This window comes from Anguilla rostrata, chromosome 9, assembly GCF_018555375.3.
Source record: "Anguilla rostrata isolate EN2019 chromosome 9, ASM1855537v3, whole genome shotgun sequence".
Classification (NCBI taxonomy): Eukaryota; Metazoa; Chordata; class Actinopteri; order Anguilliformes; family Anguillidae; genus Anguilla; species Anguilla rostrata.
Genome location: NC_057941.1, coordinates 40,036,874 through 40,181,052, shown reverse-complemented (window position 1 = coordinate 40,181,052; position 144,179 = coordinate 40,036,874). Strand labels below are relative to the sequence as shown.

General features: G+C 40.9%; 3 protein-coding genes across 7 annotated transcripts; all 3 read right to left on the bottom strand.

Annotated features, from left to right (window-relative positions):
- Positions 1-54,390: 54,390 nt before the first annotated feature.
- On the bottom strand, positions 54,391-106,348 carry LOC135263757 (transcriptional coactivator YAP1-like). 2 transcript variants are annotated; one of them, XM_064352118.1, is made up of 8 exons: positions 105,532-106,348; positions 103,596-103,831; positions 74,665-74,780; positions 70,617-70,730; positions 65,793-65,947; positions 63,921-64,054; positions 61,020-61,138; positions 54,391-58,152 (listed from the first exon to the last, which is right to left on the bottom strand). In XM_064352118.1, exons 1-8 carry the CDS (start codon positions 105,730-105,732, stop codon positions 57,914-57,916), a joined length of 1,314 nt encoding a protein of 437 aa, XP_064208188.1. In that variant the 5' UTR covers positions 105,733-106,348; the 3' UTR covers positions 54,391-57,913. The 2 variants fall into 2 exon arrangements, with proteins under 2 accessions (XP_064208188.1, XP_064208187.1); XM_064352117.1 differs by having other exon boundaries at positions 65,781-65,947; positions 105,532-106,347.
- A 1,546-nt stretch (positions 106,349-107,894) lies between these two features.
- On the bottom strand, positions 107,895-112,864 carry cfap300 (cilia and flagella associated protein 300). The gene is made up of 7 exons (XM_064352116.1): positions 112,562-112,864; positions 112,185-112,266; positions 112,008-112,080; positions 111,559-111,716; positions 111,277-111,449; positions 110,668-110,734; positions 107,895-110,266 (listed from the first exon to the last, which is right to left on the bottom strand). Exons 1-7 carry the CDS (start codon positions 112,666-112,668, stop codon positions 110,099-110,101), a joined length of 828 nt encoding a protein of 275 aa, XP_064208186.1. The 5' UTR covers positions 112,669-112,864; the 3' UTR covers positions 107,895-110,098.
- Positions 112,865-115,169: 2,305 nt separating this feature from the next.
- Positions 115,170-135,827, bottom strand: cep126 (centrosomal protein 126). Of its 4 annotated transcripts, none has more exons than XM_064352111.1 (12): positions 135,307-135,824; positions 134,531-134,641; positions 132,020-132,165; positions 131,247-131,355; positions 130,066-130,264; positions 126,886-128,857; positions 126,030-126,185; positions 125,634-125,758; positions 120,942-121,008; positions 119,121-119,348; positions 117,418-117,482; positions 115,170-115,638 (listed from the first exon to the last, which is right to left on the bottom strand). In XM_064352111.1, the coding sequence occupies exons 1-12, from the start codon at positions 135,345-135,347 to the stop codon at positions 115,540-115,542; spliced, it is 3,318 nt and encodes a 1,105-aa protein (XP_064208181.1). In that variant the 5' UTR covers positions 135,348-135,824; the 3' UTR covers positions 115,170-115,539. The 4 variants fall into 4 exon arrangements, with proteins under 4 accessions (XP_064208181.1, XP_064208182.1, XP_064208184.1 ...); XM_064352112.1 differs by having other exon boundaries at positions 134,531-134,650; positions 135,319-135,824; XM_064352114.1 differs by lacking the exons at positions 131,247-131,355; positions 132,020-132,165; positions 134,531-134,641; positions 135,307-135,824 and adding an exon at positions 131,009-131,134.
- Between the last annotated feature and the right edge of the window lie 8,352 nt (positions 135,828-144,179).

The following is a 144,179-nucleotide window of genomic DNA, read 5'->3' as shown; positions in this document are numbered from 1 at the left end:
TCACAAAGTGGGTGGAAGCTATACCCATCAAAGCAAAGACGGCAGTGGCAACATCATAGGTGCAATACACATGTAGATACATGCTCATCTCTGATTTCATCATATGATTAGTTAAAAAAAAAATGAATTGTCATTTTGACACCACATAGGCCTTGATGGACATCTTCTACACCCATGGTGCATCTGAGGTCGTCTTGACGGACTAAGGTCACGAGTTCTGGAATAAGGTCATTTGCACTGAATACATATTTCTCTATTCAGTTTATGGTAATAATTGATTAAATGACTCTGGCAAGCAAGAAGTCTGTTGACACTTGTGTTTTTTGATTTAGATTAACCATACCTTGTTTGAGAAGTTTGGGGTGAAGCATCACATCACGACGGCGTACCATCCCCAGACAAATGGACTGGACGAGCGAACCAACCAGACCCTGAAGAGGGCCATTGGCAAGACCCTTGATTGGCACCAAGAGAGGTGGGAGGACAAACTTAAATAGACTGTGTTTGCCTATAACTCTTGTGTCCATGCTTCCACTAGGTACTCGCCCTATCGCCTGATGTATGGACGGGAGCCACGACTGTTGTCAGAGGTATGTAAAAATCAGATTGTATGTTTTATCATGTTAGGCTTTGAGTATATAAATTTCCAATCCTTCAGGGAAGAAGTGGTGGTTGGTGTGAACAGACAATTGTACAGTAGGCACTGAACATCAAAACAGCGACTCCATAAATATTTATTTAATGGGTTTGAATCTTATAACTTTTAGTTGTTTTTTTATTGGTATTTCAATTGTTTTCAACGTAATTTACGGGAAACATTCCTGAGGAAGTTGGAAGTTGCTGCTCCAGATGAGGGTGATCTGGGGAAGTACATCCAGGCAAGGGCTGAGAAAGATGGGGAGGCTTTTGACAAGGTGATTATGATGTAGGCACATGTTATTAATGACATATATCAAAATAGATATATGTTACAGAACTTTCCAAAATTAACCAATCAATTGATTAAGGTGAGAGCCAATGTTGAGAAGGCCCAAAATAGACAGGAGGAGGCCTACCAAAGGAGGACAAAGAAGGGGACCAAGCGCTTCAAGATCTCCCCAGGCATTTTTGTACGTTGAAAACGTGCTTTTTATGAGATATCATTTCTTTTTGCAAAGTGTTTTATTATGAGAGTGAGAAATGCGAAGTGACCCTGTAAGAAACGGTTGTGGATTATGGCTATCCTTGTGTGAATTTGTACAGTCTGATGAGCATGTACCGTTTAGCAGTTTCGGTTTGCTATATATGTAAAACAGTGGCTGTGACAAAGGGTGCGGTGGCGTAAGTGTAAACGCATCAGAAACGCAGGTGAAATATGGCCAGTGTATGTACTCACGGATTTGATGGCCATCCAATGAGCCTTGATTGACAAAAGAATCAGCAAGCCCGTAGAATTAGAGCTCCCTAGGTCACAACTTGTGTGCAGAATAGTTCAGCGATGTTACTTTTTAACTTTAGAAATCAGGAATTATTATGGGAACCGGAACATGACTGTTTACGAGCATTTGTGCCTGCACTTAACGCTTCACCAAAATGAGTGGGGTCATTATTAAAAAAAAAAACATATTGAAGGCATTATTTCTCATTTCATCACAAGAAAAAACTCATTGTGAAATGTTTAAAATGTCAATTGGTTATTAGTTATTGATACATTCGTATATTTAGGTGTCCTAAAAACTTTATAGCTGCCAGCGTCCTGAAGGACTTCTACAGCCATTTCAGAACTGATATGGCACCGAAAAGAAAAAAAAACTAAAAACGAGTGCTCGCTATCTTATTCATTTTGTTTGCTGAAATGAAATGTTAGGGAACAGGCCCTATGAAATGTTTTCTGGCATGTCTAGACAGCTAAACCTCAATTGAACAATGATGTTTTTATATGTATTTCTATGTCAAGACCTTATCTACATTGTGGTATAGCGCATTTGAGTTTTACGAATGGGTGTTTTTTGTAATTACGGTGAAAATTGATACATTCGCAACCCTCTGGATTCCAAATCCTATCTATGACCTGCGGCGAATGTACATGTTTCTGGTGGCTAGGTCACCCAGAAAACTTGTTTGAACAAAAATATTTTTACATATATTTTTTTCTCCAAGATCATGTCTTCAGTATGGTATAAAGGGCTTTATAGTTTTACAAGTGGGTGTTTAAAAAAAAAATTAGGGTAAAAGTCCCCAACTGCAATGGAATGAGACATTTTGGCACCTATTGCATTTTGAGAGTACACATTAAATGACGCATCCCATTTACCAGTAAATGCATACAGTATATTAGTTTTGCTTTACGAATACCACAAAATATTGGTTCATTTTTTTGAAGGAAAACAGATAACCCCACCCTACAAGTCGCACAGGCGATGATGCGTTTCCCTCCAACAACAGCGATTATGTGTGGAGGTAAGTGGCTAATTTTTTAAATCGTATTATAGGAAACAAATGTTATATTCTGGCAAATTAGTGATTTATATGTTGTTATTTGATTATACTGTAGCATTTATGACATTATGCATGAAGAATAAACGGTCAATATATGTTTTCTGAAAGATCGCCAAAACAGATTTGACCTCCCTACTAAGACGCCATTTTAGCTTTTGCACAATTTGGTGTTTGCTAACTAGCTCTTGCCAAATTACGTTCTCTTAAGTTAGCCCTCATCAAAATATAGATTCTGATGTCCTTCAAAGAAAAAAACTTAAGTTGGACATTAGGCTTTACTTATGTTTATTCTTACCTTTCTGTCACACACTGAATTGTACTTGGTCAACACGTTCTCATTCCCAACTCGTCAAATATTGCAGCTTGGTCAATGGCCCTTCTCGTCACTATCAGACGCGTTGGAAAGACTTGGGCGTCTTGGGTTGACGAGTGAGGTAGCCCATTGAATTGAATTGCCTACCTCTTTGGCGGTTTTTGACGCTATGGACAGACTGAACCTCAGCGCAAATTCGGAGCTCGTATTTGTAGACAATCAATACTATTGTCACCTATTCAAATTTAATTACTTAAAATCACATACACATATACCGAAATATACCAGAAATTGTTTTATTTTAATACTGTAGGCTACACAAAAAATTATTTTATAAACGTCAACCTAGACCTAGGCTAAGGCATGCTGGGTGATGTAGTTTATTTGGAGTGTATTGGATTACCTCTGATCAACGTTTTTTAAAAATATAACAGACATGTTATTATTGTATTTTGTTCAGAGACCATTATTTAATCTCTTTCGACGGTGTGGTTGGTTTAATGTCTGGAAAAGGTATTTCGGTCCCCTTTTGTGGAGAATTGAAGTCCAATTCCAAATCATGTTGGCCAACAAAGAATTTTTGTGACAGGGCTTTGGGACTCCAGCTTCCCAAATAATGCCCACAAAAAGGTATTTGAGACGATGCCAGCAACCGGCTTCCCTCCGATGGGTTCAATAACTAACTCTACCGATGGTAAGAGACCTCTGTAATTTTGAAATCTTAGCAATGATAACGTTGTTTTTTGAAAGTATGCTGTTTAAATAGTTTTTTTTTTTTTTTTTTTAATCGTTGCTTCATATATATTTTAAAATATATATATATTTTCATTGAGTATCCCACTTGTAATTACGGCTTGGTCAAGCTTTTGCATTCTATTTCCAAGTCGGAAATGTAGATGTTTCCAGTTTACCACCCTAATGTAGCATTAAACCTTATGTATGCCATGCAGATGTCAGAATGTACCCTATGATTTGCTATTTTTTAGGTGACAGGTGTGTCACGAAAGTTGGAGGTAATTGCCAAAAAGTGTAAAAAGGTGAAGAAGTGGCAACGCAGTATAACAAACCACATGTACTGGTCCGCAACAACAGCTGCATCTGGAAAGCAAACCGTGGCCAAGTGGAGTTCCCTTATAAACCACATGCACAATATCCACACCCAATCCCTTTTTCCCGAAGTGTGTTCACCCTGATCTTTCAGAAACACATGGAAACAAGTGGTTCCAGCCTGGTAAGTACTGCACTTGCATGAATTGTACTTTGTAATAGGGATATGTTACTCATAGGCATATTATACCGTATGGATTTTACATTTTCCAACTCTATTTAAGGTAATGCAACTGTCTACAAAGTAGAAAAGGCCCTGTTGAACAAGAGGATCCTGAAATATGTGGAGAAACTAAGTCCACAGCACCAGACGTCAGCACTGGAGGCGTTCCATTCTGTCATTCTGAGGTTCGCACCCAAGAATGTGCATTTCCCTTTTGTTGGGATGCTGTGCAGGTATGTTAAAGTGCCTGGAAAGTTAATTTTGTGATTGCCTTATAACAATTTTTTTTTTAAAAGCATGTAATTTGTGATGAGCTGCAACCAGAGACTGTAAAAAATATGGACAAAGCTACTGTGACGTCACCCATTGACTCTCCGTGGGTCTCTAAAACACGTTTTGAAGCTCAATGGCGGGCGCGGCCATTTTCTCGATTTGGAGCCAAAACCATAGAGTTAAGCGGTCTTGTGATTTTTACAATTTGATTGACAGTCCGGTGCGGAAAAGCCCCTCAACCTGAACGAGGCTAGCTGTCTGTCTGTCGTTATGTTTTAAAATATATTATCAGATGTTTACGGAGTTTAATTTCCATCCGTGACTGTACTGTGTCATGTAATCACGTTATATGTATGACATTAAAAATACAATTAGGCTATGTTCAGTTATCTTCAATGTATGTTTCTCAGCAAAACGAATATGCTTAGCTAGCATATCAGCTTGCCAGTGAGCTAGGTAGGCTGTCCGTGGTTAGCTCACACGTTAGCAATATGAACCACAGGGGAAGAACATTGACTACACTGATGGTCAATCAATCGGAGATGTGTAGGCTACTGGTGATTTGACTAGGCAAATTTTCGTATAACTGTCTAATCTGCTGTTAACCGAGCAAGTTATCGTCGTAGGTTTTCACCAGTCAGATAATGAGCCTGCTACTACTAGCTACTCCATCGCCGTTTGTGGTGTTCACTTGCTGGGTGACGCTAGCTGACCGATCGTTCGCAAATCACTTTCTACCGAACAAAAATTAACACTCAGCGGTGATTAACAAATCTACCAAGTATTTTAATAACTGATCTGCAGGCGTGTAAATATGACAACGCACTTTGTACGGCAAGTTTTCCACCTGGTGCATGAAGACAAAAATAATGTAGCCTACGTTGAATTTCTAATTATTATTAGGCTATTATTTTTTTCTTGTAAATCATCAAAACCAATGGAGAAAAGCCAATATACGCAAGGAGCACCCAGAACCGATTCGGAGAACCACTGTCTTAAATGCCTAGCTTGTCGGTCTCTTAAATGCTAAAAACATGTTCCTTTCTAAATGCCAAGATGGTTAATTTCGTTAAATTCTGTGTGTGTGATTTCATCGTGTGTTGTATATTCAGCAAATTAACCTTGAAACTCTTAATTCGCTTCGTGAAACTGAAAAAGTGTTTATCCCAAAATTGGGATTATAGTAGCTTTGTCACATGCGTGAAGCATGGCCCAGGTAGACATTTACGGAATGTACACGACTGACAAGCCGCCAAACACGTTTGACAGATTGAATGTTTGCCGGTTAAGGTTAGCTAGCTAGTCAAATGGCTTGGTAGCCGAAGTTGCGAACTGTTTTAGCACAGGCTACTACTGGACTACCAAATATAGCAAGCTGATTACGCTTTCTGCCAAGTAATTATTTGGTTAAGTAGGCTAAAGGAAATAGTAAAAATGACTCGGATACCGAAAAACTTAAGAGGAGGATTATTTTATGGTCGTCTAGAGCAGCTGTAAATAGCACACGCCATAATGAAATCACCACGAAATGGGATGCCTGCATTTTCAGACTTAGCACAGGCGGACCGTAGCCGGAGCCGCAATGGCAAGGCCAAGAAGCGCCACCGCCCACCCCAGTGACCATAGACTGTAGCCCCTACTGTAGCTGAGTCCTCCGCAGTAATCCGGAAGTGACGCAAGCTGTACCTCATTGGTCCAGAACAAATATTGGCACTGTGCCCAAATGACGCAATAAATCATGAAATCGACCCATGGACAGTCATAAGACCAATAAAATACACCTATTATGACTATTTGTTCTTGTGAGAAAAAATTATTGACTTTGTATTTTGATCGCATTTGTACCGTAGACTTACATGGAAACCGGATATGAAAACACCTATACTGGAGCCATCCGTAGTGGCGCTAGTGAGCAACCAGGAACTACAACACCAGGAAATGAGCTTCAAAAACGAAGTCTGGTTTTGGCCGCTTGGCTGCAACCAGCTACAGGTTTTGCGTAGAGGTTGCATGTGTGAGTTAGGATGTCAAAGTCCACTTCCCTCGAGTAAGTTAAGATCCCAGCAACTAGAGTTGAAAATATTTATTTACATATCATCTCCATAAGAGGTCAGGTCAGGTCAGGTCTAGAGGGGGTGAAGTTCCGGTTCAGTCATCTAAGGGGGGTCTGAAGCCAGTGTGGTGATCCTCTTCGTCAGGATACTCGCAGTGGATTCGCAGGACCACGCACGACGGTATCACTACTCTGATTCTCCTGCCCAAGTAGCCCCAGCACCAGCTGACAAACTGCCTATACGCTAGGTAGCGAGCACGCCTGTAATAAAAATACCTAATTAAGTGTAGGCGATATGTGATTTCAGTGTCTCAAAACTGCATTTTAGATGTAGAAGAGATTATTGTTTTCCATTTACATTTAAAAAAAAAATGTTTTAAGGTTTAGATTCAGGTAGAATAGATTTTCTAGAACTTTTGTAAACACTCAAATATTTAATAGCATCTTTTGAAACAATGAACATGGCTTAGCCCTTTAGTTTGGAAAATACTCACGCTGCTCTCTGCCTAACATCTAGGGGCCCATGTTCTGCCCTAAACACACGTTCAGGGCATTCTGAAGGGAGTAGGGGTTGAGGCAGACCGGTTCCAGGCCAGGATGCAATATCATGCATCCTGGGTCCTGCGGTAGCTCTCCACACCTGGTCATTACCTATTGAAACAGTTTTACATTGTAGAGGACCATGTACCAGTACAGCAGACATGCAATTATTGTTATGCCCCCGACCTCCATAAGGAAGAAGGGGGCACATGCCACGCTTTGCGGTGGCCTTGTTAATATGAATAATACACACCGGTGTAAGTTCTCTGCAGCAGATGTTTTCTGCCTCAGAAGGCATGGTTTGGCACTCTCCACATGAGCATCTGTTTTTATATAAATATAGCTATGAGAGTTTAAAATGATCCCATGTAAAGGAATGACAGCAACTCACATCATTTTTAACTCACCATTCCGTGAACACTTGGTTCGACCGCCTATTTTCTGTGGGTGGTGGCGGTGGGACTCCATCTTAAAATGTGAGTCTGCTGGCTCATATTGGTACGGTTGTACCAGCCCTACATCTCCTGCTTGCACCATAACTTCACAGAGCTATAGGAGAGAGCGGGGAACAAGCTAACGCATTTAGTTTGTTCCCCGCACTGCCCTACACACTGAAACCGTTTAGCAGTCTTGCATGCTGTTTGTTTTCAATGGGAATGCAACTGTCGCTAGAGTCTGAAATGCATTAACGGATATCAAGAAATCTAACTAGGTAGTAGGGTATTTTGTAATAGCTATTTATTTATTTATTTATTTTTGTGGATGATGCTGAACTGATATATTCATTTTTACTTTTTGAAGCCAACTTAACAGAGGTACTACAATGACAACTGGCCTACATGATAAAGTACCCAAAGTCAAAGAAGGGACAATACTCCATTCAAGCCCTCAAGACCAAGCCAACGTACAGTGAGTAATACATTCTCATTCATTTATTTAACTGTATGTATTGTCTACATTAAACTTATCACTAACTTACTCCTTTAAAGGATTAACATTGTGGTTGAATGTGACACTTGCCAGTTGTCTTTAGGCAACAACAAAACAAATATGCATAATTCTTTTATTATTCAGTCATTTAAATGTATTTTAAAACTTATTTTTCTAAGCCTAAATTTCCCACTATAAAAGTTCACCCAAACTGTCTGGGCGTGGTAATGAGAACTGTCAATTAGCTATGATTGACAGACCGTGCCTCCACTTTCCACATGTTGTTTATTACCATAGCTACCTCCATGATACACGCTCATCTTGGGAGACTGAATTTTCACAAGCTAGCTAACTTAGTATATCAAGTATCGATAGCTAAGCTAAGGACGCTGACTTATATCCAATAATAATTTTTGCTAGCTAGCTTGCCAAGTTAAGATAAAAGCACAACTATAACATCCTTATGAAAGCAAACTAGCTAGCTAAGGCTATCGATAACATCACCTTATGAAATCAAACTCAGCTAACGTTAGCTAGCTAGCTAAATGAATATAACCAGAAATAGTCTAATATTCCTTAAAAGGCACTCTAATTTAAGTGAACCTCTAACGTTAGTCAAATATTTGCATTGTCTTGCCTGTAGGCCAACGGCGCAAACTGTGGGTCATGAGTTATCCATGGGTCCCCAAATATGAATTAGCTATCAAAGCAATCAGACTGACAGAATTAAAAACTCACCTCAAATTTGCGAAAACACCATTGTTTTCATCAACGTGTAAATCGACAGTAAACATCATTAAAGAATTACCACTTACTACTTTAACACACTGTATATGCTCTAATATGCTCACACAGGATAAACGAACACAACAGGGTTGTATCAACTCGGAGGTTTCTACAAATCGCTAGTTGTTTTTAAAAGTTAATTAGATTGAATGTAACATTATATAGAGTAGAACCTGGAAGGTAACAGACATGGAGATAATCAAGAGATAGCTGAATGGTGTAGTCATTGAATCAAGTGTTAGTTCTGGATTGGAACAAAAACATTCTATTAGGGGGTATTCTAGGACTGGAGCTGAATACCACTCCAGTAATTGATTTAAATATTTTTATTACATCATAGTAAATTAATTAAAACAACTTTCCCATGTCTGAATATTTTGCAGAACTTGCCATTTGGTGTTGGGAAAACCCCCCAATAAATATTACAATACACTCTGGTTTGCTGGATAACATTAATAAATAACATTCTTTATTTCAAATGTGTAATAATGAAGTTCAAATTTAATTGTCAAGTCAAAGCACAGTAGAAAGAGAATAGCCCTTAAATGGACATTTACATTTTAGTCATTTAGCAGACGCTTCCCAGATAGCAAGATGACATTGAAAAAATATTGATTTTACATCTGAATCATTATCATGGTTGAGATTGAAATCTCAATGCTAAATAAATGTTGGATCACCATTACAATACCGATGAAACCCAACAGTATATAGTAATGTTGATGACAGTGACATTGGATTTATAGTTTTCCTGATTATAACTGATTGAGCATCGATTTGTAGTTGACCAGGTAATGACAATGATGTTGAAAATGATGTTAACGACAATAATGTTGTACCAATGATGTGGTAATGACAATGATGTAGCTGACCAGGTAACGACAATGATGTTGACAGTGACATTGGAATAACTTTGATTTATAGTTGTCCTGATTATAATTGATTGAGTATTGATTTGTAGTTGACCAGGTAACGACGTGATATTGAAAAGCCATCGATTTATAGTTGACAAGGGAAATATGATCGGAAAGTCATTGAATTACAGTTGACCAGGAGACCATCGTGTGGTAGACCAACGTAGTGCACCCCAAACATCTCATTTGTGAATCAATCAGGTAAGCAGCATGCATTTATTTATCTAATGTTTGAATGTTGAATTGTACCAAATTGAATATTCGTAAACGTTTATAGTTTATTTACATTGTCTAACATTATATGCAGCCATACATACATTTGTGCCTGTCGCAATGGTCATTATTATAATTTAGATACCTCTGAAATGTCATTGTAATGTTAACATCTGTCAAAGTTGTCAAATTTAGACATCATCGACTATTCGTTCACTCTACAGCTTCATAAACACCTACACAAAGTTAATTTAGTCAGTTAGCTAACCTTAGTTTACTGTAGGGTTTTTTTTTTATATCCGTGGTAGCTATGAATTACATTAAATATTTGGGATGTTTTACTGTCAAAATGTCAAGACTGAAAGATGCAGATGTGTTAAGTTAGCTCGCTAATGTAACTGATAACTTTAAAGTTAGCGTTAGATGAGAGTAGGATAACGTTAGCTAGGATCAGTTGCGAGGAAGAGAGAGGCATGCATATATTTCGTAGATAACCCAAAATCTAAACAAAGATAAAATACACGCTATTTTCAAGAATTACACTCCTCAGTGCAGGATTAGTTTTTTCTGGCGATAAAGTTAGCATTTTGCTTTTATGCTAGCGGAATTATCCTATTAACGATGGAGCCTGGATATTGTGCTATAAAGTCAGTATAAAATTGTATCGAACACTTGCCTATATTATCACCACTATTGTATTATTTTGGTAATTACACACTTTGTACAGTAACTTATGTGCTGAGTGTGGCGTTGTGCAAGTTGCCCCGGCTTCTTACCTAACGCACCTTTTCCTCCTATAGCCACAATAATGTTCACGTTAGCTCTTCATTTCGAGGAAGATATTACTTTTTGTTCTATTTGATACAAATGTTCACATTTGTACCAAATCAAATCAAGTGTAATAATATCATGTCAACTCAAATGACACTTATAAATCGTTTATTGGTCACATGGGCAGCAAAACACTGTTTGGGCGAACAGAGCTCCAGATAGGTGTATTAACGTTACCGGTTGCTGGCAACAGCGGCATTTCAAAAAATCCTAAGGTTAGCTGCGCGATAGACTTTACAGCAACGTTTCCTAACCTGGGGTCCGCGCCCCCCTCAGGGGGGCACAAAAGATCACAGGGGGTGCGTCATATCAGACGATATGAGGCCTAATATCATATTTAGACAAAGAATCATGTCATTGACATGTCACACAGCAATTGTAACAAAATACATGATTATGTCTCATAGGGCCTAAAAGCTCTACACTACAATACCCTAGTCCAACCCTTGACTCCGCCCCATACATTATTTGTAAATGAAAATGGTTAGGCCTTTAGAGAAGCCTTAGCAGGCCCTGTTTAAAAGAACATGGATGAGATTTATTGTGATTATTGACTTCTGATAGGAATATGCTGTTATCATCTGTTTTGCAGGAAAATTATGGGGGGTGTGGGGAATAATGTGTAAATAAAATATGCTTGTATGTGAATTTAATTGTCCCTCACTGTTTGCTAACATTGTGCTTTATCTTTTTTGTCTTTTTTTCAGATTTCAATAAACCACATCATTAATAAAGTAAGCTAGTCTTTAAAATATGTTTAGCCTTCTGTTATTATTGTATTTTTTAAATATTTGAATCTGCACAACACTTACATCACAATGGCATCACGCTGGTCAAAGAGGTGCAAATTTAGGTCAATGCTTCAGGCCACAGAGTCAAGAGATACTACAGCAGTTTGAAGAGACCTTTAGCAAACAAAACTTGCAAGGCAACACTGCCACAGCATTGGAACATGTTGAGTGCCCAAGGGTAGTAGTGGAGTCAGGTGTTTCAGCCTCTAGTCACTTAGTTGTAGAGGAGCAACCAGTTATAGGCGGACTATGAGCTGAGTTCAGTATTCAGAGAGACCCATGTGTCACTGGACACTGCTCATGACTGCGGTGTTGAGAGGTTTGGCTGCTGTACATCAGCTATTGACTCAGATGATGCAGATGCTGAAGCTCCAACTACGGAGTTTTTGATAACGAGTTTAAGATGTTGGGCGTCTACATTTTCACTCTCTGTAGTGGCACTAACTGCACTCTTGAGCATTTTGCGTGTTTCACACAGAATTGCCCAAAGATGCCCGGGCAGTTTTCAGGACGCAAGGTCAAATAACATCTATGAAGATGGAGGGTGGGGAATACCATCATTTTGGCTTAGCTCAGGGGTTGGTGTCACCACTGAAATCTTTGATCCTGCCTGCTAACTTGAATATAATTAACCTGCGGTTTAATGTTGATGGACTACCACTATTCAAAAGCAGTAGACTTCAGTTCTGGCCAGTTCTTGCAATTGTAAATGTTGATTACACCAAATCACTATTTCTTGTTGGCCTCTACTCTGGCCTTAGCAAGCCAAAGTGTATTTGAGTTCTTCGGCCCATTCATTGAGGACCTTAGTGACATTTTGGAGAATGGTATTATTTACAATGGCCAGCAGATAATGGCAAAAGTGTGTTCATTTGTGTGCGATGCCCCTGCATGAGCCTTTATTAAAAACACAAGGCTCATAATGGTTGTGTCAAATGTGTTCAAGCGGGTGAATGGAAAAACAAAATGACCTTTCCTGAAGTTAATGCAAAATTAAGAACTGATGCTGATTTTAACTCTATGATTGATGACCACCACTTGAATCAAACGATGGCTGTGTCCCAAACCGCATACTTCCATGCTCCGAGTGCGCTTAGCGAGCATGCCTCCATCTTGGAGTGCGAGTCCAAACCGAAGTCCGGTAGCGCAGAGCACGGATAAAGTACCCGGATGCGCACTCCGTTTGATCAAAATTTGAAGTGTGCATCCGTGCATGCTCCGACTGGGAAAAATCCCATAATTCATTTCGAGAAAAACTGTTAGAAGAACAACGACAATGGCGGATGACGGACGTGAGGTTGTTCCTCCTGAGGCCTTCTACAAATGCAAGTAATTTATCAACAGTTTGTATGCTAAAATTCTTAAAAGTTTGAAAACATGTGGTACAGCACAATGGTAATATAGCCAGCTGAATAATGTGGCTAACCGGAGCTACCAATCTCCAGTTTGTTAACTAGCTATCTTGCTATCCATACAAAGGCAATAATAGTAGCGATTTAGCTAGACGGACATGAATATTATTAAAGTAATATTCATAATATTTATTACGAATTTATTCCCATGTGCTCTTACTTGCTACCTGGCTGGATATCGACCCACTTAGCTAGAATTACACTTTAAAGGAGTACCATGGTGGTTGAATGTGACACTTTCCAAACAAAACAAATCTTTTTATTCTTCAGTCATTTCAATGTACTTTAAAATGTATTTTTCTAAGCCTAAATTTCCCACTATAAAAATTAACCCGAACCGTCTGGGCGTGGTAATGAGAACTGTCAGTTAGCTATGATTGACAGACCGTGCCCCGTTACCGTAGCTACCCCCATGATACGCGCTCTCTTTGGGAGACTGAATTTTCACAAGCTAGCTAGCTTAGTAGTATATCAAGTATCGATAGATAGCTAAGGTAATGACGTTGACTTATATCCAATTATAATTTTTGCTATCTAGCTAGCCAAGTTAAGAAAAGCACAACTATAACGTCCTCATAAAAGCAAACTAGCAAGCTAACGTTATCGATAACATTGCCTTATGAAAACAAACCTCCTAGCTAGCTAACGTTAGCTAGCTAGCTAAATGAATATAACCAGAAATAATCTAAAGGCACTTTAATTTAAGTGAACCTAACGTTAGTCAAATATTTGCATTGTCTGAACAGCAGGACGGTGTGTCCTGTCAGATTTCTTTACGGGGCGTGGAAATAGGAGTGGTTACTGTATTCGTGACGTAGCAAAATGACAACTTTCTCAACCGGTTGAAAATAGGATGATGAATTTAAAACGCATATTTCTCCAAAAATACAGAACGGACATATATAATACTTTCCTCATTGTGTTTCTTTAATGCCTCGTGCAAATAGCACATAAAACCGAGAAAGTGTGAAAATCACCATGGTACTCCTTTAAGAAAGTATTCTATATTACTGTGTTTTTTTTGGTTCTACCATGTCAAAGTTTCAGCCTAAAACCGGTTAAAGTGGTACGCTTTACCACAAAAGACATCCCAGCACCACTCCATAATATTCAAGGGAGAATTCATAGTTAGTAAACAAGAAAACTGAAGTGAGCCTCACCCTTGTTCTTGGGTTTAGTAAACTGATTGTACAGGCAAAGATGTTATTATTGAGAAATCATTTAAAGTGCATGGAAGTAGGACAGCACATGCGATATATATTGCGATTAACATTATTTTTAATTTATGAATTTATTTATTTATTTAGTTAGTTTTATTTCATTAACAGCACTTGAATGTATGTACATATGGATAATGTAAAATGTAAAATGACATTTGTTAAATGCCGCAATACTGAGCCCAAGATAAATTTCCCTAAGGGGACAATAAAGTATATCATATCGTATCATCACCTGGTTTTCCATATGTGACACTAGGGACAGATGACACAAGATCCCTTGTGCTTTGGCGGTGGGACAATGAGGCCCTCTTCATGGGCAAAAGATATGCCGCCAAGGGAGAATCTGATTAGATAATTTGTTTGTTTTTTCTTATATCCGGTATTGTTTCTGTTGCAGGCAGTTTATCAGTAACACAGGCCTGCAAGGGAGGGTATCGGCTGCCCAAGCTAAGAAAAATTGGGAAAACATGAAAAAAAAGTACAAGATATGTATCTGTAATGTGTACATATGAAGTTTGACATGGTCAGTATTTCAAAAAGAGAATATGTTTCAATCAATTCTGTGGATATAATGATGATCAATTATATTTTGTCATAATGTACGTTTGCTTGTTTACTTTATGTAGTTAATAAAATTTGAAAGACATTTGTGGTCAGTATACCATTGCTTGTCTCTTTAGGTGTTAAAGAACCCCTCCACAGGGGTCAGCACTGAAGGGGGTGAGACCACTGCTGCATCCTGACGGTGGTTTGCCATGATGGATGAGGCAATCGGGGGGAGGCCGTCCATTTAGCCTTTTGTCCTGATTGCCTCAGCCAGTGCTGAAGTGGATACAGTGGTGGTCTCCCCTCAAAGCAGAAGGCAGGAAAGGGCAGGTGGAAGCAGGAAACGGAGGAACTCCGACCTGTTGGAGTTCCTCCAGAGGCAGGCTGAGGTGGAGGAGGAGAGAGAGAGGGAGGCATTAGAGAGGGAGAGGCAGAGGGAAGTGGAAGCCTTGCAGACGGAGGAGAGGAGAGGAGGGAGTTTCTGGGCCACTTTCTTGCCGTGTTTGAGAAATATGCTAATAAATAATTATTTTAAGCAGCTGTGTTAGTTTTGTCATTATTACAAGGCTAAATTACATACTATACTACACAAGTACAGCTTTTTATCAAATATCAGTGGCTTGCGTGTCGAGTGGCAACCCAAAAAAAGGTAAATTCTAAAAGATGTGTAACTTCTGATAAGCAACAAGTATTTAAATGAACAGATTACCATACTTAATTGGTCACAATCGAGTGAACTGTTAAAAACAATTTAATTATTGTGAAGAGAAAGAGGGACATGGACATGGATGGAGACAACATTTACAAACAATAAGCTATATGGCAAAAAAAAAGTATGTAGCAAATAATGCGCTACAGGGAAGGTGTGAGGGCGGGGAAGGGTGAAGACCAGACGCGACCAAACAGGGGATCTATAAGTTACCAAAGGGCACTCCAGTAACCACTGAGTCTCGTGAGAGACGAAATAAGAAGGGGGTGCTATACTCCTAGGGGACGTATCCCAAATAATCAATAATAAACCCCTAAACGGGTAACCGAGGAAGAAGGAGTATATAAGGAAAATAAAGGAACAGGGAAATGAGAAATGAAAAAACAACTTTGAACCGAAGCTGAGAAATAGAAAATGTCTTTTCAAAAACAAACAGAAGAAGTTCTGAGGCCAACTAAAACCAGGAGGGAAAACTGGTTAGTAAAGGGCAGAAAGGTTTGTGCCCCAACGGTGACACAATAACCCCTTAAAACCGCCGACCTCAGAATCTGGACCTATACCGTCCTAATACCTTTTTCCAAAAAAAACAAACAAACTGAAGTCAGAATTCTTTTTTAAATTTCTTTGTTCTTAAATTCCTTACACCTTGCTCAGGAATACGACAGGGAACTGGCTAGAGCAAAACACGTTACACTCAAGCACTGTTCCACTGCCTACTGACGCTTTAAATACCCAGCCACAGGTGTGGCTGGTAATCAGCGGAAGATGTGAGCAACCTCCAGGTGAAACAGATCAGAGGTAACCCTGCAGGAATGCATGGAATGTTCAAGCAGGAACAATCCTCCCACAGGAACCAAAAATAACGATTAGCCGAGTGGCTAATCTGCAAGCTCGAACTAATCGTCCCCACACACCAAAATAACGATTAGCCGAGTGGCTAATCGGAATGCTAACCACTGAGCCGGTGCAGGCACAGAAAAATGATCTACCTGCACAGAAACCGTGACAGAAGGTACTATAAAAAATTTAGAAAAAATAAGCAAATTGAAAAAAACACATTTTATACTACATCAGAGCGCCAATAAATGTGGTCTTGCAGACCAGCAGGACACACATCTGGGGCTGACACCTCCGCCAGTCTTGCCCTCAGGTGTTGTCCTGGCATCTCCCCCCTAAGGATGGGTACTGGGTCAGGGTCATTTTCTGACAGTGGTCTTCTGTCTTCCTCCAGGACATTGTCAGCAGCCAGGCAGATATTGTGAAGGATAGCGCAGGCTGCAATAACCTTCGGTGCAAATGAAGGGTGCACCTCCAGGGATGAAAAGAAGATGCTCCTCCATCTGGACTTCATCAGTCCAAAAGCTCGCTCAATTATGGAGCGAGCTTTGGAATGATGCCGGTTAAAGCGGGCCTCCACCGGCCCCTGGACAGGCTCCCTGTAGGGGGTTATGAGGTGGATTGGATCCTCCAAGTAGGGATACCCTCCATCACCAAGCAGCATGTATCCACGGGGAGGATACAGCTGCTGTACATATATGGGGCTGTTCCGTAGGACCAGTGAGTCATGAACAGACCCCGGGTAACCCAAAAAGACATCCAGGAATTTCCCGGAGGAGTCACAGACAGCCTGCAGGATAATTGATGGAAACAATTTCCTGTTGATATAGCACTGTCTAGTGACTCCTCCAGGTGGCTTCAGTCGTATGTGGCACCCATCAATGGCTCCCACAGCCTTCCTGAACGCTGAATGTCCTGCCAGCCGACAGAACCCTTCTCCAATGGCTTCCAGGTCTCCTGTTTCAGGGAAGTGTATGACTCTCGGCAAGATGGAAATCAGGTCATCTGCAATGGCATGGACCATCCTGTGTACTGTGCTGCGTGGGACAGCAAACACCTCTGACACCACATGGTAGGATGTCCCACAGGCCAGCCAGTACACAAAGGTGAGGACATCTAGTGTGTAGCCCCAGCCATGGTCCCTCATGTTGGGGAGCATTCTCAAGAGACTCCGGATTGCCCGTCTGGACAAACGAAAGTCTGGCCAGAGATCCTGGTCCTCATCAAAAAATTTTGTGAGGATCGGAACACTGACATTAATCCTGCCATACCTTGCAAGGCTTTCTCCCTAGAGAGAAATTGTCAAAGTAAATACTTTGTTACTTCAAGGGGTCTGTCTTCTTTTTGTTTAGTACTGACAGTGGTGCAGATTGGAAATTTAAATTATGTAATTCTTGAAATGGTACATGATGAAGAGTTTGTATATAAGTAAAGTGATAGAGTGAATGAGTAACGCAATATGTGAGGTAAATGTTAGTTTTTTGTAAGTATATATATATATAGTTTTGTTTAAGTATATGTAATGTGAACCAGTGTAGCTAGCTAGCTGGCTATATTGACTACCTACATCGGTGCTGGCAAGCGCAATCCTTCTCAGTAATGCTTGTCTCCTTGCTGCCGCTCTCCGGATAGCCTGCCTTCGTCGGTTCCCATTTTCGACGATCAGTCGCTGTCTCCTCACCACAGCCAATCTTTTCCCCGTTTCATGTGAAATGTACCACCCCATGAAAAGTAGCATGACCATCACGAACATAACGGGCTCCATTTCTGTCGCCTAACTTACTGCATACCCAGTTGTTCACGCGCTGGTAAACAGCGTGAAAATAATGAAAACACAGCACATGATTGTTTACAGTGCAATTGCAACTTTATTATGTGGTAGATTGTTTACTGAAAAACGTTGCCATCTGGTTCTGTTCTGACATACGAACGCTAGCAAAAATGGAGAATTCAATTTAACCGGTTAGCTATGCCGATTAAATTTTGCTGATAACTGGTTATATCAGAGTATTTCAGTAACAAAGCCTACTTATACAGTACCAATTCAGCTAGCGAACTAACGAATTAACATTATTCTCAGGTTTACCATCTAAATTTCTCCGATAGTTACAGCTAAGATTAAGTGTGCCATCTTGTGTATTTCAGGTTGAACTGAAAAATGCTCGTCCCTACTAGCATTTCTAGCGATCCGTTACATATTCACAGTTGTCACCCAAGTCGCAGGAAGCAAAATAGCCATTAGGAGTACAGTTGGAAACTGTGAAGCGGCATTTGCACCAATGTACTTAATAATGGTCGCGATTAAGGAATTCCAAGCGTGTTCCTAGTCTAAAAGTTGATATCATAAAAGAGGTTGTATCAATATAACTAAAATGTATATGTATTAAGTTGTTTTTTTTTTTCATTTAGACAGTTATGTGTAATTTTTTACAGGACTTGCATTTAAATAGGTAACGGCGTCAAGTCCGCTTGAATAAATACGAAATAAATGCGGTATGAAATAAATGCTCTCACGTTATTCCCCTCAGGTTTACTACCGGAATTTCACCGATAGTTTCGGCAAAGGTTAAAGGTTATGTTCAGATGTCCTCACGAAGTGCATCCCACACATTTAACTGTTTCTCCGTGCTACCACACTTCCATGGTTCGGAGTGCGTAGTCCCAAGCCTTGCCTGGAGTGCATATTCCGGAGCACGGTAGTGTGGAGCATGGAAGTATGCGGTTTGGGACACAGCCACTGTCTCCTTTAGCTGGTATAGTGAAAATGGTTACAATGATTTCGTTAGATTATATGCATTTATGTTGTCTTGGAGTAACTAGGAAACTTCTGTACACCAGTAAACTTCTGTTCTGATCAGGGGCAAAGCACTTGCAACTAGGTTGTCCAGTCAGATCATAGAGCAAATTTCAGTTAAATTGAAGGGACTGGGACCCTACACGCCACTTGAGTTTAGCCGCAAACCCAGAGAGCTGTCAGAAATTGCCAGATGGACAGATGGACGGAACTCCGGTATTTCATGTTGTATGCAGGACCTGTAGTGCTTAGGAATAGCATTCCTGTTGAGTTGTATGACAACTTCATGTTGTTTTCTGTAGCAATGCATCTGCTTTTATCTCCTGGTACATCAGAGGAAATGGTAGACTGTGCCTATGAGTTCCTGGTATCATTTGTTTATCACTTTGGACAGCTATATGGTAGGCATGAAATTACTTACAATGTCCACCAGCTAACACACCTGGCAGAGGAATATTGACTCTTTGGGCCTTTAGCTAACATCTCAGCATTTCCTTATGAAAATTACTTTTTCATAAGGCTCACTTGCCTTTACAACAAGTTGTGAAAAGGCTTTCAGAAATACCTGATGTAGCAGCATCAGAACTAAAGAAAGGACACAAATTAATGCATTTGCATTATGATGGTCTATTAGTGCCTCATATAGGCCATGCAGAACAGTACAGAAAGGTAGTTACTGAAAAGTACACCCTGTCTTCAGGGACCGGGGATAACTACAAATTGTAGATGACATTGCTATTCTTCACAATATTGTGAAAGTAGCTGGTGACACTTTTGTGATTTTCCAAAAGTTTTGTCATAAGGAGTCTTATTTCCAGTATCGCCTACCATCATCCAGCATTGGATGTTACTGAGTGTGGGAGTTGAACAACAGTCTTGGTGTGGCCAAGCTTCAACATAGTGATCAGAAATATTTACTTTGCCCTGACAAAACAGCATTCACTGCCATGCCCATCATACATAGCCAGTAAGAAATCATGTCAAAATGAATCAGTTCATGTTCTTCAGGGCAGAGGTTTTCTAGCCAAGTCAATAATCGTTACCTTTAGACATTTTTCTTAGTTACTTTTTACTTAGTTCAAGCAATACATTTAACTTTTTTATTGTTATGCGTACTGTTTTTCTATCCTAGACGTCCTTTGTATTCCCCCCCCCCCCCCCCCCCAAAAAAAAAAATCAAAACAAACAAAAGATGAAGCAGTGGTGGCACAGAAGTTATCCCCCATACCTGCGTAAAAGGGGAGAAGGTTTTATGGCCCCCATATCCCCCTGAAGAAACAGACAAGGTCCGTGCAGCAATTAATAGGAGAGATGAGCCTACTGAGGGATGGCACACATATGAACCGGTCAGGCTCCTCATAAGCCATGGTGGGTGTTATCAGAATTGGTTTTATGACATTTTAATATAACAACAACCTTTGCACATCAAAATTTCTCTGTACCTGACAGTAAGTCTGTACTTGTAGACACTTTTGAGGAAGCAGAGAGGAGTATTCAGAGGTATCTAAAAGAACTCTGTGATACTACAGACATACAATCTGAGGAAGAAAGCCAGAGAAATCTGAAAAGAAAAACAAGGTAATACTGAATGTCCACTTTCCACAGTGATAAGCTGCCATTTAAACAATTTATGTTGCTGGCTTGTGTGTGTACAAGCTTGTGTTTGTTACAGTATGTGCACATACTATAGTGTCTCCTACTATAGGCAATTAACATACACTACAGTTCAAAAGTTTGGAATCACTCAAATGTCGTATTTTTCATGAAAACGTTTTATCCCTCAAATAAGTTTCAAAATGAATAGAAATTACAATCAAGACATTGCTTCAAATAACAACTTTGTACTTTGTACTTGAAACTAACCTTTGCTGGAAAACAGGAGTGATGGTTGCAGAAAATGAGGCTTTGTACATCAATGTACTGTAGATAATCCATTAAAATCATCCATCATTTACAACATTAACAATGTCTACACTATATTTCTGATCAATTTCATGTTGCCTTAATTGAAAGAAATGGGATTTTGTTTTAGAATTTCTCAGTGATTCCAAAGTTTTGAATTTTAGTTTAACTTAAGGTGAAAATAAGAAAATAAACAATGCCGTTTAATGGGATGTTCACATTTAATTTTAGACCAAATCCCATCTACAATGGGTCAGATTCTGAGGACGACCAACCCAAAAAAAAAAAAAACAAATATCCCCAGTCTCCTAGAGTTTTGTTTCCAGGTATAGTATATTGTGATTGTGTGTGTGTGTAACAAAGTAAGCCTTTGTGGATAAACTAATTGAGCATAATAGGCTGTAATCCCCTGTTATTTTCACAAACTTTTTTTTACACCAAACTCCGCCGCTCTGCAGTCTCCCCCCATCCCTCTACCAGCTCCCAACCTCATGCCCCAACCAGCTGCCAGTCGCCTCCACAACTCCAGCCCTACACCAGCGTCCACCCTTCACCCTTCCCATCACACGATGACTTCCAGTTCTTTCCCCAAACCTACACACATCTGCAACCTCCCCAGCAACTGGAGTCTGTAGGATTTTCGTCTCCTGCTCTCAGTCCCTTCCAGGGGCTATCTCCTGAAGGTATGTTCAAAAGGGAAAAGGGAGTTTCATCACATCATAATTGTAATTGGTGTAGGTTAGCCTCTCCCCCTTTCCTGATTGGCAGATGTTTGATATTTCATAACTTTGGAACCGTTTGTCATAGAGCATTATGGGTCGTCTCATTGGACTCGGTAAAGACCTAGCAACCACCTAGAACATCATAGCAACAACCTAGCAACCTCATAGAACACCATAGCAACCACATATTAACACACTAGCAATTCCCTAGAACTCCATAGCAACCATGTAGCAACACACTAGCAACCATGTAGAATACCCTAGCAACCGACCAAATCCATATGATCCAAACGCAGTACAGCATGCCAATTTTGCCGGATAGTAAAGTAATACTGAATACTTATGTAAGAATAATGTTTACATAATGTATAAAGCTCTGTTCTGCACAAAGTCGACTTTGCAGTGGCGGCAACCACACTTCACAATTTCTGCAGGAATTGTCTAGTTATTTATTTATTTTTCTTTTTACTTGTCACAGATTCCAGAGATTCTGCAAGGCAACTATTAAAAGGCAAAACTGTTATGCTTTGACATTATCATAGGATTTCATTCATATGTGAAAGGAATGGCCTAGTGTGCAATTACAGCGCATTAACCTACCTAAACTTTTATGTAGTGCTTTCCATCATGTCTCTGCAGCACAACCATAGCACTGATTGATGGTAATATACACAGGGTTTCTGGCAGTCTATTGCAAGCCCGGCGGCCCGCCGGGCCTAAGTTGACCCCCCGCCGGGCCTAAGCATCAGGGAATTTTTTTTTTTTAATGTATGTTTTAAGATGTTTTTTTAACTATAGTTACAGTACGTGAACGCACTATAGGAAAACAGCAGGTCTGAGACAGAGATCAATGTTCTTTAGGCTACCCTCATTGTGCGTAGAGTGACGTTCAGCACTTGACGCTTCCAACTATCACAAGCTAACATTACCTAGCAAGCCACCATTTGTTATTTAGTAGGCTAACTAACCTCGTTACAAACTGTTATCACTTCATCTCGTCGGTAAGTACATTCTTTTTATATTAACTTAAGCAGTGTGTAGGTAACGTTAAATTAGTAGCATGAATGTAACGTTCGATATATTGTAACATTACATGACTGATTAATCGCCATCGAAATAACGACTTCACTTGTTTATTAATAACGTTAGGTTGATGACATTGATGTGCACGACAACGTTGTCATAAAATCTTTTCCAACCGTGAAAACTGCCTGACTTGTTTTCATTTTGGACAGATGTGGCTACAGAGTAAATCCATCATTGTTTCCGTCGCAGTACTTTCGACACAAGTAATATCGCAAAAATCCTAAAATTTCTTCTTGCGGTGAAGAGTGAGGTGATACGCCACGGTTGAGGGTCAGGCACTCTTCACGGTAAGAAGAAATTTCAGGATTTTTTCGATATTGCTTGTGTCTAAAGTGCTGCGACGGAAACAACGATAGATTTACTCAGGAGCCACATCTGTCCAAAATGTAAACAAGTCAGGCAGTTTTCACGGTCGGGAAAAATTCAAGGAGGAAAGGTAACCTACTGTAAAAGCCAAAAAACCTTAGACAGTTTTTTAAATGTTTAAATGTGCCCAGAATTCCATGGCTTGTTGTAAGATTCAGTATCCAATCAGGACTTGAATAAAAGTTTTTTGTAGAGTGCAAAAACCTTGATATTATTTATTTTAATTTAATTTAATTTATTTTGTTGTTGTTGAAATGTGCCCAGCATTCCAAGGCTGTAAGAATCAGCAGCCAATCAGGACTTTTTTCAAGTTTTTTGTAGGGTGCAAAAACTTTGATATTATTTATTTTAATTTAATTTAATTTCTTTTGTTGTTGTTGAAAACACAGCATTCCAAGACTGTACATTGTTGTCAGATTCTTTGTAAGACTCTGCTATGCTGTAAATAGTTGTTGATTTTTTTAAATGTGTGTTAAATAAATGACTTATTTATAACAACATTCACATTACGTAGTCATATTTTCAAATCTCCAGTCAGCTTTTAGCACTGACTTAATGTAGGGCCCTACTGAATCTGTGTTACAGCTTTTTTAAATCCTCAATTCCACGATTCCATCCGTGATTCTGTTATCACAGAAACTATAGGACCCTACCTTAATGCTGCCATCAGTCTGTCGCTGGCCCGCGCCGGGCCCCTGTCAAAAAAGACACTTGGCCGCTAGGCCGCGCCGGGCCCTGTCAAAAGATACTTGCCACTGGGCCTAACAACTGTTCTGGGGGAAACCCTGATACAATACACCAGAAAAGGAGACTCAGTCAGCAATGGGGATTAATCATAAATAAAGGCTATATTCTTGCATCTTTGCATGGAGGGAGAGCTTCACAGAACTTTGATCTGTTCTTCTCTAACTAGTTTAGAGAAGTGTAAAGTTATTATACCCAAATTGACATCACATCAGAAAATGTCTTCAAAACCAATAGAAATTTAACAAATACCTCGCATAAACCCAAAATTCAAATGATTTCACACTCTTCTTGAGTGGCAGCAAGATAAAAAAAAATGGTGAACATATGCAGCTTGAGCTGTGGTCTTAATGCTGTACTGAGGTCAACTCAGCTGAGGCAAATAACACTAGTATGTTAAGTATAATGCAGACATTGCAGGTTACAACAACAGAATATCATTAAAGGGTTAAGGTTTAATCCCTTCATTATGGATATAGTGTGAAAAAAGGTTTTCAAAGGTTGATTTCACATAGACTGTCCTGTTTATAATTATCCAGCAGTTCTAAATTTTCTTATTCTTGTCAGTAGATGTTGCCTTGCAGAAATTAATTACCATGGTGACAGAGTTGGCCAGAGAGGTGAAGGACCTCCGTGAGGCCTTCACCTGGGCCGCCAGACCGCCAGTCCTCCAGCCCAGAACCTCTAGATGTTGGAGTTTTGCCTGTGGGTTTGTCTCTGCACAATATGGAGGAGCTGGACCGTGCAGAGGCAACACTGCAGTCTCCAGAGGCCAAGAAAACAATGGTAATTACTTAAGGGTTATAAAATTCTTCTGATTTAAAACTTCAGTCTCACTGATCTGCCCAATTTGGTTAAATTTCCTAATCTGCTGGAACACACAACACCAGGCTATCTGTGTTCCATCTAAGTCTCATCTAACGCTAGGATGCAAAAAACATTCCACTGACTTAAATACATCTCATGCCAAAACTGCTATTTTTTTGGTGAATCTTTATCAATCTCAGGCAATTTCAGCCTTAAAAATTGGCAGCCCTGCACAGAGCAACATATCATTACATCATTTTTGAAAATGGCTGGCGAAACAGGCCAAACCCTCTTCATCGTGTCAACACACACACACATCACTTAAAATAGTTCTATTTTTTATATTGATAGGTGAGACGCTTCTCTGTAATTGGAGGGACCACCCTGGAGGTGCAAGAGGTTGTTCATATTTGAGCTCAACAGCCAATCAAATTCTCCCTTCCGTGCTCCTGAAGCGACGTGTTGATTGGCTGGAATTGTTTATGGCTCGGCCCGAGCCACCATGTTTGTTTCCCATTTACAGCGCTTGGACTGTGTACAAACACCGGAGGTTTTGTTTGAGCGCACACACTGAACGGACAGCTAGAGCAGTATATACCCTAACCCAGGACCGAGGTTGAGAAACACTGCTCTAGCTGTCCGTTCAGTGTGTGCGCTCAAACAAAACCTCCGGTGTTTGTACACAGTCCAAGCGCTGTAAATGGGAAACAAACATGGTGATGAAGAATCAACATCGTAGTTTGACGTTAATTCAATGAAATTAACGTTGACAGCGGAATGTTGATTTAACATAGTTTCAATGATTGTTTGCTATCTGGGTTTTAATCCATAGCAACTTCCAAGTAGGTGCATCAAAATAAGCCAAGTGATAATATCAACTCTAGCCAACAACCTTAGACATTATTTACACAGAATGCTACAGTCAAGTGGGTAACTTGAGAGCATACCTAAGTGCAGAAACCTGTTGGGAGAAAGGGGGTTAGTATTTTATTTTTTATAAATTTATAGAAGATGCTGTTTGAATAGGTGAGTTTTTAGTCTGCAATGTAAGATTGAGCGGTTTCAGAAGTCCTGACAGCGGTGGGAAGTTCATTCCACCACCGCGGGGTCGGTACAGAGAATAACCTGCAGCAGAGTGAGCTTCCCCCAGGTCCTCAGAGTAGAGTGGCTCCAAGGGGCAACAACTCACCTCTATTAGTGAAGCCTTTTACCCCAGTGGCTACTGTGTAAACTGCAATGCCTGGTTGCAAAAAGAACTTGAAACCCTGCCCACCCAATGTTAAGTCAATGGGGAAAGCCTGAAAAGAGGCCAATTTTTTCTGAAGAAATATAAAGTCAATAAATTTTTTACACAAGAAATGATAATCCCATCCCTTGTAATGTCTCCGCTGGGTCTGATTTTTTTAAAATAACAAAATTCCCAAATCTGGGTTAATTTCAGTGCGTGCAATGTGGCTTGTCCTACTACCGTATGACCATATAAGGATTTCCCCATCCTCGCAGCCAGGCAGAGCGCTTCAGCGACAAGTGTGATGCTGTGTCATTTTATTCCGATTAGCTAGCCACATACGATCTCACCATTTAAAAGTCCAAGGTCCAAAAATGTTGTGTGCTGTACTAACCGCTATTCTAAGGATTATTTTCTACAGTTCTTTCGGTTAATACATTTGAGACATTTTCAGATAAACAAGGTTCTATGAGAAAACGCAATTTCTGACCATTTCGGGGTTTCAGTTGATTCTCATAAAGCCTCGTCTTTTAGAATTTGTATATGTTGTTGGTGAAATGAGTTTTGTAAGCAGTTTTGAAGCTTCTTTAAGAAGACAAGCTATGGGGATTTACTTAGCTAGGGGGAGCAAGCTTACTGTCTTGTTATTGATCTATCTGTCTATCTAGCTAACTTGCTAGCTAGTTATCTTGTGATATATCTGTCTAGCTATCTAGAGGTCTGCTATCTATTTTTCTATATAACAAGCTAGCTAGTAAGCTAGTGATCTATTTTTCTATGTAAATATCTTAACACTAAACGTATCTTGCACAATTAACTTTTCTGAAATGTTATGTCAGTACGGTTCTGTGGTTGCAAGGCCACACTTGTTGTCCAGACATGGGCGCGTCTGCTTACCATGTAAGGTAGTCGGGGTGGATTTTCCTGTAGTCATGGACTCCACTCTTTCGCTCCACTGCACTTGCGTTGGATGCAACGGGCATCTGGGGCAACGTGGCTGCGCCCTAGTTTGGGCTTCATATGCCAGTGAGCACTAACCATAGCAAATCAGTGGGTGACGTCATGAAGCACTTCGTCCATATTTTTTATACGGTCTATGAGTGGTTCTCAGGTGCCCGGTGGAGGCAGAGTGTAGTGGCCGTGAAGGAGTATAGTTGGAGACCATAGTCTGGAGGGAGGATGGCGCCTTTCCCCTTGCTGCACAGAACGCCAGGTCTAGTGCCTTAAAGCAGATCCGAGCAGCAATGGGGAGCCAGTGCAGCTCAATGAGCAGTGGGGTCACGTGGGCTGACTTAGGTAGGTTACAGACAGGACGCTGCTACAACAGCGACGACAACGCCCACCACCAGCATGACACGGCCGCTGCTATCGATGCGATGAGCCAGGGCACCTGGCCCGTGACTGCCCAGCACCAGCGCCGAAGCCCCCGATCGCCACGGCCGGCGGGAAACGACGCGGGGGCGGCGCTGTGAGGAAACCGCTGTCCCAGGAACCCATCCTCCTCAATCAGGAGCAGCCTGCTGCGCCTGAAACCAGTTCGGTCTCACTCGCAAAAGCAAATATTCCATCTGCCTTTGTGAAGGCGGGAACTGAGCAAAGTCCTTCCATTACGAGAGCCAAAAGCAAATTCCAGCCCGTCCTTTTCAGGGAAGGAGAGCAGCCTGCCCTTCTGAGGGCGGAAGAGCAAACCATCCAACAGCGAGTGGGCCGACTGGGGGAGGCGGGCGGGCTATACGTGCATTGTAGGCTGGATGGGCAATCCTGCTGGGCACTGGTCGACAGGGGGGCCACCATCTCCCTGGTGCGACCAGGAACGCTCCCCAACACTGCCTGGTCCCCAACAACCACTCAGCTGCAGTCAGTGACGGGGCAGAGGCTCGGCATGCGGGGCAAGAAGATGGTGAGCGTGGAGGTCGGAAACCGAGAGGTGGTGACGCACGAGTTTTGGATGGCCGACATCAGCCCCACAGTGGACATCGCCAACGCCAGGCTCTCCATCGGTGCCACCACCCTCGCCCTCCAGGCCACCCCCAAGAGGAAACGCAGGTCCAGGAGGACCCGTCGCCGAGCAGCCTCAGCCTACCCTCACCAGCCGCCGCCCCAGCTAACCAACACAGAGCATGGCTCGTCTGCCCCACTGTCACAACCTGCCCCCCCCCCCGTCGAGACGGTAAGTGTTGTCCGTGAGCTGTGGCGACGCAGCGGCCTCGATCCTCACCAATGCCAACAGCTTGAACGCTTGCTGAAGGACAATGCAGACCTCTTCGCTGCCCGCGATGAGTAATGCACGCAGACCGAGCTAGTGCAGCACGCCATTGACACTGGTGACGCTACACCGGTTTGTCTGCGCCCTCACTGGTTGTCACTCGCAAAGCGGCTGGGGGCAGAGGAGAAGGTTAGAGAGATGGCCGCTGCAGGCGTCATTGAGCCCTCCAACAGCCCGTGGGCGGCCCCTGCTGTCCTAGTACGGAAGAAGAACGGAGAGTAGCGTTTTTGCGTGGACTATCGGCGCCTCAACGCCGTAACGCGCAAAGATGCCTACCCTCTCCCCCGCATCGAAGAGGCGCTAGACCACATTGCGGGGTCCAGTTGGTTCTGCTCGCTGGACCTCTGGAGTGGCTACTGGCAGGTCAAAATGGCCGAGGATGCTAAGGCTAAAACCGCTTTCATCGTCAGGCAAGGGTTGTGGCAGTTCCGCGTGATGCCGTTCGGACTGTGCAATGCCCCTGCCACGTTCGAGCGGCTGATGGAAAGGGTGTTGTCGGCTGTCCCCCGAAGCTGCTGTGTAGTGTACCTGGACGACCTCCTAGTACATACCAGTAGCTTCGAGCACGCCCTCGCTAACCTCCACGACGTGCTCAAGGCGATTCGCCAGGCTGGGCTCCGGCTGAATCCCCGGAAGTGCCAGTTGCTCCGGAGGGAGACGGCCTTCCTGGGGCACGTTGTGAGTGAGCGAGGGGTAGCCACCGACCCAGCTAAAGTGACTGCTGTGCGGGATTAGCCGACTCCAGCAAATGTAGGCGAGCTGCGCAGCTTCCTGGGGTTGGCGAGTTACTATCGGCGGTTTGTGCGGGGTTTCGCCTCCATTGCCAGTCCCCTCCATCGCCTCACCGACAAGTACCAGCCGTTCGTCTGGACCACCGAATGCGCAGAAGCCTTTGCCCGGCTCAGAACGGCTCTCACGGAGGCCCCCGTACTGGCGTATCCCGACGTGCACTGCCCATTCATCGTCGACACCGACGACAGTAACGTGGGGGTGGGAGCCGTCCTCTCTCAGGAGGACAGCGACGGAGAGAGAGCTGTCGCCTACTACAGCGGTGCCCTGAGCCGGGCAGAGCGAAACTACTGCGTGACCCGCCAAGAGCTGCTGGCCGTAGTCAAGGCACTGAGGCACTTCCGACCCTATCTCCAAGGTAGCCACTTCCGCCTCCGCATTGACCGTGCTTCTCTCACCTGGCTCCTAAATTTCAAGCATCCGGAGGGCCAAGTCGCACGGTGGCTAGAAGAGCTACAAGAGTGCGATTTCCAGATCAAGCACAGGGCGGGGCGGCACCACACCAACGCTGACGCCTTGTCCCGCCGTCCCTCTGCTGAGATAGATTGTCAGCACTGTCAGCGACAGGAAGATAAGAGTCAGGTGGAGCTAGCGGTGGCTACCGCTAACATCAGCGAGGCGGGGTGGCTGCCAGTGTCGCAGGAGCAGCTGCGGGAAGGCCAGGAGGCCGACAGCACGCTAAGAAAGGTGAGGGGCTGGCTGGAGGCAGAAACACCGAGGTCTCGGCTGAGGGGCCCGAGCTCAAGACCTACTACGGGCAAAGGAGGAACTTTGAGCTGCGGGACGGGCTGCTGTATCAGCGGTGGCAGGCACCCGGGCTTGGAAGCGACCTCCTCCAACTCCTCGTTCCCCGAGCGCTCCGCCCCCAAGTCCTCGGGTTGGTGCATGGCTCGGTGGGGGCGGGCCATTTCGGGAACAGCAAGACCTTGCGATGATTGAGGGGGCGCTTTTACTAGCCTGGGTGCCGCCGGGACGTGGAGCTGCACGTCCTCTGCTGTGATTCCTGTACGGCATGCAAGGGGCCTACCAAGCGCTCCCGCGCCCCTCTGCAACGCTACATGGTGGGGGCCCCGATGGAGCGAGTGGGGGTGGCCCTGACTGCACAACTCGCCATCCTCGCCAGCCAGCACCAACAAGACTGGGACCACCACCTGCCCCTGGTCCTGTGGTCTTACAGAACTGCCGTACAGGAGTCCAGCCTCTGCACGCCCACCGCCCTGATGTTCGGGCGGGAGCTCCGGACACCTGTGGACTTGGTGTTCGGGGCCCCGCCCGAACACAGGGAATCAGCCCGCACAGAGACATGCTACTTCCGCCAGCTGCTGGAACGACTGCGAGTGGCACATGACTTCTCTCGCCAGGCCCAGGACACTGCGGGACTGCGACAGAAGCGTGCCTACGACCAGCACTGCAAGGGGCAGGCCTTCAAGCCAGGTGATAAAGTGTGGGTCCACTGCCCAGTGCGCAAGAAGGGCCTGTCCCCGAAGCTGCAGTCGCATTGGCGCGGGCCTGGCGAGATCTTGGAGCGGCTGAGTGAGGTGACGTATCGCATGCGCATACCAAATCGAGGGCGCCTGATGGTGCTCCACCAAGACCGACTCGTGCCTACCAACCACTCGCCACCGAAGACGCAGCTGGCGGACAAGAAAAACCGACTCGTGCCTTACCAACCACTCACCACCGAAGACGCAGCTGGCAGACAAGAAGGTAGCAGCCCTGTCCCCTCTACACCACCGGCAGCGGAGGAAACGGCACAGCCTACCGCGGGCCGACCCACTCGGAAGCGACGGCTACCAAATTATTTAGTTGACTATGAGGTAAATCGTTTAGAAATTGTGGGTCGTTGGAGATTAGCGACCCTTTAGATGGCGGCTGTGTGGCGATCTTGCCCGTGTATAATGTTGTGGTGTGACGTTAAGGCTGCGTGATTGGTTTATCTACTGTGCCTTGGTAGCCAATCACGGCGAACCTGGGGTTTTGTCAGTCTACGAATTGCTGTTGAAGAGATGTCACAAATAAAGCGAAGCTCCCCGGGAACGTTTCGAAAGCAGCCAAGCCCGTCTCCGTCTCTACTTCCTCGCGAAAACCACCATATAGACAGATAGATCGATAGGAAGACAGTAAAAGCTTGCTTCCCCTAGCTAAGCAAATCCTGCTAGCTTGTCTTCTTAAAGAAGCTTCAAAACTGCTTACAAATCTGATTTCACCAACAACATATACAAATTATAAAAGACGAGACTTTATGAGAATAAACTGAAACCCCAAAATGGTCAGAAATCGCGTTTTGACAAAGAACCTTGTTTATCTGAAAATGTCTCAAATGTATTAACCAAAAGAACTGGAGAGAAGAATCCTTAGAATAGTGGTTAGTACAGTTGAACGCAGCACACAATTTTGGACCTTGTACTTTTAAATGGTGAGATCGTATGTAACTAGCTAATCGGAATAAAATGACACAGTATCACATCTGCTGCTGAAGCATTCTGCCTGGCTGCCAGGATGGGGAAATCCTTATATGGTCATACGGTAGTAGGACAAGCCACATTGCACGCACTGAAATTAACCCAGATTTGGGAATTTTTGCGGAATTATTTTAAAAAGAGACCCAGGGGAGACATTACAAGGGATGGGATTAACTAGATAAACCATCATTTCTTATGTAAAAAATGTATTGACTTTATATTTCCTTTAAAATTGGCCCCTTTTTAGGCTTTCCCCATTGACTTAATATTGGGTGGGCGGGGTTTCAAGTTCTTTTTGCAACCAGGCTTTGCAGTTCACGCAGTAGCCACTGGGGTAAAAGGCTTCACTCATAGAGGCGAGTTGTTACCCCTTGGTTTGAATCAGAGACTGTAAAAAAAAATAAAAAAATGTTTGAATGCACGTCATTTAGCTTTGATAGCTACGTTAGGTTACCGTACTACGCTCACTTCTAAATTTGGAGGTGAATTACCAAGCCAGCAAAGCTGCAACTATAAACATTTACAGCAGTTCCCCAGGGGGAGGACATCTTGACAGGAGAACAGATTTAAGCTGCGTTTCCACCAAAATTACCCGGAACTTTCAGTCCCAGGAACTACTTTACCAGGAACTAAAAGGTTCCTTCAGCCAATGGTTGTCTGCGTTTCCACCGGGGTCTAAAGTACCGCAAAGATTAGGCAAATTAGCCCACTGACGTTGTCGTCGGTCCATCTGTCATATGATTTCTTCTGTAACCCCATACTACCACCGAAGTAGCCTACATTATTTTCTAATAACCGGGACAGCCCGGAGGGGTTTATTCCACTTATATACAACGGGTTACCAACAATGACTATATATGGTTACTTTTGTATTTATTGATTTTCATATATCCTCTCAAACACATTCATTAACAGCAGAAAACATGCACACCTTGTAAACAATTTGCTGTTTTATTACTTTCTTGTCGTCAATTCCATATAGGCTAATTGCAAAATGACAAGAATAGAACGAAAACTCGGACTTGCGTGAAAATGTAAATTAGTGGTCGTACAGTCACCGTTTGCTTTCCTTCGAAGTTACTGCTAGCCGAGCAGCGAAGTGTGCCCTCCAGATACGAACCATGCACCATAAATGAGTCCATAGTCTTCCTGGTCTTTTCGTGGAATTGAAAAATGGCAGTAAAATTGAGTGAAATTACGGCAGTCTGAAAAAGCTAAAGGGAAGATTACTAGAATTAACCTGTTATTTTACCCGGATAAAAAGTGCGGAAGGTGATTTCCAGTTTGCTTGTACTGTATCACCAATGTTAATTATGCAGAACTACCGCATACCTCACATAACTGTATCAAACGTTTTGAGTCAATTACAACGGGCTAACAAAGAAAATCCGGAAGAAAATATTCAGCAACCGAATTAATCCGTTTGAATGGTTTGGTAGCCTACGTAATATGCTGTCCCAGCACGAATGCTTAGCATTTTATAAAACGAATACTAAAGCAAGAAAAGAACAGAAGAGCACACGTTATAATTCCAAGACGTTGACAGGCTATAACCAAAAGTAGGCTACTGCGCCGCATAACATACAAGTTTGATTTGAAGTTATTATGAAAATAAATTGGTTTGCCCTGCATATTTTTAAACATGGCGGCTAATGGCGAAAATAAATACAACACAAATGCTTACGAGTACTCGACCAATCAGAAATGTTCAGCGCTGCAAGCTCCACCCAAAAGGTTCCTGTACTTTCGGAAAGTACTACCCCCCGAGCAGGAACGTTTTGGGGGGTAAAACAAAGCCCCCAGAACTAAATTTAGACCCTAGTTCCTGCGGTGGAAACGCACTGAGTTCCTCAAAAGGTTCCTAGTTCCGGGGTATAGTTCCTGCGGTGGAAACGCGGCTTTAGATACAAAGGCTACTCAACCTCGGGCATCTAGGCATCTAAGGTAACTAGCTAAAAGTAATGTTACTTACAGGTCCGACAGAAAACAGGCCAACTCTGTGTCACTTTGCATCCCCTTGGTGATGCCATCAAGCAAAAGCAATTCCACGCCCAGAAACATCCCAAACACATTAGAATAACAAATAAAGGTACAAGGTGCATGAATTTGGCTAAAGTACATAAAGACTGAGACACGATCTGTTGCTAACCCTTTTCCGTACTGGTTTCCCCAGTGCACAACTCGATTCATTGAGCTTTGTGTAATTTTAGGAAGCTTTTGCCTCTGCCAGCATAAAATAATACAGCAGTGTGAACTCACATCTAATTTTATTGTTTTATTAATGGATTTCAGTAGTGAAAACATGGTTGAGAGCTATGTGCTCATGTTTTGACTAGCTATCTGGCTAGCACATTAAATAAATAAAATAATTAGGCCAGCTATCTAAATAGCTAGTTACTGATTGCCTAAATGTCCAGCTTGCTGGCTAGCTACGAATATAATACACAAAAATAATGGTTAAAAGTTCACTTGGCTCGAAGGGTGTTTTATATATCAAATATTCAGAGTAAGCTTATTTTATTAAGCATATTTTATTCTTATTAGATTTCATGGGATAGCAAGATCCACTTGCATGCTAGTTGTTAGCTGCTCTGTTATTTGTAAAAACTGTGTGCTTCAAGTTAGGAAGCATTATTACACTAGCTAGCTGTATATTTCAATGATCAGTAACTAGCTAGCTAGCTGGTTCAGCTAGTAATGGCAGGAGGAGTCTAATTTGCCTTAGTGTTCTCGCCATTGCTAATTGAACCACCAGCTAGCCTAGCTCTTTCGCATGAGTTGTACTTACAGTAACGTCATAAAATGTCTTCTTACCATGAAGAACCCCTTGCTTGTTAACATTCTTGACAGATGTGACTGCAAGTTAAATCTATTGCTGTTACCATTGCAGCATTTTTTACACAAATGCAGTCCTAAACTTTCTTGACAAACATTGCACATGCTAGAGACAGCTAATGTTACATTTGCTAATGCCATCTAGTAATGTTGTTGGGCTAATCGCAATATGTCGACAGCCATTCTGTTCAAAAGTGTGCAGACTCGATAAAAACGGCACATTAAAAAAACTTAATATTATGCATCATTTCATGACTGCTAGCTACCCCCATCTTTTTAGCTGACTAGCTTTGAGTTGCTAGATTGCTAACACATTGACATTGATTGGTTTGTGAGACTAAGACTAGGGAAATTGGCATCTGGGCTCACTTTAACAAGGAAATATACAAAATTGGAGTAGATAGAGCAATTATATCGTTTCAAAAGTTCAGCAATGTTACTTTTTTACTTTAGAAATCAGGAATTATTATGTGAACTTGACTGTTTACGAGCATTTGTGCCTGCACCAAAATGAGTAGGCTCATTATTTAAAAAATCTAACCACATAGAAGGCATTATTTCTCATTTCACCACAAGAAAAACCCATTGTGAAATGTTTAAAATGTTAATTGGTTATTAGTTATTGATACGTTAGTATATTTAGGTGTCCTAAAAGCTTTACAGCAGCATCCTGAATGACTTCTACAGCCATTTCATGAGCAATATAACACCAAAAAAAAAAAAAAAAAACGGTGCTCGCTATCTTATTCTGAAATGAAATATTAGTCAAATTGTAGCCAATCCCTATTGTTCAATTTCGATTTGTCTAAATTATGCCAAGGAAGAGGCCCTATGAAATGTTTTCTGGCATGTCTAGACAGCTAAATCTCGATTGAACAATAATGTTTTTATATATTTATTTCTATGTAGAGACTTCTACATAGAAATACTACATTTGCGTTTTAAGAATGGGTGTTTTTTGTAATTACGGTGAAAATTGATACATTCGCAGCAGCACAAATAGCCGCAGCTAGCTATGACCTGCTGCCAGCGTACATGTTTCTGGTGGCTACGTCACTCGGAAAACATTATATTTTTACATATATTGTTTCTCCAAGATTGTGTGTACAGTATGGTATAAAGGACTTTATTTTTACAAATGGGTGTTTTTTGTTTTATTTTTTTAAATTAGGGTGAAAATGGGGACATGAACCTGGTCGATTCCAATACCCAACTGCAATGGAATTTTGAAGCCACGGGGCCGCTATGTTTGAAACTGACATATTTTGGCACCTATTGCATTTTGAGAGTACACTTTTCATTAAATGACGCATCCCATTTACCAGTAAATGAATACAGTATATTAGTTTTACTTTACGAATACCACAAAATATTTGTTCATGTTATTGAAGTCAAACAGATAACCCCACCCTAAAAGTCGCACAGGTGATGATGCGTTTCCCTCCAACGACAGCGATTACGTGTGGAGGGACGTGGATGGATAATTTTTTTAATCGTATTATATAGGAAACTGTTATATTCTGGCAAATTAGCGATTTATATGTTGTTATTTGATTATACTGTAGCATTTATGACATTATGCATGAAAAATAAACTGTCAAAATATCTTTTCTGAAAGATCGCCAAAACAAGGTTTGACCTCCCTACTAAGACGCCATTTTAGCTTTTGCACAATTTGGTGTTTGCTAACTAGCTCTTGCCAAACTATGTTCTCTAAAGCTAGCGCTCATCAAAATATAGATTCTGATGTCCTTCGAAGAAAAAACTTAAGTAGTCAGACATTAAGCTTTACTTGTGGTTATTACCTTTCTGTCACACACTGAATTGAAACAGTGGTGGTTATTAAAAGAAAGGGCGTCCTTGAGGCAGACTCAAGACAAACAATCAGCATCCATCCGCCGAGATGCAACAGAAAAAGTTATGTCTTGTATTTAAGATCAAAACATGGTATTGTAAGAATCCCCCTGTTTTAAATGAACACCATTGTCTCCAAAACTATATACAGTGCAGACAGTAGTTGGAAGCTTGAAATAAAGAGCACATTTGTACCATAATGACCAAATACCCTGATCCAATGGGAGTTTAACTCAGTAAACATACAGGATATATTTATTCTGGAAAAACAACAAAGAAATCCCTAAATTGTTTTGTATTTTCTTTGTGACTTACATGTACTTCTGATACTGGACGAAACCATATTTCTTTTTCTGATCATACCCCAGGACCAGTGGCGTTGCTAGGGGGTGGGCTTCCGGGGCTGAAGCCCCGGATGTTTTTCGTCCAGCCCCAGACCTTTTGACGCCAAAAAAAAAAAAAAAAGTTTTTTTTTTTTTTTTGACACCCGAAAAGAAATAGATACAGCACCAAATATCATGTCATTTAATGGCAACCTAACGTAAACAAATCACCCCCTTCAAATCGAGCAGTAAGCACAACCTAACCAACTAGTAGGCACAGTAGGTTGCAATCAGACGATTCGATGGCTAGCACTAGTACAGTAAAGTTCAGTCACAGAGTTCGTGAATCATGATTAACTAAAATTAGGCTATTAGCGAGCTAAAATATGATTTAGAAGTGTAACGTAATAATTATTTGTGATGCCAGCTCAGTAACGTTAGTACGGCTAACGTTAGCTAGCTTGCTAACGTGACTGGCTGGCTAAGCCAGCTAACGTTGTTAGCTATGTATTCTTTTTAGCTTGCCTGCCCAGTTCCCTGCCAGTTTACATGCTAGTATGAAAGATTTTTAAAAAGCCATTACATATCATCACTCACAGCTGCATAGGATAAGCAGCTAGGTAGTTAGCTAGCTATTTGTGGCTAGTATTTTGTTTATTAATTTAGTTAGAGTATATCTTATACATATTCTGGTAACTGAGTGTGTTTGTATAGCTAGTTATATTGAATCACGTAGCTATTTACCCTGTTAGTCTGTTTCTGTACTGTATCATAACCAGTTACATTAATTATGTAATTACATCTAGCTGTCTTCATTCTGCTTTGCGATATAGCCACATACGTACATGTACGGTCGTAATCAAAAGCAATCATGGAGCGCCCTCAGGTGGTCCTGAAGATTACCACATTCAGTTACCTGAAACAGCACTCAATTCCCTCAACAGGGATACTGAGTAGTCAATTAGCATTAAACGGCATCCATTAGCACAACCCATGACGCCGCACAGCAAACGGAATAAGGAACCATGACACAGCCCACATGGTCTTACCACATGGGATCCATGTCATCGAACCCACATGAGGCCCACACAATTTGTCCAATTAGAGCTCATGCCCACTTGGTACCCACGTAACCCATATGTAACCCATACCGGGCCCATTTGGACACGTTGGCTGGGAACCTAACAGAAACCTTCACTTCATGCCATGAGTATACTCTGAGTGTGAGTGTGGAAAAAGAAGAGTATGTAGGCTCGATCAACACTTTTTCATAATGTTGATTGAAATATGCACAATGTATGTAGATTTGCATGTGTGACATAAGCTTGCCTGCAGAGGTGCTCCTCATCTTGGGAAGGGAAGTCTGATGCTCACAGTTGGTCCAGGGAGGAAAATGCCAGGGAAGAGTACAAATGTTGTACATTTTATGCAGGTACAAGGTCATGCACATAACAACATACGTGGCAACAACTGTTTGGGAACACAGTCCAAAGACAGGTCATGGGGGAACCCACTGCCCTTCACTGTCAGCTCAACTAGTGGAATAATTACATTTTTTCTGGTACCAACAAGAATACAGAGAAGCATATCAAGCATTGCATTTATACTTCCTGGTCTTAAGGTGGGTGGTGTTTTGTTGTGGATTCCCTCTGCCTCTTTCTTGGTATTATCTTTAATTCTTATTACAGTTATTATTTATTACCAAATTATTGATGTCAGTGGCCATTTATTTGAGATTTTTTCCCAGCAATACTTCCCAATGTGACTTCCCAATGAGTTTCTTCCAAACCCAGTCAGTTTGCTGATCTACTTGAACCATTTTGACCAGCGATAGAGCAATTTTATAGGGGAAACAGTCCCATGCTGGTACCTTGTCACATTCATCATTGGATACTGATGGCATGGTATCTTTGCCATGTCATTCTTGGGCAGAACAGTCCTAGAATCACTAATGATCTCTTTAGGAGCCCTGGCCTTGTTACTGTTAGGTTCAACAGTCCCAGGGTCCCAAATGATCTCATTATGGGGACACTTCCTATTTGGAGCTCTAGTATTCTAGTATTCATTGTCTGCTTCAGATTTTGATATCCATTAGCCATTGTTGCTGATACTTTTCAAGGATTGCACAGCCCTGAGGTTGTGATGTCTTTGGCTTATCTGTCCCTGAGGTCTTTTTTTCTTTATGTTGTTGCTTTGGCACCACAGAGACTCCATGGCTGTCTTTGCAGAGCTTTATTGTCAGTGGGTCTTTGATGTTCTTTTCACTATTGTCTTCTGATTCAGAGACCACAGTGCTGTCCTCATCAGAGCCATTTTTTCTTTGACCATGGCACACTTATTAGGCCCTGCTGTCTGTGCCATTTCTGCAAGTGAACCATTCTCCCTGGGCTCTACTAGGCCAACGGCATTCTCAGTAAAGCGCACCACCTTTGGCACATGGGGATCTACCGTCTCTGAGGCATTGGGGGTCTCACCCAGCTCTACCACGTTGGGAGCATTGTTGGACCCACTGGGCTCAACCATTTCAAAGGTGGACTCACCAGGCTCTACCATCTCGGAAGCGTTGGTGATCCCTCTGGGGCTTGCCACCTCTGTTGCAACAGTGCTAACAGTGGGCTGTACCATCTCTGGAGCGCCAGGATTTGTGCTGGGTCCTGCTACCTGTGGAGTGGCAGTGTTCTCATTGGAGCCTACTGCTGCTTTGGTTCCACTACTGGTCCCTGCCACCTCTGAGACAGGAGCATTTACAACATCTCTGAAGTAACAGTATTCCCAGTGGGCCCTGCCATCTCCAAGGTAACAGTATTCCCAGTTGGCTCTGCTATGTCAGAGGTAACAGTATTCCTAGTGGGTCTTGCCATCTCAGAGGTAACAGTATTCCTGGTGAGCTCTGCCATCTCCAGGGTGATAGTATTCCCACTGGGCTCTGCCGTGTCCAGGGTGTTATTATTCCCACTGGGCTCTGCCATCTCCAACATGATAGTATTCCCAATGGGCTCTGCCATCTCCAGGGTGATAGTATTCCCACTGTGCACTGCCATCTCCAGGGTGATAATATTCCCACTGGGCTCTGCCATCTCCAGGGTGATAGTATTCCCACTGGGCTCTGCCATCTCCAGGGTGATAGTGTTCCCACTGGGCTCTGCCATCTCCGGGGTGATAGTATTTCCACTGGGCTCTGCCGTGTCCAGAGTGATAGTATTCTCACTGGACTCTACCATCTCCAGAGTGATAGTACTCCCACTGGACTCTGCTGTCTCTGGGGTGTTATTATTTCCACTGGACTCTGCTGTCTCCAGGGTGATAGTATTCCCACTGGGCTCTGCCATCTCCGAGGTGATAGTATTCTCACTGGGCTCTGCCATCTCTGGGGTCATAGTATTCCCACTGGGCGTTGCTGTGTCCAGGGTGATAGTATTCCCCTCTGGCGATGTTATTCCAATCTTTTCAGGACGGAAAGCAAACAAACTCCATTTTCAATGCCTTCCATATGACTTTGGTCAAGATCAGCAACACTGAGGCTGAGCCCCGCCTGTAGCTTGAGGCAACGCTATGCTGTGATCCTCCACTGGTTAAGATCCGCAACGTTACGGCAAGTCTTTCGGACACATTTACAGATGACAGGTGTGTGCTCGCATATGAAATATAAGGACGGATGCGGTTCAGTAAATCACTGAATTTGTTGGCCGACATTCTAAAATATTTGAAATGCGCGTCTTCATCTGCCATTTCATGCATTAGTTTAACGAGAATATACTCACCATGCGTTTTTTGAGCAAAAGTAAATTGAAAATTTCTTCCTCCTCCAAAATCTCAATTATTTCACCCAGCGCTGCCATATTTTCATAAATGTAACGTTAAACTGTCAGAAAAACTGTCAGGACTTTGGCGTATTGTCAGGAGTTTGGCGTATTGTTACCATAGAGACAATAGAACCCTGATCAGAGACATTCACAGAAGTATAAATGCAAAAAGTTGTGCAACATTTTAATTTTTGTCGCACTACTCTTGTCTCAAGGGTCGTGCGACAAAGTATAAATCAGGCTTTAGACAGCACTCTCCACCACCATCATCAAACCAGCAAATGACGGAATATCTTTTGGAAGAATGGTGTTCCATCCTTCCAGTAGAGTTCCAAAAACGTGTGGAATCTATGCCAATGTGCATTGAAGCTGTTCTGGCATCTCGGCCCAACACCTTACTAAGACAATTTATGTTGTTTTTTTTTTTAGTTGCCCCTTGTCCGTATACATTTGTGTGTGTGTTGGGACAAAGTTTTTTTTTTTTGATTTGGCTCTGTACTGAACAATTTTAGATTTGTAATCAAACAATCACAAGTGGCTTCACAGGTGTTTCTGAGACAGTTAATGGGTTTATCAATACACATATTTATACAAACAACACTATTGAAAATGAGCAATTTTTATTGGGAAATTAACAACAAAAACGTCAACAAATAACAGCACAATACATAAAGTATAGACAATGAAGGGTACAAATAATAAATAAATTACAAGCCACACTAACAAAATGGAACATATAACCTAAACATGACCTCAATGATGCAATTAGAGATGTGGAGGATCTGCTTGAGCATGTATTTGAAGGGAAGAGGATTGTGCTCAGATGTGTATTGTGTGGTGTGCCAGCCAAAGCAATGGTGAAAAAAACTAAACTGTGTTCAGGGTACTATGGGTGCAACAAATGCACACAGAAGGGGCAATGGGTTAATGGCCGTGTTACCTACCCTGAGGTGGAAAAAGTCACGCAAAGTAGATACAAATATGAACAAAATAGTGAACATGAACAACATCAACAATATAAGGAATGGAACAATCAAAATAACATACTGGGATATAAACACATTGATTACTGCAAGGGGCTGATGGCATATTTTGCATCAAAGACAGGCAAACTGTATAATGATCATGGTTGCCCCACTCAGGTGAAATGCAGTTTCAATAGGGAGTTCCATGTGACCTATCCATATGTGGTAAATCTAACCATGACAACTGAAATGGAACAAAATGTTAGACATAATGTGCAGTCTATGTAGAAAGGAGCCTGTTGTGAGGTGGTTCAGTCATTTGATGAGAATGCCACCAGGACGCCTCCTCATGGAGGTTTTCCAGGCACGCCTAGCTGGGAGAAGGCAGGGGGCAAACTTAGAACCAGGTGGGGGTGATCATATCTTTAACCTGGCCTGGTAAGGCCTTGGGATCCACTAGTCAGAGCTAGTGACTTTGGCCGGGGAAAGGGAAGTGTGGGGCTCCCTAATGAAACCTCCGTGACCCGACTCCAGATAAGCAGTTGAAAATCAACGATTGGGTGTCCATAATCCTTGTGAATCGACAAATCCAGGTGCTTCAGATAATTCACTGGAGAGGAAAACAGAAAGAAGGTAAAATACATCTAATTTCTAAAAATGAAGATAGGACACTTTTCTTTGTTGGTATTATGGACGGCTCATGGGACCGCAACATAAAAGAAGGGAGTCGGACAACAAACTGGATTTTTAAATAAAGAAGTGGTTTGTTTAACCAACACAGAATAAGGAAAATAAAGAAAGAAAGGTGACTAGGGGTTATGTATGGGTGAATGTTGGTGGTGTACGGATGGAGTAGAGTGTATGCGTGTGCATGAGCAGGGCCGGCGTGCATGATGCCTGGGCCCGGGACAAAATTATTTCAGCAGGCCCCACCCCTACCCCAATTAAAATAAAAATACGCTTGACAGCACGCTTGGAATATTCAACGCCATGATTTATTGTTAGGACAACTGAAATGTCATTCAAAAACATTGAAAAAACCGTCAGAGTGACATATGCCGCACCTTTTTGATAGTGTCACACTCTGAACTGAAGACAGTGTACGGAGTCATATTCAGTTGGTTAATGGAGAGGGCATATCCACCTCCCAGCCGTAAGGTGGCGCTACTAACTGCAGGGGTCTGCACTGTGATAGTTAAATCAGAGATTATCTTCTGTTAATGCTATCTGGAAATGGTGTGGTAATCCGGTGCAGCGAACTCATATATGTCCATTCTCCTTCTGTTTTCAGGTAATGTAATATTCACTCCTGCAATAGGTTAGTGTGTAGCGGTAATAGAAAGTAGAAAGTGATGTGTTGATATGTTTTAGTATGAGGTTTAATTGCAACATGATCGTCAGTGAGATTGTGGCGCGAATACACTGTGTTTCTGAACGGGGTCGCCGTCCATTTTGGAAAATATTCGGTGATGATGGTTAAATATTACATTTCGGAATGTAAGCTAAAATAATCGGGTATGGATTGTGAAATATTTATATTAAGCGCGGTTTTGGGAAAGGAACCGGGAGACGGGAAACAGAATGGCCGCGAAAGTGTACAAAGCGTGCGTAGCTTGATAGCCACAGTAGCCGACCAAGTTATTTTACGATATGCTCAGTTACCTGCTGTGAGTAAGTTCAGACATGAATAAATTATACCGGGTACGGCGACGTTCCAAAGCCGATGCATCCTGTGTTTATTGAAGGAAGATTCGCGACTTTATTAGTACATCCTGCCTGAGCGAAAGCGAATCTGAAACAATAATTCCCAGCACTAACTCGGAAAGGGAACGTGGGAATATCAGTAGCTGAGCTAATACTCGGCAACTTAATGCATTAAAGTGCACGGATCTGGTATTAAAAGGGACAGTTAGCTTAAACACAGGGAAAATGCACGGAACTGTATTACCCAGTTTCGTGGGGAAATGAGGTTCGTTCAGTATTGCTAGTGGAGTGCAAATAATTGTTTGTCCACTAGGTGGGAGTATTCAGTTAAATGTAGAGCTATAGAGATTAATAAGCCTAAAAATCTTTGTTAATTAGTTTTAGTGACTGTGTGAGATTGCTGGTCTTTTTGGAATTGTGAAATGTGATACTGATATATGGAATTGATACTCTGTAAAGAAATATGTTTATTTTGGTAATTGAAACAGGCACAAGGTAACTGAACCGTAAAGGGTAAAGTGTTATCTTTATTTTTTGCGACACTGTGATAGTTAAATCAGAGATTATCTTCTGTTAATGCTATCTGGAAATGGTGTGGTAATCCGGTGCAGCGAACTCATATATGTCCATTCTCCTTCTGTTTTCAGAATTAATAAAATAATTAAATGTGATACAGTGGCGGGTTTATTCCACGTCAGACCTGTAACATATTTTGGTGCCGAAACCCGGGATTCCAGTCATTAACTTCAGCAAGTAGGTTAATAAGAGGACCAAGATAATTCGTCTATTGCCCTTTCTCAGAAAAATGGAGCTGGAGGAGCTGCAGGAACAGGCCAGTGCTGCATTGGGGAAGCTTCAGAGAGAAGAGCTGGTCCAGGTCGGCTTGTGGGCGAAATGCAAGGGACTGGATGCAGTGGAAGGAGAGAAGCAAAGCAGACGGGACCTTGTTAAGCTAATTGAGGCTACCATTGATGAAGTGGCAGACAAAAAGGAATATGAGGTGGCTTGCCAGTTTATGAGAGACTTACTCAGCACCATAGAGGGTCTCATAGGCAGTGGAGAAGCGCATGAAGAGGTGCTGGAGATGAGAAAACGATATCTCACCTTAGAGTTGGAGCAGCAGAAAGCCAGAGAGCAGATGGAGCAAGAGATAAAGTCACTCAGTCAACTCATGTTGGCAGACAATTTGCAGCATGGTCAGTACTCAGAGGTGACACAGGAACTAGAGGAACAACTTGCCAGTGTTCCAAAAACAAATGTTAGTTCAGAGAGGGATTTTGGCATGTTTGACAGGCTACTTAGGGAGAAGGCTAGGGCCAGTGCAATCACAGTTGAAGGTATGATCCTTTTTAAGCAGAGCAGGTTCTGGGAGTGGTTGTCAAGGTTAGATATTGACAGGAAAGCACAGGTATTGTCTGTAGCCAGAAAATCTGTGCACAAGCAAAGACCCACTTTTCGTGAAAGCCCAGGCTATCAGAGATGAGAGGATTAGAACATTACAAGAAACTAGGGCAAGACAGGCAGACAGGGAAGTTAGGGATGTTGCCTGCCACAAAGGAAAATCTTGCACTTGAGTTGTTTAAATATGGAGGCTTGTGGACAACTACTGAGGAGGTAGATGAACAGCTGCAGACTTTAGATCAGAGGACACAACTGCTCGCTGTATCAGCACAGTTAAGATTTAGATGGGTTGTCCTTGGAATGAAAAATGTTTGCCAGTGGGGCACACGTTTGTCCGATTTCTCTGCTGCTCTAGAAGCAATGTCCATCTGCTTAAATTCTTGCTTCAGTAGCTCAACATCACCCTCTCGGCTTTGGCATGGCGGAGACTGATGTTTGTCCGGGGCGAAGGCACTGGCACAGCTGACGGTGGACGTCCATCACTTTGCTGGTGGGGTGCACTGGTACATGGCAATGGTGCAGGAGACTGTGGCATGGTGGGGAGTGTGTTCATCAGCTGTTTCAGTTGATGATGTAGATTTTCATTCTCCTGCTTCATTTCCCAAAACACTGTTACCATGTCAGGAAGCTCACTCACTTTATGGAGCAGTTCATCATTCTCCTGCCTCAACTCACTAAATACAGTGTTCCACTGGGCCTGCACTGTCTGTAGTCAGGCTGTAGTCCTCTAAATATGCTGGAGGACAGATCTGACATCTGAGCCGGACAACAGGGGATGTTGGCTCTTCTCCCTGGTTCTGGACATCTTGTCTTCACTGCAGTAATCCCTTTATCCGACTCGAAGGACCACTTTGTAATAGATGATAGGGATTGCTAGTCTAATGAACTAGGGTGCTGGTTCAGGGGTACTGAATCACTGCAGGCTTGTCTGATAAGAACAACAGCAAGAATGTCTAGAAATCTTTAATGCGATGAGAAGGGGTGCTTGTGTGTGGGGTTATTTAGATGCACGCACACAACGTATTGAATAGGGATAAATAAAACGCAATAAAGAAATAAAAAGAGCCTTTTGTGCGTTACAATAAGACCATCAGAGTTCTAAGGCCAGGGTTTTGCAAATGTTTTCTACACTCTAAATGTAGATGTGTCCCATCGCTGTCTAAATGATTTAAGCCAATGTTGGGATGCATAATTCAATCATACCCATGTCTGACATAAAGCCAAACATGGCCCCTTTTAGCCTTCATCTGGTCCTTTCAAGGCCGTATCCGCTAGGCGCGGTCTGGCCCTGCCAGTTCCAGCGAGGGAGGATGTCGGAAAACATCAATTTGGTAATTGGGAAATAGCAAATTGATTTCCTTGATATCTGCCTTCATACGTCGCAACAGAGTAATCTTCGTATTTCCATACATCCCAATACTGTTCCCACCGAGGTGAATCACTATCACATGTGGGTCGTCGTGGGTGGCAGCCCGTTTCGAGCGGAGAAGAGGCATTAAGTGCTCCCACCTTCTGCCCCCCTCTGCCATCCCAGGTGATCTGGCAATGTAGCCCGAAGTTCTGGTCCAGTCCAAAAGCTCCTAAATGACCTGCAGCCTGGCGATCAGCGAGCTCCCAATGATCCAAATGCGTGGTAACGAATCGGTCATGATGCCGACAGGAATACAAAACTATAAATGGTGCAAATAGGCTACTTTATTTATAGACCTACTTAAGCATATTGTTTATACAAAAAATGCAACATTATTGGCAAATGATCCACCCCATGATTCTGCCCTCTAGTTGTGAATGGCCGACAGCATTTCACGAACAAAAGCCGATAGGATTGAATAAAATGTATTAAATACCCCCGACAATGTTAAAATAAGTGACAAGTATTAGCAATCGTGTAGTAAATACGATGGAATTTTGATGCCGTAAATATGTTCAGTATAGGCCTATTAGTTTTACTGTACGAATACCACAAAATATTGGTTCACGTTGTTGGATAAAAAAATATAACCCCACCCTCAACGTCGCACAGGCGATGATGCGTTTCCCACCAACGAAAGTGATTACACAGAAAAGGAAGCGGCTAATTTAAAAAAATCTTATTAAAGCAAACAACCGTTATTTTCTGGCAGGTTAGCGGTTTATATGTTGTTATTTCATTATGCGGTAGCACGTATGACCTTATATATGAAAAATAAACTGTCAAAACGTTTTTAGAAATTATAGCCAAAACAGGTTTGACCTCCCTAAAATAGTATAGATTTATGTGACACAAATACGGCAGTATGCTGTTTATGTCATACGTGTCTATAATGTGTGTATATAAGTTGACAGGTTGTATAGTTGATTTTTATTTTATTATTATTATTATTAATAATAATAATAATAATAATAATAATAATAATCTATTTTTGTTATTACTGTTGTTATTACTGTTAACAACTGCTTTGGCAACACTGCATGTCATGCCAATAAAGCACCTTCAAATTGAGAGAGAGAGTGTCCAACACTCTTCAATATTTACATCAATGAATTGGCCTTACAGCTGGAACAGTCTGCTGCTCCTGGACTCGCTCTACATGACACAGAAATTAAATTCTTACTCTATGCGGATGATCTGGTTCTGCTGTCACCCACAGTACAGGGGTTACAGCAGAGCCTATCATACCTACAGCAATTCTGTCTGACCTGGGCATTGACAGTAAATCTGGATAAAATGTTATGGTCTTCCAGAAAAAATCCAGATTTCAGGGAAACAGGTGCCACTTCACCCTTGGAGCGAATACCTATTGGGACCAAATAAATTAAAAATTCTTCTGAGGGAACAGGATACCGCATTAGAGGTGACAGTATGTCTCTGCCTGCCATAAATTGAGAGGGTGTGGACTAAATAGTACTGTCCCCTGCTCACTGACCTCCACTGGCTGCCTGTTATGGCTCGCATCATCAGACCCTACACACCAGCCAGACCTCTCCGTTCTGCCACCTCTGGACGCTTGGCACCTCCCCCTCTTCGCGTCTGCACTTCCCGCTCCCGTCTGCTGTCTGTCCTGGCCCCTCGCTGGTGGAATGACCTCCCCGTGACGGTCAGAACAGCAGAGAATCTCACCACTTTCAAACGCAGACTGAAGACTCATCTCTTCAGGCTGCACCTCTCCCCACCCCTCCCTAGCCTATAGTTCAGCTCACTGTACCTAGCTAGGATAATTTGATTATGTTAGTGTATCTGGCAGGATTGTTTTTGTATGATTAGGTGTGATTCCAGTGCTAGTTTGTACTTGGTAGGATTCTTGCTTGCTGAACAAGCTTACTCTACAGGGTTGGAGTCCTGATCGATGTGGTCACTTCTGGCACTACGATCCTTACTTCACTCTAGTGTTTCTTTTGCGCCTCTACATCATGAAACCTATGCACTTGTTGTACGTCGCTCTGGATAAGAGCGTCTGCTAAATGCCTATAATGTAATGTAATGTAATGTACACGATATAATCTGTGTTCATTATTAATACAAGTATATATATATATAGTTTAATAAATTGTTATATCACAAACTAAATATGTTTTAACGTGTGTGTTTGTGTGTGTGTATCTATACTTGCGTATGTGTATGGGGGGTTGTTACTCTTTTGTTTTTTCTTCTTTTTCCCCTCTTCTGGTTGTAGGGGTCTGTTTGTCATTTTGTATGTACCATTGATTTTCCAACACAAGTTTACTTGTCATGCAAATAAAGCACATTTGAATTTGAGACATTTGATGTTCTTTTTTTGAAACACTGAATCTTCCACAACTGCATTATATTACAGGCATTTTTAGCAGATGCTTTTATCCAGAGCGACTTACATTGTATCCAGTTATACAGCTGGATATATACAGGAGCAATGCAGGTTAAGTACCTTGCTCAAGAGTACAATGGCAGTGTCCTACCGGGGATTTGAACCTGCGACCTTCATGTTACAACACCAACTCCTTAGCCATTATACCACACTGCCGCTGTATACTACAACTACCTTAAAAACTATCCCTGCCCCTTATTTACAACACACCCCTTCCCCCCAAAAAAAATACAATACAAAAAGAGACACAATACAATGCCCAACCGTCACTGTTAATCTAAACATATCTCCATCTCCTCTTCATTTGCCACACAAACAGATCCCTCAATACACCAAATCCTTTTAAATGTTGGGACATCATGTACAATTTTTAAATACTCAAATTCTACTCTGAACACGCAGAGACATAACCCTTAAATACCTGCAGTACATCTGTGCATCTCCTGAAACTTTCCCAAACCTGGAAAAGTGAAGGATAAAAGCTTCCCCTCCCCCTCCTGCTACTCCTCTACTGCTGCTCTCACGGTAACTGTGGGGAAAAGGGGAGTCTCTCCTTCCATTGCCTGCTTAGTTGTTCCCATCCCAGCCCAAGCGCAGCCCGTCGTACATCTCACAGAATCCTCTCCAGGACCCTAATAGAGTGTACCCCGGTGCAATGTTGCAGTCTTTGGGCAGTAACTAAACTGCACCCCCCTGGTTGACGCAGGTGAGCTAGCTTGCATAGGCCTGCTGCCACAAAGGCTCTGACTTTATCATAGGGTTGTGTAGAATAGCCTCTTCCCAAACCCACAGTCCATTCTCAAGAGCATTCTCAGTAGCGTAAGTGGATGCCACAGGGAGGAAGGATGCCACCAGGTTATTAATGAGAGAGAGAGAGAGAAAGAGAGAGAGAATGCCCTAGGTTTTCTCTTAAAGGTGGGGTGTTACAACCCCTGTCGTAAGTTTGTTTACATTTGTCTGTGTTGCTTGTGTTTCGTCTTTCCTGTTCTTCATCTGATTGGCTGTTTCTGTCTCTGGTTACTCGGTTTGAAAAATATGCTGTTTTCCTCTTACCTGTGGAGACTAGCTCTTCAGACTTGTGCTTGTTGTGTCATGTATAGTGATTGCTTCATTTGGCTTGCGTTTTTAACTCTATTTTTGTTTGATTCCGATTCCCGGCTAGCCCTTATGGTTTGTTTGCTGATTAGATCACATGTATGATCATTGACTCGTTCCCTTCGACTCATATTCTTTCCTTAGCCATTCTAGTTTGTTTGTTTGTGTCTGACCATTCGCTCTCGTATTCAGTTCCAATTCTCACCTAGCCCCTTTGCTTTGTTTACTGATTGTATTTCGTATTTGACAATTTGCTCGTTCTCGACCTCGACTCTCATTTTGCCCTCTGCTCACCTTATAGTGCTCCGGTCAGTTAGTGAGTTCCCAGCTGGACTACAAATCCTTCGATCGGGACACAAGTTTGTTATTTTGCTTTGTTATTTTTCCTTTATTATTTAAGGTAATCTGGGTGGAGTTTTGAATCTCCATTGGGGGTATGTCATTCAGACTTTTGGTTTCTAGCTACCAACTAATTGTCCGAAGCTCAGCGTTTAAAGCCGCCTTATGCCCAGTACCCTTCGGAGAATAGCCAGCTTTCAGTTAGACTTCGATCGGCAAATAGGGACCAGAGTTACTGGTTGGTGTGAGATAATTTCCCTTACCCATTTTCCTTATCATTCATCCTGTTATGTCTGACCCTAGCAACAATGGGACATGCACAGCAGGGAAACATTTATATCCGCAACAACTTACAATCTGATTTTGAAAATTGCTGGAAAAATTTGTTCAAAGTTGTACCTCTTGCTCAGAGTTGTTTTTTTAATCCTGTAAAGCCCAAATATAGAAACAAATGAGCAAACATTTTTTCACCTTTTAGATGTTGTTGTAGGAGGCCTTTTTTTAGGAAGTTTTTAGGGAAATGATGTAATATTGCAATGTTGGCCCTAGTTGGGAGCAGAATTTGTACTCACATTGTCTGAACAAATATACTGAACAACTAAGGGTTCATTTGCAGGGTTGATTGCTTATTTAGCCCCATAACAGTATATATTTTATGGATAGTCATTTATTAATAAATAAAAAAAAACAGGATAAAATTGTATTTACTAAACTAAATTTCATTTTAGTCCCAGTGTTCAGCCATGTTCATTTGCAATGATAGTCCCAAAGACAGTTCTTTTCCTCTGAAAAGCAAAGACGAACATTACACTTGCTGCACAGCGTGTTGGTGTATCCTTTATTGCAGTGTCTGCAGCGTCCTCTCTTCGTCTTCACTGGGAAATGTGCGATTAAATCCTTGTGTACATCCAGTGGTGGGTGTACAGATGACCTCTTGGCTGGGACCCCATTTGGTGGACTCCCATCACCTGAGGATGGTCTGAGCATTCAAAGGGCTCCTTGATGTCACCGTCTGTGTTACTGGTCTCCCATTGCCTGAAGATGGTCGCCCTCGCTTTGGTGTGCTGAGAGTTGTGTTCACTTGAATTGGATTAGAACAGAATCAAGATAGATGTCAAAAATACATTAAGATACAAGTCAAAAATATTATAAACAGTGAAATATTAAAAATATTACAAATGGTAAATATCAGAAATGCATTCTCACCAGGATGAGAGAGAGGATGATAGCTGTACCTGAAACTATTCAGTATCTCTTTCCTAGAAATCTTGAGAGCTTTGCAGTCCCGCTTGTAGAGGAGCCAGGCATTGATCACAGTGAGGATAATGGTGTGCCAGAAGATGTAGATGTACCAACAGCGGGATTTCATGGGGAACTTGTATTTGGCTGCAAATGAGTCCAACAAATCCACATCTATTTGTTGTAGGTACCCACAATGTAGGGCCTCTCAACTTCAATGTAGGTTTGGTGGCTTTGTCCTAGCATTGAATCTTCTGCACAGGTTCTGGCCCAGCAAAGGATGACACAAGTGTGACCGCCCTGTTGTCATACTATTTGACAGCACAGATGTTGTGGTTCCTCTCCACTCTGATATCAAAGCTTCCTCTCCCCTTTTTCTTCAAGCTCTTCTCGTCTTCAAGGTTACAGTTGGGTAGGCGTACCTGCCTGGCTGTTCCCACGTAATGAATTCCAGGATCAAGGAGCTTAACTACCAATGGGACACAGGTGAAGTAGTTGTCTGCATAGATCTTGTAGTTCTGACCTTCTGGAAGCGTGGAGGCAAGCTTCATCACAACATTACCTGACAATCCAAGTTCAGATTTGGCTCATATTCCGTTGACACTGCCTTGGTACACATCAAGGTCACAGAGCATGCCAGAGATTCCAGTTCTTACCCACACTTTGAACCCCTATGGGTGTGGCCTGCCTCGCATATATTGCTTAATGCTGCTGAATTTCCCCTTGAAAGGAATCATCATCTCATCCACGGAGTTGTGCTCTTCCGGTACCACCTGCAGGCATTTCTCTCTGAATGAATCAAGCCATGGTCTGAGTTTCCAGAGTTTGTCTTTCTTTTCCGTCTCCGATATTGTCAAGTTGTTTACAAAATGTAATGATGTCAACAGAGATTGGAATCTGCTGCGTGGCATCACAGAAACAGAGGTGTACCGCGTGTCTGTCTCCCAATACATACGGACTCCAGACATTTGCATTAGGCCCATCTTCAGGTACATGCCAATCACTTTCTCAATTTCCTTTGTATTGGTGTTTATGGATTTTCCATTCTTTTGAAAGCTGTACTCATTTGTGTTTTTTGTCAGAGCCTGAATTATGTCTTCTGACACAAACTTCTGGAAGTACTCCAGTGGTTTTGTGGAGGGAAACGGCATCATCGGTGATATCTAGACCAGAAAAATCAGTATTGGGACTGATAAAATCCTTTTTCAGCCAGCGATACCTGTCACGGGGCATGGTGTGTTTGTTTGTTTGGGGCTCGATGTCCACATAATCACCGGCTGGGCAGTCAGTGGGTTGTTGGTTTTCTTTGCCCACTTCACCGGCGTCTTCATCTGCCTCTTCGTCACTCACATCAGTGTCGTCTGATTCCATTTTAAAATCTCTCTCTCCATTTTGGCATCAATCACATCCTGCACACTGTATAGAAGACCTCTCTTTGCTGGTGGCATTCTGAAATGGAAAAAGTAAAAAATAATAATAATAAATATGTATAAATAATACATATGAGTATTATATTGTAGTATTTTTTAAGTGTGCTAGCATTATTTCCAGAATGCTAGCAAAACATCATGTCATGATTAATGTTAGTACAACTAAATTGTTAAAATAATTTCAAAATAAACATTTAGACATATTAAAACCTTTACTTTACATGTTGTGTCCACTGTTCTGGGAAAAGCCAAAGATCCAGAGTATGCATCAGCTCTGAAATCCATTTTATTAGATGAAAGTGCTCCATTTACCTTTTTTTTTGGTAGTAAGAAACAACCTAGTTTGATATCTTGGTGAAAAAATGTTGAGTATTGCATGTTTTATTCTGGTAATGTAAGGCCTTTTTTAAAAATGTGGAAATGGAACATTCCCAGAATGCCCAACTATAGTTCTCATTCATTACTGGGGAGGGAAACAAGAGTTTCTCTGAATTCTGGCTTTATACTTGATGAAGACTGTCAGAGAGATGAAGGCTAGCAGAGAGAAAACAGTAAAAACTCTAACTCTAAAAATTCTAGCCAATCAGGGGATTTTATATAGCTCAGGCCTACATGCCTCCCTGTAACTTGATAGGTTCCACAGGTCAATTTTTGCTGTCCTTCACATGTCAGCCAATCATAATTATTAAGGTTGTGTATTTGTACTTTAGAGTGAATGTTTTTCCTTCAATTGTTATGTATAGCAGGCTTACTATGAAAATGTATATGCATTCAGTGGGCCTATATTAGTATTATGCTACAGTATCATAAACATTCAGATTTTTGTTTACTATTTTCTGCATAAATGGGCAGTTATTCCCAATGTTTTTTATAACTTTTTTTATAACTAATGGACAGCTTACTATTTAGTGTTTATATGCAGTATAAATTCTAGCAATGGTAATCTATCAACTAGTGTATAACTGAAGAATGTATTTCCTATTTCCTTTAAGTGTAGTAATATAGTCCCTTCATATTTTATGCACTAACATACATACCTGTGCAACTCAAGCTTGAACAAATACTGCCCTCTAATGGAGGTGTGCGGAATGCACAGAATTAAAAAATTAAAGGAATGAACTGTTCCAGAAAGTTGCCTATTCCAGTCTTTCATTGGGCATCCATGGCAATAGGCATTACAGAGCACCTCCACAGAGCCATGTTTTATGTATCAAACTGCTTGCGCAGTGGTCTTTCAGCAGAGGAGGCCAAGGTCTTTCAAGACTAAAGAGCAGGCAGATTTGAACAAGGGAACAGGCCAGCAGTATGTCGGAGGTCAGAAAGCACATTTCTCAAGTGGCACGGCCAGAAAGCAGCGAGCTTTGACTTATACATGATATGCAAGATTCTGGAGAGCTGGCCACTGCGTTGGTAATATCAGTCAGACAACCTTCACTACCAACACTGGCCAGTTGATTACACAGTGGCAGTAATGCAAAGCATCTCTAAAGTTCTCACAAGTGAATATGACCGGCGTTTCCCATCCCATTCACTACCAGAGCGAAGACAGTGGGCCAACGTTTTGGGACCAGAAGAGACCATGGGATGACCCCTGCTCATCAAAGACTTGCTCCATGCATTGTATGTGAGGAAAAGCAGCTGAAGGACCTTCATCATCTAACTTGCCTAGATGCTATGTAACGCCAAACATGGATGCCCCAGCTATTCCAAGAAATGTACATATTTTGTGATGCACCCGATGAAAAGGCCTATGGTTCAGTAGCTTTCATTGCTGAAGACCCTAAAGGTCAATTCCAGGTTGCCAGTTCCAGAATATCTTGTGGAATCCTGTCTTTCATTGGGTGGCAATGCCGCTCATCAAGCTGTTCCAACCAGTGTCATTCGGGGGGGAGCCTATAAGACATGACTGGTGGAATAATCAACTACAACTGGTGTTGAGTATAACTGGTGAAATGGGTCGTTAGTGGAAAGGGCAGTATTGAACTTAACTGTTGGAATGTCTTGAGCATAACTGCTGGAATATGTTGAGCATAACTGGTGAAACAAGTCAATGATAACTAGTGGACTGTGTGGTCAGTGACAAGGACAGATTCGAGCATAACAACTGGGATGTGTTTTTAGTGACAAGGACAGTTTCGAGCATAACTACTGGAATGTGTCTTTAGTGACAAGGACAGTTTCGAGCATAACAACTGGAATGTGTCTTCAGTGACAAGGACAGTTTCGAGCATAATTACTGGAATGTGTTGTTAGTGGCAAGGATGTAGCATTGGTTGTTACATTAATGAAACAAACATTATCACAAAGTATATACTTTATTCCACAATAAGCCAATTTTATTACATAGAGAGAGATACAATGTAACAGTTTATGCCAACATACATGCACATACATCCATTTTTATAAATTCAAAGATCATTATTGAATATAAATTCATTTTGTGTGCATTTATGAATATCTAAATATGAAACCTTTAAAATGTGTGATTAGTCCTACCACTACATACAGACAGCCAACAGTTACTATATATTCTGACAATGACAAACTATTACATATAAAGTCATGCTTAAGTGATAAAAATATAATTTAGTCTTGTGTAAGTTTTGTAGACATTTGCTAAAACATCACTGTACCATCAATTTTGAAAGTGATACTTTAGTTGCATTGTTCAGCTCCAACACTGACTGGTTGTTTAAACCTCATAGCCAACAAAGCTATGCTAAATATCAAATAAACCATGTCTGAATGCAAAGGTTTAATACAGAACACTACTCTAGATTGCTTCAGAAAATGGCATTCTTTTTGGTTTTCCCCAATATCCATACAATCAACCAAAATTAAAAATCAAAACCATTACATTCCATTCCATTCCATGTGGGAGGATGATCAAGTTTCACTGGGTGAATGCAAAAAGTATCACAGTGATGTATTAAAAGTAACACAATAAAGAAAATAGCTGTGGCTTTGAGGACACCTTAACAAATGTGTGGTGGTCTTTGTTCTTTTCATAGTGTTTTCACCGTGTAAACATCTGACTACAAATAAAGTACTTACTGTCAACAAAGGAAGTGTTTTTAAAGTCATCGTCCCTACACAGCCACAATAGTGTTGTCTTACTCTAGATTGTAAACAACATAAGACAAAGAATTATGGGTGGTGCACTTGTTTTCTCCAAACCCAAATCCTTATGACACAGGTTAAATGTTTAACAGCCATCTTGGCAAGAAAATATAACATCTTGTATTCAAAACTACTAATAAATCTCCCATCTAATAAACACAAATCCTTGAGTGTGTGTGTGTGTGTGTATGTATTTAGCTTATACAAAAATCAAGGTACGTAGAAAATAGTTTTGTTCTTTGCTCAAAAGGAAATAAAATACTCTTTGGAAGCCTTGAAAAAATAAAACAACGCTGATTCCATTGTACTGCTTGTTCACCATGAGAAAAATTACGATACGAATAATTCAGGATTACCACTAAATCCCATATGACTACTACTCTACAAGCCATTTTATACCTGATCCTCAAACCAGCTCACATGTATCTTGATCATATTTTCATATCTGGTTCACTTTCAGGACAGCTGTGGTCTGCCAAATACTGTTCTTGTTAACTGCTTGGTAGAAATGTCTTTTATGCCACAGGGGGTAGTTTTTATGTGGGGAAGTTCAGTAGCCATATTGTACATACTGTAAGTGGTGCCTGAAATTACAAAAAAATAAAAGCACACAGGTAAACAGCCTGTGACTTTTACAAGGTGCTTTCACGAGGAATTTTGGGAATTGAGATTCAACTAGTGTTGCTAACTTTTTTCACGTGACATCGCTACTGATTTTTTGATTTTTCACTCAATGACACAAACCATGATTGTGATCCTATATGTGCTGGCAGAACAGATCCATTTATGTAATCCAGAGGCTTCTTACATTTTCAAGTGTAAATGTTTCATTAGTACAGATGCTTCGGGAGGAAAGTACTATTCTAAGTAGAACTAACATTAGCTCTTTTGGAAATTACTATGTTGAAAAAATAGGCAGGTTATTCTGAAAGCCACTAAAGTTTGAACTGTCCTTTATGAAAAAGCCACAAGACAGCCCAAGGGTCACTAGATCTAAAGACAAAGTTATTCAATTTGCACACTGGAATCAAAAGTACAGAGACCCATGTGTAAGAGGGTAACAGCAAGGGGATTAAAGACAGCAGTACAATGCAGCTAACAATACGTCAATCCAATCAATGTCCCCCAGAATACTAAGATTTTAAAAGCACCATCAAGGCAGATGGAATATCATCTAAAAAAAGATGACATTTCTTTTTAAACATGAAATTAAATTTTAATTTTAGGATAGTTCTAGGTTTATCTCCAAGTTGAGACCATATCAGTTACAGACTGTGCTGAAAGTAAGCCTGTGCCACAACTCTCATTAAAATACACTTAAAACCCATCCACAAGATCAGCAACAGTAAAAACGTTACAGCAAGGTTGTTTTTTAATTGAAAACCCAAACTTAAAAGATAAGAACCAAAAAAAGGTTAAAAAAAAAAAAAAAAAAAAAAAAACAGGGACAAATCAGACTTAAACAAGACTGAATTATAATGTTAGGTTAATTAAAAAACCTACCCCTGTTATAATACAGTTTTTTTGGCAAAGCCATTTTATTTACAACAAAAATATGCTCATGATTACTGAATATAAATGCATAAAAGATTAAGGACAATTTCAGAACATCTTTCTGTATATAGAATGGTGTTGCAGAAACATATATGTGTAGCGTTCGTTTAACTTCTCAAAAACAATTGAAGGCACTTGGTTTAATAAAGTATACTTCGCTAATCACTGGCGCAGCCAAGCAGCAGCATTTGTAAAATGGGAGAACTCAGGCCTCCCCCACACCCAATCCAGAATCCTACAGCAACAAGCTCCACCCACGCTCGGCCTTCTGACACCCCGACTCCAAATCAGTACTGAGGATGGTCTTTTCACTTCAGCTACATCATTTTTGGATAGTCAGGTTCATAAAAATAAACAGATAAAAAATTGTATTTAAAAAAATGGATCCAAAAATGTTTTGGAATCTGTAGCTCTTTAAACGCTAATAAAATTCCAGCAGATTTGACAAAATAAGTAAAATAAGTCATTACTGTATTTTCACCAATATTCTGAATAATTTCTTCTTTCATATGATTGTACGTTCTCAGTTAGAAACAAATTAGAAATTTTGATTAGAAATTTCCTTGAAATTCTAATAGGATCTGCAGGTGTATTTTACATTTTCCCAGCATCTAAAGAGTCCATGTGTTTCAGATGTGACCCAAGTCTGATGATTGTAGTCAGGCTTCATGTGATTCACTTCTATTTGCATAAATTAGGTGACTGCTGTCACATGTATCTGTGCACACACACATACACAACCTTTTTGCATGCTCACTCGCAAACTGAGGCTGCTGCAGAAGGAACTGCGTGGAGGAAACAGGAGGTGGAGGGCTTCAAAGTCTGGGCTCTCGGGTCCCACCAAACCCCCAGGTCATGAGCCAGACTGGAGCGTGTGGCAGAAAAAGGGGTGTGAGAACCCTGCTGTGTGCCGCTCCTTCCACCGCCCATCCCGCCAAGAGGGTAACGCCCAGAAACATCCAGAAGGTAGTGCCTGAAAATGTCTGCTGGAAAAAGCAAGGCCATTTTACATCCTTTCAGAGGTGTACCTCAGTATCTGCATGGCAGCAGCAACCACTGTGAGAAAGTGGGAAGGGGGTCGGACGTGGATGTTGGTTGGTTGGTGGGAGTCTCCCTTGGCTCCACCCCTGTCCCACCCTCCTCCTCTATAACCATGTGAGGAAGCTCTCCTTGTCGATTTTGGTAGCTGCCAGCACAGACTCCATGTCATTGAGTATGTCGGAGCTGAGCGCCTCCTGAAGGCTGGGCATCAGCTCCTCCCCCTCCACTGCCATGCTTTCGCTCTCTAGAGTGCCCAGGTCTACGTGCGTGCCTGGGATGGTGTCCAGGTAGTCTGGGAAACGGCTGGGCTGGGTGGCCATGGGGGTGGGACCTACGGAATCACCTGCATGTGAAAAGGTCCATTTACAATGGAGTGGGAGAGTGACAACAAACATGCTTTTTTCACCAATTATTTACCAGCAGTTTCATATATATATATATATATATATATATATATAAAGCTGCTGAATTGATATGTACATATATGTGTGTATATGTACAGACACAAAAATATTTCCACTTTAAGATATTGCAATATAACATTATTTCTGTGAAATATATAAGTGCACATAATACATTGCACTATATTCAATTTCTGACTGCATAAAAGGTGGTCAAATGGCATAGCAAAATTTGAAAAAATTACATTTTTGTAGAACATTTTATTCTACTAATTTCCTCCATACTCTACAGGTTTTCATAGTCTATTAAAGCAAGCTTTGACACTCTTCTTTCTGATGACCTCAAAATTAAAAGGCACCAAAAGTTTTTCCCTGTAAAAAAACCGCAAGGGGAGCCATCTTCTCTATGACAAAAAACCTGGTTGAAAAGATAGTTGCCACCATGATAAAATTATTTTGTGATTTTAATTGATTAATTGGAAAATACATATTTTCAACTCTAAATGAGGACTTGGGTATGTCATAGGCACACACATCAGGACTGCTCTTAAGATAGCAATAAGCCAAATAATGTGCTCTATGGTAAGTCACTCTGGATAATATCATCAGCTACAGTGCCTTCAGAAAGCTTACTCCCAATTCATTAAAATATTTGAATCGTATTATTTTTTTTACTTCTGTATAATTAACTCTCTATAATGTCAAAATAAAGTATGTTGATATCCTCAGAATAATATTAACAATAAAAACTTATTAATTTACTTAATTTCTGTTTTCACTCCTTTTGTACTGGGCCAAGTGTATTCCATTTTGAGATCACACTGAATGCGTTAATGAGGTCCGCCTTTGTTGAAGTTGAATCCACCAGTGTCCAATTGCATTATTGCAGAATAAATATCACAGGCTATGTGAGGTCTCAGAAACAGCAGATCATACCAGTCACACTGTCACAAGCACTAAAGGGCTGCCCATGGAACTTTGGGTTAATTCCAATTGCTTATTTTCACTTATTGCATCTCTTCCTCGTGTCCTTTGCTCATTCCTTAGCTCCACCTAATGGTAGGACGCGAGGAAGAAATGCAAGGATAACATACGAGGACCGAGGAATCGAGGCAACATGTATTAGGCAAACAGAATGTCCTTGCTTCAAGTCAAGTGTCAGTTTGAAGCTACATCACAATTACAGACGTGGCAGATGTTGCGAGGTGGATCCTTTATATGTTACATGTCTCCTCCAGTAGCCTCTTCACTCGTCACTTCTCCAAGGAGCATTTAATGGATTGGAAGAAGAGCTGTTATATCTACTAAAAGCCTATCTACAGAGTATCAACTTGTTTGGGCTGAATACATTTTTAAATGAGAAAATGACAAAAAGTGTGTCATTTAAAAAATGTTGATTAAAAATATTTTTTCCATCATAAAAGTGTTCACTCGTGTTGGTGAAGGGGAAAATATTTCAATTTGGTGTACCGATAAGGCGTAAAACCTTCAAGGGAGTGAATATTTCTAAAGACACTAAATGCTTTAATATATTGTAAAAAAATACTATATATATATATATATATATATATATATATATATATATATATACAACAGCAAAAATACTGTTGAGCCATTGAGGTCTCAAAATCATAAATTCAAGATGAGGAAAAAATCACATCTCTGAGCATTGCATTTCAGAGTTTTTAAGTGTGGGCAGAAATCAGTGCCAGTAGAAATTAAGTGTGAATTGCATAACTTGAATTAGTATTGCAAAAATATGTGTCACTGTTTGAAATTAAATGTAATAACTTGAATTCAGTCTTAATTGCATTTTTAACTTAATTTAAATTAAAAACTCAAATTGAATACACTTTCAAAATTTATAAACCTCATGAATAAAATGAGTTGTTTTATTTATTTTACCTTTTATAATTAACTATTTAAAAAATCTGATATTCTGAGTTCTTTACACATTGTTTCAAGAAGAGCAGAAAACTGGCACAATATGGTAATATTTCTTACAATATGTAAATGATTTATGAAGTTGAGGTAGAATTAAACAGGAATAGTAAAATGTGAAATGATGCATTTTTCAATTTTGTACTTTTTTTTAGTACATTTTTTTTCTTGGAATTCAAACCACATTAATTTTTCATCATTAATCTCAAACAATGCAACAATAACTTTACTAATGGTAGAAAAAGTTTGCAAATACAAACCGGATGCCTAAAACCTGGCTTGTTCTGGCTAACTTCACAGAGCTTTACATTGCATAGTTGCAAGTTCTGTCCCTAGTCATCCATGGTTACAAACTTGGCATCAAGCTCCATTATGTTATGCATGTCACCCCAATACCAAAAAAAGTATTTAAAAAATATTGGCTCTGCCTAACGTTCTGATCACCGTTTGCAGTTCGACTGAATCATTGCCTGTTGCTTTTTTAAATACCCAGATGTGTTACCGAATACTTAAATTGAACTCTAAGATCTGAATTTTAAAGTGTATTGAATTGGAATTTCTATCTTGAAATTAAGTGAGAATTGCAATGAAAGGCAATGAAGACAAAATTCAATTTCAAATAAACACAAATTCCAAGTTATGCAATTTCAGCTGACACTAATTTCTCCCCATACCAGTCTTATCCCCAAAAGTGCCTTGAAATAAAGACCATTGGAGAAAAATTCCCGAACACCTGTGCCAAAGAGCCAGTCCAACAATTACATGTACGCATTCTGACATCGGCTGAAGCACAGACTTAATAATCTAAATTTGTTTGCTCACCAAAGCTGGGAGGTGTTTGCCAGTGACGCGTTTCCATGGCACCTACCTGTGTCCATCTCATCCACGCTGTTGAGGAAGTCATCGGGCGTGCGGGGGATGCTGTAGCTGCTCACGCTCAGTCCGCTGTCTGTGCTTTCGTCCCTGGAGTGGAAGTTACCGCTGGCACTGTAAATTATTTAAGAAATAAAATAAAATAAATAATCAACAGTCACACATATCTGCTTGAGTTCAGACACCTTACAGACTGTCTCCAGGACGATAACCAGAGATAAATATTTTCAGTCATACACTCAGTTTAGCTGTATATTCCCGCTCTATTGCTTTTATTTAAAGGTTTATAACCTCATATCTGCCTACAAATACAATCTGAATTGACGGTTGTGAATATTAAATGTTTCATGTCAAATCACCATCAGACCTGGGTTCATCTTAAATAGCTGAACCTTAAATACAAATTTTAAAAAAGACTTTCACCAATATTCAAAAGAGTCTGAAAGATATATTGGACAACTGATACATTGGATAAATATTTGCATTTTTGAACCATATCAGTATCAGTAGTCAAGGACAACGTGGCTGATATAGAGGACAGATATACATACACAGTGTCCTACATAATGTTTGGGGCTAAGAAATATTTTTCTCTGTACTCCACAATTTTAGATTAGTAATCAAACAATTCATATGTGGTTAAAGTGCATATTCTGAGAGTCCCTTAATATTTGTTTGAATAAGGTTTGTCAGGTATTTTAGAATAATTTTCTTTCTTTCAGCACATCTGCGCTTGTGAACCAACTTTCCACTGCTGCTGGAAATAGGATTCAGCACGTGGACCATAGAATAGCTGGCACCCAGTAACAGCAGATGTCATTTTCCATGATTTTGACCAAATCGGGGGGTAGTGTGGGCTTATGTTAATTGTTTGCTGAATGAAAAGCCATAATTTGGCTTTATAAGACCAGCAAAGTCAGGATGGTTGAGGCCACAGGGGGCTGTCTGCAGACAGTGCACATATAGCTGAATAATTTCTGTGTACAACCTGATAGGCTGAGAAAACCAGAGGAGTGGCTTAGCCTCGTAAGGGTTCACATCTACCCTCTTTCAGGAATTGGTGTAAAAAAAGAACCTAGCAATCAGGCATTCAATCACTTTCCCAAACTTTATTCATGTATAATAAATTGTGGGAAAAAATGTCATTTTGAGGAAAGAGTTTCTTGAGAAAGAACATCCATTAGACATCTGCAACTCACCAATATCTGCAAATGCAATCAGCATGGTCCAGAATGGAGTGAAAGGAATTGAAATAATAATAATTATATCTTCAAAATAAATTTAAAAGCTGCCGCTCTTGGCTTCAAACACAAACTTTGTTCAGAACGGTACTGTCTCCATGTGGTACACACAATTGAATCTCCAGCAGAGGGGGCTATTGCACAGCTCTAACAGGCCTACGATGAGTCACAGCCATGTGCTATGAGTTAGGATTAAACTGTTTACTTGTTTAGCAAAGAGCCCTCTATTTCGTCATGCAAGCTTCTGTGAATGCTTGTCACAAACTTTTATTACAATATCCTAGCATGCTGACCACTGACATCAACTTCCTGGAAATTTCAGACAAATCTACAGTGCTTTCCTCTAGTGATGGGGACTTCAAAAACGTGTGAGTGGGAGAGAAGAACAGAAAAGGCTCTGATTTATAATGAGTTCCTGCTTCACTAACTGGGGTCTACCATTTCTGTGAGGGAACTCTCACAATGGTTTCCTCTCCCTGTTCAATGTTTGGAGGCAAAGGCTTGGTGTGATGATTTGAAATTATCTAGATATTCCCCCAACCAAGCCAAACATAAATGCCTGAAAAAGCGTACATATGCTTCTCGTATGTCATCTCCGTAAAATTGACACCAGATTTGACATTTCTTTTCTGAACATGTGAATTAAACTAACCCAGTGGTTTCCCAAACTGTCTGTGCTCCTGACTCCAATTTTACATAATGTGTTACATTCAATTTTGTAGATGCTCTTACCAGAGCAATTTATGGTGTAGGAGAACATAACTAAATTCATACCTGATTTATTTGAGTAATAATGCCAGAACTGGCAAATTCGCAGACCAGCAAGTATACAGTGCAGTTTGTATTTGGACAATGATACAATTGTTGTTTTGGTTCTGTACTCCAGCACATTGAATTTGATATGAAACAACAATCACTTTTGGTCCCCTAAAATGGGGGACTGTGTATAAAAACGGTTATAATTCCTACATGGATCACTGGATATTGATATAAATACCCTTAAATTAAAGCCAACAGTCTTCACTTTTACCTCATATTTGTTGTTTCATATCAAATTCAATGTGCTGGAGTACAGAACCAAAACAACAATTGTATCATTGTTAAAATAATAAAAGACAAGTGAGCCAGTTCCAGTGGTACCCATATATGCCCAAGCCATAACACTACCACCACCATGTTTCAAAGAAGATGAGGGGTGCTTTAGATCACTTTTTCCATTAATTCCTTGTGGGTTAGCACCAGAGTTTCAAACTGGATGTGAGCTTGTACCAGGCAGCCAATGAGATGAGGAGAGGTATGACATAAGTAGGTTGGGGCACACATGTCATGTGGAAGCATTCTGTATTAGCTGAAGGAATTTAGTAGCACAGGCAGGAAGACCAACAAGAAGGAAATTATAATAGTTCAGGCATAGGAGTACTAGGACCTAGACCAAGAGCTGTGTAAAGAGGGTGCTAAGGAAAGGGAGGATTCTTTGGATATTGTATAAAAAGAATCTACACACCCAACTCACCGCTGCTGCATTGCAGGAGGAGAGTTGATTATTTAGGGTTACCACAAGACTTTTTACAGTGTAAGTGCTCAAAGTAAGCTCTCCTGTAGCATCAAAACTGAGGAAGAGGTCTTACATAAGGGCCTTGGAGGGCTGGGCTCACCTGTTAAGGAATGGGTCTGAGCTGTTGGAGGTCATGGTCCGGATGTCCTGAGACATGCCTGGTGAGGATACAGGGTTGGGGGTCCCTCCATCCTGCTCCATGCTGGTGGGCAGCTGGTTCCTCAGGGCCAGTTCCTGTAAGTGGGAATCCACATCATTTGAGCAAATGGGGCCAAATAACCTCATCTTTGCTAAATTGCATCTTTCCTTGTTTGGGGTAAAATTCAGCCATTTCAACCAGCCGATTCAAAATATCAGTTGGATTCAAATCGGCTAGTTCAGGATGCCTGTTCCATTTCAATCCAGCCAATTCAGGTGGTCAATGCAATTTTAGTAGAAAGCAACTGATTTCAGTTCATGAATTGAAAATCTCCCACAATGTTCTTATGGAAATTAAATAGAACCAACCTCCAACACTGATCATGAGTTTCACGAGTTTCCAAACCAGATCTGGGTAAAATGTATATTTCAAAAACTTCAACTCTATAGATGCTGGTAAAATTAGGCAAACTTTAACTGGTAAGAAGTTTCAACAAAAACATGATACATTCTTAAATGTTATTTGTAAACTTTATTAGTGAAGTGAAAAAAAACTTTTCATCAACATCAACATTCCAATATTGTGTAATTGGTACAGCACAACCACACATTTATTTCAGGTAAAGATGTCATATGATAACTGCAAGGTGAACTACAGATTTTTTTTTCTTCTAAATAACATCTAAGGTTGCCCTTTCAAGAACCACAATTTTGAGTATTTTGACATGCAGTTGTGAGTACCAGTGAGCATGGATAATTGCCGCCCAGGCCCAGCCAGGCTTCGATTCTGAACACTCTGGCTGGACCCTCCACTATTACTACCTTTTAGAAGAATGGCTACATATAAAATACTGGCACTTACAGCCTTTTACCCTCCATTTTGTTTTTCACAAAAGTAGAATATTACGCATTTTATTAAGAATGCTAAATTGAACCAGAAGACCCGAGTCTGTTGGGGTTGGAACAAATGGACACGATGTTCCAGTCTGGAGGTTCCCCCCCCCCCCCCAACATTGGCTGTTCAAAATTTATGCTGCTTTTTGGCTGTTAAGATGAATGTTGAAAAAGAAAAATCCTCTGCACTCTTACATCCAAGTAGTGCTGTGTGTTTTGGCTATAGCCACACTTTAACTTGGCTCTAAGAAACCCTGCACATTTTTGTAAGCCGGAGAGATCTGAGCTCAAATAAACGAAAACCAAAGAGACTAAAAATATCTCATAAAAGAGTTCCTTGTATTATACTGTTGAACAATAAGGCCAAACACATTTATAGCCTCAGACTTACCCTTCAGAGTTAAATTAAAATTCCAACTGTTGCCGAAAGGTTGAGTAATAACACACTTTTCTGCAAAAGGCAGTTTTGTGGCATTTTCTCAAGAAATCTGCTTCCTTATGAATGATTCCTAACCCCTCCCAACAGGGTTGCATAAGGACATGTTACTTAAGTGTATATTTGGGCTTAGCAGAGGACAAATCAAACTGAAAATGTCTTGTACACTTAAAAAAATTAAATAAAATTGGATTGTGACAATACCTCCATTGACTCCTGCTACTCGTGGGTGTACGGCAACCCCTGAAATTGTGACATCTTGTTTCTATGGAAACTAATACCTCTTTTCAGACATAGCTGGAAGCGGGCCAACTTGCTTAGCAGAGGCTCTGCATGTTTTATCACTATCACTTTTTTTTTTAAACCTATATTCCCTTATTGAAATGGTATGTACAGAAAATATATTGCAATAAAATGTATGATCCACACATTGAAACACTTCACAATATGTCAGGATCGGTAAATAATAAAAAAATAAGCAGGGTTTCTGACCTGGGGTCTCACCTGCCGAAGCAGATCCTGGTGCTTCAGCCTCAGTCTCTCCTTCTCCATCTGCAGCTGCTGGAGTCTCATCTGGCTCACTCTTGCCTGGGGGCTGGAGGGCAGGGGCGGGGCTTGCTTCACCGGGCCGCTCTGGTTCATCCGCTGCTGATTCAGAGCTGGGTGGAGCAAGAGGAGGTCGGGGCACATACATTATCGGACCCTTGTGTGAAAGCTTTGGGTCTGACAAGCACGAGTTTTGGCAACCTCATGTGCATGCTCTGGCCATATCACATATATATATATCAGGGGTGCACAACAAGGGCCGATCCGTTTCAGGATTTAGTGACAAATTCTCTTCTTAATTATTCAATTAGCTCAATCATATCTTGATCTTAAAATTGCATAAGCACCAGCTACAGCTGCACACTACAAGCACACCCTGAATAGTTTACTGTGCTCAAGTCCAGGAGTTAACCAGCCTAGTTTATAGAGCTGTCAAAAAACTAAAACTAAGGTAATCGGTTGGAACAAAAACCAGCATGAACCCCCCAGGACAAGAGTTGTGCACCCCTGATATATATACAGGTGGTAAATTAAAGAAAAACCCTGAATGAATGAGTGGAGAAACATAATGATAATGCTTCCAAGCAGGTGTATTGCATGATACAATTAACCTATAATGCTCTGTGGCAACAGTACAAAATTAGTATTGTACCTTATCGGACCTGTTTTTTGTAGTTGTTTCAATTACCTTTGGTATGCACTTATTGTAAGTCGCTTTGGAAAAGCACCTGCCAAATAAACGTAATGTAATGTGTTGGCATGTATAAAAAAAGAGGAATATATCAAAGTGAAAGAGGGATCATTATTGGGGCACAGATGGCAGGAGCTTCAGTCACAAAGACTGCTCAACTGGCTAGTGTTTCAATAGGAACAGTGACTAAAGTGACATCTGCATCTTTAGCCGCGTTTCCACCGCAGGAACTTTACCCCGGAACTAGGAACCTTTTGAGGAACTCAGTGCGTTTCCACCACAGGAACTAGTTCCGGGGGCTTCATTTTACCCCCAAAAAGGTTCCTGCTCCGGGGGTAGTACTTTCCAAAAGTACAGGAACCTTTGGGGTGGGGCGCAAGCATTGAAAATTTCTGATTGGTCGACTACTTGCAGTGTTATTTTTTTTTACTTTCAGCCGCCATGTTTAAAAATCTCCAGCCGCAAACGGATTTATTTTCATAATAACTTAAAATCAAACTTGTATGTTATGCGGCGCAGTAGCCTAGTTTTGGTTATAGCCTGCCAATGTCTTGGAATTATAACGTGTGCTCTTCTGTTATTTTCTTGCTTTACTATTCGTTTTATAAAATGCTAAGCATTCGTGCTGGGACAGCATATTACGTACCAAAACATTCAAACGGATTAATTCGGTTGCTGAATATTTTCTTCCGGATTTTCTTTGTTAGCCCGTTGTAATTGACTCAAAACGTTTGATACAGTTATGTGAGGTATGCGGTAGTTCTGCGTAATTCACATTGGTGATAGCCTACAGTAAAAGCAAATTGGAAATCACCTTCCGCACTTTTTGTCAGGGTACAATAACAGGTTAATTCTAGTAATCGTCCCTTTAGCTTTTTCAGACTGCCGTAATTTTACTCTGCCATTCTTCAATTCCACAAAAAGACCAGGAAGACTATGGACTAATTCATCGTGCATGGTTCGCATCTGGAGGGCACACTTCGCTGCTCGGCTAGCAGTAACTTCGAAGGAAAGCAAACGGTGGCTGTACCACTGCTAATTTATATTTTCACGCAAGTCCGAGTTTTCATTCTATTCTTGTCATTTTTGCGATTAGCCTATATGGAATTGACGATGAGAAAGTAATCAAACAGCAAATTGTTTACAACGTGTGCATGTTTTCTGCTGTTGCTGCCAGTTATATTGGAAATGTGAATGCATTCTGTCGCCTCGGATGTCAAGACATGAAAGTGAATGTTCACATAAAAACATAATGAATGTGTTTGAGAGGATATATAAAACAGTTACAATCTGACTATTGACCTGTTATATCCTATTTGTTGCATAACAATGGTCCAAGTTCAACTACCAACGACAGTTTTGCTTGACAACGGTAAAATATGCCCAAGCGGCTGCAGAAGAATATTTCAATTCCAGGTGATTAAATCGATAAAAATCAATAAATACAAAAGTAACCATATACAGTCATTGTTGGTAGCCCGTTGTATATAAGTGGAATAAACCCCTCCGGACTGTCCCGGTTATTAGAAAATAATGTAGGCTACTTCGGTGGTAGTATGGGGTTACAGAAGAAATCATAGGACAGATGGACCGACGACAACGTCGCTTCTTGGTAAATGGTAAATGGACTGCATTTATATAGCGCTTTTATTCAAAGCGCTTTACAATTGATGCCTCTCATTCGCCAGAGCAGTTAGGGGTTAGGGGTTAGGTGTCTTGCTCAAGGACACTTCGACACGCCCAGGGCGGGGTTTGAACCGGCAACCCTCCGACTGCCAGACAATCGGTCTTACCTCCTGAGCTATGTCGCCCCTCCTGAGCTATGTCGCCCCATTTTTCATACGTCAGTGGGCTAATTTGCCTAATCTTCGTGGGACTTTAGACCGCGGTGGAAACGCAGACAACCATGGGCTGAAGGAACCTTTTAGTTCCTTGAAAAGTAGTTCCTGGGACTAAAAGTTCCGGGTACTTTTGGTGGAAACGTGGCTTATGGGAAAAACATCATTAAATAGAGTCGTAAATTGTGGTCGAAAGCGCACATTCGATGACCGTGATGCTTGTGCATTAGTTCGATATGTAAGGAAAACAACATAGGGTGGAATATTATAGTAGTATTGCATAACCCCTCATTACGGAGACAAATGCACATCTGAGAGTTCAGTGGTGAAAAAACTATAGGCACTGGTCTACAGAGATGTGGAAAAAAGTGATGAGATCAGATGAGTCATCCCCCATCATATTCTCAAAAAGGGTACAAGTGCATGTGTGGCATACAACAAGAGAATGGTACAGGCCTGAATGCTTGACCCCTATACTGAGGGGGTCCGGCGGCTCTGTTACGCCCTGGGGGGAATTTTTATGGCATAGTTTGGGTCCCCTTGTCCCCTTAGAGGGGGGACATTTCTTTCAAATTTGTCAAACTAATTTGTAGTGACCTGGTATTTAAGAAAGGATTGGGAGTTGGTTTGCTCGGATTCACAGGAGGTTTGTGTTAGACCAATCGGTGATTACCGGAACTGCTAGTTCCTGGGACCTTTTTTAGGTACCGCATTGGAGGGATGGCAAAATCTAGTTGCAAGAACTATTCACAGTATGCTTCTGTGGGTGATGGAGACACATCCAGAACCTGTAAGCATGGTTTCACGGCACGGTACGGTACAGCAATGAAAAAGGGCCATCACACACACTCCTTTACTGGAGCACGTTCCCCTACACAGACCATGTGCCCTCACACACACTCCTCTACTGGAGCACGTTCCCCTGCACAGACCACAGACCATGTGCCCTCACACACACTCCTCTACTGGAGCACGTTCCCCTGCACAGACCACAGACCATGTGCCCTCACACACAGTCCTCTGCTGGAGCACGTTCTCTCACATACACTCCTCTACTGGAGCATGTTCCCCTGCACAGACCATGTGCCCTCACACACACTCATCTACTGGAGCATGTTCCCCTGTACAGCAGCTTGGAAAACAAACACGGTCGGGCCTGCCTGCCAGCCAGCCTCCAAGGCTCACATGCACCTCCCTTCCGTGTGGCCTCACACCTCGATCTCCTCCTCAGTTTCTCTCCCTCCATCTCCTCCTCCTGCTTCCCCCCTCCCACCACCAAAGGTCTGGAACAAATTAGCAGCTCTGGAGCAGGGAGTAAAAGGACTCTGGCACAGGCTCAAGTCTGTCTGGATGAGTCGGCGGCCCTGCCTTGGGCCTCACGCAGCCAGCAAAGGCCCTGCCCACCGTTAAAGGAGCTCCGCTCCCTTTTCCAGCAGCCCACATGCTACAGTAAGGCTAAGTATGGGGGGACCCTTCCCAGAGTGGCCCCACCTCTGCAACAGGCTGTTGTAGGAGCTCTGCCTATCAGACTGCAGGCAAACCAGAGTATGAGGGGACCCCCACCCACCCCCCGACAAAAAAGAAAAGTGTGTTGTTATGCATATATATTACAGTCTGGCACAGTAAAGCATACCTATGGGAGCATCACAGAAGAAAAACAATGTGCGTTAATGGGGGCATGTATGAGGGCTGCAGAGTGTGCATTGATTAATTGAAAAAAAAAGTGAAAATTGACACAAATTTATGCCACTGAGAGGAAGTGGAGAGAATGTGCTGCCCAGAGGGGGCTGGGGGGGTTGGGGGTGGTGATCGCTAAATCAGTGAATGATGAACTGAGCTTTCTTTCAACCCCCAACAGCAGACAAATGCGTAAATAAACAGGTTTGAAACCCTAAAAACACTGCCCACTCCCCCTTTATTGTGTTGCATCTGACAGAGAGGCCAGCTAGAACCTCATTTCCCATCATTCTGCCTGCTGGTTCCACACTGCTGGTTTTTATATATATTTTTTTAAACACTGGATGAAGTACTTGTAAAGGCGAAAGCAGGTCATTCAGCCTATCCACACTCACCATTTACCTACAGACTACAGAGTACGCAGCAGTGCGTCAAGCCCGGACTAGAACACCCTGAGGGTCTCTGCCTATACTACGTGGCCTGAAAAGCTGTTCCACACACTGAGGGCTTATGGTGCAGGAAAAATAATTCCTGCTATTTGGATAGAATTTCGGAATTTCAGTGGTCCAAGCTCACCAAAACGCGAGTCGAGGCGGGGGTCCAGCCAGGAGGTGGTTTTGTTCTTGTGGTTGATGTAGTAGATCTCCCCCTCAGAGGTGATGGCTTGCTCCCAGCCATCAGGGAGAGGCCCTGGGACAGGAGAGATGGGCGGGATGTTCAACACTTATTCCAAACAGGGGGAGGTTTTGGTTTCCACCTCTGCTGACCTTGAACTGTTTAGATTTTCTGGCTCTTTTCAAATATCAACTAAGAGTTACAGACCATTTCCCACAAAGAACATCAATATCTTGCACGCAAGGAACAAAGGACTAGAAGCTTCTGTTACCAGCAGAACCTCCTAGAATAGTCACATGCATAGGAGTGAAGGAATGCCAGTGCAGACTATCCGACTTCCTCATCAAATCTACGGTTGCTAATCCCTTGTTTAGTCACTCAGTAAAGGCCAACGATTTTTTGGGTGTAGATATTTAGTCACTAAAATCTCTGGGAAATTGAAGTTGCACTGCTGTAACATAAATTGTGATGGAGCCTATTGCTTGTTGAAGTAAAATCCAGTATCTCAAATATAAAATATATTCTATATCAATAACTACAGACAATTTACTCCTGCCACTTGAAGGGAACTTTAGAGCAATTTGAAGGGCAATTTATCCATTAAGTTGCATTTACGATTTCACATGCCTAAAATCATTTAAAAATTATAAATAGGAAAAAAAGTGTATGAAAACCCCAGGAAATGCAAAGTACAACGCATGTGCAATGCACACGGCACTTCTGAAAGGCTGGGGATACCCACCTGAACAGCTTTACTTTTGGCACGACTGCCTTTAAAGAGGAGGGCCTTCATTATGGTATGTTACCTGTTGCGGTGCAGGTGAATGATCTATTCCCTCCCCCACTCCCCAGACAGGGATATACTGTGTTGTAACATTTGCCAGGACACACCCTCAGGGTGTGGAGGGGAGAGGCAAAGGGGTTACCCAGCCATGCCAGTTTCCCCAAACACCCCAGCACGTTAGACAAGACCAGACATGTTCTGCGACAAACATACCTTTGCCTGGGGAAGGTTCTCACACAACAAAGCCGTCTAAAGAGGTTTCTCTGAAGACACAGAGCTGAGGTGGCAAGTGCCAATACAAGTGGTAAAAGTTGTAAAGATACCTTAAATGTGTCCAATTTTGCACATGTGGGACTGCATTTTGCACATGCATGACGACATTTTACTGATTCCTCCCCTCTGCAAAAGTGAGGTAAAGGTACTCCAATTTGCTGCAATGATGATTCATATTGACCATACATCCATACTGACCATAAATCCATATCAGAATACCTAATTTCTCAAAGTAAGAATATTAATTTAATTTTTACTTGTTGGCAATTCTTGAGACTTATTATGGCCTTGGATAGCTATTACAAAAGATGTAATATAACTTACTGCGCTAGACAAAGTAAAAGATTAGTTGGAACATACAACCAGTGGCTGCATAAAACCCCATGTAATTTCACCTAACAAATCCACAATCTACAGTCGCCTTTAAATGCAAACAACAGTCATCATCCCCAGTTTCTGAAACAGAAAAATGATAAGAACATGTCTTGCATGTTTTGACATGCAACTGGAAGGAAGAAGTCAAAACAAAAGTAACTCTGGCACTCGTGCAAGAACCTGCTAAATACTCACAGAAGATGTTCAAAGACAGCTCTTTCTGACTCAGTTTTTTCTCCTTATTAAAACATTTATAGACATGACTCATTAAGTACACGTACCAGGAGGTTTTTAAGTACACCTACTTTAAGCATTAGAGATACTGACAAGGTAAAAATGAAGATCTGACCAAAGAAAGGTTCATACTTCCAACAGACTTTTAGGCTTTAAGCATAAAGAGAAGGGTTTGGACAAGGCTGCAAGCATGCATGCATGTTATATTCCATTGAAGAAGATACCAGAAGACACCTTGATGACCAAAGCACAACAAAAGAACTCAAAGGCCGCATTTCTTGGACATGAGTATATTACATTACAGGCATTTGGCAGACGCTCTTATCCAGAGCGACGTACAACAAAGTGTATAACCATAACCAGGAACAAGCATGACGAAAACCCTAGAGAGAAGTACCGGTCCAAGTGCAGGGAACAACCGCATAGTTCAACTTGGACCCTGAAGGTTAAACTGATTAACATTAACACAAACGAGAACAGCAACAACGCAGTCTATGGAAAAATACAAGCAGTAGTTAAGACAGGTGCATTAACTAAAGCCGCGTTTCCACCAAAAGTACCCGGAACTTTCAGTCCCAGGAACTACTTTTCAAGGAACTAAAAGGTTCCTTCAGCCAATGGTTGTCTGCGTTTCCACCGCGGTCTAAAGTCCTGCGAAGATTAGGCAAATTAGCCCACTGACGTATGAAAAAGCGACGTTGTCGTCGGTCCATCTGTCCTATGATTTCTTCTGTAACCCCATACTACCACCGAAGTAGCCCACATTATTTTCTAATAACCGGGACAGCCCGGAGGGGTTTATTCCACTTATATACAACGGGCTACCAACAATGACTATATATGGTTACTTTTGTATTTATTGATTTTTATCTATTTAATCACTTGGAATTGAAATATTCTTCTGCAGCCGTTTGGGCATATTTTACCGTTGTCAAGCAAAACTGTCGTTGGTAGTTGAACTTGGACCGTTGTTATGCAACAAATAGGATATAACAGGCCAATAGTCAGATTGTAACTGTTTCCTCTCAAACACATTCATTATGTTTTTATGCGAACATTCACTTTCATGTCTTGACATCCGAGGCGACAGAATGCATTCACATTTCCAATATAACTGGCAACAACAGCAGAAAACATGCACACTTTGTAAACAATTAGCTGTTTGATTACTTTCTCATCGTCAATTACATATAGGCTAATCGCAAAATGACAAGAATAGAACGAAAACTCGGACTTGCGTGAAAATTTAAATTAGTAGTGGTACAGCCATTTCCTTCGAAATTACTGCTAGCCGAGCAGCGAAGTGTGCCCTCCAGATGCGAACCATGCACCATAAATTAGTCCATAGTCTTCCTGGTCTTTTCGTGGAATTGAAGAATGGCAGTAAAATGGAGTAAAATTACGGCAGTCAGAAAAAGCTGCGAGTAAAATGCTGCGAGTACCCGACCAATCAGAAATGTTCAGCGCTGCAAGCTCCACCCAAAAGGTTCCTGTACTTTCGGAAAGTACTACCCCCCGAGCAGGAACTTTTTGGGGGTAAAATAAAGCCCCCGGAACTAAATTTAGACCCTAGTTCCTGCGGTGGAAACGCACTGAGTTCCTCAAAAGGTTCCTAGTTCCGGGGTAAAGTTCCTGCGGTGGAAACGCGGCTTAAGTCACCGACGAAACAGCTACCAAGTTACAACCCTAAGCTTACAGTCATTTAAGAGATTACAGGGAGGTAGGGAGGGATGAGGAGAGGTGCAGCCTGAAGAGGTGAGTCTTCAGTCGTCGCTTGAAATGGGTCAGTGTCTCAGCTGTTCTGACCTCCACGGGGAGGTCATTCCACCATCGTGGGGCCAGAACAGACAGGAGACGTGTTCTGGAAGCGCAGGTGCGAAGAGGGGGAGGTGCCAGGCGTCCTGAGGTAGCAGAACGGAGGGATCTGGCTGGCATGTAGGGTTTGAATATCTTGTGGAGGTATGCTGGGGCTGATCCCTTGACTGCCTGGTATGCTAGGACCAATGTTTTAAATTTGATGTATATATGTGTATATGATGTATTGATGTATATATAGATGGATGTTCTTTATATTTATAAAACATTTACAAAAAGGCCATTCGCTTGGTATTTGGCACATTAAAAAAAAACACACTTTCCATGGGATTAAAGCGAATACATTAACCCCAAAAGACAAAATTTCAAAACAATACCAACAAACAATTTGTACGACCACAAAAACCCTAACAGCAGAGTCTACTGGTTAGACCCTGCTGGTTTGTTTTGTAAGAATATACCAGGGGAGCATACAGACTTGGCTTGGATTCTGTCTGGCCAGGGCTGGGTGCTGGGTCAGTTGCTCACCGGAGGCAGGGCTTATGATGTTCTGCTGCATGGGCACAGGGCTGGAAGGGGCATTCTGGTTCATCTGCAAGAGGGCCTTGCGTGGGTCCTGCCAGGTGGTTGTCTGGTCCAGGTGGCTAAGGCGAGAGAGCAAGAGAAAGGGAGAGAGAGTGGAGGAGGGGGGGAGCATACCAGAATTAGAACAACTGACATATGCCACTTATTATTGCTTTCAGATATTACATTTTTTTCCAATGCCCTGTTACGAAATATATATATGTAATTATTATATTTATTTATGGCCGTACATTCAATTTCTATAGGGGTGTGGAGATGGAGGCCAGCTCTACACCAAATATGGAAGCCAGTTTTTCATGAAGACAAATCCCATACTAAATATATGCAACGCATACTAGCAATTGTGGTGGCAAATGTGGCAAAACATAATTTGCTATAGTATGAATCACTAAGCCCATTTTCCAGCCCAGACGAGAGATGGACAAAAGACTGACGGCTTTGAGAGCCAAAAACTGCCCCTCTGTCAGACACGCTGCTAACACCCACTCAGCTTTCCACAAATGATGGTATGCACCCCTTAAACTCTCATTCATGTTTGGTTGTAGTTTGGGAAATATAAAATTTTCCAGAGGCAAAAGTTCACCAAATTTGCATCCACCACCCTACTCTGAGGCTGCTTGCTTTTGCAGATGGGAACAAACTGTGGAACTCTCAGTCTCAGCCCTGCAGCACTGCAAGGACTGTACAATAGCAAGCTCAGGGATAAATATTTGGATTCCTGCAATGATACCCAGAGTAATTTCATAGGCTTCACAGAAGCAGACATCAACAATGTTCAGCCAAGAACTGCAAGAGCTATTGAGACCCCTGGTGTTCAGGGGTCCAATTGAAGAAAACACAGACAATCTCATGCCCCCAGAGGAACTCCAGATTTACCAAGCATACACACATGCACATGCACGCACACACATAATGTACACGCATAGATGTACACATATGTAGACATATGTTCGGGGTGACATAGCTCAGGAGGTAAGAGCGGTTGTCTGGCAGTCGGAGGGTTGCCGGTTCGATCCCCGCCCTGGGCGTGTCGTAGCGTCCCTGAGCAAGACACCTAACCCCTAACTGCTCTGGTGAATGCGAGGCATCAATTGTAAAGTGCTTTGGATAAAAGCGCTATATAAATGCAGTCCATTTACCATTTACCATTCATCCACATACAGGTGTGCACACATGCGAATGCACAATCATTCACTCACAAACACCCGCACAAATACGCACACAGTGATGAAGACCCTCCTATGTCAGCATTCACAGCATTATTGTTTACTGTTTTCCAGTTGGACTAACACAGGCAAGCTAGCTAGCAGCCTGACTTACAGAAAACCAGGTGAACACCAACCAACTTCTACTGACATCCTGACTCAAAACCAGGCTAAGACCAACAAACTTCAGCTGACTGATGGAAAACTGGACTAACAGAGGTAAACTTTGGCAGACTGACTGACAGAAAGCTAGGCTGACACCAACATATCCACTGATATTCAGAGTAAAACACGTTCTTTCAAATGATTCCACGTTAAGTTTATGACGTGTGTCTTTGAAAATCAAAGGGACCAACAGGAGCATTTTCAAATTCTATCAGACGGTATCAAAATACAAACATTTTTGACCTTTGACCCATGTCTGGCAACATACTCCTCATAAATCAATATTATTATTTTACACTTAATGTTTTCATAATAAAAATGACACGTGCATACTTCAATTGCCAACGTCTCATTTTGTCTCCACGCTTGAGTACCATTGTATGCTAAAGCCATGAAACTCAGAGGCTCCAAGTATGAGCATATATTATATTGTGCAGTGTCTGCCTTATAAGTATGTGTGAGTTTGGATGTATGGCTGAGTGAACACCCACAAACACACACACACATTCATTAGCATACAGCCTCTTGATTTTCTTTTCTCTGATCAAAGGAACTGCCAAGTTCTCCCCCTGCCTTGACCGCACACCGCCACTGCCCCACCTTCATACCCGTCAGTGAAAGCAAGGGAGTACAGCTCTGACACAGACTGAAGGGGCCCCTTCAGGAGGAAAGGAGAGAGGAAGGGAGAACAGGAGGGGGGAAACTACGGAAGCAATCCCTCTGAACATGACTGGCTGACTGAGCTACTGTTCTCCAATTTCATTCCATGATCCCCCCTCTCCTCCTGTCCTCCGTACTGCCCTGCCCCTCTCCACACTGGAAACTTAGATGTTTACAATAGTGCTGACCGTAATATTGGGGGGGGGGGGGGTCTCATCACAGCTCAAGTTTGTCCACATGGCACAAGCTGTTGCTAGTTTGGGAGTGTGGGCAGAGGGGGACAGTGGTGGGATCTTGGAAAGTACACTTTAATTACAGCACAGGAAGTCTGAGGAGGAAATCTCTGCTTAGTGTTCGTTTCACTGTGGGCGGCTGCAATTTACAGTGGCCAGAGCAAGGGAAGTGCAGAGCCACACTGTATTCCAGTCTACTGTGAAGTCAGTTAGCGGCGCAGGCATGCATGCATATGTACATAAATACGTACACGCATACATGCATGCATCCATACGTACGTACACACATACATACATGTATGCATGCATGAAACCACACAGACATGCGGTCATAACTTTGCACATGCTTACACACATGACTATATACGCTTTCATGCATGCGTGCATACACAGAAAACAGAAAGACATACAGGCCTAGATACTTTATCTCCTACGGGAAAAAAATCAGTTTTTCGCACAAAGCCAGCAGAGGAACAATAGACAATAGTTGTAAATTTCAATGTGACATCCCTGGTAAAATAAAATATTACTGGGTCAGTCTTTCGGTGTTCAGTGACCTCCTATGTATTCAACAACAGCAGAATGTGATTGAAATGCACACCCTGGGATGATCGTTTTTTCATGTTTTTCCTAAAGGCGTGTGGTGCCTTGACTGATGTGGTGGTGTACTGTTTTTGGGCTTCCACATTCTCCAATCCCAGAACTCCGTTGCACGGGGGAACAAAATTTGTATACCGACTCCAGCACATACAAACCGAAAGTGCTGCTTTGAAGTCCACTCTAGGCACACTATTTTATAATACTTATGTTTCTTACTTTCTTACTATAATACTCTGTTTCTTATGCAGCTTATCTGAAATTCATGTGAAATCTTATAGATCAAAAATACAGCACCAGAGCCTCCTAAAATATTCCATTTATCAGAAGAGTTTGCTATCAGGGTTGGGGTCAATTCCATTTGAGTTCAGGAAATAAAATTCAAATCATGGACAGAAAAATGGCCATTCAATGAATTAACTAAATGCCCACTCATTACTTGTCTTGAATTGAATGATATTATTTGAATTGAAATTCCCTCTGGAAAATGTACTTTGTTTTGCACTGTTTGACAACCAGACCTTTTCCAGCTGTGAGCCATCAGATGGGCTATGCTAAAGGGTAGACATAAATATGCTTCTTTCATTCAATTCTAAAATTTAAGAAATACTGTGCATTTAGGATGGTTAAAAAAAAATCACATGCATATATGTGTGCACACAAGCACAGTTGAAAACAATCTTCCAGGTGAATGTGTTTGTGAAGTCTGAGTGGTTCTTGAAGTGCATGCCAAATAATTTTAATTAATTTTTCCAAATCCCTTTCATTTGTCCAATGTCAAGAAGACATGTATACGTATAGAGGGTATGCATTGACGTCACTTTCCCACCAGAACACGCCCCCTCAGTCAGGACTGAGTGGCAAAACATGCTGCGACATGGCTGTCTTTAGTATAGGAAACAGCAAAACCGGGAGTAAAACAAACGATTATCTGCTTAAACTGAAGGCAGTTGGACTCGACAGCGATGCTTACAACTTACCAAAGAACCAGTGATCCGTGGACATTCAACAAGAAATCGGAGCTATCTTTTGCCGAAAGCCAAAGAAAAGAGAAGCAAATGCATTGCTGCTATTCGCAGAAGCAACTCAAATCCAGGCACTGAAACGTGGATTTGCGGTTGTTATTTTGTGTCAGGTATGTTGGATTTTTGGGTAAAATCATACCTTAATAATTTATATGTTTGGCTAGCTAATACGATCTAACCATCCCCCATTTGTTTGTAGAACACAAGGCTCATCATCATGAATGTTTTTTAATAAATGCTGACAAAAACTTTACAGTTACACAGAATATAAATGAAAGATGCTAAATATTTAATTGATGAGTAGTCAATACAGTACATAACTTAAGGTATGATTTTACCCAAAAATCCAACATAGCCTACCTGACACAAAATGACAACCGCAAATCCACGTTTCAGTGCCTGGATTCCAATTGTTTCTGCGAATTGCAGCGATCCATCTGCTTCTCTTTTCTTTAGCTTTCGGCAGTCTGTAAAAAGATAGCTCTGATTTCTTATTGAATCTATTTGTACAATCAATCGCACAACAGCTCTTTCCCATTCTAGGTGTTTTTTGTGTATTCGCAGCATTCAAGCTGAATGCTAACGCTGTCACTCATAGTCTTTCTGCCACTCAGTGGGTGTAACCGCAGCACTTTTGCCCGTGGTGACGTCATGTGCATACCCTCTATAAAATAAAGTATTACAAATAATAGCTCCATCAGTTAGTCACTGTATTGCTTAGGTAACTGAAAGCAACTGCAGCTCATAATACAACAAGAACTTATTGGGCTTCCTTCAAATGCATGTGCTTTGAAATTCCCACCAGCCTGTATGCTTCAGAACACAGCCCAGTGCGAACCCAGTTAAACTCCTTCAGTCTGGCTGCAATGCTATCAAATAGATACTTTCTCACCCAAAACAAATTGATTTATTAAAATGGCACATGGCTCTGTATAACGTGTTGTGTCATCCTTGTTGTTTGTAGATAGCTTTGCAAAGGTACATTTCCAGTTTTTCATGTCCCTGGGCAGTTAAAAACCAAATTAGTCTTTTGCCCACCCAAGTGAAAATATATACTTCAGCAAATGAGCACCCCTCTGAAATGATCTTTTTATATTTCTTATGCAGAAGAACTTGCTTGTAAACAGCAGAGAGTGCCTTCATCCCAAGCCAAATTTAGTCTGCAAGTCCCATGTCCACGTAATTTCTTTTTCTCCCACACACCAAATCGGAAATACTCTATATTCAGAAAACCAGGGCTATGACCTTGCATGTATTCCTTAATAACAGTTGCAACATTAGCTAATAGTACATTAGCTTAGTAGCACAATGCCTTCTGACAAAATAAAAATAAAAATGAAGGGTGGACAAGCAGCTTTCAGTTCTGAGGCAGTCTGCTGTTGATATAAGGTTTTTCACCCCATGCAGGTTGAAACTACTTAGGTTTTCAGACAGAGACTGAAAGGCCTGGGTGAACAATGTGGAAGCTGATCTAACTTAAGAGAGAAAATATTAACTTTTTCACGGTTAAAGAGGGAAAGCTGTAGCAACCACAAATGTGTAACACCTACATGGCTGATGCCTGGCAGCCATTTTGTGCCAGAGTGCTCTGCCTACCAACTGAGGTGGAGAGGGAGGGGATTGTAGAACTAGCAAAACTAGTAGGTGACCAGGTTGAGAAAGCCAGGTTGGAAATTTTGCCAGGACACCCCTTATGACCCACTATGAAGCACACTAAGATTGTGATGCAATGAAAGTGCTCTAAAAATCAAAGGTATCATTACATTTTTTTTTATTACTCATGTACTAAAGCGCCATGGGATCTTCAATGACAACCAGTCATTACATTCATTTGGCAGACGCTTTTATCCAAAGTGACGTACAATAAATAAGACAGAAACTTGATTTAATGTCTCACCTGAAAAATGTACATAGCATCTTGGGGGTGGAAAAGAAGTAAATGTGCATTTTTGAACAGATCAAGATAAACTGAATTTCGTTCAGTGCATTTGTAAGCACACTGAGGTAATTCCAAGCACTTGGGCTGAGGATCATGGAGTTGCACACACAAATCGAGCCAATCCAGAGAGGTGGGAAAGCGAGCACCAATTTGTGGTCATTCACCATCACCAACATATAAAACATCACACCAGAGGCCTTGGTCTATAGCAGGGGTGTGAAAACTTGGGGGCACAGCAGGTATTTTTGTGGGTTTTGATTCCATTAGCAATGGGTTCAATTCTTTGAAACCAAGCGTTTAAATTTAGCACTGTAATGTTGAAGCACACCCAGAAACGGACACTGCTGTTCTCCACAGCTCTCCACTTGAACAGTCCACCATGTTAGTGTATTGGAAATTTATTTATAGACTTTTCTGTTTTAGCTTTTGCTGGTGTTCCACTAGAAACAATTGTTTTTGAACATCAGCTTTCATGTCTGGATTTCCAAGCACTTGAAGAGTGGGGAAAACTAATTTCAACCATCAGTGTACAGCACCCACCTGGCAGATGCATGTCAGCCATTTTGTGCCAGAATGCTCACTTGCACAGTTGCACAAAACTGTTTAAACCTAACTGCTTTGCACACAATGCCTTACTGTCCATCGAATCACAGTGCTTACAGAACTTAGATAGACCCTCCTCCCTCTACCTTAAGTTCCCCCTGAGAAAAATAGGCAAGGTTTACTTTTTAACCAAAACACAAAAGTTCTATTTTCAGGAGAGTCTGGGTTACCCATCTTGAGGTAAGTGTTTGACCTCGCACTGAAAACACGCACACGCACGCACATACCTCTGTTCAGCCTTGGGCTCAAAAAACCTGCATTTATCACTTATCTACAGATAACCTTCATGCCATGATTAATATATTGCGGTATTATTATTAGAAATCTTGTCAAAGGTGCAATTATATTTCCCATAAATTGTTTAATATAAATAAATAAGTAAATAAATAAAACAAACCTTCCAAGAATGTATGATGGGACACAGCAATTTCCTTAACCATTTTGAGGATAATGTTTTGCTAAAATAAGAAGAAAAATGCCCTTGGGACCTGCGTTTCATTCAAGTTTGCTGACAAAGGTTAAAAATGGAAATTTTTAAGGGACAAAAGTTCTGAACACATTACCACCTACAATACTCATTTACCCTATAGTACCTTAAGATAACCAGTACAGTATTTTTGTAACATTGACATTCCATAAGTTAACCCTGTTAGTGCTTCTAGTAAAAGATTAGACAAGCATAGAGCTCAATGGAAGAGGAAAACATTTTTAAAAGCCCTTAAAAAAGGTTCCCTAAAAAAGACTGGATTAGCCTGTGTGGAAGTTTAAGTAAGCTCTGTGTACATGGAATAGCATGTCCTTGCTGCAGTGTAAATGCAATGGCATATAGTTACAGGCCTAATGATTATTTTGACAAAAACAAAGCACATTTTTCTCTGCAACTTCCTATTCAGCTTACCAAAACCATAACCTCTCACGATGAAATTCGTGCTCTCCTTCCGCCGACAAAAAGAACACGCAATGCAGAAAAGTAAGGCTGTTGATAGGGGGGCACAAAATACCAGATCTGTGTCCATCTAGTCTAAAACATGAATGCTGTCACTGATGTAAATGGCCTTAATACATCCGCGACAGCAGTGTGCAACAGGCACGAGACTGCACATGGCGAACAAAAATACCGATTCTAAAAATAGAAAGAGAATGCAGCCATCCCGTGCATTTACATAGCTCTTCCCTCCATCTTTCCCAAATGACTTTACCATATTTCCCACTATAACTGTAAAACAACAATCAATCCTGGTTTGAACTTTTGTCTATAGTGATTTTTCTGGTCATGTTTAGATTGTGGAAAGTGGAAAAGTATAAAATAGTGATTTATGGACCTTTAGCCATGTTACAGAGGGAAGGCCTGCTACCTTGGTGCCGATTCCCCTGGTGGGAGTGCTGGGACCAAATGACACTGACCACTCCTCTATCAGCAGGACATCATCAAACAAGATTGCTGGACAACCTCTCGGGCCCCTCCATAGATGATGGGGTTACTTTGAAGTATGTTTCATATTAACAGGTTGACTGCTAAAGTTACAAATGGCCGCAATTCGAGTGCTGGTTTGGGGGGAGGATAGTTGAGGATGCTGCCAATAAGCACACCACCCGCCAATTCAGAAAACTTCCCTGCATGGCTTTGCGGGGCCAGACAAGATGGTCCATGAAGCTGCAGAAAACTTCCTGCCTGGGTGCTTGGAGTGGGAAGAATGAAACTGCTCCCACCAAATCACACATATCCAATGTATGCACACATGCTCAAGCATCTTCATTCAGTTCATGGATCTTGCAACCAATCAGGTGCGCGAGTTATATTGTGGGACAAAAAAATAAAATAAAAAAAATAAATAAAAAAAAGTTCTTGGCATTCAGTTTAGAAACAGTGAAGAGCTCTTCAGCACTAAGAACTGTAAACAACCTTTGATAAGTCATTATCCTGTATTTCACTGGAGTGGCTCTCCAGTTACAGGGAAGGCACTGAAGTCTCGCGCCGAGGTGCTACAGAGAGACTTCAGCAAACAGCAAGCTGGTTTCCTCACAGTAACATCTGTGTACTGAGCTGACAGTCTGCAACTGAAAGGGGAAGAGGCTCGTCTGTCTGTGATCAACACAACGCAAGAGTAGCAAACACAAAAATACTCTCCTAATAAATGTATCACACATACCATGTGTCAGATGTAGGACCCATAAGTATGTAAGAAAAGCAAAAGAGGGAAAACAGGGTGAATTATTAGCAAAGAGGTGATATTCACACACCAGAAATCTTGAAGCAAAGTTATTTATTTTTGTGAGGTCTTAGGTTGGAAGTACAATACAGTTCAGTGAAAAAGGCCACTCTCCATTCAAAATACACTATACAAGAACAATAAAGACAACATGGACACTTTTGCTTTAAAAATAGAACAAAATCACTGAACATTAATGTTAGTAACTCATAGGATATATATTTTTAAGGACCGTCAAGCGCTAATATACAGACTGTGCTTTCTGGTGGTTTAGTTGGTAGATATCCCACCACTTAAGATGATTATGTAAGTTTTCAAACGTGTCATTCACACATTTACATGTACAATGATTTGTATTTTCATTAAGATTTTTTAAAAATAACATTCAATCTAAAGATTGTATCAAACTAGTAAATTTCATTTAAATTCAGGGGACATTTAACATGCATTGCACACTGAAAGCTCAACTATTTAAGAAATGAATTAGCTTCACTTCACCTAATAAATAGGACTGGTATTTAACCAGATTTATTTTTTAATTTCATAATGCAAAACAGGCGCACTGTCGTTACTGGGCGAGTATGTTGCTGTGAGAGTAGCAAAGACAATTACAAAAAATATTTATAGGGTATATATTACACAACTTGGTATTAACAGTGGACACAGTGCACATGCATTTCACTGTGATGGAATACTAGGATCAAAGCAAACTACTTTTTCCACTGCTTTTTAATACATACGCTAGCTGTATTGGGCAGGAATATGTTGTACCTTTATTAAAAAAAAAAAAAATTTAAACTCAAACCTGGGCCTTAAAAAAATAAATGCTTACTTAAGTCAGTTCTGGGGTTAAAAGTGCTAGTCACCATCAGCACAGTGCACCTCTGAATTAATGTGCAAATGGCTATCATCAGCACCCCTAATTCTCCCACCCACACCCCCACCCGCAACTCAAAATTGTAGAAGGAAATATCTCCTTGTGCAGCATTGAGGAAGCTTAAAAGCACACGGTAGCCATCTTTGAGAGCTGCTTTGTAAAGATGCCAGGAGATGGAAAGGCAGGCGGAGTCATAACTTGTCAACAGTGTCGGTCCTGTGTTGCTACCTGGCGCCGTCAATCGCTGTTGACAAAGGGGAGAGGGGATTAACGGGTGCTGAGGATCACCTTGGCTAGTACAGGGGTAGGGGAAGGGATTATTTGCAAAGATCTGGCAACCCTTCAAAGGAAGCGCGCAGCAAATGGGACAACGCCGGGTGCCCGGAGGCATAATCCAGATGGAGAAACACTTTGGAGATGCTCAAATTTCCCAGTCAGGGGGGCGGGGGGTCCATTTTTTTGTGTCCTGACAGACTCTCTGAGGTCATCTTGAATCGTAGCCTGCTGCTGCCTCTACAACACGAATAGTAGAAAGCTCTGCCTTCTCCAATTACAGTAGGTGGCTTTTGTTGCAAAATGATGAAAGCACCATAGCTAACAACAACACTGCAAAAAACAAAAAAATAAGCCAATCAACAGTATTTTTGTCTTATATTCAGACTTAATTATATTACTTTTTTGCTAAATAGGACAATAATAAAACCATTGAGGTGGTTTTATTATTGTCAAGACAATTCCATTTGTCAAGCAAACAAACTTAAAACAAGCTAATATTTTCTACTTGAGAGAAAAAGATTTTAAGTCTCATTTCAAGACTAAAACACTTGTCATGACAGACATTTTTTGCAGTGAGTATCAGACTATGGAATTGCATCTTCTGTCCAGACATCGGAATAAGGAAGACGGTGGAGAAGACGCGGTGGGGGGCGTGGTAAAACTTGAGAACACTCCTGCAGATCCTTAAGAGTTTCCAATAAAACATGTATTTTGTGGAAGACCAAATGTGACAATATTAAATAAATGTAAATAATAATTAACTAATAATGAAATAAAAAGGCAATTAAATAGATAATGCAATAAATACCTAAACAATGAAAATATATCTATTCATTATGTTATGTCTCATTCATGGCATTTTTATTTCCAAAGGACATTATGCTCTCTGACTCTTTTATTAATTTCCTTGCGTATTTATGTCTACTCGTATTTATTTCAAAAACGACTCAGCCTGTCAGTCAACATGAAAGAGGCAAGCCCCAACACTGGATTGGATAATCCTCAACAATCCACCATCTTTAGCTAGCGCTGAGCGTCCTTGTATACCAGGAAACATGACAGACTTGGTAGAGTTAAGGGATGCTGTATTAAGTTCAGCAGATCACACAGGACATTTATCCTTTCCTGTAATTCTTAGCCACATTGAGGACATAAGTGACACTACTGGGAGCAAGTGCCCTTGACAACACAAACATCCCTGTCGATTTTTCAGTAACATAGAGATGAATAAATAGGCCACACCCCCACAGTGTGGGGAAAAAAATACCAGTTGCGCCCCAACGTTAGTAATAGCAGTCAGTGGATTATCAAGATTATAAAAATGTTGGAAAGTTGTGTGGTGGGCTGTACAATTAACAAAGCCAAGAACCCCAATTTTCCCCCAAGTGGGTGAAACAGGTAGGAATCCAAAGCTCTCTAGATGGTTAAGTTGAAAGCCTTTCTTGACACATGGCAAGAAAAATTTAAACGTGCTGGACCTACGCATTGCGGCCTCGCGCACCTTCACCAGGCTTACCTGATGAAGTCAAAGGCTTTTAAATTTTACCATCAAGAGTGACTTGGATCCCTACCCGTTTACCACTTGTATTTTTTTGTAATTTTGTTGGCAAACTAAACCCTTTTTGATGCATTGATAATTTCCTCCTTTTTCCAAAGAGAAACTTTTTGGCCATTAACTTAGTCCATGTAGTCCTCCTTCTCTAACCTTTTTGAACCCCAATTGTAAAAATATGTCCTCCTGTGCAAAAAGACCTAGCCAATGAGGAGGGGAAAAAAGCAGAGTTACACCTGTCAGGCCATTAGACCTGAGGAGAAAGGAAAAATCTGGAATGCAGAATCAAGGAATATCTATATTTGTAATTAGTTAGTCATTTTGTCACCAATAAATGCTTTCTTTAATTAGCTGTAAATAACTTTAGTTATCTGTTGTGTCAGAAATGGTCATTTGTATACAAGTGGAACTAAACATGCCTAGAAATAACTAAGTTTAGAATTGCATAAAGAACGGACTGTGCAACCAATGTGCAAAGTGTTTTTCGGAAATAAAAACACCATGAAATAGATAAGCGACATTAAATAATTACTAGATATTTATTTAATTGATTATTTATTTCATTATCTATTTCATTGCTTATTTATTTCAGTATCAATTATTGCTTATTATTGTTAGTTATTTAATGTAGTCACATTTGGTCTTCCGTAGTTATTAACCATATTGTATAATCAACCATCAATTTTGTTTTGAATATTGGTGAAAACAGAATGCATGGCTTTTAAAACAGTCAGTAATCTGCAGGAACTTCACTTGTGTCTAAAAGGTAAATAGCAATATTTAAAATAGAGTAGGCATATATTACACAGGTCTGGTTGGGTTGAACAGAACATTGTCCCATCTGTGCCAAGGTGAAAGATCTTGCTAAACAGCCCCAGAAACATCACTTTCCCATTCCCGTCCTCATAAACAAACACCAAATCATAAATATTATCCACTGGCCATGTATGCTGACAGTTTTGTTCAGCAAGAAACTAAAAACAATTCATGTGTAATTGTAAATGCAGAGGACTGGAAAGGGAAGTTTGCACATACTAAGCATTTTGAGACCTTGACAGTAACTGACAGAAACAAAAAATACATGCACATGAAATTATATTTCAAATTAACCTTGACCACTAAACAGAAACATGATCCCTCTGTCTATAGCTAATGTTGCCTGTACACCTACATAATGCCCCAAAGTCAACATGCAGTAGAATATGGGTTATCTGTAACACAATTCTACAACTTGCATAAGTTAGTGGTTTTAGTTGCATCCTCAACATCCTTCTGCAGCAGTTGACAGTACCTCCATTTGAAGTTATAGGCAAAAAACAAGGCTGTTTATCTTCAGCAGGGTATTTGAGGCCCACTGCTTTACAGCTTTATTACCCTGTGCATCAGGGTTTATACCACAGCTGGAGCCAAAAGAAGACACTTCCTTTTTGATGAGAAAAAGCCCCCACAAAAATTAAAAACTATATTGAACTGCAAAAAGAGAGTTGTATCCCCTAGGTTCAGGTAAATACCACAGGGAATTTCTCCCCCTCCCCCCAAAACACGCAAGGAGTCGACCACTACAAATAAATTCTCAACCAGCGGGAAAAACTGGGGGTGCAAATGAAAGGAAGTCCTTTTGTGTCAGGAGTCCTTTTCCCTGGGTAATGACCAAATACAACATAGTTTTAGGAAGGCCTGGCTGAGAAGGCCTGGTTAAAAGACAAGGTAGGCGGGGTTGGTATCAAAAAGCAATGGCCAGACAACTCCACCAGAGCCCCTTGAGCACAGCCCTATATTGGCTTTCCAATGAGAAGCTCATGCATGGCTGTACTTAATGAGTAAACACAAGCCCCTATTAGCCCCACTCTCTCACTAGAGGCTCTAAATGAGAATTCTTTCATTCATTCATGACCCTCCCCTAGTCACCACCATTCCCCTTTCCCCATTTCTCCCAACCCCCGGACAGCACCCGTCGCACAGACAGAAAAGAACTTAAGGTGAAGACCCCCACTTTTCTGTCATGTAAACAAAAAAATTCCTAACAAGGCAAAGATTAGGGATGGAAATTTTCAGTGATTTCACAGATCCAGTGACCACATAATGTGCTCAATTCCAAAATGATTCCTATCATAGGGAGGAATCTATTTTTAGAATGCATCTTGGCTGGGCAGCACCACTCGTATAAATGCATGCACATAAAGCACATCAGTACCCAAGTTTTTCCATCATAATAAAGTCTTAATGCTTAGTCTATTGTGTCAATAAACAGTCTGTGTTAAGATATGATAAAGAATTTTATTCTCAACTCACCAAGGTTTCGCACCCACAAAAACAATATACAACTGGTTGGCTGAATATTCAATTCTGTTTGGCTGTGATGAGTGCATTATTTTCCCATATATGCCTCACTATGAAGTATCAGTTACTATATATAGATGTTTTATTTTTATATTTTAAATTTCCTGTATGAAATGTATGAAATATGAATATGGAACTTTTATCCTTCACGGCAAGCATAGCGCAGGGGGTGTTGCTTTACCCATTTCCAAAATCCAAAATTTGTCTGTCAAAGAACTCACCATTAGTTGAACACAAACATTACCAGACACCTACAGATGGGTGACAAGTTAAAGGAAAAACCAGTGGACCAGTAAATGAGTGGACAAACATAACGAATGCAGATGCTTCCATACTGTTGTGCTGCATGGTACAATTAAGCAATTAACATTCTATCATGCTTTGTGGCATGTATAAAAAAAATGCTAACCTCGATTTTGGATCAAGATGGCAAAAGGAAAAGAAAGGAAGTGACATTAAAAAAGGGATCATTATTGGGGCACCGATGGCAGGAGCTTCAGTCACAAAGACTGGCTAATGTTTCAATAGGAACAGTGACTAAAGTGATATCTGCATTAGATCAATGTGAAAGACATCGGTAAATAGGGTCATAAATTGTTGTCAAAAGCACACATTTGATGACTGTCATGATTGCGCATTAGTGCGATATGTAAGGAAAAAGAGCAACTCTTCCTCAGGTGACTGAGAATGTCAATACAGGACACGATCAGATTGTGTCAGCAAGAACAGTCCGTCGACAAGTACATACATAGAGAGGGTTGCAGTTCATAAACCCCTCAGTACAAAGATGAATCCACATTTGAGAGTACAGTGGTGCAAAAAACCATAGACACTGGTCTACAGGGACGTGGAAAAAAGTGATATGGCCAGAGGACTCATTCTACACCATATTCTGGACAAGTGGGCAAGTGTATGTGTGGCATACACCAAGAGAATGGTACAGGACTGAATGCTTGACCTCTACAGTAAGGGGGTCTGGTGACTCAGTTTTGCTGTGAGGGGCATTTTCCTATCATGGTTTGGGTCCACTTGTCCCCTCGGAGGAAAGGGTCACTGCAAACCAATACAAAGTTATTTTGAGTGATCATCTTTATCCTAGGATGAAACATTTCTATCCTGATGGGAGTTGTCTCTACCAGAATGACAATGACCCCATCCACAGGGGTCCCTGAATGGTTTGACAAGTATGAAAGTGATGTGAATCATATGCTATGGCCTTCGCAGTCACCAGATCTCAACCCAATTAAACACCTACAGTACGGGAGATTTTGGACAAACGTGTTCGACAGCGCACTCCATCATCAAAACACCAAATAAGGAAATATCTTTTGGAAGAATGGTGTTCTATCCCTCCAGTAGAATTCCAGAGACTTGCAGAATCTATGCAAAGGTGCATTGAAGCTGTTCTGGTGGCTTGTAGTTGCCCAACACCTTACTAAGACACTTTTGTTTCTTTTTCCTTTTGTCACCTATCTGTATGTGTGCTCAAACTAAAATGATCTGTTTATTTGGTAATATTAGCTACTTTGAATAAATAAGTAGCAAGTACTAAAACACTTAAATAAAAAGCCACAGCCTTCAATAACCCAAATGTAAAGTTAGCTAATAAGTCAATAGTTACCGTCTCGGTGACGATGTATGGGTAGTTTAGAACCTACCTAGCTACTACAAGTTGGCATGGTAAAGGTAATACGAGTATGAATACAAGTAATTTAACCTAACAGACAGAGAGACAGATGGAAAAAACATAACTCCTGTCAACTCTGTTGGCTGGAGGTAATAATAATGAAGAATGCGCCAAGCGATTATTACATTTTCGTCAAGCAATTATTGTGTTTATTATACTGCAGTTGGCCGAAATGCACTGCTGCATTACAAGCTGCAGCCAAGCAGCTATAGCCATTTATTGATCATTCCTGTGCTGTGCAGAAGGCTACACACACATTCAATGTCATGCCCAGCATAATGATAAATGGACACAATCTTTGTTTTGCTTCGTTTTTTACCATTTGATGATTTCTTCCGTATTTAGTGTTTTCTTTTTATATATATTTTTTGGCACCATATCAAAGATCCAAACCTTGCAATGTAAAACATGTTGTACCAAAAAAAACTTTAAAGAAATAAAAACAAAATACAAAATACAAAAGGGCAAGCCATTAAAGGCAAAAAAGCTTTATGTTCAGTCTGTCCATAATCAGCCAAAGCCATTAAATGCACCAGCTTATCAGTGGGTTTTACTGGTATTTGTTCATAGCAGCAATTGTCCATTTATTATTTGTGTCAAGCACGAGTTACAGTTGCTACAACTGCACATGTTATTTTAATCGTTTCCCACTGCTGCACACGAGATCTATTAATTTAGCCTAATTGATTATTGTTTTTAATACACTCAGATTTCTGCAGCTTTTTTCAGTCTTCCATGATTTTCAATAACTTTGCCGTAACTGCTCCATGACTTTACCAATATTTCCCATGACAAATATACAGCCTTAATAATAATTACCCTCTCTAAGACATCTGACCCAAATTAACCTGAGTTGCCCCTAGGTTCCTGCAGCACTGGTTAGTGCTACCTAACTGGCTTATTGTCACCGCCGTTGAAACATCTTACCTTCCGGGCGTGGAAGAGAAACCAGTTCCACAAACCACCATAACCTGTGCTACCACTATGCTGTGATTCAGCCATCACCACACGTACTGAGAAACTGAGGGGACGGCAGGAGTGGTTCTCGTATTCTACCTAGCACACTGACTGGTTTTTTTTTTTTTTTTAATAGTGAACTGTGTACAGGAGAGGAAGATGCGTGGCTGTCCACGTCTGACAGTTACTACACACATCAAAACAAAACTGAGTGCAGGGGGATGACCAGCCAACTGAACAGTGAGCCTACCTCCCCCTGGCACTGATTCATTCACTCAGCACCCCACCCCCTTCTCCTCTCTCTCCAAAGGCTGCAGACCTTGTTTATTAATAGATGCTCCAGCCATGGTTGTGCTGATACTGCACAGGCTGCCTTCAACACCAGATCAGGTGTCTGAGCTTTGATCTGGAGCAGGTAGGAGTCCAGCTTCACTCTTGCTGTCCCAGGTTCACTTCCTAGAGACTGTGTGGCATAAGACGCTCACCATTTCAACAGACCGAAATTGACAAAATTTCTCCCACTTGCTACAAATACTGCCAGCAAACAATTATAATTTTTTTACAGTGGCAAAACTGGTCACAGGATTATGTGACATTACGTTAATTCAATAAGCTGTGCAGACAGAAAAAAACAGATATAATAAGAATTTACAAGACTTTAGGCACTCTTATTTATAAAATGAAGAGCACAGTTTTGCACACAGACAGCCGGACTTAGCAAAATCAGTGCAAATTCAATGCAACTGAAAAGGGCTGATGAGGTTAAAACAAGCCATGCAGTGAAAACTAAGGCTGCTGAACGAGCACACTGTGAAAAAAGATTTTTAATCGTTTTAAATTAAGACCGTACATCTTGGCTAAGAGAGATTACAAATCAAAATATCCGCAAAAATTATGAGCAGGTTTTGTAATGCACGTTGACCTTTCTTATTCTGACGTGCTGCAGATTTTTGCATAGTCCAAATATCAAATGTTGCTCCTGAATAATCCACCGTTGTCAAATTCTATTGCAGCAGTGTTTTTTCCCCCACATCAAACTGCTTACTGTTACATTCTTCACCTTCCTCATTGGTAAGACAGACTAAAAAGATGAAAGTTGTTGACAAAACCACATCCTGTGGGAAAAGCAACCGCAGACACAGTCGAGGTCAATGACAACAGAAAACCAGCAAAGTGGATTCTGTGCTCCCATTTGATGCCAAGGCAAACATGGGGGCGGGGGGGGAGAGAGAAGGGTAAGGATTCAGGACTGGGGGGTGGGGAGGGAGGTAATTTCAAACACCCTGCCAGTTTCTGATTTTAAATGGGCCATGACACAGTTAAGGTTGGTCAAAAGTAATATGTACAAGCCTCTCCCAAATACTATTAGCAATGAGCCCCTTTTTTTTTTACTTTTAAGAGAGGACTCATTTTAAGCTTTTAAATCAATCAAGTCTTGCCACTGTGTGTAGCTGATGTTTCAATGGATCACTTACAACACTCAACAGAAATGAGAAACTGGTTTAGTCTAGACTTTCAATTTCCAAACAAACCATCAGTATTTTATCGTTGCACTGGTCTAGATACCACGGTTACTGGGCTTCCAAGTGTTGTTCTCTCAAAAACACTTTCGTTTCTTTTGTCTATTACCATACAGTTAAATGCGAAAGTATTGGGACCGTGACACTGTTGTTGTTTTGGCTCTGTATTTCAGCATATTGGATTTAAAGGAGTACCATGGTGATTTTCACACTTTCTCGGTTTTATGTGCTATTTGCACAAGAGGCATTGAAGAAACACAATGAGCAAAGTATTAAATATGTCCGTTCTGTATTTTTGGAGAAATATGCGTTTTAAATTCATCGTCCTATTTTCAACCGGTTGAGAAAGTTGTCATTTTGCTGCGTCACAAATACAGTAACCACTCCCATTTCCACGCTCCGTAAAGAAATCTGACAGGACACATCGTCCTGCTGTTCAGACAATGCAAATATTTGACTAACGTTAGGTTCACTTAAATTAGAGTGCCTTTAGATTATTTCTGGTTATATTCATTTAGCTAGCTAGCTAACGTTAGCTAGCTAGGAGGTTTGCTTTCATAAGGCAATGTTATCGATAACGTTAGCTTGCTAGTTTGCTTTTATGAGGACGTTATAGTTGTGCTTTTATCTTAACTTGGCTGGCTAGATAGCAAAAATTATAATTTGATGTAAGTCAACGTCCTTACCTTAGCTATCTATCGATACTTGATATACTACTAAGCTAGCTAGCTTGTGAAAATTCAGTCTCCCAAAGAGAGCGCGTAACATGGGGGTAGCTATGGTAACGGGGCACGGTCTGTCAATCATAGCTAACTGACAGTTCTCATTACCACGCCCAGACGGTTCGGGTGAATTTTTATAGTGGGAAATTTAGGCTTAGAAAAATATGTTTTAAAGTACATTGAAATGACTGAAGAATAAAAAAATGATGCACATTTGTTTTGTTGTTGCCTAAAGACAACTGGGAAGTGTCACGTTCAACCACCATGGTACTCCTTTAAGAACAATGAATATGAGCAGATTGTCAGCTTTAACTTGAGGGTATTTGCATCCACATCGGCTGCAGAACAGGCGCAGGGGTGGGGGGGAGGGGGCATGTATAAAAAGGGCTGTATTCCTACACTGATCACCTGACATGGATGCAAATAACCTCAAATTAAAGATGCCAATCTGCACTTTAACCTCATGATTCACCATTTTATTTCAAATCCAATATGCTGGACTACAGAGCCAAAACAACAAAAATAGTCTCACTGTCCCAATACTTCTTCAGTTAACCGTAGCTTTAGCAAATATTTTAATAACTTCATTTTTTTGCCTCATTAAAGAGAAGGATTGCATCTAGCCTAACATATGGTTCCAAGACAGAAGAAGTCTTGTTTACGGCAGAATAACATAATTCCTCATTGATCCCTTTCAGAAAATCCATCTACATTTTAACATATGCAGTGCATTATGTAGCGAAGAATCTAAATGCAATGATCAGACTTAAAAATAATCTTAGTGGCTTTAAAATAATGTTGGGGTACCATAGTAGCAACAAAGGTGGAGGGAGTGGAAAGTGATTTTCAGTTACTTTGGAAACAAGATGTGAGATGTATATGATGGGTGAGAATCAAAAGGCTTCTTTCTTTAAACAGAGTCTTTGGTTCAATTTCAAGGCAGTCTCATACAAAGACCTTTAATCTCACATTTCCAAGGTTCATCATGTTCAGGGAGGCCTGAGAACTAGCAAATGTGCCAAGAGATCACTGCATATTATCAAACTGTGTGCACCCCCACCATTTACTTGAGCAGAACAACCCAAATGCACCAGATGTCCTACAGATGTTTCATTTAAAATACAAAGAAACCATGTGGTTCTGAACACCTTTCATCCAAGTAAATTTGCAGAGTAATAATATGTGCCTGTAACCAATTGGTCAAAAGATTGCCAATATTGGACAACTACCGAGACAATGTGGGGAAAAAAGAGAAAAAAAAGAACAGAAGGCATTCTGTAGAAGTCAGAGCAGGTCACAGACTGCACGCTACCATGCCCACAACCAGGCAGAGGGAGTGCGACACAAGAACTTGCGCACAACTGAAACTGTTAAGACAAGCTTTCCCAGTGATGTAAATAAACAATACTTTGTTGCACTCAAGACCAGCTTTTCCAGACCTCCAGACATCCAACATCAGTATTTCCCTTTAAAATTCACACTGTCAAGAGCCAAACTGGAGCAACCAACAAACAAGAATAAAAACTGTTGGAACAAAATATCCAATTACAGAAAATGTTGTTAGCTCATTATCTAATAAGAAGTACCCTGTGATAGATGGCAAAAATGTACCTGTTATCAACATGAGTAAAAACTGTTTTTTTTTTTTAAAAAAGACATTCCAAAATGAACTCATAATCACAACGGACAGATAAAGAGCAAATAAACCAGAATGCTAAAGATTAAAATGCTAAAAGATAAAAATATCTCATGCTACTTCACAAAATCACTGCAAATGGAGGGAGTGTGAAAGGAATGAAGCCTCCTCAACTCCAATCTAGTTTTCCAGATACATCTCTGGTATTAAGCCCGTCAATCCTACACAATTATTGGAGGCTTTTAAAGAAACTATACTCAAAACTCACTAAACTTGGGCCATGATCATAGAGAATATGCAGCCCATACTCTAAATGGAATGATTGCTCATTTTCACCCTTATTTTCACCCCATAGAAAATGATGTGCTCACTGTAAACATTGCCTACAGAATCTATTAAATATCACCTGCAAGGCAGCAAAAACAGCATTTAAGGCAAAGATACAAAACACAAGTGCACCTTTCATTCAACTTGAGTCGCCCAGCCAGATTACAAATACAACAAAGAATGTTTTTCACCAATAATTCTGTTCCCAATTACTCTAGATATAAACAGTAACTGAAAGTAACCAAATAGTGATATATAATTTTGATAAAGGCACCAACCTTACAGTTACCCAATCGGTACTTTGCACTGATCAATTATTACAAGAGACCAACAAAGAGTACATTAAGCAAAGAAAAGCACCTGCAAAATGAACACTCCTGAGAACTTTCATAGTTCCCCTTTAGGAAAATGTGTCCCTGTAGTAGGTCATTCTGGGAACTAAGCATGAGCAGCATGCCTGGACAACTGCCTCAAGAGATTATCGCAAATGGCAAATGAGGCCCCATCATCTGGCAGAAAGTTCTGTATGTGCTTAGTTGGAACGTTAGCATGAAATGAAGCCTTAAAGGTCCAGGAAACAGAAATCAGTGAATTCTTTGCTGATATGTTGTTTTAATACTTTTTTGCATTCAGAAATGGCTAAAAAATATTTTTTAAATGATCCTTGCAAAGCCTGTGCCAAAATTGGCTTGCTTTCCCCCATGGCTAAATGGTTTTCAGTGGGTGGGATTAACTAGGTGTTAGTTACGTAACGAAAAAAAAGGCCAGCAAAATCCCTTCTATGTAATATGTAAATGCGCTCTTGCCACTTTTGTGCGGGTAAGGCAAGCGAAGTTGAAAATGACCCTTTTGTGGAGAAAGCACTATGCTTTTTTCTTTTCACAAAAATGGAGACCTACAAGAAATGGGTTTTATTATTGGAGCTCACGGGCACTGTAATATCGTAATAACCCCTACAGTTAGTATTTGTATTGCCCATTTTTACCAAGTAAGTTGGTAAGTAAGCCAAACGTTAGCTAGCAACAATTAAATGGCTTTCAAGCTTAGACGTGTGGAGACTTTATTCGGGTGCAATGTCCGTAGTTTGAGAATGCTGTAGAGTCTAATGTTAGTGTACACAATAATCTAATAGTGTTTATTACAATTTAATGGTTAAATTTTGGTTAAAAACTTGAAATATTAAGACAATTGTACTTCTGGGGAATATAACCACAATGCCTGGACCTTTAACAACGAAGAAGAGCATCTGGCAATATGTCTGAATGGCATCACATTGAAGAATATATCGCATATCGAATATATAACATGTGTATCCCTCGATATATGTGTATCGAGGGATACTCATGTTAGGATGACGTCCCATATTGGAAAGTTTTTCCTTTTGTTGTTGTTTTTTTTTTTTTTACAAATAAATACTTTACCCCAATTAAAGGGCTAGTTCACTTTTCGGGTTCATTTCAGTTTTAGGACAGAAATGTTTTTCCATTTACCTGTTTCTTTATGTGCAAAGAAGGCTATTTTCAATATTTAATTAAGTTTTGGATGATCTGCCAGCTTTATAATGGCTGACATGGGCAATAAAGGGGTTTGTGGAAAATGCACTACTGGGTCCATCACATTTACAGAAAAGTTTGCTTCGCTCTTCGTGGCGATAAAGGACATGATGTCATGTAGTTTGCGCAAAATGAAGCCATTTTTCAGAGGTTGAATAACCTAAAAAATGGCTGTGTTTGTATGTTCCACTCGACTGCTGAATTTAACTACTATTTTACATTTTGAAATTAGTTTATAGCAACTACCGAACATATCTGTAGAGGTTATACAGTTACCTTACCATTCCAGCAAATAGCTCTATTCAACTTTTTTATAACTCCTCCCACAAATTTTGTGCAATTTTCACCAAATTTGGCTCAAACAATATTGTAAGCATCCTGACAAGGACTATTCAACAGCTTTTTGATATTTCAAACTGTTCTCCTGTAAAAAGCTAATTAAGCCTTTGGGTGGGGCCTGGGTGGGACATTTCCAACTCACAACTCACAACTACAACTCACAACTTTCCAACTCACAACTACAATGTCCGGTTTCCACAAAACTTAAAAGCTTTCATGAACACAAGACATTGATTTGTTGTATCAAGCTTGGAAAAATTACACCAAGGGGTGGCACTATAACACATCCTTCTGTTTTATTAGCATGAAGTTGAAATTGCAATAATTAAACAATCATAACTCCTGCACCGCTTGACCTAAAGACTTGAACCCAGTGCAGGGTCTGAAACTTTTTGTTGAGCCAGCCACAGTGCCTGGTGGATGAAAACATAATTATAGGCACTCCGACATTTTACCAGACACCATACGCACGTGTATGTGAGACTTCTGGGTAGCTGAAACAGTAAACGAGCCGCTTGCCACTCATGAATGAGCACCACTGTCTCGGTTCAAATCCGACCCGTGCCAGAGCCGACTGTGGCTGGCAGCCCTACAGGGGCGGCACATAATTGGCTTCACGTCAGTCAGGGATATTGGAGGAATACAGTCGGCAGGGTAACTCTTGCTGTCCGGTCGCCCATGACCAGCTCTCTGTGCACATGTCTATGACAGGGTCTCCTCCGTCCCTATTCTGTGTGCACAGCCTGTGACTGTGGTGCTCCAAATTTGGGTGGGATTGAAGAATTGAAGATGTCAAATTTAAAAAATATATATATAAAAAATGAGTGTGTAAAGTGTGAGTGTGTGTGTGTGTGTGTATTTGCATGTGTGCACATGAGTGAATGCACGCACATGTGCACGTGAGAGAGAGAGAGAGAGAGAAGTTATTGTAACTGTGATACTGGTCACTATATAACACTGCATAAAATGATAACCCAAAGACAGAAATACCCTTCTCTTGTCCTGGCTAGCCTCTCTTCCTTCGCAACAAGATCAGCCCTCCCATACTAGACAGATGCAATGTTTTAAAAAAGGCTAAATGGATAAAAAAAGAATTTTATCTTTTAATACGGTGTATTAAATATAAAAAGTACATTACATAATCTATTTATCTGTAAAAAATGCACAAAATCATTGATTTTGTCATTCAGTAAGATGGACAACATCTTGGCAAAACAACCATTTTGTGTTTCTGAAGAACAATGCCATGTTGCTGAATGATAAATTTCCTACATAATCATTCATAATAGGCAATTGCTTGGCCACCTATATGCAAAGTCTGCTCTGACCATTTTTTTAAAATATATAAATTAAGCCTATAACCACTTTCTGGACATTGTTTTGCATGACAGACTTTTATTCGCCACTTTGTGCCAGAATGTTAACAGGTGAAATTATCAAAAAAGTAATTGCCACTAATTAAACACAGATGATGACGGACAGCGATGTTTGCAAGCAACACGCAGGTGTTGAATTCAGTTCAATTACTACCGTAGACATGCTGCAGTATTTTTAAATATTGTGAAGCAGCATGATGGGCTTTCTTAGAAACAGTGGGAAATTCCCTCATTAGAAATGAGACATACAACATTTAACTTGCACAAAAAAGTTCACGATTCAATTAATTAACTAATCATGGTCTTCAATCAAGACTAAGTAGAATCAGGTATCTTAGTGCTGGGCTAAAATGAAAAACCTGCAACTGCACTGTCCCTTTTTGGATAATATTGGACACCAGACCTGGGTCAAATACGTATTTGTTTTGGATTCAGATACTTTTCTATGCTCTATTGATCTTGCCTGGTGTAACTGAGACGGCAAATATGACCAGGCGGGGTTTGCACCTTTTGCAAGTATTTCATTGGTTCCAATACAACAGACAAGATCAGTAAAGCGTAGAAAAGTATTTGAATCCAAAACAAATACATATTTGACCCAGGTCTGTTGGACACCCCTGCTTCATATGGATGCACTTTTTTTCTACTGCAGTGATAGTCAATCATAGTCCTGGAGAGCCACAGAGTCCGCTGAGTTTTGTTTTTTCCTTAAGATCAGTGACTGATTTGAACATAGAAACCAAGTGACCAGAGTTAAATGTGTAATCAACCGCTTTAGTTCATCATTTTCACTGCTACTCAACTTCTGAGTAACAACGAAAACCAGCAGACCCTGCTAGGCTAGTTGGTGTTGCCACCCACTAATAAGAGCTGCAACGGCATGTGCTGGGAGAAACCAAAGGCAAACAAAATCCCACTGTCTTATTTAATCAATGATGTCAGCGTTTATAACAGTTTAATCCTTCTCATCAGGAAACATGTCCAATTGCTTTGAGTTGGACGTCATAACATCTTGCTTATACAGTCACTTTTGTCAAGTCAGACACTGACAGTTGAACTGTGGAGCTTTTTTTCTCAAATGATTTAAATGACCACATCTTGCTGAAAATTTCAGAAAAAAAAAGGTATCAATATCACAGAAAAGCTGAGGTTGTCTAGTTCACAGCCATATACAAAACTGAAAATGTGCTTCTGGTTCAAAATTACAGGGGGGTGGGGAATAGCTACATTAACCCTGGCCCAATGATGGGATGTACCAAAGACCCTTTTCCTGCCAAAACAAGCCATGAACATATTTCATTGCACACAGAGCTAGGCCAATCAAAAAAATGTTACATTTTAAATAGTAAGAAAAACAATCTGAGAAAGGGGACTTGATTTCCCTTTGTAAAACCTTGTGGTACTCAACCCATTTCAAGCCATGGCCAGAAAGTAAGGACTTCCACTGCACAACACACACCTTCCCTGCTCATACAAAGGTCAAAAGATACATGCCCTTCTCAGTTGATATTATGTGCATCTCAATGTTATATACAAGAGAAGACAAGAGAACTATGACTTAGCTTGTTGTCAACTTGTTTTTTATAAAGAAATCAAATTTAACTATTTATAATTCAAATTCTTTGACTAGTTAAAATTGGATTTTTGATAAAGAATTCGTTTTCAACTATTTCTAATGTTAGTGAGCTTCATTTTGATGTGTGAATGAAGACGGGGAACATTTGCATTGTGGACTTTCTTAAAGGGCCAAGCACCAAAAATCCACTTCATGAAAAATAAAGCCAACAAATTCTGGTTTCAGGCCATGATCCTTGGGAGAGTGGAACAATGTACAAAAGATCATGGGGTAGCTTTATAATTATACATTTTAAAAGCAGACTTGAAAAATGCAAATAGGCTGAATGTACTGACATCTTGTCCTTTGAAAGCAATGAGAGGAAAAAAATAACTAGCCACCCGATGGCACAAGTTGACAACTATATTCTCGCTTTTCCATAAACCGTTTTAGGGTTTTAAACTATGATGACGTATTTTGTCGGAGCCAAACTGGTGGCAGAAGACTAGTCTCTTGACAGTTTGTCTAATGTAGCGGTGGTAGCAAAAGAAAAATGTGAGCATAAAGCTTGCCAACTCTTCGAAAATAAAATTATGGATCCTAAGGACACCATATCAAATTATTTTAAAGGTTTGTTGGCACCAAGACAAATTGAATTAATAATAAGGATCCATTAAGATATTACTGTTCACTACATTATACTGAGGTGGACCAGCTATCTTGTCATGTAATGGTTAACTTGGCTAACTAGGACTAATGCTGCCTTCAAGTTGTGTCGGATTTTTGGTCTATGGTGTTTCCCATTATGAATTAGCCTGCTGATGCTAACTTTTGGACGCTGCTTAGTTATCATTAACAGTTAGGCAACTTCATTAATTGCAACTTCTGGCTTTTGCGTGTGTTGAGTACTAGAGAAAACATTACCTGATATGAAATGGACATTTCAGACATGAAAACTACAAATGATACCATCAATGACTTGAGTTTCAATGACTTGAAATGTCTGTGCGTAGCTTCAAAGGGGGTACTCAATGATAGTATTCAATAAAAATGAAGGCCCTACTTTTGGCTATTTCCTACAGCACAAGACATTTTGTCAGTGTTTCAGGGACATGGCTAACTCTCTCCTCATCAGTGTACTCGTTTTCTGCCACCACAATGCATGCGCAACTGTCGTGACCTAAACGTAACGTACGCTCCAAAATGGTCCATTGACCAGTCAACTATAATTTTGCTAAAAGAAAGTTGCTATGCACTTAACTCAGAAAGATGAGGCAATGATATCACAGTGCTCTGTAAACAGCAAGAAAAGAATTTGGCTACTGTACACTATGACAAGTGAAATTTAAAAATATTTTGTAAATTTATGGTTTTGATAAAGTAAGTCAGAGGTATCAATCTTACTAGGGAATTACACTAGTTACAATTTTTTATTTATTTACTTATTGGTAAACTACCTTACTAAAAACAGTTGCATTCAGTTACATTCAACAAATAAAATGGTAGACCTATATTCATTTAATTATGGCATTTATTCAAACAAAAAAACAAAGTCACATAGCCTAGTAATGTAGGATAGGATACTAGAACGTAATTTTACAAAAATGTTAGTCTAAAGTTTTTGCATTCCGAAGTGTCTTACAAACTGCTAAAACAAATAGATTATTTTGGCGACAGTAACCATTCATTGAGTTTAACATTCAAAGTTCTAATCCTCGTTTGTTACACAAGATATCGGCCAAGTGTTAATATGATTTATTGTTAAATTCAATACACAGGGAAAATAATCAGCCTTTAAATAGGTTTTAAAAATATAGGATATAACTGGGAATGCCATGCTTTGTTGCCAGAATGCTCAGCATTAGTTATAAAACTATGAATAATAAGGGAATGTGATGTTGTGCATGAACATTCGTCAAACGTGATGAGGCTTTTCTGTCATTGCATCCTGGCCCTCTGAACAAAGTTAGCTATGTGCTCTGCAAGGAGGCATGTGTCCACACACATTCTTTGTTTCCCAATGAAAACTAGTCTTGCTCCCATTATCCGTTCACTACACTGCATGTGTGTACTAACCAGCTGGTAATTTACAAACACAGCTTATTAGTTTTGTCATTAAACAATAGCAACTAACAACTCAGGAGTCGAATGAGTCCGAATTTCACAAAAGCGCAATAACATTGTCTGAATCATCCAGACCCCTAATCACCATGTCAGTGTCATTGTTTTCCCGACTGAAAAATAAAACAATTACATGAACACGGCAATTTTAGGGCCGGAGCCAGGCTAACAACATATATTGTTGTCTCCAATATTGTTTACTCAATGCTAATGTCATATCAATTAGTGTATTATGGCTGAAATATAATTATTAAACTGTTATTTTTGGTACGGCGGATATTCTATTGTGGTGGGCCATCACTAATATGCACACTGCAACTAGGCTGTGGGACACATTGACGTTGGACGTTTGTCTGGATTCTGGTCTATGCAAAAAAATTATTATTATTCCCAATAGAGAATTGAATTTTCACTAGTTACAATTGGAATTATTGATATCAAATTCAATTTTAGAATTCAATTTGAACTAGTTCAAATTGGACATTTTAATTTTAATTAGTTAAAATTAAATTATCAATGTCAAAAATTCCTACTAGTTGAAATTCAAATCTGGACAACTAATTCTAGTTTTAACTAGATAAAATGCAGTTCCTGAAATCAAAAATGAAAGGCCCCACTGAAATGAAAGGGAAAAATGCTTTGATCATAACTACTTTAAATGTAATTACTGATAAAGAATTAAAATTACAAATAAAAATTTTATTCTTCATCAAAAACTAGCAGAATAAAAGCTTAAACAGCTTGCCATAGTGAACCCCTCTTTGAGAATCAAACCTTGTTGGAACCCCAAAAAATATCTTCAATATGAGCTGGAGAATGTTTGACATGACAATAACAACTTTGAGCTGCAAGCAAGTTCTCTTAAATCTCCCAAGTATTCCCCAGAAAGCTGCAGAGGATACAGATTTGTCACTATAATTTATGAGTGCACTGCAATTTGAGTCTCTGTACTGCAGAATAATGTAGCACTAGTTCAGTTCACTGTCCTCCCTCCAAAGCAACAGAAAAGATCCAGATATAATGTGTGTACTATAACGGTTCAGGAACGGCTTGAAACTCAAAGTTTGCAGGCTCAATTCCCAGCTGAGGTAATGCCACTGTATCCACAAGGTGTTTAACCTGAACTGCCTCAGGAAAAAACCAACCTGTATAAATGATTTTCATGTAATTTGTGAAAGTCGCTCTAGAGCGTTTGCTAAATGTCAAAATGTAATGCTGGTGCTATGCAATTATAATTTCAGCCAAGCAAGGTAGCATTTATGTGCAAAAGTGTCTGTTGGATTTGGTAGTGGGAGGCTGTGGGAAAGGCTGCACAATCTCTCACAAAACCAGAGGGAAAAACTGAAAAGAACGGTTATATACAGCACAGAAAATGCCAAAGTACTGGCAGCACACTCACTTAAGAAAGTATCTCTGTCCGGAAGAGGTCTTGGCCATTTCCCACCCCGGTGGGAGTGGTATGTCATCAGGGATTTCGAAGGAGGACTGGAGGACGTGCTGCGAGGAAGGGCCAGGAGGAGGGACGCTGCCCATCGGTCCAGGTGACAGTGTCCCCAGCTGGAGGGAGGCGGGCGAGGAGTGCGCCCTCACATGCTGGGGAGTGAGGGCACCCGCAGAGCCGGCATCTGTGCTGGCCTGCAACGGGAAACCAAATGTGCGAGAGTTTGAGCTAAGCAATCGAGCCCAGGTGCCTACTTAATATGCAAAATAATACAACTGCATGCAGTTAAAAATGAAACTTGCCACACTTTGCACAAAAAAATAAAAACACATTTGAAATATATATCCATTTAATAATTAAAAACATTTTGAGGCCATGGCAGCCAAAACTTTTAGTTTCTTAATACTAAAGTAAATATTTCCTAGGAGCAACTGTTGCACTTTATTTCCCACAGCAAAGGGAAACAGCAACAGGGGGCAAGGGAGGGTAGGGCATCGTGGGGGGGTGGGGGTTAGATTTTGCACACTTCACAGACTGGAGTTCCATGCTTGGTTTGAAACTAAATTTATTGACTGCAAGTATTTAACCTAAGGGTGTTTACAGTGGAAGGGGGAATGAACAGCTCCAGTGGCCACTGTTCCCAAAATCTCTGGCAGACTTCCTCTGCCCACCAAGCAAGTAATAATTATGTAGGCCTACAGCATTTTTTTTTTTTTTTTTGATTGTTTGTTTTGTTTAATATCAAAACATTTCTTGCATTCTAGGAATCTCCTTCGTGATAAAATATAGCCATATTAAAAACGTATGTGGTGATAACAAAAACATGTATATTATTTTAAAATGATGAATATGTCCAGCCAGTGTTTACTATAGAAAAGGAGGAGCAAAACGGAAGCATTCCAAAGGTTAGCACTGATTTGTTCCTAGGAAGTTTGTGGCCTAAGGCTGCACGCACGAATGGCACTAACTGACTCGCCAAGGAATCAGAAATAACAGCAAAATACAAAATATCTAAAGCAGAACCTCACTTTCTGATCTGCGCCAGTTGTTAAAATGCTTAAAATAAAAACTCGTAACCAGAGCCCCACACGTCTACCTAAGACTACAGTGATCCAAAGGCAATGAAGCACAGAGCGTTCTTTCACTAACTTCCAACGTTTCAGGAAATGAATGTCAGTAAAGAGTTGCGTTCATACACTGGCATTGGTTGGTAATTTTGAAATAAATACAAAAATTGTAGGCCTACAGTTACAGCAAGAAATATGGGAAAACAGTCTGTGATTGATACAACTAAGTTCTAACCAATATTTAGAGGATTGCATTATAAATCTCTAACTTTTAGTTTAGTATGATTTTGGTTATGCAATTATTTCCCCTCGAACTGGCATCCTTTATTATTTATTTACAGTTAGCCTGCATGCCGCATATTCCAACAGAAGAAACCGAATGCCATTTTGCACATAAATTGGCTAGTTATTTCGCCGTTTTAGAACTTCCGTCCATTATGTGGTGGAATTTAACTTGCTAGGAAAACAAAGGGCCTTAATTCGCAACAATTTGGCAGAACACGTTTATGTTACATTTTCTTAGTATGAAAACCTTGAACCAACGAGCCAAAATGTTATGAAAATGAAATGCCTTCCTATTGCAAAAGAAATTATAGTGTGCTCCCCTGAACATCGCTCTCTTTGGAAGTTTCGTCTTTCCTTTGCCCAGGCAGATGAACACAATCTTTATTTGATGGCTATGGTGTTCCTACATTGCAGTGAAAAAGACTCAACTCGAGTGCTTATTCTCAGCGAAAAGGGCCGCTGGCGAAAATATGGAAACACTCAAGTTCGAGAACTTGGAAAAAATGAAGGCGGGGGGATGGGAAGTAGAAATTGGGGCTTACTTGTCTGGAGTGCGATTTTGGCTCGGGCTGTTTGAAGAAGGAGTCGGGTAGCTTCCTCATCCTCATTGGTACCGTGGGGGGGACGTTGGCATTTTTTGGGTTCATCACAGCGTTGAAAAGAGCTTCCAAATCAGTCTCTGAATCGCCCCGGACGTGGACGATTTGGTGGCCGGTCGGGGGGTTATGCTGGCTCGGATCCATAGTTCCGAAAGGAATGCAAATAACTCGATAATTAAAAAAAAAAAAAAACTCAAAATTAATCCAAACGTTTGGAACGCCCAAATGTTGACCTCTCGACAGCAACCATATAGACACTTTAAGGTTACCGAAAAGCCAGGAAAAGTGTTTAAATTCCTTCGCTATTCCCTTAAAACCAATGAAATCGTGTGGAACAGCTACAGTATTTACAGTTTTTTATTGTCAACTATGTCCGGATTAGTCGTGCTAGCTAACGTTCGCAAATTTGATAACTAGGCTTCCAACACGGGTCCAATCCAAGGCAATATCGAGTACTTTAAACAATTCTTGTGAAAATTAATGCCACCGTTTGCAAAAGAAAAGGGAAAATAAAAAAGCCCAGGGGCAAAACACTAGCTGTAAAGTTTTTCCTCCTGTGTCTCCAAACAAATGTACAATTTAATTCCGATTAGCCTACTGCCTTAGACCGCCTACGATAGGCAACTTCTATGGGCCGCCCGAACAAAACGAAAAACTTCGCCGTGCATCGCAAATCACTGCTCTTCTGAAAATTACTTCGTTTTCCAAAACTTCGTCTTCAACTTTTGCTGTGACATCAAACTTTTATGACTCATGTGATCTGTGACTCGGAGGAAGGCGGAGCGAGTGTGGTCGATCAAGGAGGGTAAGCTTTAAAGCCGCAACATTCATTTCTCTGTGGGAAAAACACTTTCTCCTGATGCAAAAAACAAGCTCGGACATTTGGACTTACTCAGTGTTTTGCTCTATCCAATGATAATTTATTTGAAAAGTAATATATCAATATGTGTTGATGTCACTATCATATGGATTTGGCCTAGTTTACCTGTGTAGGCGTAGGATAGTCTACACGCCCAATATGCAGGTTTTTAAATGCAATTAATACACTCTGTAGCCTATACCTCACTGAAATCAAATTATTCTATAAACTATGCTAAATCAAATTTTCCAGTGCACCTACTATCCTAAGCAAATCTACGGTTTGGCTGGTTAACTACACATAATAAAATTTATTTGAATAAGCATGTATATGTAGAGTCATAGAGTGGTATGCAAAGATATGGGCACCCCAGGTCAAGTTGTATGTATTGTTGAATTTCCTAGTTTTAAATAAAGCAGTGAATGTGGTGTGTGCAAAAGTTTGGGCACCCTGTCAGTAGTAACACCTCATTTGGCAGAAATCACAGCTTCCAAATGTCTTGTTGCCAGGCTGCTAACAGCCTTTCTATTCTTGCTTTTTTGGAAAATTTTCCAACCAGTCCCACTCATGCCACATTTACTGATTATGTATTTTATTTCATTTTATTAGTTGTTGAATTCAGCAATTCATTATAATTTGCAGAAATATGTCATGTTTTGTTCCCTGCAGAAGTTGTGTTAACTTCTTTTTAAAAATATGCTATTTGACTTGGGGTAATATAATCACCTGCAGGCTGTTTTAAATTGAAATTGAGTGGCTCAGTAACTTTTAATGCTAATAAGCTATGGTGAAAGAGAAATCACTGCAAAAGAGAAACAACTGAAATATTAATTTATCTATCCTTAATGTATTACTGATATGCAAATTTACTAGTAACAGTACCATTCATTTATAATTTTGGCCACAGATTAAGACAGAGCAATAGCAAAATATATTTTATATTTTATTCATAAATGCAATTTCCAACAGTTTTTTATTTTTATTTAGTTGCAATATTTTGTACTTCAAGATGTCTAGCTGAAGCTAGCAACATGCTGGTTAATACTAGATCAATGCTAATGTGCTCTCGCTCTCTCTTTCTCTCTCTCACTCTCATACCCCCTCCCCATGAATCCCCATATACATTAAGCAATAGCTTTAAACTGAATACAAATACATAGATCACTATTTACCAAGAAATTAGACCAACTTGCCTCAAAACGGTTCCAGTGTAATAAATCTCATAAATATGGTAAGCCAGATGAAATGTTAAATTTCAAAAGAGCTGTGAAATTCACTCAATGTGAATATATGGGGATTTTACCTGAGAAATGCATTTTTAGTCAGCAACATCCATGTTTAAGTGAAGTGTGTTGCTCCGTTTTTTTTTTTTTTGGTTTTTTTTAAAGCCATAATACAAGTTTAACATGAAACATTTAAAAGGCCATATGAATAATACAAATTACACTCTTAACATTTTATATTTATTAACCTGAGATCATGCACAGCATAAACATGACAGTCATTTTAACAAACTGATTTTTAATCATTTTATTGTGTCACTGTGGTCAATACATGATAATCAATATAAAGAGCATAATTCTTAGAGACAATTATTCTCTGCAGTAAGAGAATGCATTGAGTGCATTGCCATAAAACAGTAAAAATGACCATACTAGAAAACAACAGGTATGTGGCTTTACGGAAAATGAAACACAGCTATCACAGACATTCATTATGTACTGACATAATTTCATCTTTATTGTGAGTGTATATTCAGTGCATGAACTTAATTACAACATCAATACCCATGCTGTATAAGTCACTCTGCATATGACTGCATGTGAAACAGACAAATCTTTACAGAAATTGAAAATATTTCAAAACATGTGGGTACAGAATAAAAGGAGAGGGCATATAAGATTAGCTTGACCAAGAAATTAACTGCATCATATGTTAAATTAGATTATAATATAAAAGCGTTATTAATGAGAGAACAGTTGAGCAATTCAAAGTGGAGAGGAAGGTATAATTTTAATATCCAACCGACAGCTTAGAAAAAGGGGGGGGGGGGTTATTTTTGAGGGATGAAAAAAGCAGTTAAAATGACTCAGGTTAGGTCGTTGTGGGATAAGGAGGTGGCTGGCTTGCATGTAATATTTTCCTGTGAACAGGATTATCAAGAAAGAAAAACTTAGTTCGCGGAGCTTTCTAAGTTGGAAGTAACATAATTTTCACTGGAGACTTTGCTCAGAGGAACTGAAAACCAGCCTTTAATAATAAAAAAAAATGTTGCCATTTCTTTACTGTATTGGCCTGTTTACTAGAATATGGGCTACATTAGATGGAATAAACATTAGTGCAGTGGTTTTCCTGGGGACCCTTGTGTATGCTTGTCTATGTTCAAACCACAGTTGTAATCCCATAGATTTAACAAACTGTTAATTTGTCTTAATTACAATTTTGCTGTTTTGAGGGATTATTTACCCTTAGCCACAGTGTCAGAAAGAGCTATGCATGCCATGAAGAATAAAAATCCCATATGTACATAGTGCTAGATTGCAAGTGCTTACATAAAGAGAGGTCATTTTTTTAACTGATCAAATTAAAGAGCAAGGTGAATCAATTGGCTCCTAATTGCTTTGAAAATGATAACGAGCCAAACCTGCATTGTGTAACACAATGTAGGTTTGATTTATCATTTTCTTTGAATTCTTCATGATCAACCAAATGGCTTGTTTTAGCATCCACACTTCCACCAATTAGGAGCCTGTTGTTTCACCTCAGTCTTTAATTTGATCAGTTAAAAAAAAAAAACCTCTCTTCATTTACAGTAATCATTTGCAATATAGCACAATGTTATTAATGATAATAATTATTTCTGACATAATATAGTTTAAGAGGGTATATATTCCCTCAAAACAGGAGAAGTATAATTAAGAAAAAAATATATCTTGTCAAAACTATGGGATTGCAGATGTGGTTGGAGCAAAAACCAGCATACACAGGGTCCGCAGGACTGAGTTTGAAAACCACTGCATTAGTGGCTGTTTTTTTAACAGCGGAAGGCAGCAATACACTGATGCATCTAATCTGCCACAATAGAAAAACGAATATTTGAAAACATTTATAGTATAATTCAGTACTTCACAATACATTGAAAATATACAAATTGCCAGGAAAATTTTGCATATATTACACTGCTGCAAAATAGATTTTCTTTATATTTTCCTGACAATAGGTAATGACCAAGCACAGCAATAACTGAGGAACAGCACTTTACATTGAATGTTTCTGTCAAAGAAAATTTTGAGGTACAGCCATCAGGTCCTGATTTTCTTGTGGAGACACCTCCCAGCCCTGTTGGGACCATGCAGTCTATTGGCCAGGGGCCCTATGTAAGATCATAACATAATATATACTGTACAAGGAAATGGAAGAATAAATAAAACACTGTTCTTGTTTTTTTGTGGGATGAGTGTGACAGAACCATTCCATCATATTTTATGAAAATATTAAATAACATGTCTATACTTAAGATAGATAAAGTAGTGGGAAATTAGTTTTTGAATAATACATATAGGCCACAACAAGTTGGACTAAAAACTTTGGACTAAAGAGTTGTTTGTTGCTTATCGGACTGTACTGCCTTTTTCTCTTTCCCCAAATAATTTATTGGACCAGCTCAGTGTGAGACATATCTCTATCTGTGTCTGTAACCACCCCAATTCCATAGGAATGGTACAGGACATTCACATTCCGTTTGAAAGGGTCAACAATTAAGTAAGCAAAGGTCTGATCATCCTCTGTTTCTGATGGGTAGCACAATCCAGAGTCATCCTGAGGGAATTAATAGGAAGAAAGATTACTGTTGTGTATCATACACATACACACATGCGTCCATTGACAAACAAACATACACATAAATATACTCTCATAAGCATGCATACACGTACATGCATGCACACACAAACACACAAACAAATGCATGCAGGCACATACACACATGCACCTGCGTGCAAACAGAATCAGAAGAATGGGTCATGGTCTTACAGACAGACTTACAGAAAATCATGATGATAAACATGAAATTACATTTAAAGTGTAGGCATTCATTGACTCACAAGAATGTTACAGCAAAAGCAGACAACATTCTGCTTGTCATAAATTTATACCTTTATACAAATAACTATGATAAAGTAATTTTATAAAGTTCATATGGTAGTACTGGCAGTACTTACATAGGCTGTGACTTTCAGAACTGTTGAGACAATTTTGATTTCTTTTGTTTCTGGATCTTTCTGAACACTGGAATTTAAAATATAACTTTCATGCTGTCAATTTTCAAACGATTCCTATTTAATATGAAATTACTTTGAACATGTAATGTAATTCCTTGTGCCGCCTGGTTGTTCTTAAAAAAAAAAAAAAAAAAACTTCTACCCCTATTTTCTTGAACTAGACCCTAGGTCCTGTGTTTCTGCTCATTGTTCTAACCTCCTCTAAAAACCAAGATCAGTAAATAAAATGTAAAGGAGACAACTACTTTTACGTATAATTTCTGTTCTACTGTTGTTCCGTGACACTAAGCAGTTCTGTCACTATTATTCCATAACAGACAGTCCAAACAAACTTGCAAGAAAGGGTGGTTATATTGTTACACATGCATAGGGCCAGATTGGTGTAGTTCCACTTGAAGTCTAAACCTTTTAAAATAAGACATCATTGGCACACAACCAGGAATATTTGCAATATCCTATGACAAATTCAGGATATGGTCAAGTTTTCCAGCAACAGATGACCCACAGCAGATGGGCTATAATATTTTAGCATCAGCTTGGTGCACTTACCTGAGAATATCCTTGTAAATTAATCTTGTAGTTTCAATATAATGGGTGACAATGTCCTCGTACTGACAAAGTTCCCCTCCTAAGCAAAGGTGTTTGAACAGCCTGAACAGAAATTCCTGTCGATCTTCTCGACTGATTATTTCATAATTTTCAGAGTCTTCAATCATCAGCATCTTCAAGCAGAAAACCAAAAAAATGTTTTGTACATTGTTTATGCTATTCTGTTTAAGGTAAATTGTCCCAGAAAAGGAAAATAAATCCCATAAGAAAATGAATAATTACCTTTCTTAGTTCATCAAAGTCTGCATAGTACTGGTGAAAGCATTGAGTTATGTGTCCAGTAGGTCGCACGATTCCGCAGGAATAGAGGGGATCAAACATATCCACGGAAATCTTTGTGCACGGCACCGTTTCCACTGTTACGTTAGTCACTTTCCTTCCTGCAAAGAGGGAAAACATGAAATAGTACTGACAATTCACGTATTTCAACAGTCTTCAAGTAGTAGGCTACATTACGGAGTCCACAGATTAATATACGATTATGTATCACGTGCATCTGATGAGACGTCCAAACAAATTTCACTGTGATGCAGACGACAAACATACATCCTTAAATCTTTACACTCCAGTCCATATTCATGTGTCCTAGCTAATTTAGAGGTACGATGAAGTGACAACTATCGAAACGAATTAACGTTCGATTTAGAAGACGGATGAGCATGTCGACATACCTAAATTTTTCCATAATCCAGCAGCTCCTACCACTTTCAAATTGGACAGAACACATGGATCTTTGAAGAAATCCTAAAATACAAGTACACAAGTTATTAGTGCTAGCTGTCACAAAATGAAACAAGAATGAGGCGTCATTTAGGCTATATAACTGACTTGCAAGTGCATTTCCTTACCGACACGAACTCGTGTGATTTGTAAGGATGGAATGGCTGATCAAAAGTAAAGGCTTGTGCGGTTATTCGCCCCAGCATGGACCTGGATTGGAAATTAACCCAAGAACATCACTAAAACGCAATAAAATGCATAGAATGTTCATATTAACCAGTTGGCCAAACGAAGTATATCAGTTGTTAAAGTTATCTACATTTTCCCCCAAATCTCACTCAAAAAAGGGCATTACGTAGGCTAACGTTAGACTGTGTTTACCAGAACATAGCAACGTAACGTTGTAGCCAACAGCGTGAATTTATGCCCGGCAGACTAGTTATAAATGCCCTAACAAGATTGCACGATTAATACTGAAATTATAAATGAATGAAAAAGTCATTACCATTTCATCAAGAGTTCTGTAGTATTTCTGTCTTGAAGAAAGGAAAATGTTTTACAATAAATTAAATTAAAGGTGAATTTTTGTTCCAACGAATCTCCCGCAGCCATGTTAGTTGTCGCTGAAGTCACTATGGCAACAAACTCAACGACCTGCTTGAACCTCGCTTGAGTGCATTGCTTGAACCGCTATCAAGCGTGCACAAATTTACTGATCTCACCACATAACTCACAACATAACTGTGGATCTCAGTGACACCAAGTCAACTGATGCGGGGTTCGTACACATTCTAACAATTAACAAACGCAATGGGCGCAGCAACATTGGATTGCAGTTCACGAGCATACAAATAAAGAGACGTATGTTATAATTAGTGCTCAAAAAAAATCTAAATAGAAGTAGATAAAACCATTTAGGTTGGGGTACTAGCGCACGGGACCACTTTTGACCCCCTAATTCGGGAGTTACAGAGATCGTTCTGTCACTGTTATTAGATATCAGCTGCTAATCAGACTCTAAATTGCTCATAGGTATGAGTGTAGGAGTGAGTGAATGGTGTGTGTGTCCTGCGATACAGTTGAGGCCATACGTTTTCATACACCTAGGCTAAAGATATTCAAACTCAGTTTTTCACAACTCTACATATTTCATGTTACCATAGGCCCTAGGCCTACATTTCCTTTGGCAAGTCAGTTAGGGCATCTGCTTTGTTCACATCAGAGGTAATTTTAAAACAATCGATTAGAGACAGATTTATTTCAGCTTTAATTCAAGGTGTATGTAAACTTTTGGCTTCAACTGTAGATTGGTGGCCTGTCCAGGGTGTATTCCGGCCTCTTGCCCAGTGCATGCTGGGATAGGCTTCAGCACCACCATGACCCTGCCCAGGATAAGAGGGTATAGACACAAACGTATGTCTATGGGTATAGATAGGCCTACTGGATGTATGGATAAAGACACACATTGTAAATACTACAAGCATTGTTTCTCCTGAATATTTTTTCCATTGAGTTCAACAGGAAAATTAATCAGGATATATCTACTGCATATCTGGCAGCAGCATGATGGTTTGAGGCTCATTTGATACCTTGGACCCTTGATGACTAAAAGCCATTTAGCCAACAAATGTGTTCCATACTGTATCAGCATAATTTACAGCTGAATCTAGTCCCACCCCCCAATTCCCATAGAGATCCATTCAAATGCAAATAATTTTTATATCGCTTGTAGGACAACCTGACAATAAGATATCCAGACTCTGATGATGTTGATAGGTCACAGACATCAGGAAGTCATGGCATGCAAAGGATACACAACCAAATACAAAACATGACTCTTTTATTTGACATTATGTTAATGTGTCTAAAACACTGAAATGGGGGACTATGTATAAAAAGTGCTGTAACTACTACATGGTGAAACCAAGATGTATAAGAATACCCTTTAATAGAAGGGTTACATGTCTTGTTACATGTCTCCATGCAGATACATGTTTCCACAGTACAAGAATGTGCACCAACCCTGCAGGCTGCAGCTGGACCTGGGATGGTCTCACAGTTATCAACCACACTGGGTGTGTCTCCATGCAGTGCAACAAGGACATTTGGTGAATGACTGTCATTTTTGAGGTATAAGGAACCCTTGTAAATTAGTAGAAGATCCATGTTGTAACGTTGCAAAAGGTAATGGATTTGTTGTATTAATCTGGAAGGATCCGAGCGTGTCGGTTGATACAGAAATAGGTTTCATATTATCTGGCCTAAAAATTGTTTGGGTTTCACAGAATTAGAAGGATCTCTCCAAACTGATAAATATTATAGTGTCACAGAGGTGATGTAATCAGAAGACATAAGGATCTGCTCTTTGATACTGCAGGATGAGTGGGAGCCACTGGGTCCACAGTGAACACCATTTCCATGGCTATGGAATCTAATGGGCTGACAACCTATTGGGCTGACAACCTATTAGCAACAGGTACTATATTGGTGGCAAAAGGATGACTACTTTCTAACCAAGCTAGTTGCCATCTTGCTTCTGCTACACGATACCCTTTTTCTTAAGCATTTGCTTGAAAATAGTACATTTTATGAGACAATTTTTGTGGGAGAGAACAAGCACCTGAGGATGGAGAAGATGTGTTACTGAACTGGCATGGAATTCAGAATAGAGGTGGCAGCTTTGACAGGTGACCTTCTCTTGTCACACAAGGTTGGGTGTGGTCAGCAGTCCTTAAGAATACAGAGCTGGCATCCTGGGTGGCGGCGGGGAGGGGACCCGGTCAATAGTTGGGGTTTGCCACAATGGTGAGACCATCCAGGGTGAGGTGCTAATTCCAGCTTTTATTAAAGGGTATTTTTATGCATTTTGGTTTCACCACATAGAAATGACAGAACTTTACTTCCATAGTCTCCCCATTTCAGGGCACCATTAATGTTTGGGACAAATGGCTCCACAGGTGTTTCTGTTAAATCAGGTGTTCAATTGCTTCCTTAATGCAGGTATAGGAGAGCTTTCTGTAGAGCTTATTCTGTGTCATTTTTAAATGATAAAACTGCACACTGTAATTATATGGATATACATGTACTTATAAAAACAACTCAGAAAATACATCTAAATATAAAAATATGTTTATTCTGTTACAGTATTTATTCTTAAGTTAGAATGCTTGACAACTATTATGGTGTACTGCAAAAAAATCAACATCCAGTATATAAGCTGATAAAATGTAATATGGATGAACAAAAAAATCCATATAATCTCATTTACAGTACAGTAGCAACACTGACTTCCACTGGCAAGGCTGGAATGCCTTCAGCAACATATCACATTTCTTCAAATGTTTACGTCCTAAAAAAGGTGGAAGTCAACAGTTTGTTTTAATAAGCAGCAGAGAGTACAAGATTAAAGTGCTTGGTGATAGGAAAGGAGGTAATGTGGGTTCTGGGAGAGGGGAGGAGAGACAGGTGCAGTGGGATGTCCAGTCAGTATCGCCTCTCCAAGCGGGAGCGGCTGTCCGCAGAGTTGGCGCGGTAGCGCCGCTGGGCCATGGCCTGCCCCTCCCCCAGCTGGAACAACAGGTTCTGTTGGGGGTGAAAATGGGTGGCTCAAAAATGTCCCACGATGAAGAAACAGCCCCAAACTGAACTGAGGTTGGGATCACCCTGATCTTGGTCAAATATATGCTTTAACCCCTTCTCGCAGGTGCCAAATCTAGCTAATCCTCACCCATTTAGGTAGCGTTATATTTATGACTTTATAACTCCAGATGTGAGCATCACAGAGGCTTTGCGCACAGGAAAATGGCCTAGATGAAGCAAGACACTTGCAACATTTCCAATACTAACAATAGATCAGTTTATATTCATAATTTAGGTAGAAATTAAGTTCCACAAATGCAATTATCTTGGCAAAAATGAAGTTGTTCTCCTTTAGTTTTAAATAAAATACAGAGAGATCACATATATAAAACATAGGTCCGCCACCACATGTCCTGAATCATACACTCCTTGACCATAGGTGTACAAAATCTGAGGGTGATATGCAGAACTACACAAGATCTATGAAGAAAAATGTAAACAGTGTGTCCTCATGTCCTTTATTGTCTCTATCCAAAATGTCTAAATTATGCGTTACTGTATATCATAACATAATCATATATTTCACTACAAATCAACAGTTTTGACCCATGAAACTCACATCATTTTCAAATGGGAATTACTATCTATTTTCATCGGTATAGGGGTCTAATCCAAAACCTCCCCGAAAATGAATAAAATGCTTTTTGTCCATTATAAAGCATATAAATTGGACCTTTATGATGGTTTTAGATAAAACATAAATCACACTGAAATATAATGTAAAAAAAATTGTGACAGTGTGGTACAGATACTATTTATGTTACCAGTTTGATATGAGATGTGCCATATACCGTTGGAAAGCTTATACCTTCCTCTCCTGGATACAAAAGTTCTCAATCAAACCAGAATGAACTGAAAATAGTTAAAAGGACATAATCAGCAAGTGGGGCTTTCGTGTGTTTGTAAATGCCTAACTCCGCTTTCTATTTGCATATTTATTCCTCAAACAGATTGTTCAGGACAATAAATGACCAGCAAATCTTGACAGGAACATCACTATGTGTAAAACCAATGGCAAGATTGCATATTTATTCCATATTTAGCCACAGATATTGATAGAATGACATCACATATATACACAAGAATTCCTCTTGTTTATTTTGCTATTCAGGAGCAGTGTTATTCACTGCTATATTGGCATACCAACGGGCTATTGTTGACTTTACCCTGTTGTCATGACAAAATACTAATTTTTGGTGGGGACTGAATATTTTTATGAACTTTCAGATTGATTCTATTGTCCAGTGCCTCATGCTTGGGAGGTATAGTTGCAGATGAGGCTGCAGAGATTGGGTGCTTGTTAAATGGATGACCAACGCGACAATGGTGGCACTTAGAGACTCCATATTCGGCATAGCTGTTGTATATGATCCACCAATAAAGCTATAACAGTGTTTATAGTTTCCAGTAGCAGAAGCACTGAATTTTTGAGTTCAGGAATCTTAGGACGCCGGTGTCCTAGCCACTAGGGGGCTTGCGTGAAGAGGTTAATTTTACATCTGCTGCTAAAAATTCAGGAACACTGCTGCAGGTCCCCGAATTGTCTATACTATCAATGAAAGAAGAATTTAGCATTAAATGCAGGTTAAAATCAATTTTTCTTTTAAAATAAAAAATCAGTGATCTGCAGGAAATGTACTGATATCTAATGGGCTGAAGTATTTTAAATGAAGTCATTGATCTACGTCTGGAATAGCCCAATGTTCCCTCTGGAATACTCACAGTAGGAGCGGTGACCTGCAGGACATTGGGAACAGAAGCATTTCCTGCTGCAGTCTCCTGTACACCTGCAGGACATCAGAAAGCAGTTATTTAAATCTCTCAATTTCCCTGAAACATCTCTGCTATCCCCATCTTTAACATCAACAACAACTTGTTTTATAATCAGTAAAAGTGCACGCTCGTTACGCCTTACTTCAAATGGACTGCATTTATATAGCGCTTTTATCCAAAGCGCTTTACAATTGATGCCTCTCATTCGCCAGAGCAGTTAGAGGTTAGGGGTTAGGTGTCTTGCTCAAGGACACTTCGACACGCCCAGGGCGGGGTTTGAACCAGCAACCCTCTGACTGCCAGACAATCGGTCTTACCTCCTGAGCTATGTCGCCCCACTTCAGGAAAAGCATGCAAAGAACAAGTTCTAACTGGGAAAGAGCTTAGTTCAGCCCACAGCCTAGTACTTCTGTCTGGCCAGTGTTTCCTAGAGAAATTAGCCAGATTATAACGAGATGTCTACAGTCAGATGAAACTGCTGTTTTCAAAAGAGAAACTGACAAGGTTTTGTACATATACTGTATAGGTCATACAGAGAGAATGCGTTGGTGTGATTCAGACTATGCAGCTCTGCCATTACCTTTGAGAAACAATAGCAAGAATTATACTTATTCAAATTCTGTTGTCAGGAATATAAAATAAACCCCCAATGACAATAAGAAGTGAAAGATAATTATATAAAGTATGTGCATGTGCGCGTGTGTGTACTAGCGCTGACTACATTTTGTCAGTCAGTTGACTGTATAGTCGAAACGCTCGTCTGACTAAGATTCTTTTTGTCAAACAACCGCAGTTATTTTTTTTTAATGCAACCTGCTGTTCTGAGTAAGTAGATGTAGCTAGCTTGGTCTATAGAATAGCCTAATGCCAATGTTTGAATTACTGCAATTATTGTTTTTAGCAAGTCTAAAAGCAATTTATTGCCTCAACATTTATGAATGTTTTTCTTTATTTATTTAGACCTGCATTGATAATATGGCCTGTGCTGACGTTCATTTATTATTCTCTTTCCACACAAACAGGCCTTTTTTAGTTATTTATGTTATTTTATGGCGATGTTAGTAGTATATCTGGTTCTTTTTATGGCGATGGCATATTTATTGTTCTGGGGAATACAAGCAGTTTTAATTACCATTCAACTTGTTGCAGTTGCAATTCATAAAAGAAAAAAAAAACTTCTGACAGCTTGCACTAGGACATGACTAAACAGTATGAAAACATGAATAAATAAATAGTTTATAAACAATAAACTAGAAAACAAATCATTAGATTCCTATCAGAAAATGCATTATTAGAAATCTATTTTATGGTTTGGCTTAGTACCCAAATGATAAGGCAGTCAATTTTACATATCCTAAATCCCGCAGGTCAGTATGGACAGAATCAGCGTGGTGACATTCCAAATGCTTTGGCATATTTTCGGTTTCTGAGCTGTCTCTCTAGTGTAAACCTTCATAAACTGCATCAAAAGGAAAAGACAACAACAGTAAATACAATGGAATTAATGTAAATTAATTGGATGTCTTTAAATATGGAGGAAAAAAATGCTAACCGATTCTTAGTTGAAAAAACTGGCAGTTAGTCGACCAAGATTTTCTTTATTCAGACAGCCCTAGCATGTACGCTCCAGTGCATGTGTGTGGTGCTCTCACACTGCAGCCTGTAGTTGAGGTGGTCCAGGGACAGCAGCAGTCTCTGCTCCTCCAGAGATAGGGCGCTCATGCTCAGGCCCAGCGGCTGGGGGCGCTGTTGCGGTACGGTCTGCTGCACCTGTGCGTGTGCCGTCTCCATGGCGGCCAGGATGTCTTCATCCGTCGCAGAGCTATCTGCCAGGTTCTCTGCCAGCAGGAACTGGGCTGTGCTTTCAGAAACTGTCATAGCTTGGAGACACAACAGTATCAAGCATCTCAATGCACACAACAAAGTTGGGGGGCAATTAGAATTATACATTGTAAATAAGAATCAATTAGAAACCATTTTTTCTAATTCTTTTCCTGAAAAGACTGAACTGAAATTAAACTTTACTCTCAACACTGGTATCTGAAAAAAAAATGTACGAAAATGAAGAAGAGATGCAAATCGTTGATCAAAGAGAAAGTTGCATTAGCAGGCCAAATCAAATGAAGACACCAAAAGAACCTGGGTCTCAATGATATTTTCTAGATTACCCTGACAAAAATGGAATATCAAAAATGTTTAATCAAAATGTTAATTTCCTCCAAGTTTAAAGGCATACTATTCAGGATTTTCACCTTGAAAATATTATAAAACAACCATGCTCAGTCCTTACTACGATGCACGGGCAATCTGTGTCTGTGTGCCCAGTCCTTGCTAGTCTGTCTGTATTTGTCATTCTAAAAAGTGTTTGGGACATTTCTGGCCATTATCCTTTTTCTTTGTGGGCTGTATCTGAAAAGCATGTGACCAATAGAAAGAGGAAAAGAAGAGGAAACACGTATTAACTGGCTACAGTGAGAGGTCTGTTTTCAACAGGGTTAGACCTAGAGAGATAGGGTGGCCTTGGTGGCAAACTTGCAAAACTGTCCATGTGGCTGGTCAGCGTTCAGGTTAGGCAGCTACTGTTATTAGCTAACTGAATTCAGTTATCTTTGCCAATGTTAGCTGGCTGGCCATGATGGCCCGAAAATTTGCTGTGGGTCCTATATTTTACAAAGTAACAATTTAAGGCTGGAGAGTAAGATTCCAATCCACTTTTCTTGGCTCATATGGGCTAGCTTGCTATTGTTAGCTAGGTAACAAGGAAGTCCACCAGTCGGAAAGTCCTACTACCTCATATACGTCAGGTATTTCTTTCCGGATACGACTGCAGTTCAACTAGAACTGATCAATATCCTTGGTCAAAGAGACAATGAATTGATGTGTTTGTGCATATATGTATATTATATATGTGTATAAATAATTTCACCATGCAGGCTAGAGCAGACTGAAACCCGCTGGTGCTATTCTAGCAGTGGCTAGCATGGGTCTGTTCCATCACCACTAAGCAAAAGCTAGCTACTTCGTAACTTGCGAAGCAAAATGCGAAATGGGAGTTTTTGCTATCAGATGTCAGTGGAGCATTTTGGCACACCTGTGACAGCCTAACTGGTATGAATGCAGCTATTTCTGTATTTTTGAAAGAAACATGCAATACAATGTTAAAAAGCTTACCAACATAGCTAGCCTGAGCAAAATATTTGTTTTAATGGCGCTTCATCATTTTGGGAGTGTAGGCAGAGTTTAGAAACATTTTTGAGTGCAAACACAAAAAGAAATCCAGCACAGCATGCCTTGAGGCACCCTAAGTTACTGTATGTATATTTTTTCCACTAGGCTCCTCCCTGTTCTTTACCCTTATGATTCAGACCTTTAAAGTTCATTACTGAGAAGCAAGACATAAATTTCTAGTCAAACTAATTTGTCACACATGTATGCATTGTCCCACAAACACATATACACACATGTTCGTGTACCTTCATCTTGAAGTGCACCTGCTATCTGGTCAGCTTTACTGCCCAATGGACTTATCTGCACAGTGGTCTGAGTAGGAAAAAACAAGAAACAACACATATGGTACAAATAGTCCAATGACCAGGCTATGCAGCCTAAACCAATACAGAACCTAATGTATTTGCAGCTACCTTGTTAAACTAAATACCTGAAAAGTATAATATTTAATAATAAAATTATAAAAAATGTGACAGAAACAGAAAAAAAAAGTCCACTGGACAAAATTCTTCTTGAATATGAGCTTATTCACAATGGAGGCTCACTAAATCCAAAATAAAAACAATATAGAATTAAAATATATTACACGGCGTATCTTAAAAATACACACTGCCACATCCATGTATGCAGTTGTTTTCTACTTTGGCTCATACAATTCCTAAAGTAAAATAAATAAACAGATAATAACCAGCAAATGGGAGGTCCGTACAGTAACATTCCAGTGTTATTTCAATTGCAATCTATTATAGTAATATAACACTAAATAGGCAGATTGCTTACTGATAAACATGAAGCAAGAGAACGAACAAGAACTTTTTAAACAGAAGGCTCTTTTATTTCACTACATTACAACAACTATTGTCCCTCATACAAAAAAAAAACAGGCTCATAAATTTCAGCCTGACCTGACATGAGTCCGCATTCTTTTCAGCCGAAGCCCGAGTGCTGTAGCATTTTGAAAGCCTGACCTGATTTGAACCAGCTTTTATGCGCCAATAGCCTAGAGAAGATGGATCAGAGGATGGTGTACGGCGATATTCCTATGCAGTGTACCGCATGGTGTAACAATGTTCCTGTTTTACAGCTACTGTAGGCCTATTTAAGCAGGGCATCAGCAGAATTTCGCTCATAACAGCCTACCTGATTTTGGGCTTGTTTTTTATGAATTCACTTGGAAAAAACTGGAAGCCACAGATTGCTGTTTTTTGGCTTGTTTTAAAAAAAAAAATCTGTTTGTTCGTTTAGAAATGTAGCCTACCTGTTTGTTTCACATTTATGGTTAGTATTGTTCAAGGACTCTAGCTAGCTTATTCATTTAGCTATTCAACAAACCCGCCGCCCCTTCCCATTCAGATCTGCAATCACTCCCCGCTTGTTCAAATTTGTTTTTGATAGTCAGGTGGCGTGCTTATTTGTCTCCCGAAAGTTGGAAACATCTGGGTACTCAGTTTGACTTAGCATACGTTAGGCCATAGTAATGTTCACCATGTGAACTGGACTAAATGTATTCATGGTTATGAATAACTGTACAAAATGAGTATTGTGTATTGAGTATTGTATCGGACCTGTGTTCTGTGGTTGTTCCAATGACCTTTTGTATGCACTTATTGTAAGTCGCTTTGGATAATAGTGTCTGCCAAATAAATGTAATGTAATGTTTCACAGTAGGCTGATGGCCTACTTCACTACTAACTCTGAGGCATCCTTTGCTTTTTGTGGTTTGTGTTCAAAATTCAAAGGGCCCGACCCAAACCAAGCCCAATATAAACTGACAAAATAAGGACCTGAACTGAACCGGAACTTAACTGAATTTTCAAGCTCAAGTGAAAATTACAAGCTGCCACATCAAGGATTCGTGGAAGAAAATATGTTATAAACTGGTCAGGGTGCAGTTTAAGCTAGGGTGGCTGAGGAGTCTCAGCAGAACACTGGAGGTCAGAGAAGGTACTCCAGCACAGAAGTCAGCCAGACTGCCAGCTGTAATGTATATCGCAAGTGTGCTAAAACCTGGAAACTACAGGCGAGACATGATGGCAGTCCCTTGACCTTGAAACTTGTGAGAGGAAAAGAGTGGGGGCACTGAAATATAGGCCGCACAACCAAACAGTGTGAACAAGATTATTAATGATGTTCATCAGCCACCCAGCAATACAGGGTTAAAAAGTTAAGATCGATTGTCTAAGGGCATTGGCTGCACAGTTCATGTAATTAAGGGTATACTATAGAAGATACTGAAGACATGATTAAATCTCCCTTTTATGGTTTACATAAACTTGGTGTTATTTTGCATTTTTGTTGTATTTTATTTTTTATGCTATTTCAGCAAAGTAAACACTGAGGATTCTCTGAAAGCAGGATGGGTCAACACTGATGATACTTCTCATCACATCACATCCCCTTTTCCACTGACAGAACCAGAACCAAGCAAAACTGTGAAGTTCTGGTTCAGGGTGCTTTCTGTTGGGCTACTGAGCCAATCTTGCGCCACAGAAAGGGGAGCAGCCCACCTGTCTAGTCATCACTACCTTGCTCAAGTGCCCAAAATCAAACTCTTCGTCTCTTCTTGCCCTCACAGCGAGTAAACATTTCTGCTGTTTCTGATATAATTCAGGGAATACTGATTTATCAGAATGTAAAATAGGCCACAGTCAATAGATTCAAAGTCAAAGTTGTTGAATGTTGAAAGTTCAAATTATGGTTCTAATCCAAAATTACAATTCTGCTTGTCAAAAATGGTTAATAAAAACACAGCACCTCACCAGTTTTCCAGTTAAAAAAGAAAAGCACTTCTCAACTCCTACATGAGAAGGGATGTTTTGAACACTAGAAGATGTGCCTAGACAGAAGGCAGTATATAGTAGGTATTGGCTATAATGCATTATCTAATGACCAGTTATTTAAATCTCACAAGTTAACGAGCACATATTTTTACTGGAATACTTGATATAATTAGCAATCTATTTGCATATATTTGACAAGAACATTAACTGGTTTTTGTTTCTGTACCAATACAAATGCATCTCTCGATCTCCTCTGATTGGTTGAAGCTGCCAGTGGTGGAAGTTGGAGGGAGCAATTCTATGATGGTTGTAACAAATATATTTTCTGTGACCCACCCTCTCTGAAAACGTATCCTTTGACACAATGCTTCCAAATACAAAATTGAAATGCTTTTTAACATGTCAAAATAACTGCTACGTACACTGTAAATAGCACAGTAGTCCACGCACAGTACCTTGTCTAACTTGTCAACCCCAGTCATAATCCACCAGTGGTCCCTGAACCCCCCATTAGGACTATAGTAGAGGAGGATTTTCAACCAATTCTTCCTGGAGAACATATTCTTTTCAATAACGGACATGGATCAATTTATAAAACAGTTTAAGCATAAGATGTATCCTGTATGCGTGTCAATTAAATAGATCCTTTCAAAAAGTGTACAGCAACATCAGCTTTTGGCCCATCTCTGCCAACTTCACAATTTTAAAAGATGCGAATTGGGGTTGAAAGTGAGAGCACTGAAGAGAAGAGGGAGGAAGTAGAGGCGATATAACCAGTCGGTAATGCCTCATAGGCACATTGTAGGAGCCAGCGAGGGGGAGAACAATCCCTTGCCTATCAAAAAGAAGTAGAAAAAAGTCCTGTGTCTGTCACTGTTCTGAATAGGGACAGGGACCGTAGATCAAGTTAGCTGTAATTGCTCTTTTATGCTAATGTCAGCAAATTACTTTGAATCGCCCTTTCCTAAAGATCAACAAAGGTATTTTGGCAAAATAATCTGAATAGGACTCCAGATGATCCAACGGTGTCATCTTCTATCTTATTTAATGCCCTGGTAAGGAATCACGTCAACTAAATCATGAGCCATGACCATGAAAAGTACACTAACCTTAGCTAGCTGAACGGTGTAATTAACAATGTAATTTGTGTGTAACTTGGTAGTGCTCTGACAGCCATGGACAAGTGAAACCTATACTACTAACTAGCTACTTACTACTTACGAACTGCTAAAATGCCAAATATACATCCAAACAACAACATAGAAAATGGAACTGTAATGGAACAAGGAAAGACTAAAAAGGATTTCTAGCTAAATCACTCTAGTGACAAAAACACTGTCCAGGCTGTCACAACTCAACTGCAAGCAGTCTGAAATCAGCAGGGTATTTTGTGAAGTCCTATTAGATCAGTTTGAATACATAATACTTACCCATCGATCAAGAAGAGATGCGGCTACCTCTATGTCACGGATGTCGACTGGGCTTTCTTTGGGTGGAAGTGCATGTCTATTTTTGTAAGTTGACATTTTATTATTTTTTCGCATTTGTGAAAAGTATTGGCACATTATTGGCCAATTAATATTGTAATGAATCAGTGGTGCTAATGAAAAATGATATGCTTTGTCTCCAAATTAAGATATTATTGGCTATTTTGTTTTACAGAGGCTTTGTACCATATTTTGACATTTTCAATAAATTCATCAGAAATGTGAGCTGTACTTTTACTGACTTTGAGACACCAGTAAATGCACTGTGTACCCATCTGCTTATTAACAGCATGTCATGGGCAAAAGCCTAAGAGCTTATTGAATTTTATTGTTTTTGCTGTGGTTCGGCCTGTTAATGCATGCATTTACAGCCTATTACGCTATACATTCTAAAAACAGAATGTTTGAATTGATCAATTAAATTGATTAAATCCTTCGATCAATGACAATGATTGAAAATGGCCATCTGTTGTTAGTGGGAGAGATGCTGATACTGTGCAGTTGTATAAAATATTGAGACTATGTCCTGTTCTACATCTACATGAATAATACCCTTTTCTTCTCCTCAATGATCAAAGGGCCAAGTGTTCAACACTGGTGGGCTGCATTTGTCTCCCAGGCCCTCAAATGAACAGCCCTGCTGTGGGTGTGCAGGTGTGAGAATGTGTACCTGACTGGGGAGTGGTGGTTTCCTCATTCCTGACCCAGAGTTCACCCGCCTCTGCTCCAAAAGTGCTCTGTGCTTTGTCCCAGTACTGTCTGCACTCTGTTTCCTTCTAACCGTACTCTTCGTGGCTGCAAATTAAGACAAATGGAGTACATTCCCTAGGTCTGCGGGACTGGCAACCCTGGCCCCAGAGTGGTTAGGGTGTTTCTGCATAGGCATATTCACATAACAAATTTCTGAAACGGTGAATTTGAAATGACACCCAGGAGTACTTTGTTTTTAGTTGTAAGTCCCTCTGCTCAGTTAATGTAATGCTATGTAATTACTGACTTGTGTATTTAGCTGAATCCGGGCGCTACAGCAGTTTAAAATGGCTGCAGAATTACATGTTAGCCTTACCGTTGGAAGTGGTGACAAAAAACCCCCCCATCCTTGTCACCGCTTTGATGCCACTGATCAGGCTGCCACCGTCAATGGTGACATGGGACAGGTTGGCACGGGCCTGGGAAGGCCCAGATAACAGGCCATTAGAAGCAGCAAGGGTTCGAGGTTCACCTAAGTTAATACAAAAAAAGAAAAAAAAAAACCATTGTGACAACGGTCTGTTCCTCATTTAATGCACATTGCCATTTTTACTCTTGCAAAAAATACAGGCACTTTCTCTCACCTCAATAAAAAAAATACACAAAGTGATCCTAGGAAAAAGGAAATATATTTATTTCATATTTGAGTATTCTCTTTGTAATGCCAAGTGCATGGCTGGATGTGGCATTTAGTAGCAGACAGAGCCTGTGAAAGCAGAACCTACTGAAACAGCTTTAAAAGCTTCAGAAAAGATGCTAGGAAAAATATCCCCAAACAGAGTTACGGTGTTGGAGCTCACACACACACAGTGTGCCGTTAAGATTTCTGTAGATTTTCAGTCAAAGGAAACATTTGTGCTGGCCCATTTGCATGAGGAAAATATGATTAATTAAACAGGAACATACAGTCCACATTGTACTCGTGGACTGTATGTTCCCCATCAAAGTTGTTTAGTCTGCACTGCAGATATTAAAAATGTTGGCAGGGAGGAGTGAGGGGAAAATACATTTGACTGATGTGTATTAAATTACATCTTGGGTTGTTCTCTGGAAAGAAGTCAGTGCTTTACATTACTGTTATCCCTGAGCATAAATAATTTGAACATAGTAATTAGAAAATCTCTGTAGAGTTTTATGGGAAAATGTGATAACACAACAAAAGATTTTATTACCATCTTTTGGTGCTAAGGCACTGCGGACTCCATGCCACAGCTGGGAGATCTCCTCATCAGTGGGAGTCTGTGCCAGATTGAGGCCACGCTCTACATACAGCGGCCCTCGTCTGCTTGCTCCTCCCAAGGCATCCTGTTGGCCATTGCCCACAGCATAGGTGGCCTTGCTGATGGTTTCATAGGTGGAGAGGGTGTACGAGGGTGGGAAGGGAGTGATGGTCACTCCCCCAGTAGTTGTGAGGATGGAGTTACCCAGGGGAAGGGCGTAGCCTTCGGGGACATCTCTCTGCTCTGCTGGAGGACCCACCCTTCCATGGACATCACCAAGCATACTTTTGGCAGCACTTGGTGCCCTCCCCTCATCCACAGTGCTCGAATCCAGGGCTGGCCTGCCATCAGGGGAAGTGGATCTAGGCGGAGGGCGGGGCATGATGATCCTCCCCTGGGTGCCCTTGTGCACCTGGCTGGCCTCGAAGGCTGACTGTGGCCTCACTGCCACGCCCTTCCTGATTCTGGGTGGGGTGGGGCCAGGCCGGGTCCTGGCAGAGCGCACCCTCCGGGGGCCCCTGGGTCGACCCCTGCGTGGGGTCCCACGCTCCGGACGGGCCTCCTCACCTCTTTCCCGCTCTAGACCCTTACCATACCCCCATGCCTGTTTTGTCAAGTGATGACCCACAGGGGTTGCAGGGGTCACGGGCGTCACCACCTGTGGGGCTGGGGTTGTCTTCCCCAAACCCAAGGCCTGGACTGGACCCTCCTGGTGTCCCACTGAGACACTTTTACCCTGAGGAGGGAATGAGGGCTTGCCCGGTTCCTGCACATCCTGGAGTGGCTTGCTCTCATCCTCCTCCTCGTGGTAGCACACTTCATCAAACCAGCGCAGTTTCTTCTTCACGCCCTTCCCAACCTCCACATCTCTCTCCCTCTGCTTCACCACCTCCACACTGTCCTTGACGGACACCGAGAAGTGGTTGGTTATAGCACAGTCAGCCGGGGAAAAGGTTAGCTTGGTGTGGCACGTGGTTGCATATTTTGATTCTTTTTTGAGTATCCCTTTAACGGATTTTGCGCTATCAGCCTTGGAGGCTGAACTGGAAGTGGAAGCTAAGGCTACTCTAGTTGGCGCCTCATGCTCATGACCTTGGTTCACCTTTTTGAGAGACCTCTTAAAGGTTAGATCACAAGGGTCTGAAGGCTTGGTCAGGGTGTTTCTGGTCTCACAGTCATCCTTATCGCAGCTAGTCTTAGCATTGCAGGCCAGATCAATCTTATGCAGGTGACTCATCCTTTCAATGGATTTGGTGACAGAAGCCTCCTGATCTGTGCTTGTCTGACTCACAGCACTTGATATAGCACTGGGATCTTCAGAGCTGTAGCCAGAGACATCTCTATCACTGCACAAGCTGGAGGGCAATACAACCTGAGTGGCTTCTGTGTGGTTTCTAAACCTGTCCGTTTGAGTTCTCATCTGTTCATAGACGTCCCCTTGAGTCGGCCATGAGAATTCAGGGGGCGTGGGGTCCGGGCTACCCCATGCTTTCCAGGGCGTGCCTGCGGGGGCCTTCTCGGGTTCACCCAGGAATGCTGGGTGGACTACATTATCCCCTATTGCTCTTTGGGTGGGTGTGGCTTGATGACTTGGAACAGGGGCTGGTTTCTGTCTCTCTGTGATTGGCTCCCCTCTGGCCAGTGTGGTCTTATCGTACTCTCCAGGCTCCTCCGTATCCTGCGTTGGGGGACAAGAGTCTGTGACAGCCCCGTTCTGTTGCCTGTGCAAATTATTATGACTGTTGAAGTGTTTCCGTGGGGACTGGGGTCTGGTGCAGTTCAGGACCTCGGAATTCTCTGATGAGGAACAGGACGTGAATCCGAGGCTCACTGCTGGTTTGTGGTGGGTGCCCTCGTTTTCCAAACTATCCAGACTGGACAGGCTCTCCGATTCGCCGATTTGACCAACTTCTCGTTGAAAGTCCTGGAAACAAATTGTTTGATAATATGATTATTTTGCAACAAATCTGCAATTATAATGTCTAACAATGACTATAATTACTCACTAGGAACTATTAATTCAATATTAACTGCCCTGAACCTAACCCTAGGCAAATAATTAACATTACATTTTAGGCAGTAAGCAGAGACCCAGTTCCCTAACCACTATTCTACATTGCCATCCATAAGCCCATGAACTAATAGCGTTATTGTTACCAGTGCTATCATAACAAAGAGAAACCAAACCTGGACTGGAGCTCAGGGTGAACTCAAGGTCAAGTATTTTTACTCTGATGTGTAATAACTTAATCCAATTGTTAGAAGCCCCAGCACAGTTGTTCTCATAAATTTATCTATGGATATTTTTTTTGCACTTATAATGAGAGACATTCCAGTTAAGTTAACCAAGTTATTTAAAACCTTGTCCTCTGAGCAGACATATCTTCTTCCGGCCTTACACAAAATTAAGAGTTACAGTGGTTCTGATTTCAGAAAAAAGGAAAAAGCCTTTGAGGGAAATTGTTTCCGTCTCATTTTATCTGTCAAGCCCACTGACGTTCTAAACTGCCCCTAACCGAGAATGTGTATCACAAAGAATATGGTTTTTCAAAAGTGGTAAGCACCCACAGACCTTTAGGAAGAAAATGAGTGTAGATCATAGGGTAGGCACACAAACTACCTGTAGGGGCTGAATGAGATCAAAAAATCATTAGCAAATGAGACAGTATGGAGAATTTTTGAGAGGAATTCTGTTCAGTGGGAACCATCAAGTTTGTAAAATCGTATAAGGCTAGGCCCTTTTGTTTTCATGTTTTGATGTAAACTGGATAGTCTGTACCCTGCTACATTGAAACATGTTAGTTTTTTGATTTTTTATTGTACACTCGCCAGTTTTGTCTGGCTTGGTAAAGCAGTTTTAATCTGAACTGGTCTTAAGTGTGCAGTTTTAAAATCCTGAGTGGGGCATTATCGTTGAATTCATGTCTGAGGAAATATCAAGATGTGAACTGCATCAAAACACTCCTGGTATAATCACAACATTCTGATGGATAGTTATGGCACTAGAAGCCATTCAAATTCCATTTTCCTTCCTGTGGCTTCAACAAGTGAAATGTATGTTTTGGCCAGCTGTTTTTATAACAATTATGAGAGAGAGGGAGCCAGGATGCTGTAAGGTGAGGCCTACAGTACCTGCAGGCTGTTGATCTGCCGCTCCTCTAGAAGGCGCTGTTTCTCCTGCAGCTCATTCTGAAACAGCAGCTGGCTGTTCCTCAGCGCAGCCCCGCTCCTCTCCTGCATGAGCTTGGCGTAGGCCACTGCTGCCGAGAGCTGCTTCTGGTAGCGGGATCCAGCTGAGCTTGCCGAGGAACTGGGTGAGGAAGCATAACTCCTGTGCGAAAACCAATGCCAGGGTAATAGTTGGGTTATACACAGGTCTGCAGGCAGGTCAAAAAACAGACCTGAGTCATGATTCTCTAGAAACCTGGACCTGCATTCATTAAGTGTCTCAGAGTAGGAGTGCTGACCTAGGATAAGGTTTCTGCTGTCCATACCTTAACCTTATCCATCATAAGCTGGAAGGCAAAACTGATCCTAGCCTCCTATTTTGAGACACTTATGATTATGGACCTTGAATTAGTTAATCACATACTTAAAGAAAAAAAAAACTCATATAAGGAATGTTTTTTTGGCAAACAATACCACATCCTAACCTGGGATGTTGTCTTTTTTACCTTCAACATGTTTAGGACGATGGAATTAATTAGCATTGGCTCAGTGATGTCATAATGCGGGCGGCAGTATAGTATAATGGGTAAGGAGCTGGTCTTGTAACCTAAATCTGTATAAATTAAATGTAAATGCCAAGCAAAAAGTTGTGTAAGTCATTCTGGATAAGAGCATCTGCTAAATGCCTGTCATGTAATGAAATGTAATAATGCCACCTACTGGCTATACTTCAGAACACACACTGTGTCATGTGGCTCCATTCTGTGCTCATTGGTTTTGCTATATTGTGAGTTAACAACAAAAAATGATTTTCTATGTCAGAAGCAGCAAACAAGCAAAACTAACACAACATTTTTTTTTAACTCAAAGCTAAGGAAAACATACATGGTGGCTAGAGGTTTCTCACCCTTTATAAATGGTAAGGGTCTCAATCTCATGGAGGGTCACAGCATCAGAAAGTTTTTGTGCTTTCTTTTTATTTTCAATCAGATGCCAATTTAGGCTTGGAAAAAGGTATGTAGACTCTTCAGCCAACCAGTGACTTAAAACACACTGAAACACACCAAAAGATCAGCACAAGCTGAGTCACTCCAGGACTGGAGTTTGAGATCCCTGATGTAGCTGTGAAATTCTGCCTCCACTACCTGTTACTGGTGGGGCTTCGGAAGAATGTGGATTGTAGGGCAGAGGAGTTGGAAGAGCCTTGAATCTGATATAGAGCCTCTTCTAGGTGAGGAGTAGCCCTTCTGGAAGCTGCAAATACAACTGTTTAGAAGCATACAATGTGTGATCTCATAAGAAGGGACACCGCAATCTAAGGCAGTTTTTTTTGCCTGCTATTCAATGGAAATATTTTTGACTACTTCTAACATTCTGCCATGTTCTGGGAAACTGCTAGCCCAAATGCCACTTGCAACTGTCACAATGTGAGCATTACATATTTAATTACATTTGACCTAAAGTCTTTGAGGGTTTCATTTCATTCATATGCTTTCAACATCTTACTTACTAACCACAACTGTGCTGAAATTTACTGAATGAAGTTACACACTGTCAGGAATAATAACTTTTAACTCAGATATAATTGATTTTCCTTTCAAATAAGTAACATGTGGAAAAATTATAGTCTGTGCCATCTGTTGACTCATCTTTGACCGTCTTTTCTTACTGCGGCTCATTAAGGCTAGGAGTTGTGACCAGAACCGTTTTATGGCTGCTTTGCAAGAGATAAAATGTGTGTAATATACTTCATGCCTGCTACTGGAATGAATAACAAAGAAATTAACACAAACACACACACAAATTGAGCTAAATATATGAGTAATTATTATCTGCTCATTGTATGAATGAGACACACATGTCAGAACACACACACACACACACACCACGGGGGGTGGAGTGCAGTGGAACGTGAGACCTTGTCTCTTCCTCTGGGAGGGGGGCAGATGAGCCCTCTGGAAGCGTTCAGTGACATCCTGCACCTCGTGCCTGCGCTGCTGCAGGATCTCCTCCCTCAGCCTCTGCTCCCGAATGTCCTCCTCCCTCCTCCTTTCCTCCAGAGCTCTGCATAGAGCAGCACAGGCCGGTGACACACCTCAACCCCCCTAATAAACACTGACCCCGCTGTGTGGAAACCACTGTCTTAAAGTATTGTGTAAAGGGCGTTTTTTCACACGAAAGCCTGAATATACCACACTAGCAAACTTATTTGGTTTGACACAGAGCAAAATGTTCAATGGAAACTTTTAATCCTGCTATTCCCACAAAGTGGAATTAGCTAATTAAGTGGGAGGATATCATACCTTGTGCTTAAAAGCCAGAAGAAAAACAAGACCTCTCCCGAAGGTCGACTTTTCAACAAATTCATTTGTCACATCCTCAACTCTCACCCAAGTATATCAAACCTCCCAGCTTGGAGAGATATCTCCAATTGCACATACATTACTCATAAACCATGGGTAAGTACGACATAAATCTACATAAGAGTGAAAAAATAGGTTTTCCAAAAAGGGGGAAAAGGTCACACTATGTGATTCTATTGCTGTATCAATTTCGTCTTAGTGGATCATGGTAAATCCAAAGCAATGCACGTGTAAAAATACCTTTATTAAATGTGCGAGAACATAGCTACAAATTGCCAATGCACCAACAAAAATGCAGGTGATGTGTTCTTTCACTTTCATGATTTCTAGTCTGTGAAACAGCCTGCCTCTACAGATCAGAGACACCAAAAGTGAAAACATTCTTTTTTACATTTGTTTTCACTTGATTTCTGTTGGTTTTGTTGTTTTTACACTGATATTATTTCTAACCATGTTTTTATTCATTGACCAAGCTTTTATATATTTCTGATCCTTTCAGTATTTATTTATTTATTTTTGCATATTTACTATTTATTTTACAATTTTTTAAATTGGTTTTTACTGTATCGTGTTTGTTTTTTGTCTTGTTTTCTATACTTTGGGCTGCAAATAACTTACATGAAAATTGCCATATTCTTGTTATTATTATTGACCAGAAATGACAAGTCACATTGGGTGACATGGCAGTGCAGTCACTAGCATCACAGCAAGAAGCTACTGAGTTCAAACTCTGGCAGAAGGCTTTTCTGTGTGTACTTTGCATGGTCACTCTGTGTCCATGTGGGTTTCCTCCAGGTACTCCAGTTTCCTCTAGCAGTCCAAAGACATGTAGGTTAGGTTAAATGAAGAGCCTAAACTGTCTCTGGTGTGTGAATGTGTGAGTAAAATGGATTGGTGACCTGTGCAACGTATATTTCTGCCTTTCACCTAATGCCTGCTGTGACCCTGACCAGATGTAAGCGGTTTAGAAAATGGATGGATCAAGTCATATATAATGTACAACCATCCAGGTGCATGGTTTTTTGTGAACGCTAAAAGAATGATGTGCTCCATTCATTCCTTATATCTCAGAACAATGTCTGTAGTCTATACGTCTCTGTGGATAGAAGGATTTATTTCGGGGTCCACTGTAATAGGCATAGACAGCATAAAAAATATTCTCAGGTCATATGGGGTTATTGCTACAAAAATACCTCCATATTAGATATGCTGAATTTTTTCTAGTCCACCACTGCCTGGGTTGATGGAACTGGGTTTGTACCAGTGTGTTTATGTATGATTTATGTTTGAATGGATGGGTGATACTGCCTATTCCTTAGTGTACCAAAAATATTTCAGTTATGTGTTGAAGGTGCCTAAATTTTTTTTAGTTGGACACAAATTATGTTCACATTTCTGTGCCAGCCCAAAATGACTATTGGCCACCCCACTGATAATGTCCTGTCTCCGCCACCTTTTGACACCTGTTGCCTCATATCTAATATAGGTCTGTTTGGTGAGCGAGGCTGCTTTTCTTTAAAAAAAAAAAAAAAAAAAAAAGAAGCTTCCAGACACTTTCATATTAAGCCTACAGTATGTTCAAAATGAAAGACCTACATTTACCGCTGTTCTTAGCTACTGGAGATTTACCAGGTGGATTTGTCGGCCATTCGTGCATAATCGCAGGAGGAACTGTTCCACATTTCTGTTTGGCGGTCTCAACAAAGGCTGTAATATACTGCATTAGAGACAGTGGTTAAGCGCTCTATTTCCAGCAGGCAAAGTCCCGCAGACAGGTTCAGTGTTGAATAACAGGATCTCGCTCCTGCCTTTTAAAGCTTTCCGACCGTCTGCAGTGTTGCCTTAATCGGCAATATAAGCTTTCACCTTACGTGAAGGCAAAGGCCAACGACTAGACGTCGGACAAGACAGTGGTGATATGACTTCCCTTTTACCCGAATAAAGAAGTAGGTAAATCACATGTTTCATCGCTCCACCTGACACCTTTGCGATACTACTCTGACTTTCTTCTCATCACAACGTAACTGGGAAAAATAAACAAATATAAAGGTGAAGCTGAAACTTACTTCCGGCGGCGATTTGTTTCCAGGGAGAACTTGCGGGTCCTGGAACGGCATGCTTTCTGCTCCTCCACTAATATGTGATGCTCATCTTCCAAAATCAAATCGAAGTCTGCCCTCATGTTTCTGATATCACGCCCAGCTAAGGAGACATATGCAGCGATCCTCGCGACGCGTCGAATCTTAAGTGCAGGAACAACTACACGCAAATTCACAGTAGGCTACACTGCCATACAGAATGTGTTGATAATAATCTGATAGTACTAAAGTTTACGGTCCAAAAGCAAGTAATTTAGCCAATGACTGTTGGCAGTCATTTTCCAGTTACATAAAATACGAGGCCAGCTTTATTAATACAATTTCTGTAAATAAACGTTTGCTTTAATTTGTTGCCATGTACTAGATGTAGGGATGGTACAGCTCGTGATACTTCTATATCTATATTTAAACAACTAACGTTATCTGTCTCATTTCCACAGACAATCTAGTAAACCAGTGCGCTAGCTGACTTACTACTTCATGACGTTAGATAAGATACAGATATCTAAGTTAACGTTACTTAAAAATCGGACATATAATGACGACCCACACATATATCTTTCACAGAATTCCATTATGGGTTTGCTTTAAATAATCTGACAACTAGCCACAAAAAAATATCTCCATAAGTAGCGGGTTACTCAGCTATGGCTTATACTTTCGAAACAAAATCACGAAAATTGAAGGAATGACAGCGAATAACTTTCCTTAGTTTTGAGTTTTACCTCCGATGAAACGCAAACATCAAAGGATACATATGAGAACTGCCCTTCTGAACCTGCATCCTGTCGAATCCCCAGGATTGGGCAGTCCTTAAAAGTCCGCGGAGTTGACGACAATCTTCATTGAATTGCGTTCAGCAACAGCACTTGCCTCCTAGTATATACTGTTAGCAGCACGCTGTAGTATTTTAAGAAGCAGATTAACCGAGACAGTAATGTACAGCAAGCTAGCTAAGTGTTAGTTAGCTAGCTAACCTTTTCTAGCTTCATATTGTCCACTCTCCACTAGCAAGAGTACACCAAAGTTAGCTAGATGGCTACAGTTTAAACGTTTAATTGGCAAGCCTATTCGAGCAGGGTTGCAAGCTATCTTTTCTGATATAAATCTAACTAATTCTGTAACAGATAATGTTCATCTGGACCTAAAATTTAGCTGTAGGCTAACGGTAATTGCAATAACCCCGCCATCTTGGCAACCACCGACGCGCTTCCTTGACAACGGAAACCTTGGCAAATTCAACGACGCTGAAGTCGGCTCCGGATTCGCAGCTCCCGATTTGACATTCCAGATCCACCTTAAATCGGTTGTGTTTTACGACTTCATGCTTTCACGGTCTTCCTTTGGATTTTGCAAATGCTGTAATTTGCTTCGAAAAGAGAGCTAAAACTCAAAGGAGAAATTGCGGTGGTAATGTGGTAATCTTTATATTATTAATTTAGGCTACGAAGTTGCACATGAAATGGAAAGATCAGATTCCCAAGAGTCACGCAATTTTTTTCTCCCCAAAATTTAATGGTATCAACATTGTATCACGTGTGTATTAGAACAGGAAATAATGTACATCTGAAATGAAGGATTACTGCACCATATTGGAGTGTTTTCAAATAACACTCCAAACTGTCAATATAAACTAATACAAATATAAGCCTATTGAAAAGGGGACATTGGATTGCGATTTCTCCCCGAAAAAGCTTGACTTGATTATTACTGTATTGTTTTCAAATAATCCCAGTCAAAACTGTTTATGTAATCCAATACAGACCAATTGAAAAAAGTGAAAATATGGATTGGAATTTCTCCCCAAAATGAAAAGGTATTAAACTTTTTACACCCTGACCAGAAGAGATGTTGAAGAAGCCACGACCTGATTTCTATGCAAGTTGAGCTGTAGTCTGTGGTGTGAAAAGAACTAGTCAGAGGAAGATCTGTTATATACAGCTTTGACATGCAGTCTACATGTGCCCGGTTTGGATCATATAGACAGTTGGATCATATAGTGGGTTTTTGAAAACGCTACAGTATGTATCTAAATCGGGTAAAAGCAACTCAGCACCTGTTCTGTCATAAACAAGTGTCAAACGTTTGAGACCCAGCCGATTTAAGGTGGACCGAGAATTTCTAATCGGGAGCTAACTTCAGCGTCTTTTAAATTCAACAGGTGGAACACATTGGTGGAACCACAGAACTTTGTACCAGACCTCTGTTCTGTGAGCAGCAGTTCAAACAAAAGTTTATTAGAACTTTTTGATCACTGAAAATAGACTGAAAATAGATAGTAATGTTTTGCTGTTTGCAAAGAATAAAAAGCTATATAAAATGTTTAAAAAATCTTTTATGCCTTAATAACCATAAGGACCATGATGCAAAGACTCAAGTAACAGGATACAAATGCCATTGCATTCATACACATTTGTAATTAGTTCTCCTTAAATTACTAGATAATGTCTTAGTTCTTTCTTTTTTTGAACATACATTTTGTTGTGGTTTGAGTTAGTAATGTTATGTGTTTTATTTATACAACAGAGGATGTTGTTTGCCTTTAATCACAAAATGTGTTGTCATATGTACACGCCTCATATGTTTTTTCCTTACAATTTGTGTATTGCACAGAAAGGTTTATTTCAAAAGATGAGACAGAGACAAGGGGGATTCTGGGATGACACTCATGCTTTATTCAGATGGCAGAGACCGTTTTTGACAGAACAATACAACAGGTGACCAAGCCTCCTTGTTCTGTTCACGTTTAACAGATTTAGTACATGTCAATTAATTAAATTTATTATTGCTAGTGTCAGACTTTATTCTAGTTGTAGCAGTTTACATTGTTCGCTCAGGTGTGTTTTCTGGTTCGTGACCTTTGACTTTGTATTGTTTTTACTCCCTCCATGTAGGTTCCTGTTCGCCACGCCACCGCTGTACCACGGCCATCTGCAACAAGACCCCAGTACCGCACTGCTCCCAGCTCACACATTGGCGTGCTATTAGGTTGCTGTGGTGCGACCTTTTCTTCTTGCCAGAGTGCTCGTTTCTTGTCCAGTGCGTCAGGCCTATCTCGGGTTACTGTGTATTCCGGTACATCTGTAACGTTTGCGTGTTTCGACTACGTTTCAGGTGGTCCGACTGTATTTAGCTCTGATGATAGCTCCATACACCTGTCTCTTGCTGTCTGTACATTTGCCAATGTTTTGGATTTCCGATTTTTGATGCGCCTGTATTCTGACTACGAGACTGTGGCTTATCCTGTACCCTGTGTCTGGAAATAAATCTCCACGTTTTTTCACTGGACATCTGGTCTGCTTTTGAGTCCTCCCCCAGACCCTGACACTAACTTAACAGGGGGAAATGACCAACAGCCATCCTCTGTTCTGTTCACAGTTACAACACAGAATAAAGTAACATGGTCAATAATAAACAACAAATATGGCAGTGTCCAGAACATTAACCAGCCAGGGGCTAGCTAGTTACATTGCTAGCCACTGCCATACCACTACTCCCCTTAAAAACCTGGCAATGACCCTGTTAGACTTTCATATTAAAGACATATTTACAAAGTCCATCATCCATGTAGGATTCCTGCAGAGCCATGTACCCCGATGGGGTAGCAAAGGCCATGAACTGGACCCCAGTACCGGAGCAGGGGGGGGGGCTGACTCTGGCAGGCAGCTGGGGCAGGAACAAAGCAATAACAGCAGTGCTGAAGATTACGGTGCTGAGGTGGAGGGCTGGACCTGGCTCCCGTAACTGGAGAAGACTGGCGGGACCACTGGAGTGCTCGTTAAGGTCAGGAACTGTATCCTGGAGCTGCAGCAGGCAGGCGGTCATCTGGGGGATCGCCAAATACCAGGTTGACTGGTATGCAAAACTCCTGACCACACCTCTGTACAGTAGGGCTGCAGCCTGTTGACTCCTGCACCGCAGATTTGCAGGTGGTACACAGACAGGGTAGTAGGCTCTGCATGATAGCTCCATACACCTGCTCCCAAAACCATCTTGCTGTGGCTGTACAAGTTTGCAAATGTTCTTGCATGTATTCCCACATTAATTTATAGATTTGCAAATCTGTTCTACAGATTTGTGAAACCATTTACAGATTTGTGAATCCCTTCTACAGATTTGTGACTTGCTACAAAAATACCTCCATAAGTCATTGCTTTCTCCCACTGTACCAGTAGAAGCTGCCACAGTCATTGTCTGTTGGAGGCTGCTGCACCTGTGTCGATGTTGTGCTGGCTAATGTTGGTTGGGGTGCAGTCATTGTCTTTTGCCGCAATCAGGGATTTGAACTCAGGGCAGAGAGCACACAGCTGGTGGCACTTTCCTAGATAATCTGAAGCTGTTCCTGATCAAGCTGGGTCTTGCTGAAGAAGCTTCTCCCTCTGGCACTGGCTGCATGATCCTGCTGGACCTGCTGGTGGTGGGCTGAGGCAGGTAATGACCCTGCTGCCTAGATGTGTGGATAGTCATCCCGGTGGTGGCTAGGGCATCCAAACCTAGGATGCAGTGGTTGGGCATGTGAACCTTAAAGGACTTTTGCTGAATGGTGACTGGGCCCAAGTTCTAATTGAAGGGGAAGCTTTAGTGACCGTGCATGTTAGCTGCTTCCCCAGTTCTTTTCTCTAGCTAAATGTCCATAGTACCCTGAGCATATTACTCAGAAGCAGCCCAGTCTGCATAAGGCTGATGGTGGATCCCATGAGTGGCATCAATGGGACCCCAGCTGCCTTGCCCCAGACGCAGAGGTTGACTGTCATTCCACTGCCTGCCCACCGTTTTTGTGTCAGGCCCACAGTCTGGTGATGCCCCATCTAGGCCAGCCTATTCCTCTTTCCCAATGGGTGCTCATTATTGCCTTTTTCCTGTGGCCACCCCTTGCACTCTCAGGCCAGGTATCCCCTTTTCCTGAACTACCAGCAACAGAGTTAATGCAGTGTTGCCACTGTCCTGCTTGCTGCTGTCTCTGTCCCGTCCTTGTGCTGCATATAGTGCGGTGTCGGTCTGTTAGTCATTTAGGATTGCCTCCAGAAGGATTGCATCAAGAGCCAGGTTGTGACAGACTTGGGCCAGGAGCTGACGGTATGCCTACTGGGTCACCTATTGGATGTCCACTGCAAGTTTTCACTGGGCTGCTTTTCCCTGCTGCGTAATTTTCCCTAGAGTTGTCCCTTCATAAGTACGCGAACGCAGACGCTTCAAGCTACGCAAAGTCCTCCTTACTAGACACCTCCTTACTACGTGAGCTCTCAATCATGGTTGATGGCACCACAGTGACTGCCTCTCACTGTGCTAAGAGCCTGGGGGTGGTCCTGGATGACCAACTGGACCTCAAGGAGCACATCAAGGCAACATCACGCTCCTGCAGATTCCTTCTGTACAACATCAGGATTCGACCATACCTGACTACGCACTCTACCCAGTTGCTCGTCCAGGCTACGGTGACCTTCCGCCTTGATTACTGCAACTCTCTCCTTGCAAGCCTGCCAGCTTGTGCCGTACAGCCACTACAGATGATTCAAAATGCCGCTGCCCGACTCATCTACAACCTTCCCAAATTCTCCCAAGTCACTCCTCTGCTGCGATCACTCAACTGGCTACCGGTCGCTGCCAGGATCCGATTCAAAGCCCTGACCCTCGCCTACACTGCAGTCAACAGGACAACCCCTATCTACTTGCAGGACATGATTCGATCCTATACGCCTGCTCGACCTCACCGCTCTGCAGCAGCAGGGTGCCTTGTACCCCCTCCCACCCGAGCAAAGGGATCACAGAGCTTCTCCACCCTAGCTCCCCAGTGGTGAAACGAACTCCCTGTCCCTCTTCGAACCTCTCCCTCACTACCCACCTTCCTCCGTGGTCTGAAGACTCATCTCTTCAGACTATACCTGGACTAACTACCACCACTCTGTATATTTCACTCTAAATCCACCCCTCCCCCTTTCATGACACTTGTTACATGTTCCCCCATCCCAGCACTTTTTGGTAATTTGTATTTGTCCTAATACTGTAGCTTGTTCTTCTGCCTAGTTGGCTTTGCAGAGGTTAGGTCCGAATAGTGTTCACTGTGTGAACTAAACTGTGTTCTTGGCTAGAAATAGCTGTACAAAATAAGTATTGTATCTTATTGAACCTGTGTATTGTAGTTGTCCATGACCATGAAATGCACCTTTTGTACGTCGCTTTGTATAAAAGCGTCTGCCAAATAAATGTAATGTAATGTAATGTAAAGTCGGTTTCACACATCGTTGTATTCCAAAATGTGTTACCTTAAATTCTTAACACAACGCAAGTGGGAGATACAGTGCCAAGCATTGCAGCGAGGGGCGCTATGGCAGACAATGACAGGATGAAGCTGTCTTCTTTGATTTGTGCTTTCTTCTGCTCAGACTTTCACAACTGTCCTGGATGACCTCCTTGAGGTGTCAGGTTTGTTAGCTCCACAGGGACATAAGATCGCACGGTTAGTCTGTACAACCAGGATGCACGTGTGCAGTGTTTTGACCTGGTGCTGTCATTTGCATTCTCATACTTGCATAGGGTATGTGTCAGGGTTCTGTGTCTTCCCCCGGTTATTCCTGGTTGGGCCGCCAGATGGCGGCACCTCTGCTTTGTGTCCTGTTAATTGTTTTATTGTTTCCAATTATCCCATTATTAGTTGCTTATTGTCTCGTGTTCCCTTCCCTTTCTGTGGCCTGATTGTTCATTGTGCCCTCCTGTGTCTCGTCTGCATCAGGTCTATATAAGTCTCCCTTTTTCCCTGACTCAGGTGCTGGATCCTTGTCTTTTGCTGCCTGCTCCTTGCCTTATGCCTGCCCGTTGCCTGTTACCTGTTCCCTGTTCCTTGCCTGCCCGTTGCCTGTTCCTTGCCCGCTCGTTGCCTGTTGCCTGTTCCTTGCCAGCTCTGTTCTCCACGTTTTTGGGACTTTTGTATTTCTTGTTTCCCGCATTTTGGAAGTTTTCCTGTGTTTGTTATAACCGCCCTGCGAGGCTTTCTGTTTCCCTTTGTTCCCCGTTATTTTTCAGTAAAGTCTTTGTTCTCCCTACTTTTGGAGTTTTTGAGTTTTTCCCTGCACTCTGCGCTTGGGTCCATTCCCGTGCCCCACCCTGACAGTATGTTCCTGGCCTTATGCACTGCAAACGCGCATCCTGGTTGTACGTACTCAACGTGCGTACTTATGTCCTTTTGGAGCTAATATACCCATGTAATAAAGCCGACACCTCAAGGAGGCAATCCAGGGCAGTTGTGAAAGTCTAAGAGAAGAAAGCACAAATCGAAGAAGACTGCTTCATACTGTTGTTGCCTGCTATAGTGCCCATTGCTGCAATGCTTGACACTGCAGTTCACCCTTGTGTTCAGGTAACACATTTTAGAATGCAACTACGCGTGAAATCAACTTTGCTTAGCTTGAAGCGTCCACGTTCATACGCTGGCTATGTTTCTGGCCTAAGCCTACACGGATGTAGTAATACTGGTAATTTTATTCACAATTAAAAAAGTAAAAATAAAGAAATTAATAAAAGTGCATCAGAAGTTGCTGTTATTAAATAAATATAAGCATATTATATTCACATAATGTTCAATACCATCAGGTAAGCTATAGACAGTTATCCTCACCTGCCTGTAGGTGAGTAATAAAATGATTTTCATTTGCATCGTAAAATTGTGCATGTTTTATCAACATTATTTAAAACTGTGGATACATGTACTCTTCATTCTCCACACTGACACACTTGGAGAGTATTCATGGCAAAGAACACACGCAGATTACACAGGTTGGATAACTGTAATGGTTTCTGTTCAAATGAAATGTTATGCCTAAACAAATGCTTGCATTTACATTGTCCAATTAGCTATATTTATTTAATCAACAATAATCAACATAGGAGCTGAGTTTTTAAATAAAACAAATTTATGTTTAATATCAAACTTTAATGTCATTATTTTCTTCAGAAAAGATGTGTTCACACAGCTGGGCATTGCTGTATGCACATGTGAAGCAGGGTAAAGTCATGCTAAAAGGGACATCCACTGTTACAACTGATGTGTTGTCACAAACAATCTCTGGGTAAGTTACGAAGTATTTTATAGTCATGACATTTATTGTAGGCAGGGCATTAAATGCAGCAAAAATTGAGTTCGGACTGTCAACTAAAATAAATATGAGCATAGTCCATTTTTTCTTGACTAAAATTAATGAAGAATGCATGACTAAATTATGACTAAGACTAAAATACATTTTGGTCAAAAGACTAAGACCATCACTAAATCAAAAACTGATGGCAAAAACAACAGTGCTGGTACCCCAGGGATAGCAGCTGGCCCTGCACTGTAGACTTGCTATTCAGGGCTGGTGGTTACTGGTGGGGCAGACACTCAGCCCCTCCACTGGTAGAGAAATGTACTCTTTTAGAAAGTCTAGCTCCCATTGCACCACCTCTAAACTGTTCCCCATCTTTCTGTGGAGTTGCTAATTGAGTCTTCCTCTGTGTTGCCAGTCTCTTCCAGTTACCCATCCCCTCCAGTCTTCTCTTTCATTGTCTCGAAAGTTCTGCTTTGATCTGGGATAACACCCATGCTCCTTTATTCAAATGGTAATAGTTGTTATCTGAAAGAAATTATAGAATAATTGCAAATGCTCCCTTGTGGTTTAATCAACATGCAACATTTCAACCAAAGAGATCTTCATCAGGCATAATATACTCAGCACAAAAGTGCAGATGATTAAACTCACAAATCTGTTTATATTGTGTTGGCTGTTGACTGATGGCTCATGTCAAATGGAAAGCTTTTTAATATTGCGTACGCTATCCAATATGTTTATGTTTGAATGTGTACTCCCCCAATCAAAGTGTTTTACTCACTGCAAAGTTGTAGGCTTTGGCGTTTACTCTACAGTTTCATTTTAAACAACAGTGGTGGGCGGCATGGTGGTGCAGTGGGTAGCACTGTTGCCTCACAGCAAGAAGGTTGTGAGTCGTATGCATGTTCTCCCCATGTCCACGTGGGTTTCCTCTGAGTACTCCAGTTTCCTCCCACAGTCCAAAGAAAAGTAGGTAGGCTAACTGGAGACTCTAAATTGCCCATAGAGTGTGTGTGCCCTGCGTGTGCCCTGCGATACATTGGCGGCCTGTCCAGGGTGTATTCCTGCCTCTCGCTCAATGCATGCTGGGATAGGCTCCAGCATCCCCGTGACCCTGCTCAGGATAAGTGGGTATAGATAATGGATAGATGGATGAACAACATTGGTGGGGGCTGAAAGCAAACAGGCAAACTAATAAAACGCACATTGTAACACAAGAGAGGGGACACTGCCGATGTGGAATAGCCCTAGGTTCTTTGTATGAAAGCCTCCCTGACTGAATGTCTATAAATTAAAGGTGGGCAAAGGAGTTATTTGCAAGTCTCGCATTAGAAACAGATTAAACACTGCAATAGTGCTAACTAACATGCACATTAGGAATAACAACACAGTGGTTGTTGTGCATTCCATTGGTTACTGCTGTTACTGTTACCTTGCAGGACTTCCTTCCAACCAGAAGCAGACTTTGGCACGAGCAAACCATGCAATTGTTTGGGGCCCTGAAGATTTGGGGGGCCCCCTGCTGGCTACAAGCTGTA

Bases quoted from the DNA above. Each gene is read 5' to 3' on its own strand.
- LOC135263757 (XM_064352117.1), bottom strand. From the start codon at position 105,732: ATGGATCCGAGCCAGCATAACCCCCCGACCGGCCACCAAATCGTCCAC. The intron at 70,731-74,664 runs GTGAGCAACTGA...CTCCTGTCCCAG, and splicing joins CATCATAAGCCCTGCCTCCG to GGCCTCTCCCTGATGGCTGG. The intron at 58,153-61,019 runs GTAGGTGCCATG...TTTCACATGCAG, and splicing joins CGTGGATGAGATGGACACAG to GTGATTCCGTAGGTCCCACC.
- cep126 (XM_064352111.1), bottom strand. From the start codon at position 135,347: ATGCAGGTTCAGAAGGGCAGTTCTCATATGTATCCTTTGAT. The intron at 125,759-126,029 runs GTAAGGCTAACA...CTTAATTTGCAG, and splicing joins TTTTGTCACCACTTCCAACG to CCACGAAGAGTACGGTTAGA. The intron at 117,483-119,120 runs GTGAGAGCACCA...GATGTCCTGCAG, and splicing joins CCTCAACTACAGGCTGCAGT to GTGTACAGGAGACTGCAGCA.
- cfap300 (XM_064352116.1), bottom strand. From the start codon at position 112,668: ATGGCTGCGGGAGATTCGTTGGAACAAAAATTCACCTTTAATTTAATT. The intron at 112,267-112,561 runs GTAATGACTTTT...TTTCCAATCCAG, and splicing joins ACAGAACTCTTGATGAAATG to GTCCATGCTGGGGCGAATAA. The intron at 111,717-112,007 runs GTATGTCGACAT...CCCTCTTTGCAG, and splicing joins TGGATTATGGAAAAATTTAG to GAAGGAAAGTGACTAACGTA.